Genomic DNA, 143,785 nt, shown 5'->3' with positions numbered 1-143,785 from the left:
CAGCTTCTGATCACTCCTGAGCAACACATCCACATCCTTCTCAGGAGCAGCTGCCATCCTCCAATCCTCCAGGCTGTCCTGATTTTCCTATACCACTTATTAATGTTCATAATTGCAAAATAATTGGGCCTGCTGAGTTTGTAATGAAGGCACAATTTTAAATGCTGTAATCAAAGAACTTTCAATTGGATTAAGACTCGAGTGTCCTAGTGGTTTAATTACAGGCCCAGGTAAGCACAAACAAGCTTTGGGTTTACTCCTGTCTTTCAGATAGGCCACAGCAAAGTCTTTGTGCCCACTTGGTATATTTGAATATTTTGTGCCCACTTGGTATATTTGAATATATTTGAACTGAATATTTGACACTAATTGAAGGTTGAGCCTCAGTGGCCAGGACTCCTGTGTGGCACCCCAGGCAGTGAGAGTCAGCCCCAGACATGCTCAGATCCCAGGGTGAGGCACCCCCAGATTTACTTAGTCAAGGTGACAAATTTCAGTGAAGAATTCCTTAGGAGGAGACATCATCCTGTGAAATAAAAGGCTGGACTGAAGGGTGTGCAGCTTGACAAATGCTCCAGATCAGCACAGCTACTGAAAGGCGCTGTCCTCCTCTCCCCTTGCTCCCAGCCATCGTTCTCGGCCATCCTGCCTCCTCCTCTCTCTGGCAAAATTGCTTCAATATCCACATGGAAAAGTAAATATGGTTAAAGGCCACTTTTTTATTTCTTTCCTTTTTTTTTTTTTAACCTGGAGGAACAGCACAAATATTTACAATAGCATGGTGAAGCAGGGAGCCCAGGGACAGGGACAAGGTGCTGGTGGTGAGACGAACCCCTTAAGAGAGATGGGAGCATCAGAACCCATATGCTGAAACGTTGATCAAATTGAATCCTAAGGAGAAAGGTGAGAATGACTAAGTGTAAAGGGGGTTATTAAGCTTGAATCCTATAAGGACAAATAGTTATTTCTGCCCTGCACCTCTGGAAAGGGCAATGTATTTCAGCAGCATTAGAAAATGGGATCTATCAAACAGGCTTCAGACAGTCCCTGGGGACAAACCTCCTAATCTGGGGCAGGGGAGACGTGGCACTGCAAAGGAGGTCTGAGCAATAGGCAAAACACTCTGGGACTGCAGTTTCACTTCTGCTTTGGCCATTTGCAGCCCAGTCCTTTTCTAGCTGCACTCTTTGAACTCCTCCCCAGCACACTCAGGGACTGGTTGGGAGGCAGGATTTGCTGCAACTGCCAGAGAGATTAATTGGAAGAGAAGTGTAGATCAACACCATCAGCTGCACACACACAAAAGTATCAATTTAACTACATCAGTGTAGAAAAGATTGAGATAAATTGGTACAATCTTCTTTCTGGACAAGGTCAGAATGTAGATGCTTTCAGCTTGCCAGGTGCAAAACCAGGCAAGCTACAGCACCACCAGGAAAAGGAAAATATATCTGTGGGTCTATGCCAGTTATAAAAGTGTTATAACAAAATATATGAAAATAGGTAGGGGCTGCCCATATTTTTGCAAAAATTGCATCTACGTATGTCATGCTAAGTTTAATTGTAGTTGATAGCATTTTCTAGTAGCACAGTGGCTGTTTTACTTTACTGTGGGGTGGTTTTTCTTTATCTCACTGGGATGTGTCTGCTTTAATGCCCTATTGAAGCCCCTAAAAAGCTTTGAATTATTTTGGGATCACCAGGAGTTCACATTAAATGATAAAGCTCAATGCAAAAAGAACTTAACAAATGCAAATCTGTAGTCATAGAATTTTGACTGTTATGTAATTCCTGAGGTTTCATGGACATCCATATTATATTTACTTAGTTTAGAGGTAAGAGGTACAAACAGAAATTTATTATTTCAAAGAGAAAAAACCAACAAATTGCCTTTACTAGGCTGAAGCATCCATGAAAGTGTCTAAATGCAATTTCTCTTCATTATAAAGGCTCAACATTGAGACATGGGTTCTCTGCTGCTGATCATACTAAAAATTATTCCAGCTCTATTTGTACATATTGGTAATAATGATACTAAATTATATCTCATAATTATAACCATTATATTGTATTTGTACAGATTTTATTTAACAGGTTAAAATTATAATCTAATCTTATTAGCAAATCATCATCTTTGGTCTATCTTTGAAGGGGGCAAATGGAGTAAAAGCTACAAGGTGGGAGATTCAGCTGTCCAAAGGTAAAGGTGTTGCCTTTTCAGAGAGAGGCCCTTTAGGCAGCACAGAGGTGGATGCCATGGGAATGATTGCTCTTAGTCTAGAGCAGCCCAAACAAACCTATTTTGCCACTTTTTACACTCCTAAATGTACACAAGGACACCACCTGATGTTTTATTTACTCAGTAAATTTGAGCAGACATCAGACATTAGTCTTTCCAAGAGCAGAGAAAAGCCACAGTTTTGTCAAATGTGACTGAAAATGGAAAATTATGAGGGAAAACAGCTGCTCTGCCTTAACTCTGTGAGTGCTGCACAGGGTCCATGAGCACATTTAGGGGGAAAGGGGAAAGCAGTGTTTGCTAAATTGATTTATTTGTGATAGCTGTGCAATAAAAACATCCCAGCAGCTATTCCCAGATTATTTCTCTTAACAGGGTGATGAGAGCTGAACCTCCCCTGTGGTCCTGAACCAAACCCATCACCTTCATCCAGGAGCCCCTGAGGGGACGTGGGGATGGTCCAAACCCCTCCACAGCTGCTGAAGGGGAAGTTTAAATAAACTGTGGGCTTCCTCAGCACTAAATCCTCCTGCTCCTCAAGTACATGCTGACAAAGTGAAGTGGATTTTTCTTGAAGCTAATGTCCCTTTAAGTATTCATGTAAATCCTTCATGGGTTTTGCTTTCATTTTCAGAGTGACTGAATTTTATGGTAGAATCATATCAACTCTTCCATTTAAAATTCAGTCTTGCACCAAGGGATGGTTTCTATCATTATGTCTATAGTTAGTAAAAGCAAGGCTTTACCATCTGAGCTGCACAAAAACCAGCTAAAACACTTTACAGACTCTGTTTTCCTTTTCACAGTGGTTAGTTCCTCAGACAATAAGCAAATATATCACTCTTCTAGAGGGGAGTTTCATTTCCTCCTTATGTACATTACCTCAGGAATGATTAAACTTTGGGCTTGGTTTGCAGCATCCAATTTCTGCTCCATCCAGCAGCTCTTGGCAGGTTGTTTTTGGGATTATGTGGCGCAGAGTCAGTATTGGCTGCACTGTCCATCCACGAGGATGCCCCTGACACATCCCAAGGGGTGTGAGGAAGAAATGCCCTCCTCTGGATTTCCCAGAAGGCTGTGGCAGGAAAGAGGGAGCTCAGAGCCACCCTCTTTGAGGGAGCAAACAAGACATCAGCTGCTTCCTGAGGTCTCCCTGGGAAACGCACAGCTCATAGGAGCTCTGGATCTGGTGGTTCCTCTCCATGAATGTTGCCTAAAAATAGAGCTGAAATGTGGCTGTTCAAGATACAGCCTTGTGGCAAACAAGGAGAGTGAGCACATAGACATTAAAGTTTTGTTTATTTTTCTATTGTGGTCTATTAAATGTTAAATTCTATTGATTGTAGCTTTTTATTTTAGGGTCAATTGCCAATAAGCTTAAGAAAATCTTCTGTTGTTCCACTAGTCCAGCTTGGTGCAGATCTCAGGGGCTTCTTGCCTGTTTCCAAGCTTTTTTCCAGCAGGCACTTGGAATCAGTTAGCTTACAATGTAAATGCTATTTGTAGATACATGCCAAGTAATATAGACATTTACAGGATGATTGCCTGAAACTGTCCATTATAACTTAATTTTCAGTTGCCTATCACTTGGGTAGACATTTTCCAGAGTTTCCATCAGATTGAGAGTAGAATCATTTGCATGTGCATGCTGGACTCGTTCAGAGACACAGGGAACGTCCCACACTGGCCTTGCCACAGTGAGCTGAGCCTCACATAGACAAAACTGATAAAGCTTTTCCAGGCTTGCTTTGTCAAGGACAGCCATGATTCTGAAATTGCCAAACATCCTGAAGGATCCTTGAGTGCAGATGGCATAACCTGGGGTGTTTCCATGCCCATAGCTTTGCTTCCATATCTCAATCCTTCCCAAGGCATTTTGGAGAAAGGCTGCTTGGGAGGGACTGCTGCTCAGGAGAGATTCTGGAGGATCTGACACTCAGGAATCCAGAAAGCCCAATGATGAACCTCCTTCCTTTCCCAGCTTCCTCTGGAGGAGCACAGCTCTGTCTTTCTCAGGATGCAGGAGTGGGAGGAGGGGTGAGACAAGGATGTGTGAGACAGCTGAACTCAGCTACCAAAAAAGCTGCTGCCCTCCCTTGTTTAGAGATGTACACAAGCTGAACTTGCAAGCCTTGCTTTAATGATGACTCCATATCCACTGTGAGCTGCCTTCCCACTTATCCATTATATGCTGTGGAAGCAGAATAGGCTCAAATGCAGCTGAAGCTTCTCCAGCACCCTTTAAATCTGCTGTACACTCCTCCTTAGGCTATGCTTTTGGGAGCTGGGATGTTTTATTTTATTCTATGTGGTCTTTAAGCCCACAACTCACCTGGGCTCTGCCAAGCTCACGCAGGCAAGTCAGGAGGCCATGCAGAGATTCTTGCATGGAACAAAGGCTCCAGAAACCTCATTTTTTTTGTCACACCACTACAGTTGTTCACCATTATTGTGCCAGAAATGGCACCTCTGGCCATTGACAGAACAAGCTGTCAGCACTGGTGGAGGAGTAAAGATGTTGGGCAGCAATAGAGCAAGGTGGAAGCCATACACTGGGCTGCTTTCCTCCTCTGACACCAAAGCATCAAACACAGTCCAGAAAAGACAGAAAGAGGACAAAACCAAGAGCATGGAGACTTGAGTAATGAGGATTCAGCAGTGTCTATGTGAAAGGCTTGTAAAAGGTCATGTAAGCCTTTAGAGACCAACTTACACAAGTCCTTTAGGGGGCCTGCATCCCATGTCTTGCTGTCCTCCTCCCCTCAGCATGCCTGACATGTTTTGTGTCTATGGTTCCCTCACCACCACTCCCCTTATGGATATCTATCACCAGCCTAGTTCCTTTCCTAAAGAAGGAGTTAATTTCCTAAATCCTTCCATCATGCCCTTGGCTTCCTCTGGTTTCTCCCACATTCTTGCTGTATCTCCTTCCAGCTTGGGAAGATGATGCCTGCATATTTGTCATGCAGCAGGAATGTCATCCAGTCCATGAATGCAGCCAGGAGTGCAAACTTTGTGGGTTTTTCAGTCCCCTGCAACTGACTGACCCTTCCTGTCACCAATTTATCATGCTTTCATCTAGCTCTGAAAAATCCTGTTAGAGTGTTACAGTGGGACACCACATCAGTCTGAGATGCTTCTTCTCTTCCTTTCAGAAAAGAAAGGAAATTTCAGAAATTTCATGGGTATTTTCCTTTAGCGTCTCACCTGGAAAAGGAGCAAGGAACATAACCTTGAAATAAAGCCCTGCTTTATTTCACTCAAAACTCAATATGGACAACCAGCTTTACTTTACATTTTATAAAAACCATGGTGCTGAGTGCTGTAATGTTTACAGATGTATTTTTATTAAATTTACACCTACAGTTTTTGTGCAGTCAATCTCACAAATGACAAACACAGGCCCACTAATAAGTCAGCTGAGAACTGCACAGGGGAACCAGGCTGGGATGGAAAGGATTTTGTTGTTGTTGTTGTTAAGGATGGCATGAACAAGGGGAAGCAGTGAATGCATGGTCTTTCATTGGTGTGGCAGGATAAGAGCTCTGAAGGAGCCCAGGCATGCCCAGTCCATCAGAAGAGGAAAACAGAGAACTGCAGATAACATTCTCTCCAGAGTGCAAAAGAGGAACCGAGACCATAAGAAGATGTCCCAGGGAAGGCAGAAATGAACACAAAGCCAGCTGGAGAGCTCCTGGAGCAGGGGAGGAGTGGGAAGGCCTGTGAGGCTGGGGATTGACTGAATCCTCTGGGCAGTCACTCTGGGCACAGCTTCTCCTCTCTTCAGGAAATTGGGTTGTGCTCCCTCAGCTTCTGGCTGCATGTGCACATGGCTAGGGAGAGGCTGCAGAGGGACAGGCAGGGAACATATGGGATGGCACAATGTGGATAAAGGGAAATTTTGCCCAGGTCAAACTGTCAGGACAGAAGACAAGGTAGGAGCATGCAATGGGGTTAGATGTACTCCTGACTCTGTACAATACAGATGCTTTAAATGCCTCAGTCCCGAAAACACAGCATTCTGAAAGGAATCTGCCCCTTGTCCTCTCCAACAGGCACTGGTCCCTTGTCCACCTTTCCAGCACTGCCCCTCTCTTGGCAGGGGAGGGACAGAAGAACATCAGGAACTAAAGGTCCAGGGCAGCTGGAGTGAAGAAAGGGAACCCGGAGAGAGAAAAGGCATCTCCCAGTGAAACACACAGAGCAGAGGCAGAAGGGTGAAAGGCAAGGGGTGAGGGGTAGAATGGGAGATAAAATTATGATGAATGGTATGGGAGAGGTAATTGTGTCACTGAAGGTCAGAGAAGGGAGAGGAGAGGAGAGGAGAGGAGAGGAGAGGAGAGGAGAGGAGAGGAGAGGAGAGGAGAGGAGAGGAGAGGAGAGGAGAGGAGAGGAGAGGAGAGGAGAGGAGAGGAGAGGAGAGGAGAGGAGAGGAGAGGAGAGGAGAGGAGAGGAGAGGAGAGGAGAGGAGAGGAGAGGAGAGGAGAGGAGAGGAGAGGAGAGGAGAGGAGAGGAGAGGAGAGGAGAGGAGAGGAGAGGAGAGGAGAGGAGAGGAGAGGAGAGGAGAATATGCAGGAAGAATTGGGTGATGAGATCCCCTTGGGAAGAGGAGTGGTGTTGGGGTAGTGACTTTCACAGCACTCTGGGAGGGACTCACAGCTCCACGACCTGCACTCGCATCCAGTGGCTGATGCTGCCTTGGAAGTACAAACCGACGTGTCCTGAGTGGTGACTCTTTCTTCTGGGCAGCAAAGAAGCTCAGAAGCTGCTGCTGCTCACACTGAGGGCTTTGGCACTGTCAGGAGGTGATGCCATGTGTGGCAGTGGCAGGAGCTGATGCCATGTGTGGCACTGGCAGGAGGTGATGCCATGTGCATTTACCAAGGTCCCACCTCCAGCAGCACCCAAGCACACCAGGAACTCTCCCAAGCCAAGGCAGCCAGGTGCACACCTGCCTGCAGAGTGTGATGGTCACTGCTAACAATTTTGTAGCTCATTGAGGCAGCCCCTGCCCCTTCTGCTGTGCACAGAGGAGAAAGCTCCCAGCACACCCATCTAACTCACATTCATAACAGATTATAACTTTCAGATATTTGTCAAGAATTATCAAGACCTATGCCAGAAATTATCTGTACATCAGAGTGACTTATAAAGTGCAGGAGAATGCCTGGAGAAGCTGAGGTTTAGATTGCAAATAATGTGGCATCATGACAGCTTTTCACTGGGAGTTGCAGCACGTGCGTTTGCACTTCTATTATAAAACCTTATTCAGCTGCTGAAGGGGCTAAAGCCATTCTTAGGTTCTCTAAAAGATCTTTTTAATTTTCAGCTCTCCCTGTGGGAGGCTGGAGGCCAGCTATTCTTTCCACTTGAGGAGTAGGTACCTAAATTCTTGACAAGCAAAGTTCTTTGTAGGCAGACAAAAGTAGGCTAAAAGCAAAGATGCCTGTTAGGAGTTTTTCACCACATGAGCAACTGAGAATTGTTGGTTCTTATCCTAACTTGTCACCCCATTTCTAATATATGCTAAAGATGGTTATTTTTGAAGAAAAGACCTTTATCATAAGGAAAAAAAAAATCATATTTGTATTGTGCATAACAGAGAGTATAAAATGTCACTAACAAAACTATTCAGCAAAGGCCAATAAAGTGTTTAAGTGCTCACCTATGACAATTTAAAATATTCACTCATTTATGTGTCAGTGGATGAAAAGTGAAAAATAACCTCTCTAGAACGAGTTTATAACAATCTTCTCTTGGGTTTGTGTCAGTGGTGCTCTCAGGTGTGTCCTGGACATGGCTGGTGGATTTGAAAGGCAGCATGGTCCTGATGCAGAACCCAAACCTTTGTCCTCCAAGCTGGACATCTGACAGACCAAAGCAGTTGGACTCCTCAAGGACTTAGCTCAGCCATCATTGCAGTGCTGAGCTTCCTACAAAAACCTCTGAAATGTCCAGCCTCCAAACAGAATGAAAATATTCAATAAAGCATCAGAAAACTATCTTTAACACAAACACAGTTATACTTTAAAATAAATCGGATTTTGTTTTTGTAGGCAGAGTTTGTTCCTCAGTGCCTAATTTTATCTCAGGAGACTTAGTTGCCTAAATCAATATTTACTGCAATGATTCAGTAAAACCATCAAATACAACATGTCATAGAATCACAGCATCTTAATATTGTATTTTAAAATACATCAATTTTGTGAACTGGGATGTATGAAATGTAAGCCTCAAATTATCCACCCTAATTTTTGTGCACTAGGTAAAGTTTATTTCTATAAATGAATACCTGTAAAGCAAGACACTATTTTTATCATCCCTTTAAGTCCAGTTAGATTAATAGGTTAGGAATCATTCAGATAATAATATGGGGTTTAAGTTATAATAAAAAGAGGATTAATAGCACCAACATTATCCACATGATATATTCTTTATGCCACCAGCTCTCCATTGCCTAAGACAGCCTGAGCCTGGCACCACAGGCAGGAAAACCCAGTGGCAGAACCCTTGCACACTCCAGAGTCACCCTGGCATCCCTGAAGAACATTCCAGATTTTGCAAATGCTCATGAGTGGAGCTGGCTCCTCACAGATAAGAAATGAAAACATTACACAGTCAGCTCATGGCTGAATAACCTTCCCATGGGCTTTGAGGGGCTGAGTGATCTTAGCAGTCAGATTCTCAGAAACCAAATTTTCTAGGCCTTAGACAATGTTCTTGATACCATACCTCCTTGTCAACAGAGAAGAAGGAAATGAACCCTTTCTTTTCTAGTACTTTTTCTTTATTTAGCAGCTTTTCTCAATGTAACATCTTAAACCGGCCTTTAAGGATGAGAAACATCTTCGTACAACAGCCTTCCTAGAGGCAATTAATGAATCCAGAGAATGATTTTTTAAAATTTATAACTAATATTTGAGTATGATTTAATGATCTGTTTGCTGCACATTTGTTGAAGACCATTTTAATTTTTGTTTAAACTGGAATGCACTCCTAACACAGCATAAAATATTAAACATTTATATTTTCATAGTACTATTCCCCTTTCCCAGCCAGATCCCATCTGTTAAGACTTAGATCTTTGAAATGTTCTTCTACTTTCAAACCAAGGTTCTCAGTCCTGCTCCAGCATAAAGAGGCATGCTGTGGTTGTTTTGTTTGTTTTTTCTTCAGTTCCTCCCTAATACCCAACATCTTGAGCTCTCACATTTTAAGAAAGGCAATTTTGTCATCTGCAAGTTCATCACATTGTGTTTTTTAATGCTTTTCTTAATGAAAAGGCAAAACCTGATGCATTTCCTTTTGCGATCTTGGAATGAATTTTCCAGGATAAAGAAAAATTAAACAAAGTTTCTTGCTGGTTGCATTAGAGATATTTACCCTTGGCATTAGTTACTTGTTATGAACTTTTCTCCTGCATTATCTCATTTCTTATTGGGAAAGTGAACTTTTTCATGTTATTTATATAATGTTCTCATAAGTTTTACCGCTGACAAAAATACAGCAGGAGTGAAGCTGGTGGTTTTAAGCAAGCTCCTGTGTTTTACTTTCACTCTCAAGCAGAAATAGCTCTTTAAAGTAATAAGTTTTATTTTAAAGAGACACTCAGTGTGAGGACTTCTGACTGTTGCATACCTTGCCTTCCAATCTATGCAGAAAATCATTAAGTTCTAACATTCCTTAGAGGAGAAGCTTTTACTTGGTAAGATGGACAGAGCTGTCCATCCTTGCCTTCAAACCATTCTTCATTCCCACCAAGGGTGTGAGCAGAAGAAAAGTCACAGTTGTTGAAGATTGCAATGCAAGATGTTTTCCATGACGGTCTATATGGCATATTACCTTTGTCAAGTGGGCATTTTGCCTTATCTCTCTCTTTGAGTGACCACATTCACAGTTCCCTTGGGAAGGGACATCTGCTGATAACGGCTATTGGATGTCACTGCATGGCTGAGAAGAACTATAACATCCCATTGGGAGATGCTCCGCCCAGAGGGAGGAGCGAAGCATTCCTACCCGGGTATAATCCAGAGGTTCTGGAACACCAGCATGGCTTTCTCCACGGGATTCCCCAGAGGAACAGGAGCTGCCTCTTCTTCCACTAGATCTTCAGAGGAAGAATACACCCTTTTCTACAGGATCCTTGCTCCAACAGAACCACCCCTGACACTGCAGGAGGGCTGCAGCCACAATTCCAATGGGACTGCCACCAACACCCTGACCCACAGGGTGTCAGGTTGGGTTCTGACTCTGTCAGTGTTGTTCTAGTGTAATGCATTGTTTTGTTTAATCCGTTAATTTTTTTTTTCCTTTCTTTTCCCTATTAAAGAACTGTTATTTCCTGCTCCCATATTTTTGCCTGAGAGCCCCTTAATTTAAAATTTACAGCAATTCTGAGGGGTGAGGAGGGTTTACATTCTCCATTTCAGGGGAGGCTCCTGCCTTGCTTGGCAGACTCCTGTCCTTCCAAACTGAGACAACAGTCCAAAGTAAACCAGTCATATCCAGACTGCAGCCAGCCAAACAATGTGGAACTCAGCAACTCCTGCCCATCACCACTGCAGAGGAAATACCAACTACAGCAGAACAATCTTGGATCCCATCCCTGAGTGTCCAAGAATGTGACATGTTTCCTCCAGTGCATGACTGAGAGAAAGTCAAGTAAATAACCATTGTGACTCAGGGAGAATTCACTCAAAATGCCCATAGGGGAAGAAACACCTACTTGGCAGTCAGTGGTTGTTTCTCAAAAGGGTCATTTCATCCTAATCCTTCAGTCTGGACCCTCAGGGGAAACCTTCTCAGGATGAGTCTGGTAACTACGGACTCATTTATAACTCTGCACAATCCCAGAAATAAGAGGATTTTCAGAGATACATTTTTGACATTTTATAAACTCCCTTGTCCACTGCTAACCTCTCTATGCTGTACAGGTTATAGACTACAAGTGTCTCTATTTTTTTGTCCCAGGAGGGAGCAACCCTGAAATTTCTCCATATCTCATGCATCTTTCTCCTTCAGTGAGGAGCCCCATTCTGCACAGGGACCCATCACCTGCACTATGAAGCACTATCTATAATTAACCCAAGCAATCAAATTGGTTTGTACCCATCTAAGCCCTGAGCCATCGTCCTCCATTCATCTTTATCTTACAGATTCAAAGAATCATGGAATAGTTTGTGTTGGAAGGGGTCTTTAAAGAACATCCAGTCCAACCTCCAGATTTTTGAAATCTGTTGCTTTTATTTCAGAACTATGCCTTTGTGTGTCTGAGATATTTTCTGAATTCTTCAGCTATGACAGTTGGCATGTTAGAAAATTATTTCCTCTCCCTACAAGCCTCAGAGCTGCAGCAAAATAACCCACACTACCTTTATCTGATGTTCCAATATATCTATGCCTTGTTAAGGTGCTAGAAAAGCCATACCATACTTTACAGTCATTTCTTGGTTTTTAATTAAACATGCACAATATGTCCAACATTTAACAATATACAAGCATTTTAACATACACAAGCATGACAGGGAGGGACTGAAGACTGTGTGGGTTTTTTTCACATTTATTCCTATGTGAACAGCTGTGTGGTTGTACCACTGCATTAAACACTTCCATATATGTATTTAATACTTCTAGTACAATTGACACGGATAGCTCATATTTTGATTACCATAGGATAGATCTTTTCACTGTAATTTGCCTGTGTGGAATACATCACCCATTTCTGCTGTACAAAGGAACAGAATTTACAGATGAGTTCATCTTGCAGTGCTAGGGATCTCTGTGAAGTTGAAGTTCTCTGCATCCATGGAAGGAATAGCAAGTCACAGCTAATTAGTGCAGTGAGAATCTGGGAGGAGAAGTTGCTTCCTGTCTTTGAAATTTTCCACATCTTGGGTGAGCTGATCAGTGCTTTGTGACAAGCTGCAAGGCTGATTGTACACCTTCATTTGCTATGAGTTTTAAATGATACTTCCCCACTAATATTCAGTTGTTTCCTAAGTGAAGATGTGGTGTTTACTTAGGCAAGAAAAATACTCTTTTTTTTGTCTGTACAAGACAGTTGGCTTTAAAATTTTGCATTCATAGAAGCTGAGTAATGCACTTAATGGCAAATAATTTTTTTCCCTTTACTCCCCTGTAGGTTTTAGTGAGAGAAGCTTCCTAAAGAGATGTGTCAGAAGAGAGGAAAATATACTGGTCTATGTGGGAAACAGTAATGTAGTAATTGTAATATTTATTAAGCTTCAGATTTTATACAAGCTACAACTTTAAGCTTGTATTTTTCTTTCATCAGATAAAGAAATCAGGGATTTAGCAAGAATAACAGAGCTTTCTAGCACATTCAAAATTCAGTGTGTATGAAATCGGAGATATTCCAAACAATATTCATTGAAAACCAGCTACTTTTTCTTACTTCCCATTTTTGTATCCAGACAATATGAGTGTAAATATTATTAATCAGAAATTTAGATGATCTTTCATGAACACAAGAAAGGGAAATGAGAAAGACAAGAATGTTTTCCTTCTTGTTTCTCTGCTTCTGTTGCTGTCCCTGTATAATATGAAGACAACATGAAGTCTGTGAATGTGCTCCAAGTTAACTTCAGTAGTGTCACAAAAGCAATATTCAATTTCTCATCTCCCTTTTGGGTCTTTCAAACTATGAGATTAGTTAGGAAACAATATTCCTTCCAGAAAATAAAGAAATAGAGATTGAGAAAACTCTTTTCCAGAGGGTTTTGAATTAATCAGTTACTTATCCCAGATAGTAAGATATAGTGGCATAAATGAAAATACTTGATACTAAATTTTGCCATTAAGGGCATCTGTCTAACTTTGAAGGATGACCTTTACATACTCTTAAAGGTATGCAAAAACTGATCAGCCACATTGAAAATAGAAATTGAAAAAAAACACAGGTATGATCCTGAGGAATTCTTCACATGTAGGAGACAGAGCCAATCTAATTTATTTGTTCTTGCAGGCACCATCAGCATCTAAATTTTGCATTCATAGGGCAACTCCAAGATTCTACACCTGAAAAATGTATGCAGTGTGATAGGCCCTGAATTTCCAGAGTCCACGTGGAGATTTTTTAAGCAATTCTTTGAAGAATAAATTTATGTGTGGCTCCCAAGAAAAGTTGGACAAAGAATTTTCAATTTACACGTGAAGCAATGGTTGTTTTGTAATTTCTGCTCCCTGATAAAATGAATTAAGCTTTCCAAGGAGGGAAATGAACAACAGAGAACTCGAGCAGTGAGGATCTTCCTGTGCAGGACAGACAGAAGATCAGCCCAAAGAACAGCTGACCACAGCTGGAATCACACACGTGACCACAGACACTAAGCAGAGGGCATAAATGTGGTTCAAACAGCTGTTTGCTATTAGAATGAGGGTTTTCAAGTACTGTGTAGGTAATTCTTGGACAGTGTAGCCCATTGTTTAGGGTAAGTTAAAGAAACCATTCCTGGAAAGAATAGTTTGTGGTCAGACTCTCGTTATCAGAGCTCTTTTCTCACCCCATCTTTCTCTCTCGCTGGCTGCCCTGGCACCTCATCTGTGTCTGGTGAGACAGATAAGTGGTTGTCATGAAGCCAGGACAGGCAGCAGTCGTTCCATCTGCTCCCTGAGCACCTCTGCTGCTGTGGGCAGCGCTTTTCTGTTCCTGTGGCCCAGGCAGTTTGTGCCCCCTTGCTGTCTGTGTGCTATGGGGGAACTGTGGTGGGCTCACCCTGCCTGGTGCCCACTGAAGCCACTCTGTCACTCCCCTCCTCAGCTGGGCAGGGCAGAGAAAATCCTCCAGAAGGTTCATGTGTGAGGTGAGGACAGGGAGAGGTCACTCACCAGTCACTGTCATGGGCAAAAAAGGCTCAACTTCAGGAAATTACTTTAATTTATCACCAATCCAATCAGAGTAGAGTAATGAGAAATAAACCCAAAGCTTAAAAAGCAAATTCCCCCCAGCCCTCCCTTCTTCCTGGGCTCAGCTTCACTCCTGATCTTCTCTACCTCCTCCCCATGGCAGTGCAGAGGGATGGGAAATGGGGACTGCAGTCAGTTCACTGCACATTTTCTCTACCACTTCTTCCTCCTCAGAGGGAGGACTTCTCAAACTCTCCCCTGCTCCAACTTGTGTTCTTCCCACGGGCTGCAGTTCTTCATGAATTGCTGCAGTGTGAGACCCTCCCTCGGGGTGCAGTCCTTTGGGAACAGCCCGCTCCAACATGGGTCCCCCATGTTCCAAGTCCTGCCAGCAAACCTGCTCCAGCCTGGACTCCTCTCTCCATGGGTCACAGCTCCTGCCAGGAGCCTCCTCCAGTGCAGGGGTCTCAGCCTCCTCTGGGTATCCACCTGCTCCAGCAAGGGGACCTCCATGGGCTGCAGGTGGATTCTGCATCCCTGTCCCCTCCATGGGCTGAGGTGATCTCTGCATCCCCGTGCCCTCCATGGGCTGTGGGGGAATTTTGGCTCCAGCCCCTGGAGCAGCTCCTGCCCCTCCTCTGCCCTGGCCTTGGTGTCTGCAGGGCTGTTGCTCTCTCATCTCCTTACTCCCCTCTTTGGCTGCTGTTGAATTACAGGGTTTTTTCCCCTCTCTGAACTAAGTTGTGCCAGAGGTGCCCCCACCATTGCTGATGGGTTCAGTCCTGGCCAGCTGGGCTGTCAGAGCTGGTTTTGACTCCACAGGACACAGGGGAAGCTTCCAGCAGCTCCTTGCAGAAGCCACCCTTGTACCCCTCAGCACCAAAACCTGGCCCCACAAACACAGGGTTCTTCCTGGCTTCCTGAGCCAGTCCTCATCTTGCTTACAGGTGCAAAAACCACTTCTGGGCAGACACCCCATTTGCTGAGAACCCAAATTTCATTTCACCTAACATTCCCAGGCTGAAAGTTACCTAGCCATTCCCTTTTTTTCTGCAGCTCCTGGGGAAGGCAAAGCAGCTGTGGTGGGCAAAGGTGGAATATAAATTCCAGCTTTGGGGCAAGCTGTGCTCAGGGAGTGCTGCCTTTCCCCATGGTCTGCCCAGAGATGCCAGGGAGCCACCTCTGACAGGGTGCCCCATTTGTAGGTGGTTACAACCCAGTGAGATGGATACAGCTGAAATGAGCGTTATTTGCCATGTTGGGAGCCTCACTCTCCTTTGAAATAGAGACAGACTTTTGATGGATTTAGCCCACTAAGTAGAGGCTGGAGCTGTGTAGTCTTTCAGCCATATGGTTTTGATACTCATAACATTCCTCGAATTAAGGTTCAAGGAAAACTTCAAAGTCTACTATTAGTTGGTGAAATTAATACTATTAGAGGCATTAATCTGTGGACTTCAGTTGGATTCTCCACCTGAGAAGAATAAGGAATTAGTCTTTTGTATTGATGTGTAGTCACAAAATCCTTAAGAACTGTTGGCCATTTGGTCCATCTTATTCAGAAGAAAAAATAAAAGAGCACAAAATATGGGTGATTTTAGATTTTTTCCTGTCATTTCAGAAAGTAAAGAAATAATTGCCTTGTCTCTGGGAAGTTAAAATAAATTATTTTGTCCATTTTTGTTTTATTTTATATTTCTATTAAATAGGTTAAAATTTTCTGTTATAGATTTAAAAAACCAGAAGTATGTCTAACCATGTCTTCCTATATGTACATCTAAAAGTACAAACACAGGGAAAAAGCAGATAATTAAAGTGATGTTATGATATGAAATTTGATTCTCATTTCAACCTAGGAAATAACCAGCAATAAGCTTAAAAGCAGAAGAACTCCAGAACTATAGTAGTAGATTTAGTAGTTTAGATTTAGATTTTTAGTAGATGTAGTAGTTTAGATTTCAAAAAGAAAATTAACTTGTATATATCAGATTTGTCCATTTGGTCTCAATTTGTAACTGAGAGCAGTGCAAACTACAGAAGTAGTGACAAGTCAATTGTACTTCTAAAGAGCTTTTTGCTTGATATTCAAAAAAGTCAAATCACAGAAATAATCCTCTGTTTACAGCATAAACTTTTGCTTTTGTCCATTGATGTTATTTCCACATACTTAGATTCTGAATTACACTTACCTTCCCAAAATAATGGTATAGAAAAAGAATAAAAGGTAAAGAACTAGTGTGCTGAAAAAAAGCACATTGCCTGTGGATGATAAAAGATCCATTAAATATTGTTTCAGTAGACCAACTGATATGTCTAGTAAAAACAGCCAAGCTTTGATGCATACAAGCCTGTTTTCAGATCTAATAAAAGATATTACCCTCTATACAAGTTCTGGCTTGCTTAATGCCTTATTCCATCCTGGCTACAAAGACACAGCCATTGCTCAAACATTATTGCTACTGTGAACCTTCCAGCCAAAATATCACTGCTGCTGCAGAAGTCCTGCTATGAGTTACTTCACATTTATCCAACATATTTTAATGTAATCTCTCAGAAAGGCTGCAGGGCTACATAAAATAGAGCATGGCACACAGTTAATCTGCATTGTGTTCTGAAGTGACCTGTCACAGGCACAGGATGGAACAGCAATAGCAACTATCAAAATTCAGTCCTAGCAAATCATCCATGTAAACTGGCATTTGCTTACTGTACCATTTCATCAAAAGAGAAATAATGATTGTTTTGAACAATGGGAATTATTTTTGTAGGTAACTGGCAATAAAATAGGTAGTGGAGAAAAACTTCTGGACCAAGTTAAAAAAGGAAAGAGTGGAGTGAAAGCACATAACTAAAGGTTCCAAAATCCAACTAGTCTGCATGTTACTGTATGAAATCCCTCTTTAGACTGAAGAAAGAAAATCTTTAGTCACATGAAAGGAAAAAACCCTAGCTTTACAAAATTGCAAACTTTCTTCCTGTAAATATTTTTAGATTTAAGCCTTTCTCAGAAGCTATTTTTATAAAGCTCAGACAAAACCATTGATATAAGATCTGAAATGGATCTGTGTTTCTGTTCAAATCATGTTTGTTTCAAAATCTGTGGTTTAATATTAAGTAATTTTTTCCTATTGCTTCTGTTGCTTCTGATCACATCTTTTTTTTTTTTTTTCCTTTTTTCCATCCCAAATGTGTAGTGGCAACCCTTCTCCATTCAGACTACCCTGTTTTGAAGTTTTGAAACTTCTGATGGTTTCTCAATGACACTGGTTTCACATGAGCCCATTGTCTGGCTCTGCCTCTGCCTGTTGGTTCCCCTCGATTCTTTCAGCCAATTTGAGTAAACCCTGAATGAGGAAAAAGGGCTTTTCAAAGAGATACTAATTCCTACAAAATTTTAGGAAGAGGAGGAAAAAATGCCAAAGAAATGCCCACTGTGGGAAAGGGAAAGGAAACTCAGTTATTATTCTTCCTGCTTGCTATTAGCCACAAAATCTCCTGCCTAGCCCAGCACATCCAACATAAACCAGGCACTCCAGCACATGAGGGATGTCATTTGGGGTTGAAGGGAGATCAGGACTGGGAGGGTGAAGGATGCTCAGCCCTAGGAGAAGAAGCTGCTTCCCTTCTGTTGTACCCATGGCAACACTGGTGTTTACAAACCCTGCTGAGGAGGAGAAAATGCCCATGACATGTGGTGGATGGGGTTTGTGAACCACAGCTCCCTCAGATCCCCACCAGTGCCATGACAAACACTCTGTGCACACAGGCATTCAGAAAAGATGAGGAAATTCACAAACCTACAGAATTTCTTCCTGGGTTTTTTTGAACAATGTCCTCATCTAGCACATTTAGGAACAATACTGACAAGTTTTAAGAACAGTTTCCCTTCTTCCCTCACTCTCAAGGCTGGAAGGAAGTCAAACTTCTTCAAGGTTCATGTGGATGAAGGGGACCATATGGCTGTCAAATCCATTTTTTGAACTCTGTCCAAGTCCTATGAGATGGATGCTTTTCACATGGACACCACATGGATTATCTGAGGACAGTTCAGATAGCAATGAACTAGACAGGGAAAATATTTTGGATTGCTCCCTCTTCAAAAGATAGGGGAGATACTCTTTTAGGCCTGTAAACAGACTTTTTGACAAATGGTCTCTGCAACATCTTCTGAGCATTTGGTAGGCACAGGGAATTTCTGTTCATGCTGTTCATTTAACCCATAAGTGCACAACGAAATGAATAACATGAAAATGCCACACCATGTTTCTCCTATCACAAGAATTGTTCCTAATCAGATAACATCCCTTAATGTGAGAGACTACAGAATCTTTTTCTTATAAAAATCTACTGAATCTTTTTCTAATAAAATTTCTATGCTTTCTGCCTAAGCAATCCTTTTTTTGCACCTGTAAGTATGGAGAACAAACTGGATTTATCTGCTTCCATGAGTATTTTAAGAGTGACATACCATTCCAACACCATTCCAACATCACTGTTAATATCTCTCACAATCAGAAAATAGAAGTTAAAAGATGGAAAGTGAGTGACCACTACAGGAACAAGTCTTACACTGATGTGAGGAATGGTAATTAAGGCAGTGATCTTAGGATAAACTAAAATGAAATGTCTATACTTGACCTTTATTTGCAACAGAAAAGAGATAGAGCATCACTTCAGGAGAGTTTTCACAACTTCTAGATACATCATTAGCATGGGATTTCCCCCCTAATTTTGAATGTTCATTTATATGTAAAGTACTGTCACCCAACCTGTTGTTTTCTGAGTGTTGGTGGACAGTGTGTGATGTCACATCCAAGGGGCTGAACCAGAAAAAAAAGATCTTTTGCGGGTCTGTGGAAAAATTCTGCTTTCTCCCATCTGTTATTCCTCCTTTTGCTACCTCACTGCAAAACTCCACAGCTTTACTCTGCATCAGCAGCACTGTAAATTTCATTTTTGTCTACTCATGGAGCTGTGCAGCCTCAACCAGAGTTTAAGACCTGGGGATAAACACACCCATTAACACAGAGATTTTCTAATTTCTGAGTAATTCCCTCACCAGAATGTTTTGGTTTTCATTTTCAGCTAGTTCACAACTGGTTTCACTTTTTGTTTGATGGGCTAGCTGCAGTGCTGGAGCAGGGAAGCCTTCAGGGAAATGCTCCCCTTCCCCACATTTTCACACTGAATTAAAGATGTCACAAAAGCATTTCTAATCATATCAACAATTTCTAATCATACCAACAGTTGTGTACAGCGGGGAATTAACCAGAATTCTGTCACAGAGTTTGGAGCACTTAGTCAGATTTGTGAATTCCTACTGACTTCTGTCTTCATCTCATGGATGTTCTTTAATCAGCAATTTACCTTGCTTGTATTCTTGTGTTTCCACAGCTGCTGCACAAAGACAAACTGGTAAATTTATTCGCAATGTTGGGATGTGTGAACCTTTTCAGGCAGAAGAGTGTAGCACAAGGTGAGCCACAGCAAAGCCCTCAGAAGCCTGAGCAAAGAGGGGCAGGCATGGATTCCTGTCTGGGCAGGAAGAATTCCCCAGCCACAAGTCCATGTGCAGATTGCTGGTTCAGGAACCACACAGGGTGATTGCAGACCCAATACCTTTTTTATTTGGTGCCATAAATAGCTGTGTGCTTCAGCCTATTGTGACCTTTGATTAGCACAGCTTCAAGCTGCTGCTCTGTCAAGGCACTCCAGAATGCACCTTTAAACCAGGCAGATATAAACAACAGTTTTGGTTTTTTTCTCCATGCAAAATGCCTCTGGTATTGCTGTGCTTCTGCAAATTGTACATAAAGTAGAATCTAAAACCTGAAAGGTATCACCAAAGGTCCTGGGGAGCTGAAGAGGAATCAGTTGTTCGTCTCTTCCAAGACTAAGGCTTCAATTAAAATAATCAAAGCTCCCACTCTTGTTGTTGGCTGAAGAAATGCTTCTGCACAAGAGGGAATTCTTGCCACAAGTTGTACCACCATTGTTTCCACAACTACTGTTCATATCTTTTTGTTGGTGTTGTTAACTTTTATGTGATCTGACAGTCAATTTCTTGGTGGACAATTGCCCACATTATAAAAATCCACTGATGTGTCACTCTTTGGCTCTGCCAAAAGAAAGCCATGGTACTCAGAAGGAACACAGTATTTGGCCTGTCTTTAAAACAAGAGACTATTAAACAATAAAAGAAATTACCAGCAACAAACATAGCAGTTTATTTTTAAAGTTAAGTGTCAAAATACAGGCAGCTACAATTGTTTGAGGTGTCACCATGCTTCTGTAAGTTATCATAAACAGTGAAGGGCTTGAGGGAGAACACCGTGGTGGTAAGGGAAGGTACAAGCATTGTAGGTGCAGCTATTTTAAATGCTTTCCCTGGAAAACAAAGTGGGTTAATGGGAAATAGGAGGAAAAGCTGAAAGTAGTTGATAAGGGACAAAAAAAGAGGCTACAATAACATGCCCAGAAGCATGAAAATCCCACAGATAAAAGAGCTGTTTTGATATGATTACATGTATTTCTAACCCAAACACAGACACTTGCAAACTTTCACCATGGTTATGGCTTGTTTTTATTGCTGAAGAAAATGCACATACAGCTATTCCTTCAGTAAACAAACTGTTCCATTTGTACAGTGATGAAGCAGCTGCATCCCTTGTTTTGTTTACTGAGTGGCTAACACAGCAACATACTTCAGATTTCCATCCCAAATCCATCTAATAATCAGCAAAAAAACTAATAATTCTGCTAAATTAGGAAACATCAGAATTATCACCACTTGATGTTGAGCTCCAGGTTTTTACTGAAAAACACCCACCCAATGTTGTTCCATCTCCTGCAATGAGCAATTAGTATTTCAGGTTTTTAGTCTTTTGTCCCTGTGTGGTCCAAAAGATAAAACATTTTGCACTGGAGTTAAGGTTATTGGCCTGAACCTCTCGAGCAAATTCCAACATGGGGAGGCTAAATCCCTCCTGTGTTTTCAGCTCAATACTGTCTGTATCTTTCACCTCCTGCTCCGAAATTCTTGAATGATGTTGTTAAAATGAGACTTTGATCTTGGAACACAGACTAACAAAACTTTAAGCATCGCTTCAGGTATTCCTGAAGTCCGAGTTCGCCATATCTGCCACACTTCTGTCCTGCCCCAAGCATCCTTTCCCGTTTTCCCAGGTTTTAAATCCAGGCTTGAAGTCCTCCCGGTCGCTTTATAAAGCACGCACGGACCGGGGTTCTACCGATCTCCTACTGTGGCCATGTAAAGGCAGACGTATCAAAGAAAGGAAAAAGAACCAAAGAATCTCAGAATATTCAGAGTTGGAAGTGACCCATGGAGATCATGGACTCCAACCCCAGGCCCTGCGCAGGACACCTGAGAGCCACCCATGAGCGCCCTGGCCCTGAGCTCTGCCAGGCTCGGAGCTGCGCCCACTGCCCCGGGGAGCCGGCAAGAGGAACAAAAGCTCCGTCCGGCTTTCGGAAAGCGCCGGTGTGCCCGAGCGGGGTGCCGGCTCTGCTCGGCGGGCCCTGAGGGCCGGAGCCGCCGCCGCCGCCCGCGCCCCCGTCCCGCTCCCGGCCCGGCGGGAGGCGGCCGCGCTGACGTCACCATCGTCACCGCCCTGACGTCACCATCCGGGCCCCGGCGCGCGCCCGGCGGCGCGGGCCACAATGGAGAGCGCGCGCGCGCCCAACCGACGCCAAGCAGGCCCCGCGCGCGCCCGCGCGCCGCTGGCCGTGCGTGCGTGCGTGTGTTTGTGTGTGTCCCACAGCCCTCGTCCTTCCCTCACCGCCGCCACCGCCCCGCACACCAACACACCGGGGGGGGGGGGGCGGCCGGGACCGGCGGCCCCGGGCGGGCACACGGCCGGCGCGTCACTGCCGCGCTCGGGTGGCCGAACCGCCGCCGCGCTGGGCCGGGTGCGGAAGGCGCTGCCGGCGCCGCCATCTTGCCCACGGGGCCCCGCCAGACGCGGCTGCGCCGCCGCCGCCGTGAGCGCGAGGAGCCGCCGCCACTGCCGCCTCCCTCCGCGCTTCCTCCCCCGCACCGCCGAGCCCTGAGCGCGGAGCTCCCGCCGCCCGGCCCGGCCCCGCCACCCCCGCCCGGCCGAGCCCCGGGCGCGCGTCCGCCCACCCCCCCCGCGTGCGCCCGGTGCCCGGACGGGGCGGAGCGGAGCGCGCAGGCCCCGGCCCAGCCCCAGCCCGAGCCCAGGCAGGGCCGCCGCCGCCGCCGCCGGGCAGCAGCTGGTGACGCAGGAAAAACGCCCCAGAGAGAGAGAAGCGCTCAGGGCCGGCACCCGGAGCGCGGGCAGCGGCGCCGGATTTGCCCTCCCGCTTCCCGCCGCAGCGCAGCCGAGTGGGAGCCGGGGGAACGGAGCCGCCCCCTCAGAGCCGCGGCCTGGCATGAGACCGTGCCCCGCCGGCCGCCGGGCATGAGGCAGCGCCCAGGAGGGCTCCGGGCCGCCGCAGCAGCCGCCGCGGGACGAGGGGAAGCGGTGCGGGGGTGAGTGCGGAGCGGTGCCCGGGCGGGGCCGGGCAGCTGTTTGTGCTCCCCGGGGATGGGGCTCCGCGGGCCGGGGCGCGGCTGGGGGTGAGCACGGAGCTCCCCGGGACCCGCGGGGCGTGAGGCGGCGGCAGCGCCTCCCTCGGAGCCCCGGCGTGTCGGCCCCGCACCGCCGTGTTTTGGAGGGCGAGGGAAAATGGCTGACGGCTCCTCATCCCCGGCTGCCGGCGGGGGGGAGCGCCCGGCGCCCTCGGGGGGCTCTGGCCGCCTCTCCGGGGCCCCTGTGGCCGGACCCCCCCGGTGAGCAGGGCCCGGTGCGTCCCCGCAGCGCTGCACCGGCATCGCTTCCCCTGGTTCTCGCTTCCCTTCGCCCCGAACGCCATTACTGAGGTGGAGTGATTGGGGCCGCGTAGGCCCGGGCGACGCCTGGAAATCAGGCCCTGCCGAGGCGCTTTCCCGACGGTCTCAATGAAATCCAGCAGCAGCAGCTCGTTCACGCCCGCTGTAAACACAGTTAACACGTAGGCCACTCCTCTGGCCTCTGCTTCCAGCGCCCCGGCTTCCATGTACGAAAAGCGTTCGTGGCTTTTTCGTCTAATTCCTGCAGTTCACCGCGCCGCTCCTCCTCGGAGTTGTGTCTTAGGGCTTGTCTGTAGCGATTTATTTTAGGCAGGACAGCCCTCTTCCTTTGCCCGACGTGTACGGCAGAGGTAGTTGCGTGTAGTTTGGCCGCAGATACTCAGTGTTATTGTCCTCGAGAAAACGGGATTTCACCAGTTGGATGGGTTGTTGGGGTTTTTGTGTGTTAGTTACCACTGTCTTAACATGAGCCGTCCCACTTTGTGCAGCTTTGTTTGTATACAGCGGGAATAGCTTTTGAAAATTATTTATTTTGTTCTTGAGGGATTTTTTTCTTTCTTGTAGAGGTATCCAAAAATGCTGGGGTAGTTTTTAAGATGCCATATTTAATTTTCAGCTTGCTCCTTCAGAAGTCCAGTTAGGTATTTTGAAGATTTGCAGTAGCTCGCAGCTGTACAGGAAAAAAAGAACCTTTCAGAAAAGAATTGTTCTAATTAAATGTTCAAAGGACTCCCAGGCTCGCTGCAGACATATTGTGTCTGTCTCAGCTGTTTGCATGTTATCTGTACAACTGGGTTTATATTCGCAGTTTTGCAGCTGTGTTCATATCATGGACGTTTGTATCGGCCCGGAGACCCTCTGAAGTCGCAGGCTCAGAGCCAGCACCAGGCCTGCTTTTGCTGACCTACTTGCAGAACTGGGGCCTGTATTTTTTTAAAAAGTTGTTGAATTGAGATACTGTTATGCATTCTTCTGTATACAGTGGCAACACTTGCTGTGACAGATCACGGAACCTGGGGTTTTTTGGCAGCTTCTCAGAGGCCTGACGAATGGCTGGTAAAATTGTTACATTTAGGAAGGGGCTATTGATGGGTGTTTGGGGGATTGACCTTTATTGATTATGGAATAGAAACTGTGTCCCTAGTAAGAAGGGGTTAGGGGTGGCTGAGAGCTGTAGGCAGCTAACTTTATTATTCATATTGTACTTGGGAATTTTCTTTTTTCATATTTTACTTGAGAGATTGTCAGGCCTCCCCACCAAAAGTGTTGCTGATCAAGTTGCATGTTTATTTCAGCAAAACCCAAGTCATACATGAGGGAGTTGGTTGGTTTGTTTTGGCTTTTTTGTTTTGTTTTGTGTTCTCAAACAATGCTTTTGATTCTTGCAGTTGAAGTAATGTTTATTCTTTGAACCAACAAACTACAGTAGTGATACAAGAATTTCAGGGAGGCATATAGAATACATGTATTGATTATTCTGTTGCAATCCACCAGACAACAGTGATACTTAATGATAGCTGTGTACAAAACCCAAAAACATAATCATAAAGCTGCAGTGGAAGAAACTCAAATTATCAGCATGTTTATGGGGAGGGAGTTAACCAGAATAAATGTAAGATTGTATCACAGTAACTTTTCCCTCTCCAGAGGCTCTTGTACTTTCCTTTTGTGTAGTTTTCTTCAGGGTGTTTCTTTTGGGGAGCTTCTGTCTGAACCTTGCCTGGCTGCTGCTTCATGTCTTGCAGAATTTGCCTTTGTGGCCATTTCTCTGCCCATGGAATTGACAGGAAGACAACATCTGGAGGTGGTAATCAATAAAGATAGTGGTAGCAAATCTGTTTTCCATCTCTGTGGAACACTGTCACCCTTACATAAACATTTTGTGCCCCACATTGTGGTGCCTTTGTGCTCAGACCAGTGCAACTGCTCTGTGTTCTAAAGGCACACTTTTAGGTTTCTGCATTTTATTAATGTGCTGAAATTCATAGATGAGAGACTCAAAATAAACTAAAATAGTTGTTAGTGTCTATTTTGCAAAATTAAAGAGACTTCTGAGAAAATAAAGGTACCTTTGTTCCAAGACATCTTACATTTGAAACTAAAATTAATTTAGGACTTTCCAGTATGAATATAGCCTTGGGTAAGAATGGATAGGAATTCATTTATTTATTAGTTTGAACAATTTATTTTTAAATGGCTTTGAAGTTCTGTTTCTGTCAGGTGTGTATTGAAAATATATTAAATTCCATGGAAAGTATTTCTGCCCTTCCTGCTATGGTTTAGCCAAGTTCAGAACTTATTTCAGATATTTGAATGGAAAGTACTTTGGTGTTAGGCAGTACTCTGAGTGTAGAGATATATCTGTATATGTGTATATAAATATATATGTGTGTATAGAAAAATATATATACATTTAAATTTATATATACACATAAATTTAAATGTGTATATACATATATATGTGTGTGTGTGTATGTGTTTACTCACTTTTTAAAAATAAATACTCTTATCTATTCTAAGAGATCAAAAATAGGTATATTTTGAAAACATCCAGATCAAGATAGCCTCATTTGTGAAGTAAATGAATCAAAGGTGTCCCTTACTGTTTTTAACTTTAAGCAGAATTTTATATTTTTAAGGACAATCCAAACTCTGCAAAACCCTTGAAACTATAGTACTAAGTTTAATTCTTTCTCTTGTAATCACAGGAGCCTTGCTTATCCAGCAGAGACCAGAATGAAGATGTAAGAAACTTTGCTGGATTTTGTGTTCATTTGAAAAGTTGTAAATGTGAAGGGTTTTGTGTGCAGGTGTTTGCTGGGTGTGAGCATTAACAGTAGTCTGGATGTGGATTCTCTTGTGCAGGTATCTTAAGTTTTCCTTACTTGGATGTGTCTTCTCTTCAACCTGTGTGTAGCTGCACCCAGTTTTATTGCCCACATCACCCCTGTTTTCAGTCAGAATTCCGAGTTTGAAGCTGGCCTTGAGGGTGTGTTTTGGGAGCACAGCTTGGTAGTGCCTGTCTGTCACTGCAGTCCTTGTGTTTTGCACAGCTGGCAGCACTGTGTGCTGTTCCTGTGGATTTGTCTCACATCTCACTGGTTATCTGTGATCTGGAAATCCACAGCATTACCTTTATTCTTTAACATAACTGAGTGTTGTTCTGAGACTGCAGAGCACAGCCCAAGGAGGTCTCCTGTTAGCACATACTTGCAGTGAGACTGGAATTTTTCTGTCTGGGAAGTTGGAGCTACTTCAGATTCTGTGTTAGAAAAACACAATTACTTTTTTCCATGTATTAAGTCAAGTTTTTTGTTCTCTTACTAATGTAGGAACATCTGAAAGTTCTCACACTCTAATTATGAAGGTTGTAATTCATGATGAGTTTCCTTTTTAGAGCAGTTATGTTGTATTGGCTGGTTCTCTTATGCTTAGGGCTAGAACATGACTGGAGAATGTGCTTAACAGAGGTGTCCTCTGCACTTGGGGACTTACAAATTTTGTTTAGAGTCTTCAGTCTTCAGGGCAGAAAACTGTTCTGTCACTGCCCTGCACCCTCAAAATGTCACTGCTGCCTTTCTGATACATGGCAGAGCCCACCTGAGTGCTTTGGGCATGTTCTCTGCATCTGGGCTGGTGATTTAAAATGGGGTGTGGTGACAGTACAGGAGAGCTGTTAATGACTGTCCTCACTGCACAGGGGAGGAGGAAAGTAAGGAAGGTCTTAAAGTAGCCAGTTGTGACTTGGTATTAAACTTTTTGCTTCTTTTTTATTTTTTTTTTCCTTGAGGGAACTGAACAGCACAACTGGTTTCTTCTGCATTTTGTGTTGTGAATTTTCTAGTATTTGCTTTGTTTTATAAGAAGCCATTAGTTACTCATTTTATTGGAGAGTTGAATTCAGTCTGCTTGTTATTAAGGCTTTTTGGTTGACACTTTTTCAAATAGAAATTATAATGCTTGAAATGAAAACCACTGGGATATAGGTATGTTCCCAAGCTTGCTTTTTAAAAGAACATTGTTGAAATGTGATTTTCTTAAAGAATTAGTTACTCTTGACTGTGAGAATGATTACTTGCTTTTGGTTGACTTTGTGTCAGGACAGCTCTGAAACGGCTCCATGGGATGTAGATTTAAGGTCTAGGTATATTTTGAATGCTGATATTATCAAGCATTTTCTTGAAGTCAGATTGAAGATGCTTTGGAAGTTCTGGGTGACTATCAGGGATGTTACTGTGGGAAGCTTGTATTTGTAGCATCCTGGATCTGCTTACAAAACCACTATGTAACCCTGTTTGGTGACTTTGTTTTCATTACACGTGGATCTGCTAAGAGAAAAATGTGATTTTCTTGCATTTGGATCTTTGCATGGACATTTCAGCAAATCCTGCTGTTTGGTTGTTAGCATTCAGCTGTGGATTTACTCAGAGGAGGGGAATTCCACATTGCATCATTCCTTAGAGATGAGCTTTTTTTCCAAATTCCGTTTTTAAGCTGGGATTCAAGACTGTGTGGAAGGCAAGACATCCTTGTTGCCTGAGTTTCCTCATATCCTCTCTGTTACAAATTGCAAAAGACTTCTTTTTTTTTTTTAACAGAAGTGTTCAAGTGACTGCTTCAAAGTAATGAAAAGTATGTGGTGGGAATTTCAGGGCTGTCTTTTCATTAAGCTTTCATGTAAAATACCCAAAACTCAAGTAATAGAAAATTGTCCCTGGAAGAGCCTTTAAGACAAGCAGCAGTGTTTTGTAGCAGTTGAATGGCACATGGAATGACAGAAAAACGCACATTCCAAATTCCATAGGGTTCAGTCCTTCAGTCATTTACTTGCTGCTTAACCTTTTCTCCAGCTTCAGTGGGACTGGGTGTGGGAAGAGGAAAAGGTTTGGTTTGCCTTAGCTGTAGCAACATGAAATGGTGAGAGAAGGAAAGAAAGGTTGTTTAGGAATGTGTTCAGTCAGAAACATCAGCAGTGGTGTGTGTGAGTTCTGGTCTCTCTGCCACCAGAGAGGCTCCTTTGGCTGCAGGGGTGTCCTCACTGCCACTGTGCTGTGGGACAGTGGGGACAGGCCTGTGCTGGCTCTGGGTGAACTTCAGTTCTCTTGTCCAGAGATACATTTGACAGTGGGGTGAAAAAAGTCTCATTTTAAATATAAGACAGGAATGAACACTGTTGTCAAAACATTCTTGGTAAATTAGCCTTGAGTTGTTTGTGGTTTATGTTCTTCTGTTGTTTTAGCAATCAAGTACTTCAGTGTGTTTTTTAGTACATTTCAACAGGACAAGTTCATGATTTTGAAAGTTAAATGAGAAAGATGTATCTGTTTAACTTAATTTGTAAGTAAACATGTTCATGCAGTGCTGAAATTCTGATAAACCAAAGCATTAAACTGTAGTTTAACCTGTATTTTAGACTTTATGAATTTCTGATTTAGAAATAGATTATTAATTGTTTGATAATTTCTGATGTTTTCTTTTAATGTGTTTTCCTGAATCCTTAGCTGTGAGGATTTCCTTTTTTTAAATCATAAATTGTGACACAAATCCCCTGGAGGTTGAAGATCTAACTCAGGTGGCTGGTTGTGCAGTTTCAGGTTCCAGTTTTGCACAGCTCTCCATGTGTGTTGTCCTGTCTTTCAGACAGTTCTTTATTAACCACAGTGGGGCCTTAAAATCCCAGGTGCTCTCCCTGGAGTACTTACAGTGGTGTCTGTGTGTACGGACACACATGTGCAGACACTCTTGCAATGGGACTGCTTATAGGATGATGTACTGATGTTTTTCTTAGGTGAGGTGGTAATGTCACATTTCTGAAGTGCTTTACAGTTCTCTTGCTGTGTCAGGATGTCTTTGTGATAGTTTTGGTAATTAGGCAGAAACACAGCCTGAAAATTCTTACAGTGTGTGTTCTTGTAGCAGTTCAGGAGGTTCCTGTGGCTGACAGTTTGTCACATGTCTGGTGAAGATGCTGAGAACATGAATTCCCTTTGTGCCATTTGGGAAGCCTTTTTTTCCCCCTTTCCTTCCATGTATAGGATTGCAAAACTGAGGTTGTTTTTTGTTGTTGTTTGTTTGAATGGCTGCAGCAGCCATCAGCTGAGTGATGTTCAGTGGGAGTGAAGCCTTGCTGTAAGCCAGCGTGTAATGAAAGAAGCCCAGGCAGTCCCAGCTCTGGTTAGCAGGTGCATGGCTGCAATTCTCCACTTACCTGCACCATTCTGAGAGTTTTGACTAGATGAAGGAGGGTTTGGTAGTTCATCCTGTCATGAGTGTTCCTTTTATTTTCTGTCGCTTTCCTGATAATGCTGTGAATATTTGGGAGCAGTAGAACTCGGGATGTGTTGCCTGGAGGCAGCTGGAGGAGGACAGTGGTTGGTTTAGTTTCATTGTTGGCAGGTGAGAGCCAATATAAGAGTTTAATTTGAAGGTTCCACTGCACTGTGTTGGTTGATCCTTAGATGGTACTTGAGAAGATCATCTTTGTCTGAACATGAAATTGTAGCAGCACTCAGTGCTCTGTTTGTGTCACCTTTCCCCAGGTACCAGTGTCACCCTGGAGCTGAGATTTGTGCAGGTGATGGGCTCGTGTAGGCCAGCAGTGAGTAACTCAGCAGTTGAGAGCAGGGGATCAAACTCTCTCCTGCTTCGTGCTCTCAAGGATGTGCTGCCACTGTGCTGCACCTGAAACAACTTGGAGGGCTTGGCAGTGTTGATGAGTCACTGCAGTTCTTGTGGGTGTGAAAATACAGTAAATAAGTCGTAGTTCACACTTAAAATGAAGACTAACCCTGTGGTTCTACTTTCAGTTTAACAGCAAAATTTGCTTTAAATGTAAGTTTATCATTGAGGTCATTTAAGTTCTAAATTGCAGTTGTCCACTAGAATTCTTTATTCCATATATTTGACATAATCAGTTTCTCTAGTGTGTTTCATCATTTTAAGTTCTTGTCTAGAACTTCCTTCCAGAAATGAAGTGGAGGGGGAGAAGCTTGAGCAACCATGTTGACATTTAAACAGTTCAGTTGCAATGATTTTTCCTTTGATAAGAATTGTGAAGGAGTTACTTTGGGGATACATTTCTGGAGGTATAACAAAACTTTGCTTCTCGCATAGGCTGCCAAAGTGTTTGTTTTCTCTTAAGCTATTTTCATGGGTTTTGTGATGATTTTCTCTTCATTAGAAATTATTGTTGAAATCTTTGTAGTTTGCTCCTACTTGTCTGTTTGGTCAGGTGTCAGTAATCTGCTTTCAAGGAGAGTTGTCTTGTCTCTATTGAACAGCTGATGTTCTGTTTCCCCAGAATTGGTGATGCTAGGGGTGTACTTTGGAGACACTTTCCAGCTGTGAATAGGGAAGTGTCTGCATTACAGACAACAGCTTGTCACAGGGTGCATATAATCAGTTGAGATTTTTCTTTGCCTTGCTGCAGTTGTAAATATGAGGTTGATGTTTGAGGGGCCTTGTTTTTGTACAGATTCTTGATAAATGGAAGTGAAAAGTTTGTTTTCTTCATATCATTTCATCAGGACATGGGGTTTGTGTTTCAGAGTGATTTTCTCTACAGAACTAAAAGCTTATTTTTTAAAATGTGTCCATTATTCATTTTTTAGGTAATTGTCAGATGGCTTAGTGAAGTTACTTTAAAATTGTGTGTGGTGAAAAACAAATGATGCAATGAGCCTTGGGAAAAAATTATGAATCATGGTCTATATAAGCATTTTATAACCATTTAAGAACCATTTAGGGGGATAGCAAATGGATCCTGTGATCCAGCCTGGCCTTGAACACTTCCAGCAATGTGACATCCACAACTCTGGGCAACCTGTTGGAGTTGTTCACCACCTTCAGAGCAAAGGTTTTGTTCCTGGCCCCTCATCTAAACCCACCTCTTCCAGCTTAAAGCCACCCCCCTTGTCCTGTCTCTACATGCCCTTGTCAGAAGTCCCCTGTCTGTACTGGAAAGTGCTTTAATGGCTCCCCAGAGCCTTCTCCAGGCTGAGCAGCCCCAGCTCTCTCAGCCTGTCTTTATGGCAGAGCTGCTCTGGCCCTCTGGTCCTTCTCCTGACTCCTCTGGACCCACTGCAGCAGGTCCATGTCTGTCTCGTGCTGGGAGCCCAGGGCTGGACACGGTGCTGGGGCTGGGATGTCCCCAGAGCAGAGCAGGGAACAGAATCCCCTCCTTCTCCCTGCTGCCCACACAGCTCTGAATGCAGCCCAGGACACGTTTGGCTTTCTGGGCTGTGGGTTCACATTGCCTGGGTTGTGTTGTGCTTCCTGTCCCCCAGCACAGCTCCTCAGAGCTGCTCCCATTCCATCCTTTGCCTGGCCTGTACTTGTGTTTGGGATTGCTCTGACCCCTGTGTAGGAGCTTGTGCTTGGCCTTGAGCTTCAGGTTCCTCCAAGTTTATATAAATGGAAAATGGGGAAATAGGGGAATGCAGCTTGTCATTAAACTGGTGTTTCCCTCACAGCCCTTCATTAGGAGCTCTTCTCCCGTTGGATCCTTGGCTCATTCAGTCAGATGGAATTGGATTGTCATTCAGTATTTTATCTGTGGAATTCTCTCTGTAAATGCATGTGTGACATCAGGCTAAATACTGAGTAGAATGATTCCTGTGTTAATAAGGAAGCTTGATAAGCTTGATAGGTTCTTTAGGTTCTTTCCATTCTCCTCCTGTGTGTTACCCAATCGTTAATCAGACAGCTTGTGTTGTCTTTGTGTTACTGATGAAGAGCTGAGACTCAGTGGCTGTGAACCTCAAGCCTACCTCCTGCCATAGCTTTTCAGTGGATTTCTGTTAGCTATTCAGGAGTTACACAGTTTTTTGGGCTTAAGTTTCTGTTGTGCCTCCTCACTCTTTCTCAGTTTTCTCTTTCTCTCAATGTCAAGAAAAATGAGGGGAAGATGAAAAGGTGAATCTGAAAAAGGCAGGTGTGTTCTCCAAAAATGTTTTTGAACAAGACATAGATTTAACTTTAAGGGTTTCTGTATAGGTGCCTTATAAGTCAGAGATTTCCCTTTCATTTCTGAAGTTCTGTTTCTTTCCTTATAAAACATCATTAAACTTCTGTGACAAATAAGGTACAGACAATTTTTCTTCCTGGTGCCTCAGTTGATTACTGTTTACCCAGGAGACTTAGTTCAATGGAAATGAAATTACAGTGGAAACCAGATTACTCTGAAAATTCCAATTAGGTAGGAGAAAAATGACAAATTCAGCCTTTGACAAATACAGAGAACATGTTGTGTCTGTCTCTCTGCAATTTTGTTAAATGAAAACTTGTGAAAAAATCCTAAGATGTTGACTGTCACAGTAGATGTGGCTGTTGTGCTCAGCTACTCATGCTCTGTCATCTCTAGTTCCATTTTGTTTTTTACCTGAGTTTCCAGGTAATGTTTGAATTGTAGGGTTTTGCTTACAGTTTCATAGCTCTGGCTTTTTGTTGTTGTTGTCATCAGAAGTAAAATTTTTGCCACCTTCTGCGTTTTACAACTTCTGTGTTACCTGCTGTGGCTTTGTCATTAAGTTGTCTGCTTGTAGTGAGAATATTCAAAGTATTACTGCCAAATAATTTTCCTGACTCACTGTGATCTGCTGAGTGTTCCACTGGCTTTATCATAATTTCCAGGACAGTTTGTTGCCTTCACCTCCTCAGACTTCTTGCACTTGGCATTATTTGCTGTGGCTGCTTAATATTTCTTTCATGACTGAACTTGTGCTGTTGGTGGACTGACATTCCTGGCATTTATCATCTGCTAAACAGCTTTCTCTGTGTGCATTTTCCTGTGAGATCCATTGTGCTTGGGAAGAGTTTTGCTCTTTATGAGTTTTCTGTGTTGTAAAGGTTAATTTGTGCTATAATGTACAGGAACCTTGATTATATATTAGTTACATATGTGCTAATTCTAATTGACTGTGTTGTGTTTCCTTCCCTTTCCCTTCTCTTCTGGGGTGTAATTTCATGAGAGATTTGCAGTGATGCTGAAAGAGTTGATTCTATTCATGGTTATGTGTTCTTCCTGCTTCTCCTGCCATTGTTAGTGTTCATATGGCTTCTGATGCAGCTGAAAACTAAAATGATTTTATTCCTATCCTCCAGTTACCTTTCTGTCGCTGAAAGACACGAGAGAACACAAGCACACTACTGCTCTCAAGGTGAAGGGAAAAAAGGGAAGTTTTATTCTCTGATTCTAATATTTATAGTTTTACAAAAGTGACGGTGGATTGGAAAGTGACATTGACACCTCTGAATGACACTGTTCAAACTAACAGTCTATCAACTCTCTCTTCCTCCATAAAGGAATGAAAAACAATGAGTTATTTACAGAAAGTGTGTGAGAAAATTCACTACAAGAATGTCAACATCAGAAGGCTTAGAAAATCTTAAAAAACTAGGGTGACATCTTTCAGCCAGCTTGACTTCTTGATCTGGCTGGTGATGTGGTGATGCAAGGGGTGAAAAAGTGGTTAGGATGGAAGCCAGCAGGATTTCCCTCCTTCCCTTCTTGTCACAGTGGAGACTTCCCTGATTTCAGATGGACTGGGAGGCTGAAGGCTTGTCCACATGCACAAATACAATGAGGCTTATTTTCTAAAATCAGGATACAGTACTTGTACTGGGGGATGAGGTTGCTGTTGCACACTGAGGTTCCAATGGCAGAACAGATCCATGCACACACTGTGGTAGCAAAACCACCATACTGGAGTTCTGTCACTCTCACGTGTGCTGGTTTGAGCACTGTCCCTGAGAAGGACAGGCCCAGTGCTCCTCTTGGCTCTGCTGGTAGGCTCAGCTCAGAGCTGGCAGCTTTGTGGGCTGGTTTGTGATGGAATGAGGGCTCGTTAGCCAGGGGGTTTATGGGATTGGCAGTTTATGGGATTATTTCAGTGCAGGGAGAGCAGCAGCAGTGTGTGTTGTGGATTCTTTTATTTTGTGTGTGGTGGGCTGTGGTTTTTATGAATGACTTTCTGGTTTTCAGATAGCTGCAACAGAATTCTTAAACCCATCCTCAGCCCTTAGGATGATTGTTTTCTCCCTTAGTTGATTGTTTTCTCCTGCATTTCTCACTAAAGAGGGTTATGACATGCTTTTAAATAGGCTTTGTGGATATAGGAATAGTGTGTTTCTGGGACAGGGGTGTCACTTCTTTGTTCTGTGGGGGGGAGTGAACATAGTGGAAATAATTCTCCTATTTCCAGCCCTGCTTTGTTCTTAGTGTACTTTCTAGGGGCTTCTTGTTCCTTTCCAACCTCCTCTGCTATGTATCTTTTTGCATTTATATCAAACTGCAGCCTTTTGTCTTGGCAGAAGGATCGTGAGCACAGAAAACAAAACTGCTGTTCTGTTGCCACTTCTTACTTCCCTATAGAGAGGCCAAGATTTTTAAGGGGAGTTGTTACACAAGTTCTCTGGAGCAGATGGATAGTTTTCAGGGGTTTCTGGAGCATTCAGGGGTTTCTGGAGCATTTCAGGGATTTCTGGAGCGTTCAGGGGTTTCTGGAGCATTCAGCCTGCCTGGGAAGATGGGCTTGCACAAGTTTGGTTGGAATGGAGCACGTTTAAGACAGACAATATTAAAAGACTTGAGCTATCATCTTGTACCACCTCTAGGGAGCTTGTGCAAGGTTGATTTTTCAGGCTAAGTATCTTCTGACTGAAATGGTTGTAAGAGAGCAGAAAATGTCAAAATGTTTACTTGCAGTTATCTGGCACAGAGCAGCACAAAAACCGCCAGGCTGAGCAGGCAGTTGGTACGTTGGAACTGGTTGGAAGTTTGGCTGAGTTTGTTAAATAGTTGTGAAGGAGCTTATTGAAACACAAATTTTAATGCTGGTGTCACTTTCTTCTGTATTAGAGGTATTTGAATTACACTTGACAATGATGGTAGAGTTTGGGTTCTTGTGCTTACTTTGTGCTGATTAAACATTACATGAAAAGTAGAGTTTAAAAAAGAAGTGAAATTAATGCTAGTACAGTAACAGGAATGCTTAGATATTTGAATTTAAAGCATTTAAAAAATCTAGGTATTTCTTAAAGTTGTTTTTTTCATGATTCAAGAGTGTAATCTGCTTCCAGCTTAATACCTGTGTTAGGTGTTGTATCATGCTTTAATTATTTGCAATTAGCCAAGCAGTAAGTTGTGTTGGTTTTATACATTGTGTGAAAATTTCCATAATGTGTTGATAATGTCACAGAATATTAGATGTAAAGACCATTACAATTAATTGATTTTCTTAACATAGTTTAGAGAAGCCATTAAGTTTTCCATAGGGAACATGAAGTGAGGTAGAAGGGCTGAGCTTTAATTTTACAGGCCAGTTTTAACTCCACTTTTCTCCCAGAATCTTTGCAGTCCAGTTGCAGTGTTGGCATTGGGTGCTGCAAACCACAGTGACCCATCAGGAGCTGGGCATAAGCAGGGTTTGAGAAACTGTGCACAGGTAACATGTAACAACAACATTGTAGTAATATCCCTAATTTACTGGCTGAATGATTTCAGCCAAGATTTCAAATATTTATACCCTGAGTTTTGCAAAGCCTTAAGTGCAGTATATATACTATAAATAAGGCCATGTTTACAAGCTGCAAGTGGGGCAAATCTGCAATGCCATTATCCTTCCCTTCAGATACTTGAGAAAGAATGAAGGTAGCAAAAGCTGTTCAGCACTTAGCAGTGGCCTCATAAAATGCATGAATCTCATCAGAAATTACAGAATCCACAGTGTGTTTATGTATCTCAGGAAGAAACCAAGGCCAGGGATGGCACTGAACATGAGTGAGGATTTGGACCTCGGTATGGTTTGGCACAGTCTTCCAAGTATGGAATGTTGAAGAGTTATTTTGTTTTTTACTCTGTTCTGTAGGAAGAATTGGAATTGTGAACAGTATTAAATGGCTCCAGTACCTCAAAGGGAGTGTTTGATTTAAGCTTTTCTAATTAGCTTTTTTAGATTTTTGTCTGCAGTTAGTATTATCTGTAATCCTGAGGCAGTTGGACTAGATGATCATTGGAGGTCCAAATGAACAAAAGAATTCTATTCTTAAATATTCCTATGATAGAAGGAGGAAGTAGATACCTCATGATTTTAGCTTCATCAATCCTGCCTACGAAATTGTGTTTAAAAAAAATCTGAGCCTTTTTTTGTGAGCCCTGCAGCAAAAGAAGGAAACAACATCCAAGGAAGTTTCAGAGGTTTATCCTCTGTTTATCTTCTGTTTATCTTCTGTTTATCTTCTGCTAGAGCTAGGGTACAAAAGTTCTTAACAGTTATGAAGGGTTTGTGCCCCACTCATAAAAAGAAGTGAGATATTCTGTGGATGTCTTTTGGAATTTACAGGACCCATGTTCTCTACTTAACAGTAGGACCTGGCTTAGAGAGACATTCTAGAATCTAATGCAACCTAAAATAACAGCAAAACCTGCCTGCCTAAATTGCAGAGCTGAGATACTATCAGTGGCTTCACCACTACTCTCCCAATATTTGATACAAAGCCCAATGCTTTTAGCAAGTTAAAGGTCCAAGCATTTGATGATGGAAGGAGAAAGGAGCCTTGAGCATTGCCAGGGTTGGGCATCCACAGCCTCCATGGGCAGTGTGTTGCAGTGTCTCACCATCCTCAAACTGCAACATTTCCTCCTAATATTTAACCTCAATTTCCCTTCTTTCAGTTTGTGCCCATTCCTCCTTTTCCTGCCATTCCTGATGAAGGCTTGCTCTCCAGTTTCCCTGTACACCCCCTTCAGATACTGGAAAGTTGCTGTGAGGGCTCCACTCAACCTTCTCTTCTCCAGCCCAACTTTCTCAGCCTTTGTTAGGGAGATGCTCCACTGCTTTTACCAACTTTGGTGCCTCTCTGGACTTGCTCCAGCAGTTCCCTGTCCTTGTACTGGGGACACCAGAACTGTACACAGCACCCCCAAGTGGGGTCCACCACAGCAGAGTAGAGGAGGAGAATCAAAAGATTTCAGAGACTGCCTGAATTTCTGTACTGCATTGTAGCACACTTGTCTGATTAAATTTACAGGAAAAAATAGTTTTAAAAAATGAACCTTTACTGTGTGAAACCAGAGTTATTAACATGATTTTAACAAACAGGAACACATTCCTAGCCAAACCCTTCACCTAGCAATTCACAATTTCATGCTGTTAATATATTACCAATTACATAGATAAAACTATAAAATTACTAATGAGTATTGCACATGGCACCCAGAGGAGTGGGGTGACAAACAGTGAGAGCACATCACAGAGTAATGTGAGTTATCTGCTAAGCCTGGCACAATAAAATGTGCACTAACACAGCCAAGTGTCAGGTCATTCACCCCAACAAAGCACATACAGAAAACTTTGTATATATTGGTGAACATGACAAAAAACACAGTTATTTTACAAAAGCAACTGCCTGTGAACACCACAATTGTATGTTTGTTGCAAGAATAAATCTTAGCACACTGTTTTTTTAATATAAACCTATAATTTTGGTCCCAGAACTGATAAGAAACTTGTGAATTACAGCCTTTTACATCTAGAAAAAAATAAGTAGCCAAGAAGTTCTCCCTCCACACCAATTTGCTGCTCCAGTGAGATGAGAGTGCAGTGGGATGAATCCAATATCTGAGCCCATTGCAGAGCATGAGAGACCATGCACTGCCGAGGTAGCCTGGCTGTTCTGGGCTTTGCAACTATTTGTCTACTCCCTTGCAGTTAGGGAATAAAGATGTCCTTTTAAGATTGCTGTTTCTGTTCTCTTTGACTTTTGGGCTTATCAAAGAAGAAAAAGAACTGAGAAATCAGCAGACAAGAACTACACAAACTGTACTTTTAACTGGCACTTTCCTTTCAAAAAAATCAGAACTGCCAATCAGGCACACAGACAAAATCAGGAAGAGCAGAAGAACCTACCTTTTCCTCCAGCTTTTGAGAAGAGTTTACAGCATTTCCTCCACATGACATGGCATCTCCTCCTTGGTTCTGAAGCCCCAAATTATAAATACAGTAAGGCATTATTTAGAGTTAGGAGCTTTTAAGCTGTGGAGTTCAAGAACAGAACCAATACAAAATGTGTGTTTTGCAGGTCTTTTAGCTTGTGCTGCAAGAAAACACCTGACTGCTTGAATTAGCACACAGAGCTAAGAAAAGCAGCTGGTACCACTAGCACCTATTTATGGATACACTTTCAAGTAAGAATAATGTACATACAGAGAAACCATCTCTAAACATAACTCCTAAAGCACAAATGATAAAGAGTAACACACTCAGTAAAAGTGTTCTTTGTGCAAGTGAGAAGGGAGGATGCCAGGTGCCTTCCCAGGACACTGGGACTGCTTTTGCTCAAGTGTGGTTGAACTCTGATGATGAATTTTGCTCCATGACTTGCAGAGGTGTAGCTGTCACATCCATTTTTAAATTGGATGAATCCAGGACCAAACTGTGGGTTTAACAATCAGAAATAAGGGACCAAGAGCATTTAATCAGTCTTCAATGTAAACTTTAGACATTCTATTTTCCTGAAGTAGTGACAGATGTAAGGATACAATAACAATTACTCCACAGATGATGTATTACCAACTGCTAATGTACTCTTTGTCCTTGCCTGAACTGTTCTGTGGCAAAGGACTGGATTTCAGTTGGACCTGAAGCATCAGCTCAGTCCTGATTGGCTCTATTGCCAAGAACACGTTTTTTGGGTTGCAGAAGGACAACTTTGTGCATAAATAAACTGTAGCATAATTGGAAAAAATATAACAGTGTGAATTGGGTCTGACTGGAACAAATTATATTCTGAAGTTCTTTGATATTTTTGTTGTTTTAGTTTTGAAGGTATTTCCTATCGTAGCTCTTTCTATTAATACTAAGGTGGAAGGAAGTCTTAGCCACTTCTTTGCATGTTCATTGGGAATTCAAGAAAAGGGCTTTATAAAAGTAAGTGAAAGTCATGGTTCAAACAATTTAAGCATTTTAAGATAGATTTTTGCATTTACTAGATAGAAGTCACTTAGGAAGTTTACTTCACTTAGTAAGTTTGCACATTTTCCAGTGCTTTTTATATTTATTGAATTCTGTTCTTGAAAGGTCTGGGTTATTTTACTGTCACAACTAAAATTTTCATCTCCCATCATAAAACCCCATATTATTTAGCTACTTACCAGAATGTAGTTTCTTCATTGCTGGGAAATGCTTACACCAGTAGTTTAAATAATAGAATTTTAGGGGCTGAACATTTCTGTCCCTGTTCCTTCTGTCACTGAGATACCCTGAATACCCTTGAGGATGTGTTTTGGTACCAGTTGAGCCAGTGTGACTCCCAGTGGACGCTCCTGAGTGAAGGGGTGGCTGTGCAGGATGAGGCCCAGTCTTGCTCAGCCCTTTGCCTGTGGCACAGCAGGGCCACAGCTCCCTGAGGGGAATCAGTTCATTGTCTCAGCATTTGGTGGGGTTTGTCCAAGGCATTGACTGAGTGCTGTATATTTGGATTTGTCTCTGTTCACTGTCACGTGAGCTAAACACTTCAGAACAGGAGCTGAAACTCTTTTTTCCATCTGGTAGCTAGAATGAAGGGTGTGATCTGAAGGTCTGTCCTTCCAATACATTATTTGTGAAAAAGCTGCATGTTCTGTAAGTGACCAGGGGTGCACTCTCTGACTGTTGCATGTCCCAAGAAGTATTGGCAGGTGAATGTCTTTTGGAGAAAGACACTTGCTGCTGCTCTCCAGTTCCCTTTCAACACCTGGCCTTCAGCAATTACTGCTGTGAAGCAAGACAGTCCTTTGATGAAAAGGATTTCCTTTTTTATTTAAGTCTTTCGGAAGTTACTCCACGTGGAAGGGTCTCTCCTCTGAAGTCACACTGACATGCTTGGAGTGTTCAGCCTGGAGAGGGCTCTGGGGAGACCATGGAGCCCCTCCCAGTGTGGAGAGGGGGCTTACAGGACAGGCATGCAGTGATAGCACAGGGAGAAGGGCTTTATACTGGGAGTAGGTTTAGAATAGATGTTGGGAAGAAATTATTTCCTGTAGTGAAACACTGGTGCAAGTTGCCCAGAGAAGTTGTGGGTGCCCCATCCTTGAAAGCATTGAAGGCCAGGTTGGATCAAAGGAACAGCCTGGTCTAGGGGAAGGTGTCCTGTCCATGGCAGGGGGTTGGAACTGGATGATCACTGCAGTCCCTTCCAACCCAAACCATTCTGTGGTGCTGTGAAATGAGTTAATACATTTTGAGTATATTGGCTTTGTTGCCTTGGTGTGCAGAGCCCAATCCTGTTGTCAGCCTTGGCTTGAGTCCAGTTTGTTTTGATTAGAATTTCTTGGGCTTCAGGTTTGGAAGTTCACTTTCTGTGCTCTTACTGCTTGCTTAAACTCAGGTGAGTGCTGCATGTAGGAGCACCTTGAACAAGGGGAAGTTGGATACTGTTGAGTAGGTGTATCTTAGCTGAGCTTAGCCCCAACACCAAGTTTTGAAATTAAAAAGAAAAGAATCCTGAAAGAACTGAAGGTTTCAGGACAATTCCCCTTTATTTTGTTATCTGAATTTGAGGGCAAATAGAATTGTATGTTTACATAGATGTTCTCAATGTTCCAGAAGCTTATGCTGCCAGATTACTAATTTCAGGTGTATTATGTGGAATGATCACCAAAAAAGGGTGCTTGAAGTAACCTGGTTTTCAGTGAGAATAGTTTAGTTTGTAAGCATCACAGTTTCTCTCTTGTACTGTACCTTTAAGACATTTATTGCTTTGAACTGGTGTTGGAACCTGATGCAGTTGACTGTGTCTCATATACACTCACTTCTTTAGGAGGAGAAGGAGCTTAAAGGGTTTTTTCTGTAATATTTGCTATTTGAGATAACATTTTCTGACTGCTGCTTATCAAGTATTTTTAAATGTTGATAGTTAGACACTTCTTGCTCTTCTGAATAGTAGCTTAATGACAGGTTTTGTATTAATCATTGAATGCATTTCACTTTCACTGCATGTCAGTGTTAATGAGTGAAATGCTGTGACCTCCAGTTCTCTATTCTGATTATGTAAATAATTTCCTCCTTCCTGAAAGATACAAGGCACAGGGAGGAAAGAAAATGGAAAATGTGTGGGGGTGTCTGTATGTTGTAACTACTGAATTAGGTCAGTGTTACAGATTTGGGGGAGGTGTTTCTGGTTGAAAAGTCGTTCTGGTTGAAATAAAGGCATAAGGTAGAAGTCTAGAATTTTTAAACTAGAATCACATCATAATCCTTGTGATGAGTCAGTACTTATTAAGGATTTAAGAAGGCAGCTCCTAGAATCCTGTATGAAACAAATCAGTGTTACCTTTCAACCCCAAATTTGTATTGCTGCTGTTAAGCCTGTTTGCTGTACACATCACACTTGTAATGAAGCACATCTGTGAGCTCCCATTTCATGGGAACATCATTCTGTAAATAAATTGCTGTATGGTTGTTAGAAAGCTCTGTTGTTACTTGTTAAGCAAGTCTTACTCTGGCATTCATTGTTACCACATGGCAAAGTAGATTTTGTGACATATGTCCTCACTTGTGGATAACCAGAATACTTCAGTTAAAGGAAAAATAGTTCTGTGCCCCTAGATAGGGCTTAGGTAAGGCTCATGGATAGTAAAATGTATTTTGAGGTCTGCCTCTGTCATCTGGTACCTTGCATTTGCTTTTTTCCGAGAACTCTGTATTTTAATTCGGGGAAAAGGGATGTATGTAGTGGGGTATTTCAGTTACTTTTGATGGGGAGACTTTGAGAAGCTCAAATGAAGGCCATTCTAGGAGTCAGCTGTATTAGAAAAATATACTTGTTCCTTTATCATTGCATGCTGAGATGCCATCCTTTGTGTCATGCTGTAACAGAGTGTTGTGTACATGTTTGCTTCTTACCTACCACTTATCCAGGAACCCACATCTGATTTTTTTCCCCTGGCTTTTGAAAAGCTTGATTTCTCCCCAAACGCAAATGAACCTATTCTGCCATGTAGGCATGAGACTGCAGCCTGTGGAAGCTGAGGTTCAGGTGTGCAGCTGTACTGGGTGGTTGAGTCTGGAAGCAGAGGCCCCTCCTGGAGGACAGTGCTGTGCCTGGTGTCCTCTCTGTGGGCTCCTCTCATGGAGCTCCTGGCTGGTGCCTTCTGAATGGGGACCACAGGGAGTCAAAAATTCTGTAGTTGTCTTTTTCTGGGGCTGCTGAAATTCCAGGGAGTCAGGTGGAGCCAAAACTGGCTTTCACTTGGGATTTAGTGGTGGATCAGGGTGACAAAAGGAGATGGGAAAAATATGTCAAATAGGAATTTTCTCAATTGGCATCAAAAGCAGGAGTCAGTGGGATTCATTTGACTCAGTCTTCATAGCCTCATAAACTGCTTGATTAGCAGCAGTGGAGTGAGTTTGTCACTTAGCAGGGTTCTGTCTCCATCTTGACCCTGTGTTAAAACATCCATTCAGAGCTTTGGGTAAAGGTAATTTTTTTTAATGTGACTTGTACCTGTGGCATAGGGCAGCCCTGGGTGTATGGGCAGAGTGGGCAGTGAGGTACTGGAAGGCAGTGCTGCAGAAAGGGACCTGGGAGTCCTGGTCAATGGAGAGTTGAAGGTGGGTCAGCAGTGCCCTGGCAGCCTGGAGGGACATCAGGGACAGCATCACCAGCTGGGCAGGGGAGGGGATTGTCCTGCTCTGCTCCATGGTGGCCTCGCCCTAAGCTGGTGCTCAATGATGTAAGAAAGACATGAAGTTCTTAGAGAATATCCAAAGGAGGGCCATGAGGATGGTGAGGGGTCTGAGGGGAAGCTGAGTGAGGAGCAGCTGAGGGGTTTGCTCTGTTCAGCCTGGAGGAGACTGAGGGGAGACCTCAGTGCAGTCACAGCTTCTTGTGAGGGGAACAGGAGGGGCAGGCACTGAGCTCTGCTCTGTGGGGACACTGACAGGACCCGAGGGAATGGCCTGAAGCTGTGTCAGGGAGGTTTAGGTTGGGTATCAGGAAAAGGTTCTTCCCCAGAGGGAGGCTGGGCACTGAACTGCTCCCCAGGGCAGTGCTCACAGCACCAGCCTGGCAGAGAACAAGAAACATTTGGTGAATGTTCTTGGGCACATGGTGTGACTGGGGATGGTTCTGTGCAGGGCCTGGAGTTGGACTGGATGATTCCTGTGGGGCCCTTCCAATTCAGTGTGTTCTGTTGATTCTAGGATAGTGTGCTGAATCCAAAATCAGAAATAGTAGAAATGAGATGTTTATAAAAACTAACAGGGTATGCATTAGAATTCAGCTGAAATGTTCTATTGTGCTATCTGTACACTTACATATACATATATGTCACTGCATCAGTTTACATTTGTTTATAAATGATCAAATTCATTATAAATAGGTATGAAGGCAATTCTTGAGCTGAGCCAAACTGTGCCTTGATGCGCTGTAACTCTAAAAAATTGAATTGGGTAGCCTGAATTAATGAAGTGATGGGAATTCGAAGTTTCATGCTTTATTAATTCTAGAGAGGTTAAAGCAGTGGTGTGTTCTCTGTGGGCATGCAGTTTGATGTTTTCTCTGGAACAGAAATGGTGAATGAGTGGCTGAAAACAGGACTGGTGAACCACTGCCTTCTAATACTGTTTAAATTGCATTAATTGGATTTTAATTGCATTTACGAAAGTATGTTTGTATATTCTGTAATTAAAAGGAAAATACCTGAACAAGGATCTCCCTGCAATTGAGAGCATGCCTCTGACTACAAGAACCACTCAGATGATTTATTTGAAATGGAATGTTTTTAGTTAGCTGCAGCATAACTTGAAGTTACTATTGTGTGTCTTGAGGACGTCACATAAACTTGGAGGGAGAAGTGATGGACTCACTTAGGAAGTTGGCCTTGTCTAATGCACATGACTACAAGTGAAACTCTGTGTAAGCCCTGAAATACACTTTCCTGGGAGTGTAATTTAAATAATATGCATGGAGAATCATCATTAGACTGTAAAGCAAACAATCCCTAAATAAGAGGAAGAAAAAAATAGATGAGTCCTTCATGTAAATGTTTTGTATTTACTGGCATCTACAAAATTCATAATATTTTTCTTAGATTTTATTTCATTCTATGAATTTGTAAGATTTTGAGTAAATTGCTTATTTCAGTTGTAGCTTTCTTGAATCTTCTTAAGTTGCATTACTTGCCTTGAGCAGACTGGAGTTTACAAGAATGCTTTGCTTTGCCCACATCCTTCAGCTGAGCACAGAGGCAGATCTGAGGGTAAGTTCACACTGATGTCAGTCAGTCTGGCAGGAGAGCTGCAGTTTGTCCTGGTTCCCTGGCTGGCATTAGGGTGAGTACTCTGGCCTTGCAGTGCACTACTTCACATAATTAAAGAAACTGAAAAATAATCAGTCTTTGTACATTTGGTGGGCTTTTATTGTTGTTTCCTTTAGGAGTCTGAAGCAGCTCACTTCATGAGAATTCAGCACAAAGCATTAGGGTAGGGAAGAGCTGAAATCAAGCAGCTTGCCCTTGGCACCAGCTGTTTTGGAACCACAGCTGCTGGTGAGCACCTCTGGCTGCAGTTGAAGCCAGCCTGGAGCAGGATTGCTGCTGAAATGAGCTGTTTTACCATTTTCCTGCTTCTTTGCTACCTCGCTCCTTGTGCCAGCACAAGTGTTTTATGTGGCTGTTCTGTGACCCAGCCCTGTTAAGGAAGAGTGCTGGTGATGAAAGGAGGTTTATTGTGGTGGGGTTGGCTTAGGGCTGCGGAACAGTGCAGTGGGAGCTGGCAGCAGTTTGATGTCACTGGTTTGTGTGAGTACCTCCAAACCTCCATCAGGTAGTGCAGAACTGACTGCATTGAACTGCAGTAGACTGCAGTGTGTGTGTTTGTGTATATGTATGTGGCAGAAAACTTAATCTTGCTGGTACTTTCTACTTAGTGATCTTTATAAACATCAGTAAAAAACAATTAAATACTCAGGAGGACATTTTTAAAAAAGCACAAATTAAATACCGAATACATTCATTTCAAAAATTGCATTTCAAAAATCAGTTTCTTCCTAAAGAAAGCTTTGAGTTGGTAATGCATTTGTTCTGGACTTAGTAGGCTTACTAAGCCTTATGAATATGAATTATGAAAGCTAGAGATGGATAACAGTTGAGTGTTTTGAAACAGTACAATTTTACTGAAAAGTGAACATTATTCTAATGGCATTATTAGAGATGTCTAAGTTTGTTGGTGCTGTTAATACCAGAGACTAGGCAGAGGAGTTAGAGTGTATTCAGTCAATTTTTATTGTATATGTCAGGCCTTGCAAATTCACACAATATAAGAAAAGATTTTAAAGTGTCTTGGAGAAAAATAACAGCATTGAAACTTAACTTGAGATGAGACATCGTAATAAAACACTTAGGAATATGCATGGTGTTACAACAGAAATTTCACTCCAGTTGTTAACTTGAGGTTTTGATGATTGGATCAGGAACTCAGCACTGCCAAATGCATCTTCCTGGAAACTCATACAACTCTTTGTATCACCTTACTTGGCTTTTTAACTTCCTGGGAACTGTTTGTGTTTTATGTGGTGCTTGGAAGTCTGAGTTGCTCTGGGAAATTACATTTCAGCTTCCGTGGTTATACAATGCCTGGTGCTATCGAGTGGAATTGCTGTTAAAACTTGATGCAGCTCTTTTTGTCTGTATATAACCCAGTGAAGTTGAAACACAGTGAATGTGAAACTGTTGGTATAGCATTACAACTTCAACAAATCTGATGTCACAATTTTCTTCATATAATCTACTAAAGCACGTGGTGGGGATGTGATGGGTTTCATAGTGGGGCTGAAAGGCCAGTGGGCCCAGGCTTTCATAGGCACATGCTGGGTAAAGGGAATACAAGTCCAATTCCCTGGGTGAATACTGATGTGCTAAGAGGAGTTTGGCTGCAGGGTCTCTGTTAGTCTCAGCTGAAGTAGAATCAGTCTCTCAACTCCCTCTGACATCTGCAGTTAGACACTGTCAGGAGGAGAGTATTGCAAAGATTACAAATTTGGCTTTTTAGGCTCTTAACCAAGTCATTTCTACATAGACCTTGAGCAGCACCATGAATTCAGATGGAGAATCTACTCTAGGAATTCAGGCACTAAAGAGTCAGAGCAAAGAGCTGCACACATTTACTCTGAACAGAGTAAACAGACACACATTTGGAGGGTGTGTCAGTGCCTCAATGGTATAAAGGTGATTGTAATTTTTACTTAGAACATTAAAATGATGTTAAATATTTCAAATGTGACTTTGTCAGTTCTATTCAATAAGAAGAAATAATAAGTCTAAAATAAAAGATTCTCTATAGCAATGTATTTGTTTCTGTAATGTTCTTTTCCAGGTGTGGATTGAGTTTCCTGTATATGTTAATACAGCGTGTTGTCTTTTTTTTTTCCTCTCCAGATTATGCAATGGTCTCTGCAAGATGGCATGTTCTTGAGTTGGAGATTTTTAAGGCAAGCATATGCTGGTACTTCAACTTTACTAAGTGGACTATAATTTCTTCTCTCACATCAACTACATAAGCAGACAAAATTGCAAAGATCTGCCCTGTGTCGAGTATGACAGCCACGACTCGTGGCTCTCCGGTAGGAGGGAATGACAGCCAGGGCCAGGCTCCTGATGGACAGTCCCAGCCTCCCCTCCAGCAGAATCAGGTATGGTATTAGCAATCAATTCATCTCAAAATAAAGGACTTTGTTCTTTAGAAATAGTGTTCCTGAATTATTTGATTCTGTACATTTCTGGAGACCTCTAGTTAAGTTAGATGTTTCTCTGTGTGTGTCTGGAAGTACAACAATATTTTGAGGGGTGAAGGCAGTGGTATTGGCAAAGTAAATATGGTTAAAGAGCCTGGCATTGTAAAAATGCTGCCTTTTCAGGCAGTGGCATGGTTCTTTCAAGCATACCTGTTTTGGATAAAAAGGCTTCTTGGATTAATACCAGAAGCTTTCTCAGAACCACATTGCAGAACCTGCCACAGATCGGTAGAACCACACCACATCTGTGAGTTCAGTTTCTGCTCAGTTTTGCAAAAGCACTTTGTGTTTAAAGCAGCTTACTCAGGTATCAGCCTTTCCAGAGCAGCTGCATCCGGGTCTCTGTTCATTGTACTGCACTTCCTGAACAGCTTCTCATGTTCCTTGCTTTCAAAAGAAAAGCAAAAGCTTTCATATATTACATCACAGTGTAATGATTCTTTTTTGTTGGGCAAAAAAATACCAGAGAAGATGCAGTATCATGTCAAGCCAAAACCATTTAGGAGAAGAACTATGCTTTGTTATTTAATTCAGTGTGAAGATGGTATTTTTAATACCATAATGTTTAGTGATTGCTCCTTCCTGAGAGTGAATTGTACTTTGATACGTGGGGAGGCCTGGCCCTGAACTGCCGAGGAAGTCTCCACTGTCTGACTCCCTCTGCCTCAGTGGGATGGAGAATTGAAAGGAAAAAGTGAGAAACTGTTTGGGCTGAGATAAATGCAGTTTAATAAATGAAAGGGGTAGGGGGAAACAAGTGATGCAAGTGCCATCACTCACTACCAGCTGATGATGCCCAACCAGTCCCCAAGCAACAGCTGCCTTGGGGAAAAAACCCCTTTGTTTTATTGCCAAGTGTGATGCTCTGTGGCATGGAGTGTCTTTTGGGTCATTTCAGGTCAGCTCTCCCGGCTGTGTCCCCTCCCAGCCTCTTGCCCTGCTGACTGCAGGGGGCAAAGTGAGAATCACAGGATGGGTAAGGTTCAAAGGGACAACTGGTGGTCATCTAATCCAGGGTGCCTGCTCAAGCAGGGTTCCCTAGACCACCCTACTGGGGATTGTGACCAGACAATATATCTCCAGAGAAGGAGACCCCACAGCCTCTCAGGGCAATCCATTCCAGTGCTTAGTCAGCCTCACTGTTAAGTTCTTCCTTATGTTCAGGGGGAACTTCTGTGTTTCAGTTTTTGCCTGTTGCCTCTTGTCCTGTTGCTGGGCATCACTGGGCAGAGTCTGGCCCATCCTCTGACACCTTTCTGCAGATATTGATGAGATCCTCTCTAAGCCATCTCCAGGTTAAATAGGCCCAGCTCCCTCAGCCTTTCCTCAGTGAGATGCTCCAGTTCCTTCATCATTTTTGCCATTCTCTGCTGGACCTGCTCCAGGAGCTCCACCTCTCTCCTGTCCTGATGAGCCCCAAATTGGACACAGCACTCCAGGTGATCCTCACAGGGCTGAGCAGAGGGGCAGCATCACCTCCCTGACCTGCTGGCAGTGCCCTTCCTAATGCACCCCAGAATCCCATTGACCCTCTGTGCCACAGGGACACGGTGCTGGCTCGGGGACAGCTCATTGTCCACCAGCACCCCCAGGTCCTTCTCCCCAGAGCAGCTTCCCAGCAGGTCAGTCCCAGCCTGTCCTGGTGCCTGGGGTTGTTCTTCCCCAGGGCAGGACCCTGCATCTGCCCTTGCTGGGTTCCAGGAGGTTCTCTGCCCATCTCTCCATGCTGTCGAGGTCCTTCCCAAGGGCTGCAGGGCCTCTGGGGTACTGGCCCCTCCTCCCAGCCTTGTGTCACCAGAGAACTCTCTGAGGAGGTATCTGCCCTCAGCCAGGCCATTGATGAATAAGTAAAACAGTCCTGGGCCAAGTATTGAACCCTGGGGGCCACCAGTGGTGCCAGGCCTCCAACTGAACCCTGTGCCACCAAGTAGCAACCTCTGGGATCTGCCATTCAGGCACTTCTCAGTCCACCTCAGTGTCCTCTCACCCTGTCCTCGCTTCTTGAGTCTGTGGAGGCAGAGGCTGTGAGAGACAGCGCCAGAGCCTTGCTGAAGTTGAGGCAGAACAACATCCCCTGCTCTCCCCTCATCCCTCCAGGCAGTTGCTCCATCGTAGAAAGCAATCAGGCTGGTCAGGCATGATTCAACTTTAATGAATCCATGCTGACCTCTGCTCATTTCCTTCTTGTCTTCCATGTGGGTAGAGGTGGCCTCCAGAGTCACCTCTCCAGGCGTTGAAGTGAGGCTGACTGGCCAGTAGTTCCAGGGTCCTCCATCTTGCCCTTACTGAAGACTGGGGTGACATTTGCTTTCTTCCACCCCTCAGGCACCTCTCCTGCCTCACTATGATTCCAGCAGTTCTCAGCACTTGTGGGTGCATCCCATCAGGGCCCATGGACCTGTGGATTTGAAGTTTAATTACATGTTCTTCACCCAGTCTTCTCAGCCAAAGGAAACTTCCTTCCTCTAGACCTTCTCCCCAGTCTCCAGGCTGAGGCAGCCACAGGACCACATCTTCCCATGTATTTATTTTGGTTGTGATGTCTTTGAAGAAGCCCTTGTTGGTACCTTTGACATCCTTAGCCAGGTTTAATTCCAAGTGGGCCTTGGCTTGCTTCATTGCTTCTCTTCATACTCTGACAACATCCCAGGTGGCATTTCCTGCTTCCACCTCATGGTATCTCCTGCCTATGTCTGAGTTCTGACAGGAGCTACCAAAGAGAAAAACAGGCCTTGAATCTGTGATAGCACAGTTCACCAACAGACAAAACACTGATGTGTTCCCAGTGCTGTTTTGGTCCCAAATCCAAAACCTAGCACCCTACAGGCTACTGTGAAGAAAATAACACTCCCTGCCAAACAGATGTGGCACAGCAGGTGAAAAATGTTCTTGAGGTTTTGTCTTCCTAAGTCTTGCTCTTATTGTCAGTTCATACTATTTCTGTGTATGCATAATAACAGATATCTGCATAACGTGTTGTATTTTGCATGGCCCATCAGAGAGGGTTTAACTTTGTTGTTCAAGGTTGATTAGTAGATGGTTATAGTAGTGAGTCACTCATGTTTAGCAAACTCTTTTCATTGTTGTTTTCTTCTGTGCTTTTGTTGAAGACTATCTACTTAAAGTAATCAACTTTTCTGGACAAGATTTATAAAAACTGGAGCTTCAGTGTAGTTATTTCACCTTCTGGAAAAATGATCTGCTGAAAGTAGAAGCTGTTACCAAAAAAACCCCACTTTCCTCGCTGGGAAAGTAGCTTGATTTTTAAACTGCCAAGATAGAAAAATATAGCACATTTTATGCTCTGTTTTTGTTAATAAATCTCTAATAAAACTATTTTACATTGATATGTACTTGAGCTGATTCTTTGGAATGCATTATGACAGAAAACAGCCAAAACAAGTGGAACACAAGTGCAGGTAGTACTTGAAGTATTTTCCATCTTCATTTTAGACTTCTTCACCTGATTCTTCAAATGAGAACTCGCCAGCTACCCCGCCTGATGAGCAGGGCCAAGCTGATGCTCCACCCCAGCTTGAAGATGAGGAGCCTGCATTTCCACACACAGACCTGGCAAAGTTGGATGACATGATCAACAGGTATTTTCACACTTTTGTAAAAAGGTGTTGATGATTTGTGCAAACATCTTGATAGAGGAATCAGAATTTTTATATCTTTGTTTCTCTGGACTTCATGAAATGCTTTTTTTGTTGGGTTAAAGTTGTAAAGAGAAAGCTTGAAGCAGAATGTGGTTTTCTTTGGGTTGGTTAGTGTAATACTTGTCAGGGCATTTAAAAATCTATGTACTGAGCCTATATTTAAAAGCATTACAATGGGGCAAGAATTCTTGATTTTTCAGAAGCAGAATTGAAATTGGGTTTGTTTGTTTTTGAATATAGGCCTCGATGGGTTGTTCCTGTATTGCCGAAGGGGGAATTAGAAGTTCTTCTAGAAGCTGCTATTGACCTAAGTAAAAAAGGTAACTGAAAGACCTTTGATTATTGGACTGGTGTGCAAAGTTCTTTTTTGTCTTTCGAATCCCTGGTGGAGGCTTAAAAATTGTTACTAATTTCTGTTACAACCCTGGTCTTGGAGATTGTATCAGAATGCTATGCAAAACCTTATGAGAACTTTAAAAAAGCCATGAATGTAGTTAGAAATAGGTGCCTTAGCACAAGTAGGGAAGTTGAATAAGCTCAAAGACATAAAAATCCTGTCATTCTTGTCATACCTGTTTTCTGTATTCACTTTGATATCAAACCTAGTGGGTTTGGTCTTTATAGCAGATGCTAAAACGCAAAGAATTCTAGTTGGCTTTATTTTTTAATAAGTTTCTACTCTACCTTTCAAATATCTTGCCAGAAATTTTTGTTCAGATTTGGCACTCGTATGCTTCTAAGAATATCAGAGAAAAGTTAGAATTTTAAACAGCATGGCTTAGACTAATTGTCCTACCAGTGCTTGCTGGTGTCTGACCTGGAGTGAGAGGGTTCCATATCAGACAGTGTATGTGCCTGTTAAATTGTACTGGTCAGATTGACAGGTTTGCCATGTGTTCTGGAAAGTTCTGTTCTCCTGGGAGATTGCTTGTGTTTGAGTAATAGCAAGAGTCACAGCAAAATCATTTTTTAGGATACCTGCATTTACCAGCTCTTTGTGTTTCGAACACAGCATTATATCAAGTGCCTGCTCTTTCTTCTGCATAGGTGCTGGCCCAGGACAATGTCATTTCCATGTTAATAAATGTTATTTTTAGGCAGCTTTAAGACTAAAGCTGATTGTGGTCATGATATTCTGGATTGCCTTGACTGTTAAGTCTCTTTTGCTTTGGAGCACTCTGTGGAGAAACAGAAGTTAGGGTGCATCCTTGTGATCCAGCAAGGATAATGACATATTGTTGCCAACACTGATTTATCAGCTCTGGTTGTGCTTGGAATTGGTGGCTTTGTGTGTAGCTGGGTCTGGCAGGAATCTTCAGGCAAGTGTAGGATGTTCAAGGGATCACATCTGTTCTGAAGGGAAAAGAATGCCAGCTTCTCCAGAGAAAGTGCAGCCACCTTTGTGACTGCGTTGTTGGAACAGTGCAGTAAGAACAAATTATCTGCTTGTGATTTGTGAGAGAGGAGAAGTATATTCCACCAGCTGTTAAGTCATCTTTAAAAAGAAAAAAAACCCAAAACTTCAAAACTGTCAATGCACTGAAGTAATAAGAGCAGAATGAGATTTCTAACTACTCCTGACATCAATGTACTTCTCCAAAGCATCAGGCTTAGTTGAAAGTTCCCCAAAAGAAAAGCTTATTTTTCCTCTTGAAGTTGTGAAAAACAGTGGAAACATATTCATATGCTTTTGCACTTTGATTTAATTAAGTTGTTGGTGTGCAATTCTAAAAAGTACTTCTGTGTTGCTGCTTAATTATGTTTCCTCTTGCCCTCTAGATGAATTGCTGTGTGTAAATGCTAGGATTATTGGATAAGGAGAAAACAAGCAAAGCTCTTAATATTAGTTGTTTACTGTGTTATCTTAGCAGCTTCATCCTAGAATTTTGGAGGGTTTCTTGCTACTTGAAGTTACATGATGGTTAATGTGGTTCCTTTTAAATAACTTCCAGTTCCCAAGAAATATGATAGGGTGTAACTGACACTGTTTTGGTAGCTCAGAGCTTGGCAGCCACTGTTTGAGAGTGGGGTATATATAGAGAAGCAATGGAAATGGTTTGGTTGTGTCTGTTTTTTAATTGATTAAACTACTCCATTATCTCAGTAACATCTATAATTCAACCCTTTGCTACCTGTCTGTGGGAATTTTTCATATTCTGACAAGATCTGTTTTCAAAAGGAGGAACTGAAAGGATATACTGAGAAATAATCAGCTTTTGAATTACATAAACTTTGTATTTCTGACTGTATCCTATTTAAATTGTGAAGCAACAAAACCTGGAAAGACCCCACTACATGTTTTTGCAGGCACTGTTTTCTTGTGGTTAGGGCTCTTAAAAACCTTTTATTCCTAACACAGCCCATGGCCATCAGCATTCTGGAGTGACTTCAGGGTAGCTACTTCTTTGTGACCCTGGCTATAAAATAAGAGTGGTATTTGCATTATCTTTAAATCTTTTCAGGAACTACAATTGGACATAACTAAACTAATTGAAAGTACTTATATGAATGAAATGTCAGCATTACCACCTTCAAGTGAAAGGAGTGAATTTGACAGAGTAGTGTGAATCCTGTTAGACTGTGACTTGCATTATTCCTGGCAGATGCACCCATTTATGGAAAATTCTCTTTTTATGTGTAGGCATTGATGTATTATTCTTTGTTAAACAATGAGCCATGAAACTATCAACAGATAGTCTGGAGTTACTTGCTAATAGAAGAAAACCTATTTGAAAAATAGCATTTAATAGCTAGACTGATGTTTATCTCCACAATAAATCTGGAATGCTTATGGAGTATTTTCAGTAATGAGATTTGCTCCAGAAGTAAATGCCGTGGTGAATTAGATCCTATACATTTAAAAAATAAAAAATTGTTTATTTTAAGGTTTTGGTTTTTTATAGGCAAGAATATTCTCCACCCTTTCTTCAGAAGGATTGTATTGCTCCTGACATTTACACTCAGTTTTTAACATGCTGCCAGAACTTTATGTGTCACATGCAAGCAAGATGCAAGGCAACTTCTGGAACTTATAACTAACTTAAACTGAAATTAGATTTCACTACACAATGTAAACCTTCAGACTTGGTCCCAAATCTGTGTTTTTGATGAATTGCACAGAATGAGAGAGAGAGGGAGGCCCTAGGGACAAAAAAATTTAAATCTGTTTATGCATGGGTGCGTGTGCATCCAAAAGCTAGGCCAGCCCAGCAATGGGAGTGGTTCCCAGCACCCTTTAAAGACCATCTCCATCTTTCTCGAGATGATTCATCTGCATTTCTATGGGACCACTACTGAGTTCCTTACTGAAGCTCTGTCTTCTGCATTTCCTTGAAATGGGTATTTTTTACCTCTCTTCTCTCACTGGTTTTGCTGTTAGCAAGTAGATAAGAGAGAACATAAAGAAGAATTGTACTTACTCTTATTTTTGCTAGTATATCTATTGAAATATGTTGTAAACGTGGGGGAAAAAACCAACCCAAATCAAATGTTTTTAAAAACAATTTTAAAATTATGTAAAGGAGCAATTTTTGAGGTGGTTTTGCTAGAACATTAATCCAACGAGTTGTCCATTTAAGCTTGTGTAAGTTTGTTTTCATCCAAGACTTGTTTAGAATCATTTCTGAAACTTTAAACACCAAACCTTTGAAGTCCAAATGTTGTGATTTAACCCCAGCCAGCAGCTAAGCACCACACAGCCACTTGTTCATTGTCCCTCTGGTGGGATGGAGGAGAGAATCAGAAAGGGAGAAGTTAAAAAACTCATGGGTTGGGATAAATACAGTTTAAGAGGTAAAACAAAAGCCTTCTGTGCCAGCAAAGCAAACCAAGGAATTCATGCGCCACTTCCCATGGCTGGGCAGGTGTTCTGCCATCCCCAGGGCAGCAGAGCTCCATCACATGTGACAGTGACTTGGGGAGACCAACAACATCGCTTCAAACATCTCCCCCTTCCTTCTTCCTCAGCTCTGCAGGCTGATCAGGACTCCATATGGTCTGGGACATCCCTGTGGTTCTTTAGGCTCAGCTGGCCCGACTGTGTCCCCTCCCAAATCCTTGTGCACCCCCAGCTTACTGCCTGGCACGGAGGTGTGAGGAGCAGGAAAACCTTGGATCTGAGAGCCCTGCTCAGCAGTAAAGAAAACATCCCTGTGTTTCCAACACTGTTTCCAGCCCAAATCAAAACACAGCCCTGTATGAGCTACTGAGAAAAACTTACCAACACCATCACACCAAATCTTTGCTTTCAGCATGTAAAATGTTCATGTAACAGCTAATGAAATTCTATGTCTAATAGTTTGTTGTTCTTTCTTGTTTTAAATAGGCCTTGATGTCAAAAGTGAAGCATGCCAGCGATTTTTTCGAGATGGGTTAACAATATCCTTCACAAAAATCCTTACAGACGAGGCAGTGAGCGGCTGGAAGTTTGAAATTCATGTGAGTTTTTCAAGTTGTGTTTCTGAAGAGCGTGGTAATTGAAAAAGGAAGGAAACTGCCATTGTGATTAGGGGGAGGAGGCTGTAAAAGCTGGAGCTAATCTTTGAAACTCAGTAGTGAGTTGTGAGAAAACTCTTGTATGCGTGGATCTGAACAGGCAGTGGGGAGTCATCTTTCTGTCAGTGTTTCACTTTATTGCCTCCAGGGTTTTGGAAGGAAATAAAACATGAGAGATGATCTGGGGGAGAACTGGAACCATGTATGTTACAAGTTTATAGTTCATATTCATTGTACAGTCCCCTGCCACATTCTTACTTGTTCTTTTTTTTATTAACAGAGATGTATTATTAACAACACTCATAGACTAGTGGAACTCTGTGTGGCCAAGCTGTCCCAAGATTGGTTTCCCCTTCTTGAACTTCTTGCCATGGCCTTAAATCCTCACTGCAAATTCCACCTCTACAATGGTACTCGTCCCTCAGAAACAGTTCCTGCAGGAGTCCAGCTCGCTGAAGATGAACTTTATGCCCGTCCTCCTGACCCACGATCCCCAAAGGTGGGAGAGCCTTTCCAGAGCCCTGGGTTTTACTCTGTGCAGTGTTACCTAATGACACAGCAGCTGTAGGGAAGTGTTCTTAGAGTGGGGGCAAAAGCCCTCTTCATTCTTCTATCACTAAGATGTTCTCCTGATTTAAAGTGCATTTCTCCTCTAACTCCTCCTGTCTTTGGTCCACCATCAAACTGTGTCACCTGTTTCTGTGGTAAGCTGGCACAACTCTGCTGGAATGCCATTCCTGCTGTGTTAACTGGCTTGCTTGTATTTGCCAGTTGATGCATTTACTTTCTGCCTTAACATGAAATTTTGTAGGTGACACACTTTGAGGAGGAGATTATGTGATAAATTGGGAATTTTCTCTTCCTTACAGTTTCCAGTGGTGGAAGAAATGTTTTTTAATTGGACATGAGATACCAGTGTCAGTGTGGTTTTTTCAGTGGCTTTGGTTTGGTTTTGTTTTGGGAGGATGTTGAAGGTTTGGGTTTTTTGGTTTTTTGTGTTTTGTAGTTGTGGTTTCTTGGGATTTTGTTTTTGTTGTTTTATTTTTTTAACTGGAAGTGAAGATTAGCAATCTGTCCTGGTTCTTGAGTCTGAAGTTTTCAGAATTGATCTCCAAATGGCATTGATAAGACTTCAGGAGTTAACTAAATTTTATTTATTTTATATATACACATACAACTTTTTTTTTTTTTACAGTGGGGTTTTTTTTTTAGTTTTTTAAATTTTTTTTCTTTAGTTGAACTGCTGACTATTTACTTGTAAGAACCAAGGATAAAACACTTCAGTGTCCTTCAACTTCCCTTGCATTGCTAGTTGTGTTTAGAAGAATGCTACTTTGCATCCTTAATGTTTTTATATGTGACATTATCACATCCAGGACAAAGAAAAAATACCAGAACTGTCAGACTTTCTGTAATAATTTAACAGCTCTAACTGGGCCTAAATTATAGTCAGTTTTATTCCTAAATAAATTTCTTGAGTAGCTCATCTGCAGCATCTACTCTTTGACATGATATCAGAAAAAATCTTGTTGCCTGTTTCTGAGCATTTCCTTAAAACTGAATATGTAAACTGTGTAAAGACTATTTTAAAGCAAATATTGTTATTAAAAGATGCTTGAAAGTATTTTTAGATGGTACTTTGTGAATACCAGAAAATAACTGTTTGTTTTATTACAGGGTTGGCTAGTAGATCTTATCAACAAGTTTGGCACATTAAATGGATTTCAGGTCTTGCATGATCGATTCATGAGTGGATCAGCATTGAATGTTCAGATCATTGCAGCTCTCATCAAGTAAGTTTTTTTCTAAATAATGATTTATGCATTTGCAAAAGTTGGACTCAGTATAAGATACTGTGTTAGCAGAAAGCTTAAGGCTTTTATTGAAGCACTTCCTTTCACTCCATCTCTTCATTCAGCTGGTTGTGTCTACCTTCAGCATTCCATGTGCTTCTAAGTAGATATGAGTTTCTTTAATTAATTGCACCTTATTTTCATAATGTTGCATGACAATTGATTATGACACTTTCCTTTTTTTCTTTGATTTTTAGGCCATTTGGACAATGTTTTGAATTTTTAACATTACATACAGTGAAGAAATACTTCCTTCCAATTATAGAAATGGTTCCACAGTTTTTAGAAAATTTAACAGATGATGAACTGAAAAAAGAAGCAAAGAATGAAGCCAAAAATGATGCTCTGTCAATGATAATCAAATCTCTAAAGAACTTAGCTTCAAGAGTTCCAGGACAAGAAGAAACTGTAAAAAATTTAGAAATATTTAGGTTAAAAATGATTCTTAGGTAAGATGCTACTTCTCATATAATATGCCACTGGTGATATTTTTTTCCACACTTCTTACATTAAATTTTTCTCACAGGTTGTTACAAATTTCCTCTTTCAATGGTAAAATGAATGCACTAAATGAAGTTAACAAAGTAATATCCAGTGTGTCATACTACACTCATCGACATGGTAATCCTGAAGAGGAAGAGTGGCTCACAGCTGAAAGAATGGCAGTAAGTGCTCCTTTTCTGTGCATAAATTTGGTTTCTCCTTTGTACTTTAACTGTAGAGGTAGCTCTGTATTGTGGGTCCAGCACACATTGTTTATTTTCATATATAGTGTTAGAAACATTAGGCATCATGTCATGGTAATAAAGCACTTTAGAGTGGCCTTTCTGTGAAAAAATGCTGCATTTGTGTCAAAGCTGCTGTTGAGAATTACTTTTCAGTGCTGCTAAAATCATGGCTCAAAAATGGATCATTGGATAGTGTGTGTTTCAAATAGAGTTTTAAAAAACAGAGAGAAATTAGATAAAACAAATGTGATTCATTTGCAACTGCAGTGTTGCAGTAACTAGAAATGTAATGGTCATTTAAATAAGGATATAGTCTGGGTTTGGTGCTTCAAGTTTTTCTCATCAGAGTTCTAAGTGCTCTGTTTCTCACATTTCAGAAGCTGGATGCTTCAGCACAGAAAACTGTAGATACCACATTTTTGTTTTAGTCAATACTTTTGTATTATTGCTTGAATGTATGTATAGGGAAGTATGAAAATGAGCAATTATAAAACTAAAATAAGAACTATTTTCTCTCAATTTTTGTGAAATCTAGCTGTGTTAAGTGATTCTTTTACACCATTGTGCCCCATCTTTCTGACTCGCCACCTGTTGTGAGGTTTGTAATCTACAAAAGGACATCTGACAAGAAAAAATAACTGCAGTTTTGACTTTTTAAAGCAATAGGAGGAAATAGGTCTCTTTGTTTTTACACATTTCCTACAGTTTGGCATCTCATACAGGACCTGTGTTTTTAACTGAAAATAGATTTCATTATTTCATGAGACCAGCTTGAATATTGTAAGTCTGATCAAGGACAGTGTTGGAGGTGGTGATGCTGTGGGTGTTTGTTTTCTCTGTCAGTGCTCAGAGCACATCTTGCTTTGCTTCACTTGGAACAAAATGGTCTGACTGTGTCAGTGACACCACTGAGAAAATTGCATCTCCTTAAATATGACTTGAATATTTGCCTCTGGTTCAATTAGAAACATTTCAAAAACCCTAAAAGTGGCAGTACTTAAATAATCATTCTTATATTTCAGTCCTTGCTGAAGTCCTTTTTATGGGATCTGCTGTAGGTGTACCAGTAGAGTTAGACATGTCATAAACAATTTGGTTTTCATACTTAGTGACTGTGAATTGGAAAATAAAAATTTTGTTGCTTGAATAGAAGAGTTAGGTCTACTCTTCTTCACATTGGCTTCTTATATCTGAAATTGTTTGAACATTTTCCAGTAATAATCCAGTAATATATTGGATTATTTTAAATGGTGATTTTTTTTTTTTGAGAGAGAGGAAATAAAAGATGAAAGCCTTTCTGTTGTGCTGCATCTTTTTTAATCTGTAACAGGTTGGATTTTTGTTTAGTAGTTTAAATATTAATGATGGCACCTGAATAATTTGAGATGGCACTACTTTCTTTTTATATTCAGGAATGGATCCAGCAGAACAACATTTTATCAATTGTATTAAGAGATAGTCTTCATCAACCTCAATATGTAGAAAAACTTGAGAAAATTCTCCGGTTTGTCATCAAAGAGAAAGCTCTCACTTTGCAGGATCTTGACAACATTTGGGCTGCACAGGTAAATAATTCAGCTGCTTGTCTGCTGCTGCACAGGAGGCATCTCCTTGTGTGTTGTGTGGGGAAGAGAACCTGGGCTGCTTCTGCTCTGTGTTAGACAAAGCCAAAGAAAATGTGAGGTGAAATGGTGTTTGCTTTTGGGGTCTTGGAGCTTAAAATTGTCATCTGAATTGGCTCTAGTGGAAGGGGTCAGCCACAGGTATATATAAAGCCTGAGGGAACAGTTCAGAACATGGTGCAGAGATGATCCTTTTGAAGTATTAACAAACCTTCAGCATTGAGCAGAGGCATGATACAGAATAGCTTAGTATTTTAAAATGCATGGAGAAATATGTGTTGCTAATCTCTGAGTTCCATGCAGTTGTGTAAGATTTTCCTGGGCAGAGTGTGATTAGTAAGGCTTATAATGATGACAGTTCTAGAAGTTATTTAGCTGCAACTTCTTTTCCTTGTGTTGCAATAATGATTTTTGAAAAGTTACCAATTTTGCAATATTGATGTTTTTTACTTACATGACTGGGGAGATGGATTTCCCTAGCTGTGGGCTGCATGATTCTAATACACAGACTAGACAGCTGGAGAGACAAAATCATTGAGAATTATCAAGTATACAGAAAATTTTAAAAAAGATGATTGAAACATAAATGAAGGGTAGTGAAACTCTGATTGTACAAAAAAGTCTTCAGGCCAGTCCTTCAAGTGTGAGAAGGCTAATTCTGGTTTCCAAGGCAGGGAGGGAGGGCTGTGCTGGTTTGGGCAGGGCCAGAGTTCCATTTCTCCATAGCAGCTTCTGTACTAACTGTGTTAACTCTGAGTGTTCCCACTTTCCCCCTTGTCACTCTCTTTCCCCATGGCGCTGTGGGGTGGAGAGCTGAGTGAGCAGCTCTGTGGTACTCCTTTGCCAGCAGGGTTATACCTGACAAAGGCCAAGACAAGTTTGGTTATTTTGGTAAGACAGTTTACATGTCTTCATGCTGTTCTGAGACCAGAACAGTTTGGCTTAAATGGACCTAATTTCAGGTTACATTTATAACACTTGGGACTGCAGGTGATGTAGGGGAGATCTCTGGTGTTCCAAGTAATTTCATCAGGCTTCAGTTCTAGCATGGCAGTAACTGCACAGGCTGAAGCTCAGTACAGTCTTTTCTTATTATCCCAAAGTCCTGTTAAGGAAATTTCATCATGCAGCAGAGCAATACACAGATTACTTGAATTAAGGTCTGGGATCATACTCTTAGTTTTCAGCTTTCAGTCTGTAGATCTTTCCACACTACAAGATACCTGTGGAGAAAAAAGAAAACCCAAAACTTTGAGAGGTTAGTTTGCTGTTAGTAGGCCTCTTTTATCTATTTTAGAGCCACACTTTTAATAAGAGGAGAAAAAATCTGAAATTTGGGGAAAAAAGTCTTCCAAGCAATTACGTTGCTCCTAGTGCTATCCAGTAGGACATGTGGATAAGCTAGTGTCAGTCAAACTTTCTACCCTTCCAGAAAAATGTGAATACATTGTGCAACTCCTAAAAAATGGGGATAGTCCACCTTACTATTTGGAAAAAAAAACTAGGAGTAATTTCAGAAGGAATGTTCCATGCCCTTAAATTCCCAGCTTGCTCTGCTCACTTATGCTATCAAGTAGGTGACTATGCAGTGCTCTGGCTGTAATTTTGCCCTGTACTTTTTTTGTGTGAAAGTTAACTCTTATTCAGGTGGATGGTTTCACTGTGGCTTTAGCCATGGGATTATAATGGACTAAAAAATTAAGAATACTAAAATTTGCTAATACAGAATGATTTTCATCTACTTCACTACTCCCTGTGTATAGTAGTTTTTAGAAGTTCTTATTAAATGACTGCTCCTGAGAGCAGCTGGGGCATGAAATTCAGTAGTGAGGAGTTGATTTACTGTGTAGCTTTATATAACAAGCTATTTTAGCTTGGCCTCAGTGCAGCAGTGGGGGGGTTTTGCTTTCAGGCTCAAGCACTTGTGTTGCTGCCTGGCTTTAGAGCTCAGCCTGCACCTGAGACACTTTAGTATTACTAAAAGTAATGCAATTATGCTGCTTTTGCCTTTCAAAGGCAACCTAAGTTTTAATTTTATTGAAGTGTTTTCATGTCTTACAAAGGCAGTGCTCACAATATAGGAGTGCATTTGATTAAAGGAATAATGTTTTAAGTTTCTAAATGCAGGCATTAAGTGGCAGGGGAAGATCCAGCTGTACAAAGTACAGAGTGGCAGAGGCTGAGGTCTCATGACTTGTGTTCTGGAGTGTTTAACTGGAACTTCACAGGCGTTTCCCTGTTCCTGTGCAGCAAGCTGGCTGGTCACACACCAGGTTCCCACTGTCTGGTTTTGCTTCCCCAGACCCTTCAGTGCTTCACAGCTTCTGTTAAAAACCTCCCAGATCAGGGTTTTTACCTCCTCTATTCTTGCTCCCCCCAGGAGCTGGCCATATTTCTGTATTATAGATGCTCTTTCTGCCTTGCATGCACTCAGTTTTTCTTTCTATCCAGGAAATCGTAGGAGGAAAAAAATTACATTATGTTTTCCAAAGTCAAGTGGAATTATGGTTTTAGTAATTCCCCCTCTTGTAATCTGACCCATAATGTGAAAACAAACATTACTGCTTAAAATGGCTTTTTGTAAAACAAAAATTTATGACACCTTATAAAGAATTTAAGACACAGCATGGAACAAAGCTGTTAGTCTGGGTTTGGTTTTTAGTTTTGGTTTTAAATTACTGATGAAAGCTTTTAGTAGGAATTGAATTTCAAAAGTGCTTATACATGTATTTTTAATAGTGTACAAGATTAATTACATCAGAATGTGTATTCTAGGTATTTGGTTTGCATTTTTTATTTCTCACAACAAAAATTTCTACAGTAGATCAGCTATTGATTCTCATAGTCCACATTTGTTGGTTTTAACTGCAGATGTGAAGTACAGGATGTGTTTTCCAGCCTGGGCAGAAAATTTTCTTCATGCTTGGAGTTAAATGGAACTAATTTTTTTTGTCCTCATTGTCTTCCTCCTTAAATGTCAAAATTGTGATGTACACCACACTCTCAGTTAAAACTGTGTCTAGTATAAAGCTCAGCATCTTGTCCTTAGTTGTTTCATTGCTGGATTTGTAACTTTAAAAGCTGCTGGACTTTAAAACATTGTCTGGTAACGAATTGTTTGTAATAGAAAGCTTTAGTTGTCTGTGAATCCACTAACACAAAGGAGGTACTTCAGCCTGAGAAACTGGTGAAATACTAAAAATTGGTTTGCACCTTAAAATACCTCAGTGAAATTCAGAAGTCGATTTTGAGTAATTCATTATTAAAAAAACCCCAAACCATAAAAACCCACACAAAGCAACATAAAAATACCAGTTTTTAAGTTAAAATACCCTTTTATATTTTACTGTCCTCTGTCCCAGTTTGATTTTGTAGCAGGAACAAAAAAAATAAATATTTTCATGCTGCAGTATTTATGGTCTAAATAAATACTTGTGTGCACACATACAAAGCACACTTAAATACTTACGCTTAAAAGGGAAATCTAAATATTGTGAATTCCCAATGAAGTATTCAGTTTGCTGCTCCCACAGCATCAGCTTTTCTTGCTGGCCACCTCTAAAAGTCTTCCTTTTAAAAATTCTGTAGAATATCTTGCTGCTTGACTTAATATGAATTGTTGGTGGATTCTTTTTTTTTCTTCCTGACAGGCAGGAAAACATGAAGCCATTGTAAAAAATGTACATGATCTCCTTGCAAAATTAGCTTGGGATTTCTCTCCTGAACAGCTTGATCACCTGTTTGATTGTTTTAAGGTAATTTTGTGTTTTGACTGTATTCAGGAAATGGGCTCTGAGGGTGTGTGTAAATTTGTGGCTTTTTCACTGTTTTTCTTCTTTTTTAAGATTTGCTCAGTTTCTGTGTGTTAAAACACTTCTTAATGTGTAGCAACAGTTTGAAATATTTAATTCTAGAAAGGCTGTTCTTTAATGAGCACTCTTTGTGAGATTTTCTGTTTACTTCCTGTCTAAAACAAAGACCTCTTATTTTTGTTTAGGAGACAGTTTTGTTTTCTGGTTTGAACACTTCAGGATAATGCAGGTCTGTGAAGCCTGTAGTATTAAAGTTAAATTTAGCAATCCGAGGAATATAGAATTTTCCAAATAAAATAAGTTACTTGTCTTAGATACTTTTCTGCATTTGTTCCAAATTAAGAAGTGTTGGTGATTTAGTAAATTATCTTTTTCTCCTGGCATTAGAGTAGGTTTTGTCAGGTTTACTGGGCAGTGCTACTTTTGATCTTTTAAGTAGAGGAGATCAAGGACTTCCGTTCCCTGCTCCCCCAACTTCCTCTTTATCATGTAATAACTTTTCTCTATTTAGCTTACATACAAAATGAAACAGTCTCAGGAAGATAAAGTTGAATGTTTATAAACACACAGTGATTTGTTTGAAATGACAAAACAACTTGTTTCTGAAAGTTTATGTTATTCACTGGCTTTTATTTGCAGCTTCCAGTAGTGGTGCTCTCTGGCTTGTTTTACTGTTTCACTTTCTGGACATGATCTGCTTGAAAATGCAAGCCAGCTTTGTAGACTCTGTTTTCTCTTTTTAGATAAATGCATTATAGTCATATTTTGGCTTACATGCAATTTGTGCTTTGTTTAGTGTGGTCCTGTAGTTTGGTGAATGTGGGTCTAATGTTCAGCTACTTCACCCAGTGCTCAGAAGTGCTGTGTGTAAACTGTTGTGTCTGACCTTGAGAGATGGATTTGAAGTGATGGCATAGTGAAAACTTATTCAGGAGAAGGTTAATGGAATGCAGGGGCCATGTGTTTCAGTCTGATTCAGAGGCATGAATGATACTAAAGTTTTACTTATGTAGTGATTATAAGTTATTTAAGAAATCTTTTAAGTGTAAGCACTTTTGTGAAGGCATTTAAAACAATCAGAGCCCACTCTGATTGTTGGTGCAGTTGTCAATGGTAATGTTAACTTTTACAAACACATCTGTGATGTTTGAATAAAGAGCCCTCTCTTTTTAAGCTTCAGGGTGAATATGCTGTAGATGTAAATATAATACTGAAGGGAAGAGCTCTTCAGTTGTGTCTGGCTTATGTATTGCTCTAATTTGCTATTCATTATTAATGACAGGAATTAATGGGAAAGTTCTTTATGTAGTTGCATCACTTTATTGTTGCATTGATTGTTAACAGTGCTGGTTATGTGTGGAATTTTTAAAAAAAGACTTTATAATATTTTTTTAAATCCTGCCTTAGGCAAGTTGGACAAATGCCAGCAAGAAACAGCGTGAGAAGCTGCTGGAGTTAATTCGTCGCCTTGCAGAGGATGACAAGGATGGAGTGATGGCACACAAAGTGCTGAACCTTTTGTGGAATTTGGCTCACAGTGATGATGTGCCGGTTGATATCATGGACCAGGCTCTCAGTGCCCATATAAAAATCTTAGATTACAGCTGTTCACAGGTGAGTAAACCAGTATCAAATCAGTCTCTGAGTTTCCTTCCATTCCCCACAAAAAATCCAAGCTATTTGGTAATTTCACAGAAGTGTTATTTACATAAATTTGTATGGTTCTATCAACATCCTAGTACTTTTAAAATGCTACAGGACATATTTTAATCAACACCATTGGTGCTTTAACGGCAGCGACAGAGTGTAATGCATCAGTTTGCCTCTCTTGTTGCAATTGGTGACGTACTATGATTAGCACACTTGAAGAACTGGAAAAGAACCCTACCAAAATAAAGAGGGAGGAAGGAAAACCAACCCCCCCCACCCCTTTGCTATTTCCCAAACTTCATGCTAATTTGTTTCAGTGGGTTTTGTTGAGGTTTCTTTGTGCCAGTAAGTCCTTATCTGTCCTGTATATTATAAAGGACCTAGCAAGATCCTTTTTATACTATTATACACTCTCCTTCCCTCCCCAAACTTCTGTGAAAGTCTGTCAGAGTAGTAATTAGTTGTGAAATGAATCCATTATTCATCTTGTTAAGAAACAGTTTCTCATTGTTTTATGACAGTGAGTAGAAATAAATGGAGGAAGAAAGGAAATCATTTAAACACTTGTTAAATAAGTAGTGCTTGAGTGCAGGGAGTTTGTAACACACTGTAGTGCTGCTCAGACACTGCTGTTGTGCTTTCATGCTTCAAAACTCAGGTGATCCAGTATTTGACTTTGAGTGCTCCATATTGGACACAAAGAAAGGGAATTGGGACAGTTGTGCAATATGCTTGATTCTGATGATAAACTGCTGTTCTTTAAGGATCGAGACACACAGAAGATCCAGTGGATAGATCGCTTTATAGAAGAGCTTCGCACAAATGACAAATGGGTCATTCCTGCCCTGAAACAAATTAGAGAAATTTGCAGTTTGTTTGGTGAAGCACCACAGAACTTGAGGTAAGAATGGAGTTCAGAGAAAATTTTGTCTGTTAAAGGTTGGATGAGTTGGAATTTTTTTTTTTTTTTTGCAAGAGGTCTGGAAACTAGGTAAAACCATAACCTGTGTTGGAAAATGGTCTTGTGTAGTAAACCCCTCAGGTTTAGCCAGGGCCCCTTGGAGAATAGAATGCTGACACAGCGGCAAAGAAGTTTCCTGTCTCCAGGGACATCCGCCTTGTACCTTATCCCTATAGCCATGTAAGGCAATATTGTGTTAAACCCTACCATTGGTCACTTATGGTCACTCTAACACCTTTGCCATTGGTCAGGATTGGATCCAGGCCAAGGGTATAAAAGTAGCATACTGTACCCCTACTAACTCGGAAGAAGAAGAGCTGAGACCCTTCACGGACCCCTACAATAAAGCCATACTCGTGGAACAGCCAGTGTCTTCTGCTTCTCCTCTCTCTACCGTCTGCTGGAGCCTTAGGCCAAGGGAAAAGCTACCTAGCAAGCAAAGCTGAAATCACAAGAGCTGCCTAATCACTAAGAGCTGAATATCTCCCTGCTTGCTAGGGGCTAACCCGCGGCCTTGGTCTGAGAGCGAGCTGGCTTCTAGCACCCAGTCCCCTTGGGGACTGAGCTCTGGAGCTGTAACAGCTTGCATAGGATAAGACCAAGCAAGGCTCATTTAGTCTTGAGTTTGTTCTAGTGTGTATAAATAGTGTCTAAAAAATCAGACACCTAAGTTTGGTAAGAGAGCATTAACTGCTTCTTCATACATGTTTTTAATAATTTTTATTGTAGTCTAGTGGAAAATCTGGATTTCTTTTACTGTTATTAATAGAGTTTCCTGCCTAACAATGGAATTAGCTTACAAAGCATAAATATGTTTTATGTGCCTATGTGGCTGCATGCACACACCTACATACACAAACATAGCTACCCATCCTTGATCTTTGATAATAAATTCTTGCAGGTCATCTAGTTCAAATGCTTAAAATCAAAGGTAGCTTTCTGGTCTGGCTGAAATTCTCTACTGATTTTCTCTCCTAAATGGAATAGATTAGAAATAAATTAGAAATTAGAAATTTATTTTATTGGGGTGAGGGGGTTTGTTTGTTTATTTTGTTGGGGGTTGATTTGATGTTTGTTTCTGAAAGGAAGAAGTAATGAGAAGCCATTATCAGTTTGAACTTGTTGAAGTATACATGATTATTTTAATTATTTGTAATGTCTTCTCAGTAAAAAAGACTGAGCCCCTAAGAGTATTCGTATTCACATCAGAATTTTTACATACTCCTGAAAAACATTGTTGGCTTATCAGTGCTGCACAATTGCTTTGTTTTAATTCTTGTAAGCAGATAAAGTATTCAAGTCAATGTTGCTATTACAGTCAGCTGACAAAAAGGATCAAATCAGGGAAAGCTGAGGAAAATAAGCTGCAGTTTGCACAACACTCTCTTCTTACTGATAGCATTTTCAGGAGCTGTGATAATGTTGCGTTCCTGGCTTCTGGAGTTTTATATATTCATTTGGTTTGCAGCATACTTCTCAAATTTTCAGTATATTTTAATTCCTTGCAGTTTTTCATTAATGATTGTTTGAAGTTTATCCAAAAAAGTCCCAGTTACCTGTCAATTAGCAGAAAAGTCTGTTTTCTGTGTTGTGGCATCCTTGACCTTTTTTGTGCTGTAAGATCCAGGCAAACCAAGCTACCTGCTTATTCAAGTTGAATACTTTTAGCACAGTGCCTTAACAGAGATATTTGCTTTAAGTAATTAATTACTGAGGCACTTCAAGCATTCAAGGCACTGATTTAGGTTTCTGTTTCAAAGTAATCTTGGGAGGAACTAAACTTTTTTTGATTGTGGAGGTGTAGGTTTTCTATGGTCTGTGTACAATTAAATGGTTTGAATGTCTCTCCTCTTTTTTTTTTTTTTTTTTTTAATCTGACCATGTCTTCCTCAGATTTCCAGGCAGTCTGCATTGCAGTATGTAATAGCACCTTATTTTTATGCTGAATTTGAAAATAAATATGCCAGGAAAGTGAACTTGCAATTAAAAGATTCAATCAAGGAACTTAAAATGCTTTGTTAGCAAGATCCTGTTGAGGGAGTTGTTTTAGTCAGGTGGTGTTACTGCCCAGGTTGTGGGAAATTTGCAAACACAGTTTTGAAATAATCATTGACTTTCCAGTCCTCTGAGTTTTCTCCTAACTCTTAATATTGATAGAGTTTGGAAACTGTAATGCATGCATACAATACCTCTTCCTAACAGCTTCCCTTATTTGACTTTAACATCCTTCTAGAATTTGGAGTGAATAGAAGTCCAAATGTGTTTGTGACAACTACCTCAAAAACATAGAGCACATGTTCTTTATGCTACTCTTTTGAGATGGGTCAGCTGACTGGCACTGGCAATGGAAAGTTCAGTCCAGATCAGGAAGTGCTGCTGATTCTTGGCAAAAATCTGTATAAATTATCTTATGCCATTGGCACTGTAGAAATTCTTTTGAGGGGGAGGTTTTAATTGTTGCTAGTTATTCATGCAGTTGAACAAAGTGATGAATTGGTTATACAATTGCTGTTTCAAAATTTAGCTCCCTGATCACAATGAAGTGCTACATGTGTCAGGAAGTTCAGCTTAACCAGAATTGCAACAGAAAATAATATTTATGTAAGTGCAAGGACTCTTATGGGTGCAATGATGCTCATTAATACTTAGGAACAGTCACCTTTATTACTCATAATATTGACCTTTACAAATAATCATCATAATTCTCTCTGTGTTGGGTGGTAGAGCCTCCTGTAGTCCAATATCAAATGCTTAAGGTTGAGCTGTATCTACCTGAGCAGTAGAAGACCAATCTCTTAACTTATTTGCCCAGGAGAATTCACTCAACAGTGAGAGTTCAGTGGTCTCAGAGTGCTAGGGCAACAATGATGCTTCAAGTCACTTTTTACCCTAAGTAGAAGAATTTGTGGGAATTGCTTGCTGCAATTTGGATTTTTCATCTGAATAATCTGCACTCTTTTAATGGTACATAGCATTTGTTCAGTTGGCACAACTGTCATCTTCAAAAGCGGAGTTACATATGTAGTATTATATTGGGTGAGTTATATGTGCAGATAAATAATTCTTTTTATTCCATTTAAATTGTTTGGAATTTTGCCTTTGCCAGTTTGCCAGTATTTTTCTAACAAATAAGCATTCTAGCTATGTCCTTTCTCATAATCCAAAATACTTTGTTATCTCTTTAAAAATGTTATTTTTTCTTTTTACACATTGATTTTTGGTATCCATTGAGTATAACACAATGAAAATACGAGTTCTGCTGTTAACTTCAGTTTTTCAAGCTCCTCAGTTATTGCTCATTAATGAATGTCTAGTAACTAATGTGTAATAATATTAAAGGTTAAATTATTGTGTCCCAGGGACAATGTCATATTAGTCTAATCTTAGATGCATAAGGAAAATTTTAGTTGCATGTAGACTTTGTCTTAATGCTAGAAAATATTCCAGAAGCTCTTGTCAATCAGCTTTTTCCTGTGCCTAAACACAGTCATTTTGCCTTTGAGTCCATCCTAGCAGTGGATCAAAATAATGTTGGAAGTGTTGCTCACAATCACTGTTAAAACTCAGAGCACATAATTCTAGTTATTTCAATCATTCAGCTTTTCAAAGTCATTGCTAACCAAGATGGATCCGTGTGCAAATGTACTCTTTGTGCATGTGGCTGAGAAAGGAGAGAAATAAAAAATACCTAACACAGAACATTGTAGTCTTGTGCTGATAAAGCTTTGGTTTAGCTGTACTGTGTGAGATTGATACAAATGCATAATATTATGAATATAAATACACGCTCTAATATCTTTGATTCCACAAAACATCCCATCTTGGTTCTGTTTGTTCCTTTAGTTGTTTGATCATATGTATTTCCCAAATAATCAGTGTTCCTCTTTTGTGTTACCCTTTGTGAATACAGTTCCCTGTCTAGAGGTAACATCTTGGGTAACCACTAAAATAAACTTCCAGCCTTTTGCTGGATTTGCTGCTGCTTTATTCTCATAAGGAGGTTGGTGGAGATGGAATGAAACATAATTAGAAAGTTTCTTAAAGTGAAAACAGAGAATGTTTTGAATCTATGAAGTCCTGCATGTTTTCCTTTTTCATGCTTCCATCCATTTTGTTTTCTGTCTGAGAAATGTCTGGGTATTTGAGTGTTTTTCAAACTATTTTAGAAAATTTTGCATGTTATGAAATTTAATCTTCTGAAAACCACAGTGCTTAGCAGCCCAAAGTCTGTTGGTTGCAGATAACAAAATTACTGGCAGGGTGTTGGTGGTTCTGTCTTTTAAACCCAGATGGACCTTGATCTTTGGCCAATGAATCAGTTTATCTGTGCTGTTGCATCTACAGTGAAATGTGGTTATCAGCTGCAGAGATCTCTGTCAGCTGATGCTGGAGCTGGGATTTCTTGCCTTCCCCACTGTTCTCTGAAGTGTGGAAGTGCTGTGGGTGCTGTGGGCCATGTGGTATGGGCACCCTCTTTCCCAGGAAGGGTGGGAATTCCTACCTGGCATCCACTCAGCTCATTCTGAGTCTGCTTGTTTAAGTGTTGAAAGAGAGGAGAACAGGTTGGAAATCAGATCTTTGTTTCTTAGGGCAGGCTATGGGATCAGCTGAGTGGCTGTGAGAAATGCTGCTCTTCCCCCTGCCACCCACTTGTTTTCTTTTTTTCTCTCTTTGCTGTGGAAGAGCCGTTCTGGTTTATGCAGCCAAGATCAGTGCTCTGATCTACAGCTGCAGCAGTTGAGAAATTGGAGAGTGTTCTGCAGAGGTGATGAGTCCTCAGGCTCTAGAATCTGATAGTTCATGGCATGTGGGTCTTGGACACAAGCTCTGTACTTTGCTTCTGTCATCTGAATATTTCTAGTGTTGTTTAAGAGAAGCATTTTTGGTCAGGTCTTTATAATACACTTAAATATCAATCTAATTATTTATTTGGGATATTTCCTTTCTTGAATTTTTCTAGGGGCTTTTAGGTTATATGCTCAGGTGTTTTTGCTGGTACCAACATTTTCCCACATAGTTATTGTTAGGAAAAAAACAATACTATTTTTAGGGTTTTTTTAAGTATTGAAATAATTGGTTTGCTTATTGGCTAGTGTACTTTGACTATGCTAATGAGTTTTGCTTGGTGTTTTAATGTTAAATGTAGAAAAGAATATCAGATGGCTGTGGGATAAACCAGGGTCATGCATATTGTAGTTATACTGTAGTTGAAGGTCTGCTGTGCATTTTGGGCAGGTGTTTATTTATCTTCTGTCTTGCTGCAGGTATTCTCCCTCCAGCACACTGAGCTGCTCCCATTGCTCTGATGTTTTCCATACATTTTGTAACCATAAAATCCTCATAAATTACCTGCTCTAGTAACTCCTAAGAACTGTTGATATATCAGAAGATAGAAAAATATTGTCAGAAACTTAATCTGTGTTCTGTTTGAGATATTGTAGGAAAATTTGGATCTTGCATCAAAGATATGTCTCTCAAATTGATTTTTTAACTATTTGGTGCAAAGCTTCTTTCCTCTAACACTTGTATTTTAATTTCAGTCAAACTCAGAGAAGTCCCCACGTGTTTTACCGACATGACTTAATCAATCAACTTCAGCACAATCACGCCCTCGTCACACTGGTTGCAGAAAACCTCTCTGCCTATATGGAAAGCATGAGGCAGTATGCTAAAGGTGAGTTTGAACATCAAAGTTGCTTTGTGGGGTATAGGAGAACTCCAGCTGAAAATAGAGTTAAAATTAAATTCCCGTAATAAAATAATTATTAAGTTTATTTGTTTAATTTTCAAGCATCTGTGGGGTTAATAGCCTTTGTGGTGACTGGGTAAGAAAAGCTTAAATACTAATTTTTTTCTTTTTTATAATTGAAAATGTGTGTTTTACAGCAGAATATGAGAATGTGGCAGCCATTGTTTGTGTGTGGATTGATAAAAATCATCTTGCCCTACTTAGGCTAGATTAGTTTTTTTGTGGAAGGTTCTAGTAGTAAACTTCTAGTTTTGAATTTTGAAGGCTCCTTTGACAAGTTTTTTAATCACCTCAATTTGCAGCCAATATTTGGAATTTGTCAGGGAGAAGGACTTCAAACCACAGGGATACCATTTATTTTTCCTGTGTAACTCCTACGTCTGTTCAGGCTCTCTCACTGTGTTTGTTATTAGCAGCACTTGGGCAGCACATTGTGTCAGTATTTTTGTATTTTAGGCTACATCCAGCTCTTTGCTGGTGAATTTACCCTCTTACTCTGCATTAACTTTTAGCTAATGAGGTGGAAGCATGGAAGTGAGGGAGAATGGTGGGCCAGGAAACTTGTTACACTGGATCACAGTTCTTGAAATATGAAATTACAACAAAAGTGAAAGGAGGAGATTTACACTCCTCCTTCCCCACCACTGGCTTTACTGACTGGAACCAAGGACTGTTCTGCCCTGGCCTCATATCAGCCTGGCAGCCTTTCTGTTGCATCTCAGAAATAACACAGGATGTTCTGCAGGGATTCAATGTAGGTCATTCAGGGAGGACAGGATATTTGCACATGGGAGAGCTTGTAGCTACCAGTGCACAGGAAAGTGGCCTTTCTGGAATTCACGTGTTTTGGAGTATTAAATATATACACATATATATATATATATATGTATGTGTGTGTGTGTATGTATGTATGTATGTGGGGGTGTTTGTGTATTTGTGCATATATATATTTATATCTGTATTTCATATAAGAGATATCCAAAATACATACATAAATAGACTTGTGTAAATAATGGTGCTCTGTGAAGATGGTCACTTCAGCAAGGTGTAGGCCAGTGAGAATAACATTCAGTTAAATCTACACACTACTACTGTATTTCTCCATTCAGGAATACATGGAGGGGTTTACCTTAATTTAAGTACCTTAACTAATGATAGCATTGCAGTAATAATGTTAAAGTAATACTAAATTATTTGGTCTGTTTTCAGTACTAGTGTGGGAACTATTTTTAATTTATCTTATTTTTTAATTCTCAAGCCAAAAGGTTGTTGAAAATACTGTTTACATATCAAATTGTTGAGGGCAGAAGAATTAGGCTGATGACTTGCATGATTCTTTTCCTTTCCCAAAAGCCACATTGGCCTGCCCCTCCCTCCCCAGCTGTAGTGACTCAGTTAAGCAGTGATACAAACATCTTCAATGCAATAGGAATTACAAGTGTGTAAAGGGTTTAAATTTAATCTAATTACCAAGCAATTAAAATGCTCTTTCTTGAGATGAAGCTGCTGCAGAACTCATTTGTATCAGAGTACAGAAGCAGAAGAATAATAGTGTGGGGTTTTTTATTAGGCACTTTATTACGTTATTAAGGGCAACCAGGAGATCTTCCTCGTGTTCCAGATATTGGGCTCAGACTGTAATCCACAGCTCCTGTGCAAAAACTCTTTAATTTTCAGTTTTATATACTAAATAGAGCAGAACATAGAATGCTGTGATGTTTGTCTTCCATGCCTTCATGGAGGGGGAGAAAACATGCCAGGGGGCTACATAAATGAAAGGGGAAGAAAGAAGATTATGCATGTGAAATCAGAAAGAACTGGAAGCTGTAGAATTAAGCTTGGCTGGAGAAGGTGAATGAGACAGAGGGGGAAAATTCAAGGCAAAGATACAAACAGCACAGGTCAAACAAATGCCGTAGAAATAAAAAATCCAGTTGTTGACAGATATTCTTGGCACTTAACACTGCAATTACTATGTAATTTGGGTATTTTAAAACTCATTTTGAATTTGTCATATGTTTGTTTTCCTTGAAGTCTTCCCTAGTTGTGTTTGGTGATGGAAAGCAGTGTTTCTAGTCTGTTATTCACTAATGCATAGTGTTTTCTGGGATACTCCCCTTTAATATGTTTGCCCTTTTAGGGTTAAAGGGAAGCCTAATCTATATTTCTGAATTTTTTCCATGCTCTGTGGTTTTCCCTTCTCTTGAACTCATCCTTTGCTTCAGCTCTGCAAAGTCCTCCATGAGATGAGACAACTGCTCGTGGATTTTGTAGTCCTGAAGGAGGTCACAGTTTCATCTTTTCAAAGATGTATCAAAGATCTTTTGAAAATTTCAATTCTCCTTTATCTCTCTTTTTCTGCAGTAATAAAAAGTCCAAAGTGTTAATGAAATGGTTTTGTAGAAACGGTACCATATGATCTTCTGTGTGTTTATCACTAATTATACATAAATTTTCAACCAGCTGTTTTCTGCTCCAGTGTATAAGAGGAATTTCTAAGGAGATTACACTTTGACTTGCTGTGGGATGTACAGAGTGGAAAATAAATCTGGGAGATGTAGAAAGAATGTGATACAGAAAATATTTAGTTAAGTAGAATTTTTTTATAGTTCAGAGTTTTTCAGAATTCTGAAGTACATCTGCACTCTCTGTCTGCAGCTGGCTGGATTTGAGTTCTCTTGTCATTGCCTCTATTGATGTTGTGTCTGTGAATTAAACTTTAGCCAGGAAGAAAAAGCCCAGGTAGTTCCCACAGTGAAAATAAACCAACACCACCACCTCCCCCTCAACAAATGAAAATCAAACAAAAAACCCACCCTCAACATCCAACACTTCATGTAATCTATTTTAATTTCTCTGCAATATGGTTATCTACCCTGATTTATTTTCTGCTGGAGACACAGGATATTTTACTGGTTTTCTACTTCTAATTCTTAAATAATTTTTGTTTGCATACTTTTATATTATTTCTTCAGATTTATTTTTTTCACATTTCTCATTTTGCTGATTGCTCTTTTATAGTAATTTCATGGAAGTTATGATTTAATTTTTAAGGATTTCTGATGAACATAATATCTTCAGTTTTGCAGACATTCTGCTTCCCCTGCCACTCAATATTTAAGGTAGTGTAGCTTTTACACTTGGATATAGAGAGGAGTATTTATGACAATTATTTTTCTCTTTATTTTGAAGCACTGATGTACTTATTTTTGCCCCTGCCTGATGTAATAAGAGATACTAATTTTCAGCTCTGAAGATAGATTTTAGTGTTAGTCTTGATGTTGTCATGAGATGGTCTGCCATGGCTGGGTCACCTTAGTTAAAGGCAATCTGTACATCCTTGCAAATAAAAAAATAAAGCATTAATTAGTTTATAATGGAGCTGTCATAATGAATGTGTCATTATAAAATACTGCTGATGCAGATGAAGGTAATGCAAGTGCAGATCTAGATCGTATCTCTTTAATTTAAAAAATCTAAACAACAGCCAACCACCAAACAAAACCACACCTGTGAACAAAATTGCTTTGTTAAGAAAATATTACTATGAACCTTGACAAATACAGGTAAAAATTTGACTTCATACCTTACTTTCAAAAGAAGTCTTCTGTTTCAAGCTTGTCAGTATTACAAGCATTTGGGGTTTATGTTTGGAAACTTGCAGTAAATAAAGTTGTCTTATACTTTATTCCTCTGAGTGATGTTGTGTGCATAGCTGTGTATGAAGGTGGTAAAGAAATGGAGTAATGATTTCCTCTCAAGTGGAAAAAGCCTGAAAATAGAGAAATGAAATTTTGGACAAGATGCTGTTTAACAAAACTAAAGCATCCTCAGGAAAAAAGCACTGGATAATTGAGTTATATGCTTGGTATATTTCTATTTTCAACTGACTTCTGACTTCAAACTGACTACTTGAAAATAGGAAAAAATTATATGAATAAGTAGAGTGCAAGGTCATAATTGTTCTGTAGCACTTTCACTCTTCTGAACAATGAGCACATAATTGTTGATTTGATTATAGACCTCAGGGGTCTTTGCCTGTGTTTAGCATAGGAGAAGCATTAACTGGGGGCTGGCTGCTGAAAACTCTTTTCACACGCCTCACTGAAAATGTTCTGGCCTTGGATTATATTCAGAGTACCAAGTCTTCAAACACCTCCTGTCTTCTGGAGCCAGCATCACTTTTCTGGGTGTGTTGTCTAATGAAATGTTTTATTTGCAGAGCATGGTGAGTATGATCCTCAGACTGTGAGACCAGGAAGCCGCTACAGCCACGTGCAGGAGGTGCAGGAGCGACTGAACTTCTTACGGTGAGCTTTACCTTGAACCTTTCTTCAACTTCTTTAGGAATATTTTGAATGCTTTTTGAAGAAATACACTTTGCATTTCTCTCACTTCTATAGCTTTAATTTGTTTTGTTAACTTCTTTCAAAACTCAGATGCAAAAATACATAGAATGTTTTTGGTTTGGTTTGTTTCTTTTCCTGGAGGGCTTTTATGCTGCTGTTGGATATATGAAATAAAGTTTATTAGACTATTTGGAATCCAAGGCTCTTATTCTGCACTAAGATTTGTATTTTTTCCTATCTGTGTGCAGAACCTTACTGACTTAAATATTGTGTGTGGTGAATACAGTTACATTCCTATTGGGGTAACTTAGTTTAAAATTTAAAGTATTCCAAGTAGGAATATGGCCCTGTGTCCTTACTTGTATCACACCAGAATTAAATCCATGATCGTAAACTAACACATACTTTCCACAGTCAGTGATGATGTGTTGGCAGCAACTGAGCCCCAGAAAGAAAGTGCAATAAAAAATTATTTGGATGATTTTGGCCAGCTCCTGTTGTAGTAAAATAACAAAGCAGAAGGTCTCTGCTCATCATAGAGCTGCAGAATGCTGATGCTTTTTAGGCTGAGTCTCTCAGCTTTTTCCTACTTGATTTTAACCTTGTTTTCAATGAGTAAAAATACTGGAACTGTTATGTTTTAATTATTTTTTCCTTGTTTTCTAAATGAGATTTTATTTTGCTTCATAAAATTTTACTGAGAATTTTCATTAACTAAACTGAAGTGTTAACTGTTTAATGAAATTGCACAATAGCACATGGATAGCACACTTAATGTATCATTCCTGCATGTTCAAAATCGTAGCTTCCTTAGATTTAAGTTGACTGTTTCTTAATGTAGAGAAATTTATGAAATTCCATGGATGTCAAATGTAGAATATGCATGTAGCAGTTTTTGAAAAGCAGTGCCATAACTCAGTCCCTGATTTCTTATACATAAAAAAATTTAATAATAAAAATTAATCTAAAGAAGTTGGATTATCATTTGTTCCTCCTGAAGCCTCCTTAGTGTTAGCTCTCAAATTTTAAGTTCTTAATAATTGTTTCATAATAACTGAACACAAATTAAAAACTTGCTTAAATAAAAGGGAAAATTTCCAGTTCATTGATTTCTGCTTCTGGCTCTGCTCCATGCTATTGATACCTTTTTGGCAATTTTACTAAATCAAGTCTTAAAACATAGTGAATCACTGCAGAATTAATTTATTGTCATATGTTGTGACCTGATTTTTAAACTAAATAGTGTGCATTAGGAAGTGTGCATTTCTTTGTATATAAAATGTAAACAATGCTTGGGTTTTTTGTGTATTTGGATTTGATTGGTCTTGATTCATTCAAACTTACTAAGATATCATGGGGCTGATTATAGACTGATGATGTAAATGAATGTGATATATACAATGATAATGTTCATTTCCAACTTTGTGCCTGTACTTTTTACTGAATTGTAACTCTGGCTGTGTATTAGACAGTGCTGTTAATTGTCTCTTTGTTTTGCTCAAGATTTTTATTGAAGGATGGTCAGCTGTGGCTCTGTGCCCCTCAGGCGAAGCAGATATGGAAGTGTTTAGCAGAAAATGCGGTTTATCTTTGTGATCGCGAAGCCTGTTTTAAATGGTATTCCAAACTAATGGGGGATGAACCAGACTTAGACCCTGACATTAATAAGGACTTCTTTGAAAATAATGTGCTTCAGCTGGATCCTTCCCTATTAACAGAAAATGGAATGAAATGTTTTGAACGTTTCTTCAAAGCTGTGAACTGTCGAGAAGGAAAGCTTGTAGCAAAGAGACGAGCCTATATGATGGATGACCTGGAATTAATAGGATTAGACTACCTTTGGAGGGTGAGTTAATTGAAGGAAGCATCTGAAAGGTTAACTGCTATGACTTTCTCAGTCTCTTTATGCTTTTAGGAATGTGTAATTTATTAGTAATGGACTGAAATTACAAAAATCTGCTTTTTCCAACTAAATACATGGCTTTTGACTCTACTGTCTTCCCAGCAAGTATGCAAGTAGTAACTTTGCAGACTGATGTTAAATGGAAAGTTATTTTAAACATAAGTATATTTATGTATGCACATGAAATTAAAAATTTGTCAGTACTGTTGAAGAAGAGAAGGTCCTTCCAGGTGAATTATCTGTAGATTTCTCTTTTTTTCACATGCATGTTATAATGAAGCTTTGTTTCCTGCACTTCATTAAGCTATTCCATGGTATTCCTTCTAGTATGGTAAACTGGAGTGATTCTAGATCAGACCAAGTGATTGCTGATTTGATTCTTCCTCCTATAACCACAACCTTTTGGCTAAGTATGGTGGTTTTCTAGGATCTATAGATTCCATAGAACCACATATTCTCTATATATAAAATCTTCCTTTTCAGTAGGAAGGTTGAAGCTTCCTGAAGCTTGCCAAATCTGTTGGTGAAAACCATCAGTATTTAAAGTGTAACCTAATTTTTTCAGAGTATTTCTAGTTCTCAAGAGCTGCATTAGAGCCCACAGTGGTGCCCTGTGACATGATTATCATGGCTGTGTGTTTGTAAAATGTGTACAGCAGCAGTCTTCAGTAATTTTGGTTGTGGCTTCTTGAAGGGTTGAGTATTTTAATCCTGGTGATAATAGTTAAAACCAAAGTAGATCCCAATTTTTATACAAATAAGTTCACATGATGTGTGTGAACAGAGTCCCCACAGAATGTTAGCATGTTTTAGTTTTGGGAATCACCTTACTCTGATCAGCAAAACTCATGAGGCTTGAGCTGCATACCCTGCAGGGGTTGTCTATAAAACCTGCTGTCAGACCTGGTGACTAGTAATTAAAGTTTAGATTATCAGGTTAGAAGCAGAATTCATTTGCTTGTCTCCTTTCCACCCATTCAGAGCCATTTAAATACTTGAAAATTCTGTCTTGTGGTGCAGATTGTTGAGGCATCTGAAGAAGTTTTCTTATTCTCTGAAACAAGAGAAAATTTGGAATGTTATGTGAACATGAACATATAAACACTGCTTTTACTCTGTTTATAGAACATCATCCTTTTTTGCCAGCTCTGAACTTCAAAACTAATTAATTATTAATTTTTCCTCATGTAATCATCTTGAGTCTAAGTTTTATTGATTGTATTTTCTAACTGTTTTAGTCCCTTTCACCTCATAAAATAATTAGACATGCTATTGTGTTGAGATTCTTATGTAGCAGTTTTGGTTTGCATTTTTACACCAGCAAGTTTAAAGAGATGTAAATGCTTTTTTTTCAATTGTGCCAGGTTGTGATTCAGGGAAATGATGACATTGCAAACCGAGCAATAGACCTTCTTAAAGAGATCTATACCAATCTTGGCCCAAGGTTACAAGTTAATCAGGTAAGAAAAAGCAACAAGGAGACTGAACAGAATAAAAATAAAGATAGTCTTTAAAAATAGTTTTCAAATAATAGTCTTAAACATCAGTTTGGTGATGTTTTTGTAGTTGGAAGATTTGAAAACAGGAAATAGTTTCTGTGTTTTGGCGGGTGAGTCCGACCATCAAATTATGGGCAGATGCAAAACTAAAGCTTTTCTCATGTTTGCAGACTGAACTCTCATTAATTTTTCCTACTAAGTTCATCTGCTGTATTTGCTCTTATTGCTCAAAAAACAGTTAATGTCATAAGAGGAAAATCTTTTGTTGCACTGCAAATTGTGGTATGAGTATGTTCAGGAGCTGGGTCTGTTGGGTGTTGTCACAAGCTAATGTAATCTCTTTTTTCGGGCATGCCCCTTACAAAGGGTCACTGAGTTTCCACATAGTGGTCAAGCTGAGATCTAGCAAATCAGATATTATCTCCCTGCATTAATATTTGCCAGGAGATGATTCAGTGGACAGAGAAGAGATACTGGGTTTCTGTAAGGGAAAGGGATTTCATCCACAGGGTCCTTGACAGGCTTGAGTAGTGGACCCTTGAGAACCTTGTGAAGTTCATCCAAGCCAAGTGCAAGGTTCTGCAGCTGGGTTGGGGCAATCCCAGGCACAAATACAGGCTGGGAGGTGAACAAATCAAGAGCAGCCCTGCAGAGAAAGACTTGGGGGTGTTGGTTGAGAAGAAGCCCAACATGCACTGGCAGCCCAGAAAGCCACCGCTGTCCTGGGCTCCATCAACAGCAGCATGGGCAGCAGCTCCAGGCCAGGGGTTCTGCCCTTCTTGTCTGCTCTGGTGAGACCCCACCTGCAGTGCTGCATCCAGCTCTGGGACCCCTGACATGGGAAGGATGTGGAGCTGCTGGTGAGAGTCCAGAAGAGGCCATAAAAATAGTCAAGGCCCCTTCCAACCAAACCATTCTGTAATTATGTGACTGCACAAATTTAGTGGAGGAATATTGTCCTTTGGACAATATCCAGTTGATAACATGCCAGGTGTATTTCTAAAAACTGATATTCTCCTTGTCTTCAAAAACACTTTCATAATCTTCAGAGCTGCCAGTCTGCCAGGTCCAGCACAGCTGCTCTAGGTGGTGAATTCACAGCCATTCAAGCTGTATTTTCCTGCAGTGGCAGATGGCTGGAGGCTTCTGTCTTGCTGTAGGTCTGGGCTTACTAAGAATGCATTGATGTGTCCATCTGCACATGCTTAGCCCTGACACTTCCAGAAGTGCTGGATTTACATGCACACAAGAATTCTTTAACATAGTGTGAGAAAAGGAGAAAGCGAAAGTCCAATTCAGTGTTCTCTGTCCAAATTTTCACTTTTTCTATATACATAGAGTACAGTTACAGCTGCTGCTGATGTGAGGTTATTGAAGTGCCCATTAATTTAGAGCTATCTGTTGGTGGGAGTTGCTGGAGTAAAACAGGTTTATTGAGTAACTTGCCTGTTTTGGTTCGGGGATTTTTTTTCTCTATCATTTGGTCATCCTTCTGAAAAGATGGTTTCTAATATGTCTTGTAATTACACCAATTTCTTAATGTAATTAGGTAGTGATTCATGAAGACTTCATTCAGTCCTGTTTCGACCGTCTAAAAGCCTCCTATGATACTTTATGTGTGTTGGATGGAGACAAAGACAGCATCAACTGTGCAAGACAAGAAGCAATAAGGATGGTGAGAGTGCTGACTGTTTTAAGGGAGTATATAAATGAGTGTGACAGTGATTACCACGAAGAGAGAACTATTCTACCTATGTCAAGGTATGTGTGAAAAAGCAATATCATGATTTTGATTTCTGTTAAACTAAACCAGTACTATTATCCCTGAGATTTTTACATTCTAAAGGGTTTCTATTCAGGAAATGGTTTCACAGTGTTTCAGAATTCCCTTTTCTTTGCTAATGTATGAAACTGTATTTAATTTAATTTTTTTTGCAAGATCAGGCAAATACAAGTATATATGAAAGGGACAGCAGGCCTAAAAATAAACTTGGTGGTTTCTTGTATAACTAGCACAATATACCTTGAGGCTCAATTGTTTTGGATATAATTCTTTATTTCAGATAATTACTTAAAAGCAATACTGTTCTTTACATTAGCATTGGCAAAACTGTTTTGTTTCTCATAGTCTTACTATACAAAAACATGTTGTAAATGTATATATTCACCTTCCAGAATTGTTTGTATGTATCTCAATCTTACTTTGCAAGATTAAATTTTTAATTATTTTTAAGTGAAATATTCTATAAGCTCCTCACAAAGAGGGGAAGAACAGAACCAGTACTTTGAAGTATATTTATTTTCTGTACACCTTTACTGTTCTTATATTTGTCCTTGAGTGAAAACTTAGCTTAAGTCCTTGGTGTCTATGGATTTATGATGCAACTAGCATATTTTTAAACATGGTGGAGGTTTTTCATCCACTTACTTTAAATGACCTTTTTGTCAAAAAAATCGAAGCAATTGCTATTTCTTCATGGTGTGTCAGTAATTTGCAGTGTTGCTGCAGCTTTTTTGTTGCATATATTGATTGATTGATGAGTCCTAACAAAGGTGTTTTTTTTTTATTGTGGATGCATCTTTTTTTTTATGGGCTGCTTATTTGATTAGACTAATCTTTCACAGGCCTTGTTAGCAAGGAGCTTTATGAGGAGTTTTTGCCTTTTGTTACATGGGATTAGTTTGTTGGGCTTATCTGGGCACATCTTTCTTAATGAGCTCTCTGCCATTGTAGAGAGTGTGATCACTGCTAATGTGAAACCATTTCTTCCTTTTTTGACCACTTCAAACTTTCTTGAAAAGATTGTGATTTTAAAAACTGGAATTCTAGCATAAAATTTATAACAGTTTTTGACAGAAGGCATTAAGGCTGATTTTGACAGAAGGCATTAAGGCATTGGCAACCTGATGGATTTTTCTGATCTCAGTGTACTTAAAGCTTTTGTTGCTTTGCTAAAAGAGCAAAACATCATTGCCAGTCTGATTAAGCTGATTTGCACATTTTGATCAGGAAGTTTACAAGACAGAGAAGAGATCTAAAACTTTATAAGAGACTTCTAAAATTTCTGTCAGTGTTCATAACCTGACTGTAAATTTGACCATGTGATTAATGCATTTGTACTAGTGTGGCTTCTTCAACGATTCTGTGTATGTTGTTGCCATAGTTGCTGGGGCTTTCACTAAATCTTACACTGGAAAATACCACATAAAGATTTGATGTTGAAATGCCAGCTGCAAAAAATATGGGAAGGAAAAGAATTTATTTCATGAGGGCAAAAATAACTTCTGCTTTTCTGTTTATTTTCAGGGCTTTCCGTGGTAAACATATCACACTTGTGGTTCGTTTTCCAAACCAAGGCCGGCAGGTGGAAGATTTGGATATTTGGTCTCACACGAACGACACCATTGGCCAAGTGCGGCGCTGCATCCTCAATCGCATTAAAGCCAACAGCGCACACACAAAAGTAGAGCTGTTCATTGGGGGTGAGCTGGTGGATCCTGCAGATGACAGAAAGTTAATTGGGCAGCTGAATCTCAAGGATAAAACGGTAAGTGTTGCAGGCCGGGTAGTTACATCAATTCAGATGTTCCTTCCCTTTTGTAAATGCTTGAAAAATATCGTGCATGGCATCATTTATTTTTGTGGAATAATTCCATTCTTTCTTCTTATATTATGCCATTAATATTATATCAGATGCTTATTTGTTAAAGAATGTTAATTTTTGGAGAGTATTAAAACTATAATTTTGTTTTCCAGCTAATTACAGCTAAGCTTACACAGATAAATTCTAATATGCCCTCAAGTCCAGATAGTTCTTCTGATTCTTCAACTGGTTCTCCGGGCAACCACGGCAATCACTACAGCGATGGTCCAAATCCAGAAGTTGAAAGCTGTTTGCCTGGAGTGGTAAGCATTTCCTGAAATTACCAGTTCAAACATGTTTTTTCTTACACTTTGTCTTTGGCTAACAATTTGTTTTTTTATTTGCTTATTTTAAGATCATGTCACTGCATCCTCGATACATCTCTTTTCTTTGGCAAGTTGCAGACTTGGGCAGTAGTCTAAATATGCCACCTCTTAGAGATGGAGCTCGTGTTCTTATGAAGCTCATGCCACCAGGTAAAACTTAATTTGATCCTTTTTTTCATCTTATAATATACTGTAAAATAATTTCTCATCTGATATATAAAGTGAAGATAGAGGAGTATTTTCTACTTTCTGGTAATTTATTGGTACTGCAATTCATTACTGTTATCTTAATTAGGACTGTAAAAGATTTCCCAAGTAGTTATTATCTGCTATATGAAGTTGCATAGTTTGCATTTGGTATGGGGGTTAATGCCACAGTGCAGTGAAAATGGGGAGCATTGTATTTTAAGGTGTTTTTGTAGCACTGCTTTAATAGGATCACTTTTGACTGTAATAATCATTGGAGAACACTCTGTAGTCTGATTTTGTCTGTAAGTTTTTGCAGCTGTTCTGAGACACTTAAAATTGTTCAGATTTATAATTGTAAATAGTACTGGCTTGTTGTGGAGTACTATTGCAGCAAAAATGCTCATGAGTTGTGTTTTTATTGCAGATAACACTACGGTCGAGAAACTAAGAGCAATTTGTTTAGATCATGCAAAGCTTGGGGAAAGCAGCCTTAGTCCATCCCTTGATTCTCTGTTCTTTGGTCCTTCTGCCTCACAAGTGCTGTACCTAACAGAGGTTAGTGGTGCTTTGCCTGTTCTTAAAAAATTGTCAGTTCTCTCTGTGGCAGTCCTGTCTGTAACATTATGGGAGCCTAAGATCAAATTCTGGTTTGAAATTAACAATTGAAAATAATAAACAATTTACTGGCATAAACGTGTATGGCCAGTGCTGTCAAAGCATTGCTTGTGTAGTATTGCTACAAATTCTCATGGTCAGTCATCTGTGTCCAAGCTGGTGCATTTCCATTTCTCTTAACTCTGTATTTTCTTCTACAGGTAGTTTATGCCTTGTTAATGCCTGCCAGTGCACCTCTGGGAGAAGATGCCAGTGACTTCCAGTACAACTTCCTGAAAAGTGGTGGTTTGCCTCTTGTCCTGAGCATGCTGACCAGAAATAACTTCCTGCCAAATGCAGATATGGAAACTCGAAGGGGTGCCTACCTTAATGCTCTAAAAATAGCCAAATTATTGCTAACAGCAATTGGATATGGCCATGTTCGAGCTGTGGCAGAAGCTTGTCAGCCAGTTGTGGAAGGCACGAGTACAATTTCACCGGTAATATAAATCTTCTTGCTGCAAATAGCAGTGTGCTCTGTGTTTTATAATGTGTGCAGCAGCATCTCCTTACTTCTCACTGACGTTCTGTTCTTTGAGTGCATTGCACATCAAGGACTCAGGGTACTTTCAGATAATGTTTTGCAATTCTAAAAAAGAGATCAACTTACTAAACAAATCCTATTTCTTGGTGACTGTAAAACGTTAGCACTTGCTCTGTGTATGATTTTCAGTGGTTTGCATGATTGTCAGTACAGGTAACTTCTCATTTTTAACTCTGTTCATCCTTCTGGACAAAGTGTCCAGCACACAGCAGGATAAACACATCATGTGATGTGTGAGCAGCTGGCTCACAGGTTGGGCACAGAGGGCTGTAGGGAATAGTGACAGAGTGGTGACCTGTCACAGGTGGGGCTCTGCAGGGCTCCATCCTCAGCCCTGTGCTCTTCAACATCTTCATAAATGACCTGGATGCAGGAGGAAGGGATGCTGAGCAAGTTTGCAGATAATACAAAACTGAGAGGAGCTGTTGATGCCCTGGAGGGCAGGGAGGCCTTGCAGAGAGATCTCAGCAAATGAGAGGAGTGGGCAATCCCCAACCACACAGAGTTCAACAAGGGCTGGTGCCAGATTCTGCACCTGGAGTGGGACAAACCTGGATATATGGACACACTGACGAATGAAATGCTGGAAAACAGTGACACAGAAAGAGACCTGGCTGTCCTGCTTGATGGCCAGTTCAATATGAGCCAGCAGTGCCCTATCAGCCACAAGGGACATCTGTGTCCTGAGGGACATCAGGCACAGCATCACCAGCTGGGCAAGGGAGGGGATTGTCCTGCTCTGCTCTGGGCTGCAGCAGCCTCACCTCGAGTGCTGGGGGCAGTTTTGGGCACTATGAGATACAAAACTCTTGGAGAGCATTCCATGGAGGGCCCACAGGCATGGTGTGAAGGGCCATGAGGGAAAGCTGTGTAACAAGGTGCTGAGGGCACTTGCTCTGTTCAGCCTGGAAGAAACTGAGGGGGGACCTCAGTGCAGTCACAGCTTCTTGTGAGGGGAACAGGAGGGGCAGGCACTGAGCTCTGCTCTGTGGGGACACTGACAGGACCCAGGGGAATGGCCTGAAGTTGTGTCAGGGGAGGTTTAGGTTGAATATTAGGAAAAGGTTTTTCAGAGGGTGGTTGGGCCCTGGAACAGGCTCCCCATGGCAGTGGTCACAGCACCAGCCTGGCAGAGCTCCAGAAGTGTTTGGGCAATGCTCTCAGGCACATGGTGGGACTCTGGGGATGGTTCTGTGCAGGGCCAGGAGTTGGACTTGATCCTTGTGGGGCCCTTCCAACTCAGCATGTTCCATGATAAATGTGAATTCCCCATCTGTGAGGTTTCATCTTAAATAGTTTCTTGATCTATAACCTGTCCTCAAGAATACACAGAGAACCCCACTTCAGAGCACTTAATTCCAAAATACTGACTGAGATACATCTCTGAATTGGAGAAGTACATTCCCCTTAAATCTCAAACATAGGTACCTGTTCTGGTTAGCTGCATCCGTTAAAAGATACATAATTAATTATTTTTCAAGTAAATCAAAACTCTTATGATTACAAAGAAGTGAAGATCCCTTTTTATGTCTCATGTTAGAGTATAATAGGAATATATTAATGCAGACATGTTTGCCACCCTGTTTTACATCTATTTAAAATGAGTACATTTTACTGCCCTGTTTTCTTACAGCAGTTATTTAAAGGGCAGTTTGGAACACACATTGCATCACTTGAGTCTTGAAGTATTGTTTGAAACAGACTTAGGCTGACTTCTTAGGAGGTAGTAACATTTGTCTACAGTTGCTGACTTTCACTATTTGGAGTTGCAAACATCTGATTTAATAATAACAGATTTGTTGGAAAAAACACTGTTATTCTTGCTGTTACCATCATCCTCTTTGAGGGACTTTTGGTATTTTTTATTCCCTCGGGATGCAGGTGGGATTTGTTAAAATTTTTTAATTCTCTTACCTCAAGCATAAGTACCAAAGCATAATTTCTGTCTTGGCTTTCCATCACTATTTAGGAGAAGTAGGCAACCAAGGTTATATATCTATAGTTTTCAGTTATTGGTCTGTTGCTGTCACTAGTACCTTTAAAATTGTTACTTTCTTCCTTGTTTTCATAGAAGGTTGAATTAATAATGTTAAATACAGTGTTCTGGTACACAGAACTGATTTACCCCATATATATTGCTGTTGATCACTTCCAATAGCATCCAACAGCTGATTAACTGTGGAAGCTCTGTTAGTCTTCAGGGAGGCTTTGTAACTTTGCTCTCTGAATCAAGTGTCTTAGTGAAGCTGACAGAGCAAGGGATGTGACCAACACCAGGCCTTACCAGCAGCCTCACAGTGTGTCTTTTGAGCAGCATTTGAGATGGGCTTTTTGAATGAATTGGTACAGGAAAATGAAGAATCTCTTCTGTTTTGATTTGTAACCACAGTACACCATCTTTTGTTTGTCTGTGAGAAGGAAAAAACCATTTCAGGTTTTGTCAAAACCATGGAGCTCTGGCAGACTAAGGAGAGAGGGATCTATGCTCAAACCAATACAAAAAAAAAAGATAAAAACTTGTCTTGCTGTTTCTATTTTGAAAATATTATAAAAAACAGGAGGGATCATTTAGAACAGAATTCTTCAAGAGTAACTTAAATATTTAAAATGTACTTCTGTATAATAAAAACTGCAGCCATATTCTGTCTGAACACTCTTACCTAATCCAGAGGGAGCCCCTGTGTTTGACCCAACCTTTCTTTCCCACATCTACTGAAAGGGAAGGAGGCATTGTAACAGAAAAAAATTCTGTCAGCTTGAGGTAATCTGATCAATAAACAAGCCCCCAAACCTAATAAGCTTTGAGCAATGCCTTTCCTTTCAACTACTTGTACTCTGTGATCGTCCACTGCAGCAGCATAGTGTCTGCAGGTGTGATGGTATCTGAAAATGAGGAGGTTTATTTATGTTGGCCTTTGCACTAAGTTTTCCTTCCAAGATCTTATCTACTTCTATCAAACCTTTCCAAGTAACTTTAGATCTTCATATCTTTTTGCTTTTTTTCCCATGTAAAAGTAAGTATGAGAAATACTTTCTTCCAGATAAACCAGGCTACGCATGACCAGGCAGTGGTGCTACAAAATGCCCTACAAAACATTCCTAATCCAACTTCAGAATGCATGCTGAGAAATGTAGCAATACGTCTTGCACAGCAAATATCTGATGAGGTTGGTGAATTCCTTTCTGTATCACCTTTTTCCTTATAGCATCTTTTCTATTTTCTTAATCCTTAAATTTGTTGCTTTGTAAGACAAAGATTTTCCTTTTAAAATGTTTTAGGTAATGATCATATGAAAGAGAAAAATCTCAAATCATTGCCAGTGTGTCTTTATATATTGAAGATGCTTTAATGACACAATTGAAAACCTCAGTAAGGCTAAACAATGTGCTTTGCAAACATAGTGGTCTTATGTGTATGGTGTGGCCAAAGCCCATTTGGATCTGGAATGAGGAGTCTTGTTTGAGAATGTGACAGTGAATTCAGCTCAGTTCAGCAGGAGCTAAAATCACAACTGCTTTACCTTCCTCTTCCACCTGCATCTGGATCCCTTGGTTTCCAGGGTGGAAGCCATAAATACAGTATTTCTGAACTGTATAGCATATCTGCAAAACCATCTCAAAACATTTCTGACATATCTAGATAGAAGGTATTACTGTATCCTCATCTTGGTGTTGACAAGTTCACTATCCCTTGAGAACAAAGGGCAGTGTCTAAAGAAAGCACAACATGCTGCAATGCAAGACTGAGCCATCTGCCTTCCCTCAGTGGTGGTTTTGCATCCACAGGTGTAAAATCAGCCAATTCAACTTTGATTTAATCAAAAATCTTCTATAGAAGAAGTATCTTTTGAGGTGAGATGTGAGGAAAGGTTTTTTAATTCTGCCTTTGTCTTTCCTAGAGGCTTGCTAATAAATAAGTTTTCATTCACCAAACACATCAAGCAAACAAAATCTGAATGTGTTTAACAGTAGTGCTGTGTAAGATTTGTCTGTAATTTTCTGAAATTATGAATACTGCTGTAGATCTAAAATTCATGTGTACTGTAGTTGCGTTTGAAAGGTTTTTTGCCTTTTCATGTTTTGATGGTCAAAGACTCTTTACAATGGATCTCAAAATTAAAAAAAAAAAAATCTGACATAGTTTCCATAGGCCAGAGAGAAGGCTTTAGCACAGAGAGGAATAATTCACCTTTTTTTAAAAAGTTGATCTTTAAAGACTTTGAAACTACAATGAGATAAAAAAATCCTCTGTTGTTTTTCTTGTGGCACTGTTGCTGTAAGGTTGCTTTCCTTGTGACAAATACAAAATACCTTTTGTTTTATTTGGAAATACTGTTAATGTCCATATCAGTTCAAGAAGGCACATTGTTCAGGTTTCCTGATGCAGATACCTACCTAGCTCAGCTTCTTAAGAGTCCCCTTTTTTATTGTCTGAGCATTAGAAAAATGAAACTTGAAATCCATCTGTCTGCCTTCTGCTTTTAGAGATCACCTATTTTTTGGATTATTCTGTTTTGATCTACAGACTTTAGATAAGTTTGGTAGTTTTTTTGAAAGTTGATGTGGAACCCTAAATAATAGCAGTTGGAGTGTGTTTTGTAATGTGTGTATATCAGTAGAAACTACTGGATGTGAATTCAGACCATGCACAGAGTACTGAGGAGTGACTCTGCATTCATTCAGTACATGAGCTGTGTTCTTATTCATGTTCAACCCTCTGTGTCTTGAACATGAAGCAATCCCTCTATATAATGATCACATACTTGATAATATCAGTGTGTTCAGGCTGGCTATCAGCTAGCACAGCATGGGGAGAAACCCTAAAATAAGTTCAACTTTTTACATTGCTTAAGAGGCTGGCTGCCTTCCAGATGAATGCTTGGTGGTTTCTTGGGGTTTTTTCCTAAATAAAGAAGGTTTTAGCATTGAAATTGGTAGTTACTGCTAAGTCTTAGAACCAGAGTTGCCAACATCCTACTTTAAAAAATTAAATTTTGCATAAGTGAAGTATAAATACTCTTCAAGATACATCATCTGTTTTCTATTTAAGGAAAAAAATCTTTGTTTTAAGATTTTAAATCTTAAATTTTCTGTGAAATACATTTGTGGGAATTTAGAATCCATTGCAGTGTTATTTGCAGCTGTATTTTAATGTTGCTTTAGTTAATTTCTCTTTTTTTTTCAGGCGTCAAAATACATCCCTGACATCTGTGTTATCAGGGCAGTGCAAAAAATTGTTTGGGCATCAGGTTGTGGATCAGTTCAGCTGGTTTTCAGCTCGAATGAGGAAATTAGTAAAATCTATGAAAAGGTAAGAATTCCTGAACAGCTGCTTTTCTGTATTGCTGTTTGTTTTTGTACAAAAGGGAGTGGGTACAAAGGGTTGACCTGGGCAGGTTTAGAGTGTGATGAGCTTTTAGGTGGCTACAGTGATGTGTTTCAGAATCAAGTATATCATTGTCATAGCACAGCTTAATTTTCTGTTCCAAATTCCTTTCCTCAGTAACTGGTGAATTGTAACTTGAATCTGGTGTCAGTTGAAGAATGCACCAGTTCTGTAACATGTTTTCAGCCCAGTTAGATTCTGCATCTAAATAAGGAATAAGCATTTCCTGCAAGGCTAATTTGTCTAGTCTTCAAACTTAAAAGGTCTGTTCTGCAGAAGTGATTCAAAGCATATGTACAGTCTAGAATGAGAAAGAAGAGCAAAGAAATGTGAAAAGCATTGGGAAAAAAGATTTAATTGCTAATTCTGTATGGCTTTTCTTCTTTTATTAATGGGCTCACATGTGGTTTACACAGCTAGTTTGGAGTTAGGAGTTCTGTACCAGTAGATTATCACACACCTTGTGATAAGTAATGTTGCTTACAGTTACAGGAAATAATCTGGATTTGGCCAATGATTTAAAAAAAGCATTTCCTATTTTTGTCTTGTAAAATCAGGTTTAGTACTCATCAATACTTGCCTGAGAGTGAAAAGAAAAGTAATATGTAGGGAGGCGTAATTCTTGGGGTGTGTGCTGTTGTGTTTAAATGATCAATTGAAAGAAGAGTATTTACCTCAGCAAAATGCAACACCTGTCCATTAGCTTTCATAGGGTTATAAGGGCATCTGCTTCTACTGCTGTGAGCATGACTTCTTCATGAAATAAACTGGGGCTTGGGGTTTTTTTAGGTAATACTTTCATGTAAAACATGGTTTAGTTTGTGTGACAGTCCAGGCACATGAAGATAAACTCTTATCACTATACATGGGATGCTTTAAGAGTAGTGCACTAGAGAAAGCATACCTAAAAGAAAAGAGACCTAAATTTGCTTTTTAAAAATTCTTCTGGGTAGAAATTGTAGAGTTAAGTTCTGTAAAAATATTTTGAGATAATGAAAGTTTTAAAAGTGGTGAAATTCAAGCTGTATGTTATTGATCATCTTTCACATGATTTTGTGTGTTTTTAATTTTTGGGTTTTTTATTTTTATTCTTATTGACACTTACATGGACATCTGTAATAAATGGTGGCTGCATTTGGTGTCTGCTATGCAAAAGGGAAATAAAAATTGAAGGAGAAAAATGGAAATTCAAAAGAGGAAGAAATTGTAGAAGTAATAAGAAGGGGAAATAAAGTGCCCTTTGTTAATATAACATTAAAACAGAGAAAGTATCCTAGAAATAGAGGAATATCATGGAAGGAAAGGCAGTTTAAGAGAACTGTATCTGGTTATAGATTAGAGGAAGCAATTTTTATGATGGCTTTATAAAGATGGAATTTAGCAATGTACAGACCCCCCAGCTCTGGGTGCCTGAGTGCAGGGAAGTATTTCACTGAGTGTAAAATGCACTTTGCCTTTCCTGGCTCCCTGCAGCTGTGCAGAAATAACTTTCCCTTCTAACCAGGGCGTTGCTGCAGAGCAGGTGCAGTTCTGGGTTTGCTGAAGGAATTCTGCCTTTGCTTTCTGATGTTGTGTCGGGACTGCCACATCCTCCTGCTGCAGTGCAGTGACTGCCTTGGATTTTGTAGTTATTGTGCATAGACAAAATAGTGATTGCTGCCAGAGTGAGGCATATTTTGGCCTGTTCACAGTTAGTTCTCTCCTCTGCATTGTAATCCCTTCTTTCTGCCTAATTAATCTTGATACCTTTCCACATATAAAACAAATATTTAGTGCCTGTAGTTAATGGGACTAACCTGCACTCATGATTTATAAATGATAAACTGAGACCTTCTCACATTCAGTTTCTTTGGAATTTCTTGAATGTAATTACTTCTGGATGGAGAAGAGGGTTTACCATTATTCTCAAAGTATTTATTTTGAAAGAATGTACCAAAATCAACTCAGTTAATTCAAGTGTTTAGTTTAAGAAGTAACCTGTGCACCAGTTAAGGTAATATTATTTTCTGTGTCAAAAATCATGACAACAGCTATGTTTAAAACTTGAACTTAAACTCTTTCATCTTTCTGAAAAATAGCAAAGTGATTAATAAATTCTAGCAATATTAAAAACCTTTTGGTCAAATAGGTTGTGAGTGTCAAAGCCTTGTAAAAGTGAATTGATGAATTAATTATACAGCACTATGGCCTTTCTCTGTTTAAGTAGTAGAGTTTTCCAAGTTTTAAATGCCATTTTTTGAGTGGTAAAGAAAAACAAAACAAAAAAATCCCAAACAAAACCCCAGATGCCAACTAAGAAAAACTCCCAGCAGTACTAACTGATGTAACTGTTGCCCACAGTTGTCCTGTTTAACTTCTGCCTCCATAAGTTCATGCTTGGAATCCTCCAATGAGAAGCACAATTCTGGAAGTTCAAGTCATCCCACACAGTACTTTGGCTCAGATCTGAGTGCATAAAATACTTGGCACTGATAATCACTTAGTATACAAACTGTGGTTTGTGTTTGTGTTTAGTGATATACCTTGGAGCCTGTTGGGTTTCTTGGGATTGTTTTCTGTACCCACTTTGTGCACTCTTGTTTGTTTTCACAGACAAATGCAGGAAATGAACCAGACATGGAAGATGAACAAGTTTGCTGTGAAGCCCTGGAGGTGATGACCCTGTGCTTTGCTTTGATTCCAACAGCCCTGGATGCACTCAGCAAAGAGAAGGCGTGGCAGACATTTATTATTGATTTACTGTTGCACTGTCACAGCAAGTAAGTTTTGGTCACATCCATTATTTTACAGTTCAAAATAAATATAAAGCCTAAATGCAGAGCAGTGGCTTCAGCCCATCTGAAACTGTGATGTGGAGTACTGGGTGTTTTCAGAAACCATCCAGGTGGAAAGTTGTTAATGTGTTATTAAACTTGGTTGCCCGCGCTTTGATCTGTTACTAATGAGTTAATTTTAATTTTTTAAGATACTGTTGTTTCATTCGAACTTTTCTTTGAGAATTGACAGGGATCTGAAATTAGTGGTGTCTTAAGTTTTTCAGTATGTTTTAAAGGGAGTCAGATTATGGTGCTCTCAGATGAATGGGGTCAGAATTTGAGCAGAATTTGTGTTTTGGGGTTTTTGACTTCTGGATATGCAGATTGAAAGATTTTATGTTTAGAATATTTACTTTAACAAAAGGATCAAGTATCATCAGAGCATCTCTTTACAGTGAGCTCTTTGCACACATTGGTGAAACTGGAGGGTTACCAGAAATACCACAAGCTTTATTAATTTGCAGCCTGTGGTACAGGGTGTTGAATTTTCAGTTTCACTGAAGCTTCCTTGTATCACTCATATGGAAGTATAGTTCATACTGTCAGTACAAGAAGCTACCACTTCTCTTATAGGCCTATAAAACTTGAGATAAACATGATAATCTCACTTGGAATGGTGCAACTGTTCATTGTTACATGGTAAAATAGCATGAGCATGAGTGGAAACAGAAGATTGCTTTGTAAATGAAGATGGTGGAGTTGAACTAAGCTGCTGAAAAGTTCTCTTCTGAATGAATGTGGAAACAAATTGGTGTTTGTGGTGCAGAGAAAGTTTAGCAAATACCAGACAGACCTCTGAATATCCTTCCACAACTATTGTTCTCTAATCTCCTGTGCTCAATCAGAGAACAATGTGAGCAAAAATATGAATGTGAGAAAATATTTTTGGTGCACCATAAAAGACAAAGACAGAAGATGACCAAGTTCAGATCTCACAAATAGAATCTTTCTAGAAAAGATCACATGGATTGTTTGTTCTACAGGATTTGACTGGGACTTCTATTTCCTCAGAGCACAACCATGTTATACCTCTGAACTTAGAAACAGAATGCAAAATGTTTAATACTAAATGCTAGAGTAGCTTTTCTCCTACAAGGTAGTTGATTTTGTAATGGTGTCCTCTGAATGCAAGATCACCTAAGAGGATATAGCCAAACAGTTAGTCCTAAATAATCCTGGAACCCAGAAGTCTTCTGCTGATCTCTGCAAAGTGTTTGGTGGCCACATGTATGAGGCCTAAATACATTAAAATTCTTTGTGCTGTAAAGCCACGGCACTTACACCCACTGCAGGGACTGTCTTCTATGAACTGAACAGAGACCTGTGTCCTGGAGCTCTCAGAAGGGCAGGATTCAGATTGCCAGCCTTAAGGGAGGTGCTTGACCTCCAGCTATTCCTCCTGCTGAGTGTGAGTCCATTGTGCCAGCTCTGTGCTGTCATCATGTGTCTAAAACAGCATGAGATGCCTGTGCTCAGGCAGCTGCATCCCTCTCATGATTCCTTAAGAGCTCTTAGATGGTTACAGCCTCACAGAAATGTAGTACTTGTGTTCAAACACTGCATACTCAGAAACATAACAGTGTGAGGCATGTCACATTGGTCACATTTGTTACTGTAGGAGAATATCACCTTTGTCCATTTCATTCTGCCTTCAAGTGCACAGAGCTGAGGAGTGTCTATGTGATGTGTCCCAAGCAGTTGAAGGATTGTATCTTGAAATAACTTTGTGTGAGATGTTCTACAAAAACATGGGCTCAGCAATCAGACCCCATCAAATGTCAATTATTGTTAAGAACAAAACAGAGCAGCTCCACCCTGCAGTCTGCTGCAACTCAGAGCAGAGTGGGAGAACTTGCAAACATCAGGGAAGGGTGACAAGGGAGATCAAAGCTCTGCAATGACTTCCATCTGAGGAGCAGCTGAATAGCTGGGGGCACTTCATACTGGAGGAGAGATGAATGGTGGGAGGAGAATACTACAGAGACCCTTAAAATCAGAATAGCAAAGGGAGAACAAGTGGAGAGCTGTGGTTCTTTGTATAAGACCTTCTTGAGCATAACATTTAAGCAGTGCAAACCTTCAGTTTGGAAATGGTTTGAGGGTTCTTTCATGAACTTGTCCAGTGAGGACTATGATATACTGCTCTTGGTAGTTTTCTTGAACCACAGATTGTTAGAAGCTGAGAGAACATTCTGGAGAAGTGTCTCTGCATGATTCCTTCTTCTTATGCACTTTGCTTTGTGCATGGTGACAGAGATGGTGCTCAGCCAGGTGCATCTTTGCTCTGACCTCTAGGTTATCCTAATGTGGCTTTGAAATCACAGTTAACCACACATGAAAAAGCTCTGAAGGGAAGAGGATTCTTTGGTGTGCTTTCCACCCTGACTCCATGGGCACAAAACAGAGATAGCCACACTGAACAGACACTGCAAAACTCACTTTTTCATATATTGAGATACTTCCATAAAATCATTCATTCAGCATTCATTTGTAGTCTCTTCCCACACAAAAAGAGTTGCTCCCAACAGTTTTTACAAGGCATGATGCTCAGACAATTAATCCTACAACTTGAAAGAAAAGGATGCACCCTCATTTTTTTAGGTTTTTCTTTTTTTTTCTTTTTTTTTTTTACTGAAGCTTGTCCATTCCTGCATTGCTCTAGTGATTAGATTAGGTTCTGAGGTGAAAAATTTCCTTTAATTATAGCCACTTGAATTTTCAGGAGGGTCATCATCTCTCACATCTTACTAATGATAAATTTTGATCACTTCAGAGATAACTCAGTAAACTGCTGCAGTGACACATAAAAGCAGTTTTACTGGAGTCGTTCTGGTTTGTACCTGGTTTTACCAGGTACAACTGGTGCTTGACTAGGAAAAAAAAATTATTTAGGATTGCAAATTTTTGTGTTATGCAATATTTGCTGTCAGTTGCTAAGGTGTAGTGGCTAGGTGTTTTTAAGTTTCTTTTTCTTTTACCTTTAAATATTTGATTTGTGTAACAGTTTTGTAATACAATTTATGCTTCTGAAATTTCACTGCAAGGAGAAATAATATAATGGATAGGGAATAATTAAACTGTTCATGTTTCCTACATTATGTTCAGGTTTAGAAAATGGCATTAAGCAGATAAACACAAATTTAAATAATGTCCTGTTTGAATAGGGAGGTTGAATTTAATGTTTCTATTCAATTATTTCCAGAACTGTTCGTCAGATGGCACAGGAGCAATTCTTTTTAATGGCTACCAGGTGTTGCATGGGACAGAGACCTCTCCTTTTCTTCATTACCCTGCTGTTTACTGTTCTAGGGGTAAGTTTTCAGAGATAAAGTCTTCAGTATGGGAATGTATGTAAAAGGTAATAGGACAAAATACCTGCAAGAAAAGACAAATTGTTATTAATAATAGTCACCATAAGATAAATTGTTTCTGACCTACAGACAAGCAGCACAGATGATTTCCATTTGAGCTAGACCAGGGGAAAAGGGACTCTTGCATTTTCTGTAAGAACATGAACAGGTCATGGCTTTAATGTCTGCATTTGATCTTTGGTGATTGCTAACCTCTAAGTAAAAATCATTACCAGGTTAGAGAATACCTGCAGTTAGTGCCTTCTCCTACTGGTCCTGCCAGGGCTTTTCAGCTCATTGCTCTCTTGAACATTTGATCATAAGCTTTGCTTTGGTTTTCTTTTTCCCATTCAGGTATAGAAATTGTTACTAAAATAGTTGAGAATTCATTCATTAGCAGCTAAATACAGTTTTAAACTTGCAAAAGTTTAAACTTACACTTCTTTTCTTTTACATTTACTGTGAGATTTAGGGGAAATAGGTTGGTGTTGCACTGTAAGTAGAAGCACTTATAAATTCTTTGCTTTTGGTTTGCACAGAGCACTGCAAGAGAGAGAGCTAAGCATTCTGGAGACTACTTCACCCTCTTAAGGCATCTTCTTAACTATGCTTACAACAGTAATATTAATGTACCCAATGCTGAAGTGCTTCTCAATAATGAAATTGACTGGCTTAAGAGAATCAGGGTAAGTTTCAGGATCAGTTTATTCCTAATAATTAGGGTTTTGCTACAAAACTGTAAACTTCCTTGTGAACTGCAGTTCTGAGCTTAATGTTTGCTGTTTGGAGTATATTAATTCTCTCTTAAATGGCAGGATGAAGTAAAAAGAACAGGGGAAACAGGTGTTGAAGAAACGATCTTAGAGGGTCACCTTGGAGTAACAAAAGAGTTGTTAGCATTCCAGACACCTGAGAAGAAATACCATATTGGTTGTGAAAAAGGAGGTGCTAATCTCATTAAGGTAAGTTCAAGTTTTTTGACCTCTGGAAGGGATTTGTCTTTGTGAGGTTTTGGGGGGGATTGATTTTTGGGGTTTTTTATTGTTTGTTTTTACCTATAAATAAGTAAAAAGGAGCCTCACATCTTATGGGTTGTATCCATAGAAACGCTTTTGATTGGAGTTAAATGTTTTCTTTTAAAAAAATTAAATTGCATGTTTCATTCATAAAGTGTATTTAACATTTTAATTCTTATTCCAGTACTTGACCAACATCACACAAAGATAGTGAGATACAGTCTCACTGTACAGGACTGCTTTCCTTCATTACCTCTGTAATGGCTTTCCTGCACATGTTCTTAATTAGTGCTATTAATGCTTGGGGCAGGTTTGAACAAATGCATCACATCTGAGCATCTCTTTAATCAGACATGTTTTCTTTGTACCTCTGATATTATAGAGCAGGAGTGTTGGTTTTTCAGCACTAATTGATAAAGGGCTTTGTAGATAATATTGCTTTTGCAAAAGAAACTTTTTACCAATCAAGAACAGTACAGATTTATTTTTACCTTAGAGTGGGGAGATGGGTTTGCAGGGAACCACTTCAGAATGGAGTTCTTCTGTTCTAAGTTTAAAAGCTCATTATGCTATTGGTCTCAATTTTGCTCTTGTTTTTTTTGTTAAGTACCCCTCTGGTTCTCAGACATTCATTTATGTAATAACCCTTATAAAATAATTTCCATGGTAACCGGTGATTTATTGTCTTTTTTTTCAGGAGTTGATAGATGATTTCATCTTTCCAGCATCCAATGTTTATCTACAATACATGAGAAATGGAGAATTGCCTGCTGAGCAGGCCATACCAGTGTGTAGCTCACCAGCCACTATTAATGCTGGCTTTGAGCTCCTCGTTGCACTAGCAGTTGGATGTGTGCGAAATCTCAAGCAGATTGTAGACACGTTGACTGAAATGTATTACATAGGTACAGCAATCACTAGTATGTAATACTTTTTAATTATCTATTTTCTACTCTTTAATGTATGTATCATGTACAGGTTTTGTTTATATTATCCGCTGAACCAAATGCTGAGTTTTTTAGTTTGTGGTTTGTTTGTGGTTGCTTTTAATGTTGCAAAATCAGTTTGCCAGTGTAGGTTTTATTTGTTTTTCTTTATGCAGTAAATGTACTGAGCTGCATTCCATGGTCACATCCAGATTCCAGCCCAAGTCACAGTCTGACCCTTCCTGTCCCAGTCTCTCCCCTTTGTCCATACCAGCTCCCAGGAGCTTCATTCTGTCTGTACCTTATACTTCTGTCTCATCATTTCAGGCTCTTGCTAACCAATCCCAGAGGTGCTGCCCTCACCAGGTATCTTCAGCTTAGTTTTAGAGCCAGTTTCTTGGTTGCTCACCTGATTTGTCATCATTGCCCACACACAGACCCAGGTCCTCTGTCCTGCTTCTCTTTTTAGTTCTGAACTCATTCTCTGCTTGTCAGAGAGAATAGTCCTTTTCAGGCTCCTTTTTGGCCTTGTCTCAGCACAGCTCTGCGCTGAAAGAATTTTCTCTCACTGGAGAAAGTGATTGCTTTCTGTTCAAAAACTTGCAAATGTTAGTGCTTCAAAAGCTAATAGTCATGTGAAACTTGGGCTGATTTTCACAAGGATGACAAAAGGCTTGGTTTTAGTGCAGACTATTGTTGCCATTAAAAAAGCATTTCTTAAAAATTATCAAGCAGGAGGATATTTTCTCCAGCCCTAAAGGGACACTAAAACCATTCTGCTGTAATATTAAGAGGGAAAGGATCAACAACCACCAAACAAAATCCAAACACCATCAAACCAAGGAAACCCAAGCTCATATGGTGGGAAAGGCTGGGAGAGTTGGGGTTGCTCAGCCTAGAGAAGGGAAGCCTCCTGGTGTACCTCATTGTGACCTTTATTACTTAAATGTGGTTTATAAGAAAGGTAGAGAAAAAGATTTGTACCAGGGCCTGTAGTTACAGGACAAGAGGCAATGATTTTAAACTGAGAATTGGACACAAGGAAGAATTTCTTCACTATGAGAATGTTAAGTCACAGGAACAGGTTGCCCAGTTGTGGATGCCTCATCCCAGAAGTGTTCCAGGCCAGGTTGGATGGGGCCCTGAGCAGTCTGGTCTAGTGGAAAATATCCTGGCCCATGGCAGGGGTCTGGACAAGATGATCTTTAAAGGCCCTTCCAACCCAAACCATTGTGTGATTTAACAGATGTGTAAACTCATAGAGTTGGCCAAAACCATAAGCAACTAAAAATAGTATGCAAAAGTGGAAATTGTCCACTGCCTCTCAGAGTGCCAGAGCTACTTGCTTGAATGGTGCTGTCAGTGAGTCACTTGAGGTTTTTCAGTCTCTTCTGTTCAGTTCCATCTCAGATGGATAAATTAAAAGGGCAGCTTTATGGTTTTCCCCTCTGCCTCATCCTTCTTTCTTCACCCTTTTCTGTTGGGAAGTAGTGTATTTCCTATCACCTCACAGTTAGTGGGATTTCATGGCATTCCCTTCCATTCAAGTGTTTGATAAGTACAGCAGAACACCAGATCTGTGTGCTGTGTCAGACAGAAGAGAGAACAAATGTATGAACTGTGCATGCTCGGAGATTCATATACCAAATCTCCTTGTAAATAAATATGCATGCTCTCTTATATCAGAATTATTAATACCAAGTTTTTGTGTTAAAAGTACAGACAGACCAACAGGTTAGTTTAGGTGATCATAAATGTTCTCAAAGAGATGTGAGGGACCTGAAAGAGAAGATCAGGAGGAAAAACGTATATATCAAGTTATATAGAAAGCATTTGCTAAAACCGTTTCCCATCCTGGCAAGAAAAGTGAGGCTTAAGTGAAATTCTATAATTTTTTGAAGGATTGTAAATCTTTGAGAGTACTATAATTTTTAGAAGGTTTATAAATTGGTTATATATTCTGTACTCATTCAGCTGAATTCTTCAGCTAAGAAACTTGCTGGTATTGAGGAAAGGCTTCTGTTTCATATATAAATAGACTAAATTTTTGCCTGGCCACCTCTTAAGTTATGCAGTAGAATGAAAGGTTGTAATAAGATTACAGATAGAACAGTGCTTCACAGAAGTTGTGTTAATTATAGCAATTAAGTTGTATGATGGTACATTGTTTTTATTAAATTGCAGTATGATACAGACTAATAATAATTTTATGCAACTGCCCTTTGTACTGCATTGATGTTTTCTTTATTTTATAACAAACCAGTTCCCTGACCACTCTCTGCTGTTTCCTCTTAGCTTGTGAAGCACTCACAGAATGGGAATATCTGCCACCTGTTGGGCCTCGGCCTCCAAAGGGATTTGTGGGACTGAAAAATGCTGGTGCCACTTGTTACATGAACTCTGTCATTCAGCAGCTGTACATGATTCCAGCCATCAGGAATGGCATTCTTGCAATAGAAGGCACAGGCAGTGATGTAGATGATGACATGTCTGGGGATGAAAAGCAGGACAATGAGGTAAATTTAATTATATAAAATTACCTAATCTTTAAATTGTAATTACTTTTTATTATGAAAAGGTTGTAATAAATTTCAGTTGCTAATCAATCACTTTGATTTCCACTGGTACCTGTGGGGAAAATAGGATAACATCTCATGCTTGAGTAAGTTCACTGCCAGAGGGACACTTCAGAAGATCCAGGTTGGCAGGGTTTGCAGAATTCCTCCTCAGGCATTTCTGCTGGAAAGCACTGCACCTTATTTCAGCCACCACAACTTTGTTAATGCAAACCAAGACAGTATTTGGGTTTTCAGCTGAGTATGAAACACCTTAGATTGTCAGATTAAACAAAGGATAAAACTAACTAGGAGACAGCTACCTATGGAAGTGAATTGCACAAATTTTCTGCTTTTCAGAGCAATGTTGACCCACGAGATGACGTGTTTGGTTATCCACATCAGTATGAAGATAAACCAGCACTGAGCAAAACTGAAGATAGAAAAGAGTACAATATTGGAGTTTTGAGGCATCTCCAAGTAATTTTTGGCCATTTAGCAGCTTCCAGGCTACAGTACTATGTACCAAGAGGGTTTTGGAAACAGTTCAGGTAAGTAGAAAATTGAGTATTGATGTTGGTTCACTGGATCACTGAAGTGCAAAAAAGCTAATCATAGTAGAATGGCAATGATGTGAAGTGTAAATTAGCAGAAGTTGTGCAGCTTTGTCTGCCCTTTCACCGCTCTGTAGAAGTCTGTTAATAAACTATGTTTACAGCAGGGTGGTTCTTTCTAATTTCTAGCAGTTTTTGATAGTGAGACTTTGAATTAAGGATAAAGTTATACACAAGAGCTTGTTTTCACTTACCAGAAAGTGTCAGGGACAGAGCAACAGGTCATATAGTACATCAAAAACCAGTAGTCTGGCTCTTCAAGGGGGAGGGGATAGGAGCTTGAATCATATATTTTTTCAAAAAGAAATTGTTGGCAAACAAAACAAAAAATATTTGACAAAATGTGCTTTCATTTTCAGACTCTGGGGTGAACCTGTAAATCTACGTGAACAACACGATGCTTTAGAATTTTTTAATTCATTGGTGGACAGTTTAGATGAAGCTTTAAAAGCTTTGGGCCATCCAGCAATGTTAAGTAAAGTTTTAGGAGGGTCCTTTGCTGATCAGAAGATTTGTCAAGGATGCCCACATCGGTAAGTGTTGAAGATTTTATCTTTTTTCATGAGAAAACAATCCATGTTTGTGTTCTTATAAAAGTAATTAGAGTCAAGAGTGGGCTTTTTGTGGGTGTTTTTTAAGCTAATAGATTTTGCTACCTTGTTTTTTCTACAGCTGAACATTCATTTGTCTACAAGTACTTAATCATTATTGCTTCTACTTCACAGATTGTATGTGAAGCATTGTGTATTGATCAAGGCAGGAAAAAATTATGCTTTTTCACATTGAAAGTGAAAACAATTGTAGGCACCAAATGCAATGTAGAAAATTTTAATACCTGGCCAGCAATTGTTGCTGTCTTTGGTTTTCCATAATGTGTGTTTAGAGTTGGGCCAAGTAGGAATCTTCAGTTCCAGTGAGTTAAACTGTTCATACTCACCATGTAACCTGTAATTAAGGTCAGTGGGGTAGAAAGTTCATCTTTTTCTGAAGACTTTTGTATTTGTAGGTACCTTTAAATGTGAATGCTGAAATTCATTTTTGCAGAAGGCATGTAAGAAACCATCAATGCCAAATCAGACTGCAATTCTGCAGCTCACTGTTTTGATGATGGTTATTAATGAAGGAATAGAACTCAGTATTGTAAAGTTGTAATTCTCCAGACTTTTTAATTTATGTCTCTTTTTGTGATGGATGGTTAAAATTGCCTGCAAAATTCAGGATGGCTTAATGATCAACTTATTCTTTTTAGCGTTTGTCTTTTTTTTAATATTGTGTTTATTTCTGTCACTGTCAGTTGGCCTTCTTACTGTTCAGAGCATGTATGACTCTTTAACACTACATACCTTATACCTCTGTACATTGCCATTGCAAATTCTCTTTATTTTGAAAGCTGATCATTTCCTTTAGCCTTCAGTTAGCAATTAAAATACTGGAATAAAATGACACAAATGGATTTTATTGTGGTAATCTTTCAACTTCAGTTGATCTAATGCATGAATAAGAATGATTTGTAAAGTGAAGATCTTAGGTTTCATGGATTACAATGAGTGACTAGAAGTGAGTTGAAATACTGCAAGGTAAAATGGTAGCACTGATTTCACCTTCTATGCAATGGGTAATTAAATGGCAGATCCAGACCAGAAGCAACATGAGTTACCATTCATTCCTGATATTATGTATTATCCTGAAGTATTTCTGTGTTTTTGAACTCTACTGGATTTGCATAATGTTAACAAAAATGTTGTTTAGGGAGAAGGGAACTGATAGTAACTAAACTGTGGATTTGTGTATGGCAAATAAAAGCCTGTCTGTATTTTTTTGTAAGCTATTTATTGGATGAATGAATATTGCTGTTGGTTGAAGTGTTTCTAAATATTTATTTATTCAGCCTTTGAATGCTTGATTGCATATCAGGGAAACAAGCCCTTCAGGGTTACACTGGAATAGATGTGGCTTTTTAAATTTATTCATCACTTCTTTATTTTAAAAACAAAAAGTTGCTTCCAGGATGTATCAGCTGGTTGTCTCTCAAGCATTGCTGGCTTATTGCTAGAGATTTGTTCACAGATTATATTTAGAACATGATGTCAAAGCCAGTCATAAACATTCAAATAGGTTTTATGAAGATGATGATTCATGGTTTTTTAGATAGAAAATAAAAAAGCTTTTTGTTGGGTTTTTTTTTTAACTGAATTGGCATCTGTTTTGAACTATTGTCTTTAGGTGTGATACAATATTTGTGTTTATCATTTAATTCCTGACCATAGAAATACAGTGTGCAGATACTGTAATGTAACTGTAGGAAAACTGCAGTAAAAAAGAGTTCAGTTCTTTTACTGCTTACACACTGTAGCACATGTGAAACATCAAAAGTTGAACACATTCCTGCCTTTCTCATACATTTACCTGTTCATTGCTAGGTACGAGTGTGAGGAATCCTTCACAACTCTGAATGTAGATATAAGGAATCACCAAAACCTTCTTGATTCTTTGGAGCAGTACGTCAAAGGAGATTTATTGGAAGGTGCAAATGCATATCATTGTGAAAAATGCAACAAAAAGGTAACGATTCCTTATCTTTTTAATCTGTGTACAGCTGTGATGCTACAGCTGTACTAAGTTCAGTCTTAGTTCATGTTTGGGGAGAAAAGTCGTCCTTTCATTACTCAGTTTGATATTTGGTGAGAGTGTATGAATGGAAATTTGAGGGCTGGTAACTGTTCATGTCCTTTTGTAGGTGGATACAGTGAAACGTTTGTTGATTAAGAAGTTGCCTCCAGTTCTTGCCATCCAGTTGAAACGATTTGATTATGACTGGGAAAGGGAATGTGCAATCAAATTCAATGATTATTTTGAATTTCCACGAGAACTGGACATGGAGCCTTACACAGTGGCAGGTGTAGCAAAATTGGAAGGGGATGATGTGAACCCTGAAAATCAGATAATACAAAATGAGCAGTCGGAAAATGAACACTCTGGGAGCACAAAATACAGACTTGTGGGGGTACTTGTGCACAGCGGCCAGGCCAGCGGCGGACATTACTACTCCTACATCATCCAGAGGAACGGTGGAGATGGTGAGAAGAACCGGTGGTACAAGTTTGATGATGGAGATGTGACAGAGTGTAAAATGGATGATGATGAAGAGATGAAAAATCAATGCTTTGGGGGAGAGTACATGGGCGAGGTGTTTGATCACATGATGAAGAGAATGTCCTACAGGCGCCAGAAGAGGTGGTGGAATGCTTACATTCTTTTTTATGAACGCATGGACACGATAGACAAAGACAATGAACTCATAAAATATATTTCAGAAATCGCTATCACCACTAAACCCCACCAGATTAAAATGCCCTCGGCCATCGAGCGGAGCGTGCGCAAGCAGAACGTGCAGTTCATGCACAACCGGATGCAGTACAGCCTGGAGTATTTCCAGTTCATAAAGAAGTTGCTGACTTGTAATAGTGTCTACCTGAACCCTCCTCCAGGTTAGTATGGTAGTGTGATAATTATGGATTCGTTTTTTACAAGAAGAGTTTTGCTTTGTGTGGCCAAGGATTTATCTAGCCAGTGAAAATTTGGTGTGTCCTACTTTGAATACTCCTGTCCTTCTGCAGTTAAACACCTCTTGTTGAGTTGTTCATCAGTGGTAACTTGCCAGAATATTCAGCAAAAAATACTTTGATAAACTATCAGCTATTACTCAGATGCTGTTCTAAATCAAGTTAAAATACTCAAGTTTGAGGGCTCTTTTGTTGAAAACAGTTCTCAAAGGTGAGATGCTGAATTTGTAAAAGACATATGTTGGCCTCCAGGTACCTGTATTAAAGCTTACATTTTCAAATTATACATTATAGAAGCTAGGGGCTATTTTGATCAAGTTTCTCCTATAATTGGAACACCATATCAGACAAAACAGTAATCTGAAATCAATTAAATTATTAAAAATTGCTTTTACTTTGTCTACATGTGAGTATTCTGATTTTTCTTTAGGACAAGATCATCTGTTGCCTGAAGCAGAAGAAATAACTATGATTAGTATTCAGCTTGCTGCTAGATTTCTCTTCACCACAGGATTTCATACAAAGAAAATAGTCCGTGGCCCTGCTAGTGATTGGTATTTTGTCTTTTAACAACAATTATGATTTTGGAAGTTTGATGCCTGTTAAAAGATCCCATTTAGATACATGGTGAAGGTGCACGTGGAGAGGGGGAAAGGTTTGAATAGAAAATACTGGGAAGAATTTGAGCCTTGAAATATCCTGCTGATCTGAATAGCTTCAAATTTAATTTTCAAACAGAGCTTAACTCTTGTCTTTAAAAAAAATAAAAGAATGGAATCTGTCACTAGCACAGAACAGATTATGTTTTCTGACAAATTCAGAATGGTTTTTACATTGTTTTAGTAGTATTAAACAAAGCTCTTTACAAACCATTGTTGCAGCTTATATTTGAATTCTGTTTGTGAAACATGTATAATAGTCTTTGAGACACTGTTGGCACAGTGCTTTATGTACATTGCTATAGGGCCTGTAATTCAAATCCACTCTGTGACACACAGTCACATCTTACTCATTTTAGTCCTTCAGCTGGGCTATTCTCTGCTGGGGAGAGGAGTGGGGGTTACTGCTGGTCAGATTGGAGAGAAAATCTGGTATTCATGGCCAGTAGTTTACCAGCTAGTAGTGAGTAGCTGTGTAATAATGGCAAATTCATACTCCCAGCAGCAACTTCCAGAGTAGCTTAAGTTACTCCTTTGAATTTAAGAGATCAAGAGTTCAAATATTCCTGCTGAAAGGACAGAGTAATGCAAGGCCCTCTCTGAGACAGATGTTTTAGTCTTTGGGTATTGGTTTTTCATTTTATGGGGTTTTTAAAGATCTCTAAATGAGACTATAAATTCTTGTTAGGTTACATATTTAGTTGTGTGTTGTATATGAAATCCACCTGAGTTCTCTGCTGCTCACTGTCTCCCCCAGTTCCAGTACAGAGACCGTGGTGGCTGCCAGCATAAGACCTGCTTTGAGGAGTAGATAGGGGGTGTAATGCTGTCTTAATTCTTATAGGTGATAGAAGTAAAATTAGGTTTGGATTTTATTTGAAGTTAGGTTTTTAATTGAACGGTATCTTCCATTTCTGATTGCTCATAAGAGTATCACTATAAGAACTACAATCTAATTAAAATCATTTTGTGAACAAAAATGAGTGGGTATCACCTTTAACACACATTTTCTTCAAACTCTGCAAAAGAACATGTCTGCCAAATTCAGAAATGTCTGCATTTGGTGCTGACTGTGCCCTCTCCCGTTGCAGGTATGATGCCCTGTGCATCCTGCTCCGGCACAGCAAGAATGTACGATTCTGGTTTGCACACAACGTCCTGTTTAATGTTTCAAACCGCTTCTCGGAGTATCTCCTGGAATGCCCCAGTGCAGAAGTGAGGGGTGCATTTGCAAAACTTATAGTATTTATTGCACATTTTTCATTGCAAGACGGACCATGTCAATCACCTTTTGCCTCTCCTGGACCTTCCAGTCAGGTATTTCATTTTCTAATGAAAAGCTTTTGAAATTTATTCTTACTTCTTTGTTATAAGCATTTAATGTAAAGTAAACTCTGGAGCAGATGTATCAGTTTTGGCTGGAAAGCTGTACAGCCCATTTGCATTATGAAACAGGATGTAACTCAAGCAGTTAGAGAGTTGCTGTCAGAGGGTTCAGTTTCCCCTCATTTGTAAATCTCTGTGAAGGCTCAGTGAGACCTTTGAGCTGGGAGTGTGAAATCTGCAAAAAAAAAAACCAGTGGTTATTTTAGTGAAGTAATGTCTAGAGAAGTGAACCCTTGTTTTTATTTAGAACTGTAAAACAAACAAACCCCCACAAACAAACACACTAACCTGAAAACTTGGAGGAGTTCCCTAACTTTTAATCCCATGTATCTTGCAACAGTGAAATTGTCAAAAATTGTAACTTAGTGTAGGAGCAGACAGTGAATTGCCTGATTTTACACTCAAGCAACAACAACAAAAAGCCTACATCTTATTGTGATACTTGTGATAATAATGTTAGAAAGATCAACTTTTTGAGCCTTTGCTTTGTCATGTTTTAATGTCTCTTTTTGCTTACATGGTCCCATTTAACCTTCCCAGAATGTTTTCACTGCTGTGTCCAGCAAAAGCATTTGTTAAGAATTAATCTGAAGCTCCATAGGCTTAGGAAGTTCTGTGTTGTGAGGTATTTGAGATATACCTGTAGAGGTGATTTGGTTGTCTTAGTCTACAAAGTTAATAGTGGAATTGCATGTGTGTTTCTTGAATGTTTAGGCCTATCTGCTATTGGAAAAAAAGCCCAGTTAGAAGTTTCTGTAGCTATAATTTCTTGGACTTACACAGTATTGAGTGATGGGAATTCTTACTCCCTGTCTGTGTATTTTTGTCTGCATGAGACACTCGAGACCAGCTGCTGCCACTTCAGAGCTTGTATAAATCCCATACCTTGTAACCAGTTCTGTTCTCTGTCACAATAAAAAGCAGAAACTAAATCAAGATATGATAGATTCAGCCACTAACAGCAGAACTTGTTTCTTTCTGTAGGCTTACGATAACTTAAGTTTAAGTGATCACTTACTGAGGGCGGTACTGAATCTCCTGCGGAGGGAGGTATCCGAGCACGGGCGCCACTTGCAGCAGTATTTCAATCTGTTTGTGATGTATGCCAATCTAGGTAAGCAAATTGCTTTTACTGACAACACTGTAATAAACTGGGGCTTTATTGATGATCCAGTTACAGAGATAACAGCAGCAGGATCCAGTTTTCCATCCTTAGGCAGATTGTTATAGTTATGTGTCATATAAATGCTCCCTAGCATCTGTGTTCCTCCTCCTTGGAGTTTGGGGCTTCAGTCTCCCTGTCATCCATGGAAGATAAACCATCCATGAGAAGCTTGGGGCTGTAAAACAGTATCCTGCTGAGAGAGGATGGGGGTGAAACTTTATAAAATACTTGACTGTTGCTGTTTATCAGCTCATGCAGGAAGTAGACAATTTGAAAGGAATTTAATTTCCTATCTCTAAAATTAATCTAGACAATTGTGTTAATTTAATTACAACTGTAATGCCTGTTGCTTTGTATACTTTGCCTGCCAAAGCATTCTCTGTCTGGCAGGTTTCTGTCATGACACCAGAGTAGAATTAGTGTCATGGCAGAGAGGAGAGATGCAATTCTTCTGCTCCAACTTCCCTTTTCTTCTTCACTAGCTTTTCATAGTAAGTGCAGTTCAGGCCTCTGAGTAAAAGAGCACTCAGAGGCCAGATAGGAAAATATCATTTTATTTGTGAGTCTGATCATTATCACAATCTACCCTGCAGAGATAAACCTGGAAATACCAACACAGTAAACAGTTGTCCTTGTCTCACTGCTGTTACCTGCAGGCTTCTGTATGAGTGTAAAGTCCATTCAGCAAAAACCACAATAACATAATTTCTGCATTTTGTGGAAAAGATTAAACTGTCTGACATTTTGAGAAATCAAATAGTAGATTGTTCACATCAGAGCAAGTGAGAGGTCAGTTCTACAGAGGATGCAACTACAAAACTGTCTAGCATAATCAGAAAAAATGCCATTATAAAACCACTTACACTCCTCCTTATCAGAAAAATGGAAGGTAAAGCCCAGTTGTATTTTAGAATAAGACAGGCTTGGAAATGTATGAAAAATCATTTAAGCAAAATAAGCAACAGAATGCAAGAAGGGATATAGTGAATTTCCTGGTGAGTACTTGTGTAGTATGTGCACGGTATTCTTGCAGTAAAATCAGATGTAAGTTTGCATTTTTTGGTTTGGGGTTTTGGAGGTTTTCTTATTTATTTTGTCACTTAATTAACATTTATTACATCGTGTGGCACAGTTAAAAATGTCTTAAGTTTGTGATTGATGTATCTAGGACATGATAGAAAAATAAGAAAACACACTGTGGGGGTTGTTTTTCCTATCCTGGGCCTCACAATAAAAGGATTAATTTATTGTCCAAAAGACTTCTCTGAGGCTTTACTATTAACACAGATGCTACTTGTGCTTTGCTTAAGTGCTAATGAGCACTGTGAAGAAATGGTAGTAATTTACAACTCTCCTTCAATGTGATTTTTCACCTGTGTATAATTTTCTGGTGCATCTTTATTGATTTATTTTTTTTCCCAGAAGGTATAAATGAGTGTTTAATATAACCCAAGAACTAAAAAGTTACAAGTCACGTAAACTCTTGCTATTTTTCTTTTAAAAAATTATAAAAAATATTTTCAGTGCCAGAAACAATTTTTTTTTTCCATTCCCTGCCCCATAAAGGTGTAGCAGAGAAGACACAACTTCTGAAACTAAATGTTCCTGCAACCTTCATGCTTGTGGCTCTGGATGAAGGTCCAGGCCCTCCAATTAAGTACCAGTATGCTGAGCTGGGGAAGCTGTACACCGTGGTGTCCCAGCTGATCCGCTGCTGCAACGTCTCCTCGAGGATGCAGTCTTCTATCAATGGTACAGTGACTCCCCAGTTTGCTTTAGATCCAGTGACTAAACCAGTAAATGTCTTTTTGTGCATGTTTAGCTATTATTTATAAAGTGGATCAGCTGGAAAAATGTTTTCCTTTTATGTTTAGCAGCTCCTTTCGTTGAAAGAAACAAATCTGTTTGTTGTAAGCAAAACTGATTTGTTACACTAAAAAGACCAAAACAGAAATCTGTTCTGTATAAAATACAGATATTTTATACTGCTTGGCTTATTCCTTAAAAATACAGGGAAATAATTAGTAAAGTAGGAGGCTCTTCATTACAAAACAGCAGCGCTTTTAGAATAGTTTAAGCTCATTGTTGACTTAAACTATTCTAAAAGCATTACTATTTTGTTACTATTACTAAAGAGGTGTCCAGAAGATGTTTTTATCCTGAAAAACAGATGACAGAAATAATCTGTACAGGAAAAGCACCACAGCAGGTTTTGAGATAACTGATAGTGCTTAGCACTGAAGAGATGTTGCATTGTTTTGGCTCTTGACTATGATTTGATGTTCACACTCAATAGAGCAAACAGCAGCCAGCGCTTCAATTTATAAAGGATAAAGAATCAGTTAGAAATTGATTAACCACTGTGTAAATCATTATCATTTCCAATAGCTGAATAGAGTGCAGTTATTTTTGAGGAATGGTGACAGGATATTGGGCCATGTGGACTTTATAGCCTGTATCTGTACACGTTCTGCTAAGCATATTTTAGAAAACCTAATTAGAAATCTGTAGAGAAGCTATTTAATGGGAAACTCATTACAGCTTGATGTGTCAGGCTATAAAGTCAATAGGCTAGACTGTGCTGTAATGAGATTAATGAACTGAAAATTGTACTGTGCTGTAATAAGCTTCAGAATCATGTGGCAATTTTGGTTGGAGTTTTTTCCAGTGCATTACTTGAAGCTTAAACTGAAAAGGTAGTCTACCTTTGAAAAACAGTTGTATATTCAATATATTCACAATATTGTACTAAAAAAGATTATTTTTATAAACTTTACTTTGGCTATTAATTATGATTACTGTTTGCATAATAAAGTTATTTTTTCTTCAGCTTATGAAGCTAGAAAAGTTCTCCCTAGTCTTCTGGGCATCTTCAAGCAATAACTCAAAACACTGCTAAATTTAGAAACATCAGGAGCAAATCAACATTCTTTTACTACACAAAATGAAGCTGGCTAAATAAGATACATTAATTACAAAAGCATATTTATTCTGTACACTCCAGAGATTCAAATGGGACTGTTCTAACATAGATACTCCCCTGAACACTTTTGCATTGTCTTGTGAAGTAAACAGATATTGTGTCCTTAAAATATGGCTTGGGCTGTGTTGCACAAGCAGTGAAGTAGATAAATGCAGGAGATAAGAGGATTTCTCTGAGAAATCTCAGTGAATGCTCCTCTGGCATGTGAATATGTCTCCAGCTGTTCTGCTTTGATTGTCACTGCATATTCTTATCAGAGAGGGAGAAGTAGCTCTCTCAGGCAGCAAGTGTCAAGCTTCACAAACATAAAAATCAGTTATTTCTTACTATTTTTTTTCAAAGAAAGTCAGCTGTTAAGGGGAGGGGGGTTGTGTTTTTTCTCCATCTGTGTTTTTTGATGACTTACACCAGTTTGTATTTTGGAGTGTCTACACTGAAGGTACTTCAGCACCTTTTAATCTGTTACAACTGTTTATTCCAGGTAATCCCCCACTTGCCAACCCTTATGGTGATCCTAATTTATCTCAACCTATAATGGCACTTCAGCAGAATGTAGCAGACATTCTGTTTGTGAGAACTAGTTATGTAAAGAAAATTATTGAAGACTGCAGCAACTCTGAAGAGACCATCAAGTTGCTTCGTTTCTGCTGTTGGGAGAATCCTCAGTTCTCTTCCACAGTCCTCAGTGAGCTACTTTGGCAGGTAAAAATAAAAAGCTAGGGGAAAAGATGGGAATAAAAATATGAATGATTCTGCACTTATATGTGAGCATGTTGTACTAAATACTGAAGGGGTGCTTGATAAATAAATTTCCTCAAGATGGCATCCTCTGTCAGTATTTACAGTCTTAGGTCTGTACATCACACTGGGGCACTGTGGGAAGTGCTCTGTGAATTTAGGGAAGCACTCAACCTTTAACAAGTCAGGAAGGATGTGTTAAGGGTGGAAAGTAGACTGAGTTGGTCTTTGTGTATTTCAAGAGCATCTGCTAAAACTTTCTGTCATTATTCATGAAAGAGATTCATAGATGACATGAAAAGTTGGAATAACTTCCTTAGATCTCCCTTGTATTTATTTCAAGTATGTTTCTTAAGTCAGGTTTTTTACAAGTCTGCAGAACTTTTTTGGCTTCAGACTCAGCAAAGAATCTTTGATAATGTCTTACAATTCCATTGTAATTTCTGTAAGGTCAGTTACACTTTTCCACTCCAAATAAAATTCTTTACTTCTGTTAGCCCCTCTTTATATTTGCCCTTTTTCTTTCATTTCTTTCATTTTCAGGGACATTTTTCTATGTCCTTTTGTTTGACACTTGAAAGATTCATAATACAAATCACTTTATTGATATTTTGCTGGCCATATATTTTACATTTTAGGATAACCTGTGAAACCAAGCTTTGTACATACTGCCTAAAAGTAGCAATATCAGTGAAAAGTGCCATTTTAAAATTTTTCTTTTCTAAAGGTATTTTTAAGGTACTTTCTTCAGCATATCATGCTTGGGACTTCAGATCAACTGTGTCAGAAAACCATAAAGAGACATTTTTTTCCTTTACAGAACCTACTGTATTTAAAAACAAATCAAATTAAATTGCAACCTGCAAAATTCCTGACACAACCAACACTTTCTAGAAAAGAAGTATTGTATCTATAAATACCTTTTGAATTACAGTAAACTTCAAATTAATTGTGTTCTTGTATTTCACTGTGTAAGCTTCCTGCCTCAAGAAATGCTTTCTTGTGTTCTCTGCACTTTCACTTTTTAGGTTGCCTATTCATACACATACGAGCTTCGACCTTATTTGGATCTGCTTCTGCAAATCCTGTTAATTGAGGACTCTTGGCAAACTCACAGGTCAGTATTTACCTGTACTTTTATAATTCAATATTGTTCTGTACAGGTTGATTTTCCAGTGGTTCTGTTGCTAATCCTTTTAATGGGTTTGTTTTAAATAGGTATTAAATCAAAATTCACAAATAAAGCAATTTTCTGTGGTTTTATCTGAAATTTTGAGATAAGTACAATTTTTCATATTCTTTACTATATAGAGAAGTTTGCTATGAAGCCAAGACTTCTCACATACGAGAAAATGTGATGTTTAGGTTAAACTCAGGTTAAACTTCCCTGTGAAGTGCTCAGATTGATTCATAGAAATGTCCCCTTGAGGTGGGTCAGTGACAGCCTGGGCTTGCTCAGGAGCACATCAGATGTAGGAGTGGTACCAGGACACACATGAATTGTGAATGTGGGAGAAATAATATTTCACATTTAGGTATTCTCCATATGATCACGTTTCAAGAGAATTGTAACTTCAGTGTGTTACATATTAATCCAGTTGGAAACCTAATTTTTCTATGTCTACAGCTTTTCAAAGTTATTGAAAATTTTAATTGCTGCAAATACAGTTTCTGAGAACAGTCAGTTTTTCAGAAGTTTAATATAAAAGTAGGTGAGATAACACAAATGTCATCAGTGTGCTACCTGTCAGTGTTTTACAATGTCACTGTTTCATAATAAGCAGTTTTAGGTAGTGTGGGATTTACTGAATCATTTCCAACTCTGTCTCATAGGACATTTGAAATACTTTCAGTGAGAGCACACTTGCTGGGTATGGGAGTGGACTCCTGTCCTCAGCTGTGAAGCAGACTGCTCATTTAGAATGTTTCCAATTGCCTGGGCTTATTTTAGGAGGGACTCAAAGGAGATGCTGGTCTGGCTTAGCCACACTCCAAAATATAATGACTGAGTTGTGGGGATTTGGAAATTTTCTTTATGGGATTTGCTATGCATATATAATGCAGTTAGCTTATATTATCTTCTTGATAAACAAATTATTCATGAAGTAAGTCCACAGAATGCTGGAGGATGGGCATGCTTTAATAGATATGAAGTAAAACAATGGATTTTTAGGGTTGAGCAGCAGGTGAGAAATCATGGAAATGGTTGTTTGGAATAGTGGTGTATGAAGGAGGTGGAATGTTGTGGTGTGGCTTCCCTAGAGAAGTACATCACTCCATGTCCCATTGTCAGGAGTAGCACTGCTCCATGGAATTGTGTCAGGCTTCCACAGAGGGTGTTAAATGGCCAGCTCCAGTCATCCACTACTCACTGCCTCTTCTGGCCACAGCTTGAAGTATTTGTCTCTGTCCTGTACTTGGTTTTGCTGTGATAATCAGAGAGTTTAATGATCTCATCCAATAAAAAACCTCCAAAACCCAACAAACAACCACAAAACAGGGAAATTGTCCATTGTAAATGGTGTCTTGTAACTGCTGCGAAATGAGTCTGATCTGACCCTGGGCAGTGTGCATCCCTTGGGACAGCTTGTCCTCTGATACTGAAAGATTGCTGCTGCTGGCCCTTGGCATCAAACCCACTCTCTTAAATTTCTCTTGATTTGACAGGTAATAGTGCCAAGTTTGGAATGGTGCAAGTGCCATTAAATTAAATTACCTGAAGGAAAGCTCATCATTGCCTTACAGATGGAGCCTGGGCTGAAGGCTGCCAGGGCTGTGAGGAAAGGGGGCAGTTGCTTTCCCTGCCATGAGTGTAGCTCTTTGAGACACCAGTGTGGGTTCTGTGCCCCCTCTCACTCTTTTTCAAAGGCAAAAGTGTGTCAGTTCTCAGTTTTTGCACAGTTTCAGGGTAGCAGTTAATTCCTCTGCCCTGTTGAGAGCAGAAGGCACAGAAACTGGCCTTAGTTCCAGGGGATGCCCAAGTCCCTTATCCCATGCACAGATATATGTACCACTCATTCCCCTTCAGAGGAGCTGCATGTAAAGGGTGTCTTTGAGAAGCATAGCTGAGTGTAAGTAACCATTCTGTGAGGGTTTAACTGTTCCAATTCTGTAAGGACCTACTGGGTAAACAAGGCTGATTTGTAAATGCATAGATACTTTAGTAATAAAATTGAACTGTTAAAGTTGATTACTGTGACTAGAATTAATCATAATTACATTTTTTATATATCTTGTTCAGTTATATTTTTAGCATGTTTGGTAATTTTTAAACTAAGTTATATATATGACATGTCAGGTTTATTTTCTGATTTTTAAAAAACCCTCTTGACTAACACCAGAAGTCAGAACTGTCAACTGTCAGCTGTCCCTTTTGTAATTGCATTCTATATAGAGCCTTAATTCAAATGCTAAAACTCTTTAATACTGAAAGTTTTGTCATTGTTTTGGTTTGTTTTTTTCTAGGATTCACAATGCACTTAAGGGAATCCCAGATGACAGGGATGGACTCTTTGACACCATTCAGCGCTCGAAGAATCATTATCAGAAAAGAGCTTACCAGTGTATAAAGTGCATGGTGGCTCTCTTCAGCAACTGCCCTGTAGCTTACCAGATCCTTCAGGTGACACCTTTTATTCTGTTTCTTGCTGCTTTTTTTCCCATTTCTGTGTTTAAAAAAACCCAAAACAAACCCCACCATTATTCCGTTTTTCGCCCCTCAATTAAATTACAACTTCCATGGACAATTCTTTTGAACCTTCTGTATGAGAAGGTCATTATAAGGGATTGAAAACAATCTGGTTAAATTCACACTCATTTGCAGCTGTGATGCAGCTGCAAATCTGCAGACTTCATTTCAAATTTGAAGTTTTCTTTGGAGAGAAAAGGATATTTGTGACTCCTTTAAACAGCAGCAGATAGGTTGGTGATTTCTGGCAGCTGATGTATAGGAAAGGAAAAACGCCTCTGTTTTCAAGAACACAGGAATAATTGTGAATTGTTCACTTTCCATCTGCAGAGCAACGGAGATTTGAAGAGGAAATGGACCTGGGCAGTGGAGTGGCTTGGAGACGAGCTGGAGCGTAGACCATACACTGGCAATCCCCAGTACACCTACAATAACTGGTCTCCACCAATCCAGAGCAATGAAACATCAAATGGCTACTTCCTAGAGAGGTCACACAGTGCTAGAATGACTCTTGCAAAGGCCTGTGAACTCTGCCCAGAGGAGGTAAGGAATTAATTTGACTTTCAGTTCAGAAATTGAGTAAAATGCTTCTGTAAATAATTAACCTTAGCAACAGTCTCCACTCATTTAAGAGGTAACACATTTCATGTGTACTTTATAAGTATGGATTTATATTTTTATTTTTCAGTTTTTATTACTGTTTCTGTAGACATTTGTCTCTTAGAGTATTAGCAGTATAAAATTGAAAGTGACCATTTGAAGTAGATTATGAATGGGTCTGTATTTCCAGTAATATATTGATAGAGGGAATTTTTATTACAATACAAGCTATAGGTGACAGGGTGGGGTGGAATTTTTCTCTGAATGTCTAAAACATGACTCTGGCATGTCTGAAACAATCATTTGCATAGGATTGGTTTGAGCTAGAATAATTGTAATATGTTTTTAAGGAGTAAATTAAATGGGCTGTTTCAAACTTTAGGAACCAGATGATCCTGATGCCCCAGATGAACATGAGTCTTCTCCACCTGAAGATGCCCCACTGTATCCCCATTCACCTGGTTCCCAGTATCAACAGGTAAAAGCTCTGAGTTGAACTATTTATTCAGAGTTTCAGGTTTGCTTTTTTAGCATTTATAGTGGCTTAAATTATAGGCATTTAGCCAGAAGCATGTTATTGTCAAATACCATGTTTGGAGGAATAAAGGTACAGCTCCTTTTCACCAGGAGCAGTTTCACCATCAGAGCTTCAGGTGGGAATTTTATCAGATCAGGGATTAATCATCCACAGAAAGGGCAGAGAGATTGATGTAATCACAGCCTAGGGCATACTGAATTTAGATTCTGTTGTTTTTCTTGACATTGATAATATTTTGTGAGCTGCTTTCTTGTTTTCAAATATAAGATCAAGTCTCAAGGCCTGAATTTGGATAAGTGGAAGGCTTTTGGAAAAAAAGTGGATGGCTTTGTGGCCATGTAACTCGTGCTATGAACAGTGATCTCAAAATTTTAAGTACATATAAAATCCAAATCTGTTTTTATGTTAAATGGCTGCTTTGTTAATACTTTCCAGTGGAAAGCCAGATCTGGAAGAAATCATAACCAGGGTCTTCTTATTGAAAGGACTAAATTATGGGATCCCTCACTCAGTAGCCATATTTTGTTCCAATTCATTTTGTATATTCCAAATCTGCTAATTCAATTTCCTTTCCTGCCCAAATCCATTTTCCCCTCCATCTTGCTTTCCTTACTTGATGTTCTCAGCAGAGCAGTTGGTAAGTCATGCAGATTTCCCCACTCCTTCCTGAGCTCCTGAGTTCAGACACATTCCATAACCTCACCATTGCCCTTGTCATGTGTTCACTTTCTTGCAAGAGACAGCATTTCTCACTAACACACACCCAATCCTCAAACTCTTGGTTTCTCCACAAACTCTGCAAAACAGTAGATAAATGAGGTGGTTTTGTTTGCCAGATCTGTGTGTGACTTTTTAAACTGGGGCAGAGCATTTGCAGAAAACTGCTGGTCTAGGTTAATTCAGTTCTGTAACGTTGAGGTTTCCCCCTTAAAAATTAAAGTATGCTGCATAAACACAGGGTTGCTTTTTCCATTGTTTTAGGGAAAAAAGGCAAGCTGGTTGAATCTGTTAATAAAATATGTGCACAGTGTAATGTGGCAGCACATAGGCAACCTCTCTTGGTCTCCTTTTTTTCCTTTCTTGCTGCTTTTGCTTTGCATGTAATTGTTTGTGATTCAAAAGCTGGGATTACTGTTTCAAGTGATCCTTTTATCTTTACAAGTTTGTTTCCCTTGTGTGTAAATTGGCCAGGTAAGTGCAAGGTGTGACTTAGAAGAATGAAGCAGCTGGGATGTGTGTTCATACCATGTGGGTACACAAGAAGTTGGTGTGCTTGAGGACACTTCCCAGAGGTCTGAGTTGAAAGGGGGACAGCAGGTAGTCAGGAGACAGCCCACAGGGTTAAATCCCTTTGAAATGTGTGTGCTTTGTTGCAGAATAACCACGTGCATGGACAGCCATATACGGGCCCGGCAGCACACCATATGAACAACCCTCAGCGAACCGGCCAACGAGCACAAGAAAACTTCGAAGGCAGTGAAGAAGTGTCCCCGCCTCAGACAAAAGATTAGTGAAATGCACATAATCAATTAACTTGCTCCATCAAGACTGTGCACCCAGGCCTTACAGTCCAACTTTTCTCTGTGTCTGGCTAATATTTAAAACTAGAAAAACTATTCCTAATCAACATGGAGTGGAGAGTCTATTCACTGTCTTATCTGCAGAAAATTGCTGTCAATATATAACCCGCCTGCAGTGGAAAGTGTATAGTGTTTTGTAATAAATGGCCTGATGCTAATGTGTAAATGGCAAAGGTGTATATAGTATATTAATGTTTGACTGTTAATTCTTGAGCAAGAAACATTTTTTTTTGTCTTGATGAGACTCACAGATCTACAAAAACAAAAAAATAATTTCTTGATATATCTGCTGCGCTCTGCAACCAGTGTTGCCTGCCTCATGGCAGTTGGATCAACTCCTTTACAAAAAAGCCTATCCATGTCAACCACAAAAATAGTTTCATGTTAATTCTTTGCCACTGGAGTCAATTTTACTATGAGCAACGTAATGGCTGGTAACCTTTTAATTATTTGGTTGATGTGGAAAATTGGTGATGTAACATTGTTTCTAGATCTTTTTTCATTGCCTTTTTCATTCTGGTATTAGGTTAATCACTTTGAAGCTATAGTTATGCTGTAACATTTAGCATGGCTTCACACCAAGTTAGTGTAGCCAATGAGGGGAAAAAAAAAAAAAAACAAGCGTGACAGCAGTTGTCCCAATGTGACAACTGTATTGCTCAGAACTTTTTCTTCTTACACCTAGACTATAAAATGGGGAGGGAAAATGTGACAAACAAGTGGTTTTCAGTTTCACATATGTTCCTCACATCTGATGTTTGACAGTTCTCTCTCTGGGTGGGATAAAGAACACTTAGTTTTCAGTAATAGGAATTTAAAAGATTTAAAACAAATATGCAAAAATTTGCTATGCCAGGATGCCTGGAGCATAATAGACTGTATTTGGTGTGCTTGTTTTGTTTCTTTGGTAGAGCTTATTAGATAAACTTCTAACACTTTCCTTCTACTGCATCCCAGTGAAGTGGAAGTCAACAAAATCACAGAGTACTTGTGAGTGCCACTGCACCAAGTTAACTTGCTGGTTTTCTGCTCGTTCACAGTTCTACTTGAAAGCGAGAATTGTCTTAGCTCTTTATCCATTATACAGAAAATCTTAACATTAGAAGCAGGGTTTAAATATAAAAGAAACTACTGGTTAGTCAAATACAATTCTGAGGTATCTCTATTCCAGAATAAACATTTGTTTAAAGACTTAAAGAAACGCATCAGTAAATACTGTATTTAAATGAAAATTGGTAACTTGAATGTGTGTAATTTTTTTGGAACCTGTCTAAAAACCAAATACCCCTGCAAAACAGATACAGCCCACCCTATACTATTTAAATATTTTGCTGTTTTATTTTATAGAAATTATTTTGCTGAATTCACAAATAGAATTTGATTTAAGAAGAATGTTTTGTCCTGTGGTGTGTGTTGTTTTTTGGGGTTTTGTTTTTTAATGGACTGCACAGAAAGGTGAATTCTGTGCAGTGGCACTATGCTGAATTCTGGAACAACAGTCACATTGAGATTCTGTGCACAAAAAAAAAAATTGGCCCTCAAGAATAAAATAATCAGGACAATTACACTGTAAAAGTTTCTTAATGTGATTTATCTTGTACTTTTTGTATGTTTTTATATATACATATATATATTTAAGAGCACAAGCTTGATGGTGTTTTTTACAAATGAGTTGATAGAAACAAAGCTGCTTATCAAATTAAAGGTCTGTAGTTTTGAAATGAACAATGGAAAATTCAGTCCAAGTGCATTCTTAGGCATTTAGTGTAACAAGGGAGAGACACAGAAGATTTTTGAATATGCTGTGTAGCGATGATCACTTTTATGCTTCCATGTTTTTCCTAGTGCTCAAGTTAATTCAGATTTTCTTCATAGTTTTTTAGTACTACCATTTTACCTGGATTTAGTACATTTGGATAACGTGTTCCCATTTATGTTTGGGGATGCTTGTTGGAGGTTTTAACTACAAAAATTCTACCCTGAGTTCTCAAGTTGAAATATTTATTTGGACCAGTAATTGTTAAACAGGCTATCTCAGAGGCGATTATTACGTATTTTGTACTATATAGGTAAAATATATAATGTGCTAGTTCAGCCTTGCCAAATGTGTTTGCTTTTAATAGTGCAATGATTGTAGAGACATGTCAGACCTGTGACACTTTAAGGCTGTGGCTTTCTCCAGCCATACCCAGCCCTGCCCCAGAATTGGGACTGGCTGCAGTGGCAGTTGTTTTCCAGGCAGCAAACTGAGGATTTTGTGCATCTCTGTGACATGAAGAAGGGTAAACCCATATTGTTTGCTGCAGCTGTTGCTTTTTAAACAGGCAGCTCCAGTGTAAGGTGCAATTTTTTCTTCACTCCGGGCAAAACCATTTTGAATTGTACTTCTTAACAAATACTGTACAAGCAAAACGTTTGATATGCACGTTTCTGTCGCAGCATTTTGGCAGGGGACTCCAGGCACTGCACCTGGCGATACCTCCGTGGTGATGGCACACTCTAAAGCAGTACCCCTCAAAGTGCCTAAGATTCCATTCCCCCATCACTGATTTCAGTCCTGTTTTCTGTTTAGAACAGTTTCTAGGGAATCTCTGGTCTTCCATAAAATGAGCCAATAAATAGTAAAGCAATTCCTCGTGTTCCTGGCGGTGTAACGTGGAATACATAGAAACTGAAAATCCATGGGTGATGTTGAGTCAGGGTTAGTGTGTGGTTTGACCTTGGTGGAAATCCATAACCTTACTGAGCAGAATTTCTCCATCTTGTACATTTGGCTTGTGGTTGTTTAGTGACTAAATTCAGCTTTTAACACTTGCTACTGTCAGTGTTAAAAATAGTACAGCCATATATAAAAAGAATTCAGTCACTGTTTGTGTATCAGTAAATGTGCTATGTTTTGGTCACAGAGTTGGTCACCTGCACCTGTGTTACCCCTTTGACAAGAAGGAGATGGCTCAGGGTTCTGTCAAAGCTTGTTTGTCCTGCAGGACCCAAACTTGTGGGAATGGACAAGCAGAACAGGACTCTGCTTGACTTGGAATTTTTCACATTATTTTCCCAGCTGACTACAAGCTCTGAAAATTTGAGTTCTCTGTTTTTCAAGCTTGTGCATCTTGCTGAAATCGAGCCAGAAAGAAATGAAATTCCCCCATTGATTTTTTTTATTTTTCTGACTGGAACTTTAGACAACATGAGAGATTTGTGTTAATCATATTTGCTATTATGCCTTCTCAGCCACTCTGTTGTGCCTAGCTTGTGTGTTTTAGCATATGTATCATGAAAAAGCACTTACAGTTCCAAAACTTCCTGTATATTTCCTGAGATCCAGGAGAGAATGAGATTAGCCATTCTGCCAAAGCTAAAATGGGCAAAAATTGGCTGCTGTAGCAATTTACTTCATTTTTGATTTCAATAAATTTTGTCTACCTCTTAAGTCTTTTGCCAGAAATGAATAGGCTGATGAGCTGTGTCAGGGCAAAGTGGCTCCATGTTTTTGTTGGTGTGAGTTCCAGTTACTGGGCATTGCAGGGAAGCTTTCAGTGCAATGAATTTAACTAAAAATGAAGATTGACTGTATAAATTAGAGGAAGAAGTGGCCTGTTGGGGAATTTGCAGAGTAACCAATTAAGTATTTAAATATCTTAGTTAAACCTTGTTAGCCCACACTTTCAAATCCACATTGAAAGCAAATTCTCTCCCCCATGACAAAAGACACACCATTATTTTTGGGAGGGTGAGATGCTGATGCCAACCTCACATCTCTTAGGACAGGTGTGGGATTTTCCCATTTGTGGCTCTGCTCCAGCACAGCACAATCAGGACCACAGTGATTTTGGCTCTTTTCACTTTTCATGCCCTCCATGATGTTCATGACACCGCTTTCCCCCAGCCGTGAGGTTTGGCAGTGAAGGTGCAGCTGCCCTGCCTGGAGCCAGCCAGAAGAGGCTTTCTGGGAGCAGTGGGAAGTGTCTGGCACAAACCAGGAGCTGCACCGTGGTGCTGCAGTGGCAAAGGCAGAGTGGAGGGATCCCAGCTGCTTCCTCCTGCAGGATTCCTGCTCTCCTTGCGGGTGTCTGGTGGGGAAGGTGACTCCAAACCTCTCTTAGAGCTCTGAATTCTCTCCTGGCTGGCAGCTGGGCTCACAGTGAGCTGTGTGTGCCCTCTGTGCCATCCCAGGGTGTCCCTGGCCCTGCCTGCCAGTGGGTGCCATGTCAGCACAGCCCTCCTTGTTCCAGACTGCAGGAAGGGCTTTACCCCAGCCTGAGCACTGTCCCTTTTCACACTGGAACTTCCTAAGGTTCTTACCACGAATTTCCTTTTATTCCTAAGGGATAAAAGTCTCCCCTGGGCTTTAAGTGTCCAGTAACCATTCCTGTGTCATTATTCACAAGAGCAATGCACAGCCCCACCCTGCAGTGTCTGTCAGGGTAGGCTGTGTCTGGAAGGGTGCTGACAAGAGATTCCAGCATTAAATTCAGACCTCCCGATCCTGCACTCTGATTTTCTAACACAAGTTGTGGTGGATCCATGGATTTCTGCAGCATTTGTGCCAGTTCAGTTGATCTCAGCACTGTAAGAGTGGGAGTTGGTGATGTGTTGGGGTCAGGCCAGCTCAGTCAGTGGGTGGCACAGAAGACAGAGCTCTTGTTTGCAGACAAATCAAAACAAGCATGGAGGAAACAGTTTCTGAAGGAGAAAAACACTCCTGAATAAGGGCTAACTTTTAATCAGATTTTTAAATACCCAACTCTGTATTTTTTAGCTTTAGAACTCCTTGAAGCCACTTTTTGATAATAAAACTGACCTACAGGCTGTTTCCTTGGAAGAATTTAATATAGCCTTAAATCACAGCAGCACAATTCTGAAATGACAGGGTCATTGTTCAGTGGTCAAAATAATGTGCAAAAAAATGTCTTCTAGTTTTTAACCATTAGATAACCTTGAGTAAAGAAACAAGAGGAAAAAGGTTCCATGACTTCATCCACAATCTGACCATAGCAAAACATCCAGTGCAGGGAAATAAGATCATTCCCTTCTCTGTTTCTATAGTATTCAAAGTGTCTGATAATGTTAAATTTTGTTCTTAATTTGCAACTGCTGTTCCAGTAAGTTGGTGTATTTTGCCCAAAGTGGTGTGAGCTGCACAGTCTGATTTGCAGTGACGTCCCCTTTGGTCCACACCAGAGCAAAATGTTTCAGTGTTTGGTTTTCCCCTCTAAGCTGTTCCCTGATCCACATTTCTGCTGTGGTGTTGTGCTGTCCCTGTTTTCATACAATGCCCAGGGCTGGATGAATGCTTTCCAAGTGTGGTTTCACCTGAGCCATTAAGTGAGCACTTCTGTTTCTTTGCTGTAGTGATACCTCTGTAGGTGCAGCTTTTAAAGGTATTATTGGCCTTTTTTGTAGCTTTATTTATTGAAAAATGCTGCTCAGTTCTTGTCCCTCACTCTTAAATTCCTGTCCATCTTTTATTGTGATTCTTACAGAGTTTTTCACTCTGGATTGCAAGGATCATTTTTATATTCAGTATTTTTGTATTTTCTTGGAATCAAATCCCTTCACTTGCCATGATGGTTGTTTACCTCCTGTTTTTACCCACACCTGCAGTCCTGCTGTTTGCTGCTGCAAGAAAAAAAAACCCAAATTTGCCAGGCAGCCTGGAGCCTTTCACAGTGCAGTAGCAGCAGCCACAGCCTTGACCAGCTGGGCTTTGTCATCTCTTAAAACTTCTCATTTATGTGGGGTAGGAAAGCTTTGTGCTACTGATGGCAGTCTGGAATTCTAATAGCTTGTAGCTTACTGGGTTTTTTTGGTTGGTTGTTGTTTGGGGTATTTTTTCCCTTCATTTTCTATATTGAACCATTATTCTACAGGTGAATAAAAGCAGTAGGTTTTGCTGGAATCTACTCTGGAAAAGAAAGTTGGACACTTAATATACTTGATTGTATTTAAATATCTGGTAGGTGCTTTAAAGTCCTCGGAAGGTCTTCTGGAAGCAAATTCCAAAGCTTAGAAAAGTGAAGATTAGTTCTTCAGGACTTACTGATACTCACCAATTCTGTCTGCCTGCTGTGCATGACTGAGGACAGGTGAAGCAGCAGAAATGGGAATATTTTGCTGAAGGGAGAGGTCGTGCTGTGTGAAATCCTGGGGAGCTGGAGCTGTGCTTTGCCTGGCCCCGCACACCCTGCTGAGCCTTTGTGTGAGACCTGTCCTGAGCCACAGGGCTCCGAGCAGCAACTTCAGACTAAGTAGCATGTAAAGCATTTTCTACTCTTCTTCTTCTTCTCTGAGATCTGTACCAAGTGTAATCCTCTGAGCAGATAAAGGCAGGGAGCGGGCTGAGCGAGGGCCTTGACAAGCTGCTCTGTGAATCCTTTCTACCTCTTGTTCATTGCTGGGAGCGGCTCCGGCCGTGCGGGAGCTGCCCCGGGCCAGGTGAGGTGCACAAATGCCTGGTGGGGCTGTTTGCTGGGCAGGCACTGCCGTCCTGCCTCCCTGGGGATAAATGGAATTGTTTGGGGTACCTGTGTTTGCATCCAGGTGAAGGAACTGGCGTTTTTCAGGGGGCACCGTGAGGACTCTCAAACATTTCTCCTCCCGTGTGAAGTAGCATCAAATCCTCTCACAATTAATGTTCAAATTACGCAGCAGTTGCAGGGAGGGACTTGGTTTTCCAGCTGTGTTGGTGAGGGTTTGGAAAGGGAGATGTGGGGATGTGAAAAGCCAGGATTCTGCAGATCAACCCACGTGTTAATCTAGAACAAAAAATGTTACTGATTGCTACTGTGGTTGTGTGTAAGACTGAAATGCTGAACGAGAACTGTAACCCTCCCACTCCGAGTCTGAGAGACCTGGCATTGGCATTCTGAACACTTCTGCAACCTGAACCAAAAACTGCTGTGGGAATGTAGACTTACCATAGAGCTGTGGAAGAAAACTTCAATCGTGTCACTTCTCTCGGTCTTCAGAGCAGTCAACATGGTTTTGATGTAGGTTTTAGATTATGTATATATAAATCTGATTGAAGTACCAACAGCAAACCATAAATAAAATGTGGACTTAATTGAAGAACGGGCTGGTGGAGGCCTCTTGTGTTGAATTTATTAAAATGCAATATAACCAAGTTGTCGGTGGAGGAGACTCGCTGTGATGAAGACGGAATAAATAAAGCTGGAGCTGAGCCAGGTTTGCTGCTGCCTCTGCCCCTCCTGTGCACCCAGAGTGGTTTGATGGTGCTGTGGTGGCTGGAGATGAGCTGGGAACGCTCCTGGCATCACCTTCGTGCCTGCGAGGGCCAGAGGCTCTGGGAGTGGCAGCTGCTGCAGGGACAGTGTCACATTCCTGTCACATTCCGGGCCCAGAGGAGCTGGTGCAGTGCTGGGCAGCTGCTGTGACCCTGGGCCTGCCCTTTGCTTTGCTCTGCCAGAGCCAAGGGCCATCTCCCAAAGGAATGAGAGGTGGGTCAATGGAGAGCTACTGGAAACCTCTGGTTCCCAAAGTTTGCTCTTGAAAATATGCCAATGGAAGTGGAGAACAGTGGCAAATTTCTGGGAATTTGTTGTACTAACATGAAATAAAAAAACAAATTAAAAAGGACATTATGGAAGCAGGTGGCACAAAATGTTCCAGCTTGGCATGAGGAAGAACTTCTTTACAGTGAAGGTGGCAGAGCTCTGGAACAGCTGTGGAGTCTCCCTCTGGAGACATTCCAGACCCACTTGGATGCACTCCTGTGTCACCTGCTCCAGGTGACCCTGCCCTGGCAGGGGGATGGACTGGGCAGGCCCCGGGGGTCCCTCCAACCCTGACACTCCTGTGATGCTGTAACACCTGAGCTTGTCCTTGGCTGTTCAGTCGATGTCGCCCATCTGAGTGGATGTGAGTGTGAATTCTCTGGACATCAACATGGTGGCAAAACTGAGAATTTTGGGTAAACTCTGGATGTATCCCAACAGATCACTGGGGGTGGGGGGTTGCTGTAAACTGGGAGAAGAAAGCATTTGATGAAAACAGCAAAAATGTAAAACAACTCCCATAAATGTTTCTGTTCTCACATTTCTCTCTGAGAATCTGTTAATGTCACAGGACAAAAAAAAAAAAGCCATTTTTTAATTTAACCTCTGTGGAGGCTGTAAAGATTTATTGATCACCTGACTCCCTGCAACCTTTTAGAATTTGGGCTCCTGTGGTTTTTACATTAGCTGAAAACACAGCCTGAAGCTTTTCCCTTGTATTTGATAGATAACTTACCTGGTAACTTCAGCACAACAGTCAGGATCATGATCTTGCTGCTGGAGCTTGTTTCCCTCTCTTCTTTTTGCAGAAACTCCCTGCATGGGTTTGCTCTGGCCTTTTTTCCCCTCACACTGTTCCCTTGCATCTCCCTCTGCACTTGTTCCCTGCCTGCCCCAGTGTGTAGCAGGCTGTGGGTCCTGCAGAGCTGCTCCCCTTTGGTTTCTCAGGGCTGGCCAGTGGGGCTGGGAGTGGAGCTGTGGAAAGCCCCGGGGCAGGGACCTCTATCGCCGGCTGGGGTCCATGTACAAATCACAAACGGGATGGGGCTGCTGTGGAACGTGCCTTGAGCTGTTTTATTTTCCAGCATCACTCTCATTACATGGTTATGACAATGGGGAGATGCCACCAGCTCACATCCCAGGCAGCAGACTAAGAACTTAATGTTACAACTCACTTTATAAGTTGTTTGACCAATCACACAAAGCAAAAGCACATTGACAGTAGCTCTATCCAACCACCATAAGCACACGTACCTTTGGTTAAAACAATGCTGCTTATTTTTAACACAATACCTGCTTGTAACCCTTAAAACACAACACACAGAACCCCATTATTAAGCTTCAAACTTCCTAATATCTTGCTAGATAAACTTTTCTGTAGCTTAGGGTATAATTCTAGACAAGCATTAATACACAGACCTTTGTTCTATTTGTCTTTGCTTTTCTTTTTAAATAATTTTTCTACTGACCTACCTCATGCCTACTGCTTAGCTCCAATCACAGTTCTGCTGTCTCTGGGGCCTGCCTTTTGCAGCTTTCCCAAAACTCTCTGATTTTGTGGATTCCTACAACCTCGGGGTGAAGTGACCCTCCCTCCTGCTTCCCTGACCCTCCCTCCTGCTTCCCTGACCCTCCCTACTGCTTCCCTGGGGGTGTTGGCAGCGCACAGTGATGTCAGTGAGGGTTCTCTTACCGGGAAGGAATTTGTGATACCTGTCCATGTTTAGGTAGCACTTGGTGCTTCTCAACACACCCTTAAAAAAGTGTAAAGAAAATGCTGTTTGCTCTTTCAGTAGATGGGAATCTGAAGCCCTTCTAAAGGAAGGCTTTAGTGCTTCACTGGTACATATCTTTTTAGTTTTTAAATTTTTTTCTTTCAGCAGACAAAGCCATATACTGGAAATAACCTCTGAGAATTCTGCAGGAACACTTAACATCTTTCTTTAAAACAGTTTGCTTCATTTCAAGATTTCTGTAACTGTGCTAATCTTTATGTGAGGAGGTTTAATAATATAATAATAATCATTATTATTGTTGTTTTACTAATGAGCATGGCTTTGGTTTTTAAGTTTGACTGTATCTATAGTAGCTCATGTCTTCTGTGCAGTATTGGGGCTGAGAATTGAGATGCTCCTCCATGAAGTGAAGTACCCTGGATATAACCCACTCAAGCAAATCGACTGGGTATTCTGTCATGCTGCTAAAACAGTTGCTTTGAGCAGGAGGTTGCTGATTATGATACACAATTAAAGCATAATTACAACACATTACATAATTACTCCCACAGCAGGGGGGTTGGAACTAGATGATCTTCCAGGTCCTTTCAGCCCCAAACCAGCCCATGATTCCATACAATGGCAGTGGGGGTAGAAGGGCAGGACCACAGAAGGAGCCGTGTGCTTTCTACTTTTTACTTTCATTTACATTTCCAAGTGTTTTTGTGTTGGAGCTGCCTCGGTTGAGCCCCTCCCACCTCAGGGCCAGGTTTGTGCTTTCCTGTGCTCAGCAGCTCCCAGGGCTCTGACCTGCTCAGCTGAGCCTGAGCCTGGTGCTCAGCCCACAGAGCACAGGGACTGGCCCAACTTCAGCCCCATTCTCATTTTCTGCTCAGGGCTTTCACAGATCCTCCCAGCCCGAGGTTAAGCTTGTTAGGAACTCACCTGTGTACATTAAATGGGTATTTTTTAAATTCTTATTGCATTGTTAATTGTCTGAACTTCCCCTGTCGTGTAAACTGCTGGAGTTCACTTCTATTCTACAGCTTAAATTAGGCTTTTGGTTTAGAAAATATATTACTTAAATATTTCATTTAAGGTTGGTTTCTTTAGAGCCTTCCATTGTTTATTTGCTTTATCTTACTCCCTCTTCCCTCATGTTTATTTTCACAGACTTTTAGCACTGGAATAGTGGCTGCATCTGGAGTTTGGTGAAGGGAGAACAATCTTTGCAGTCCTCATATTGCTGTGTGAATTTAGAGACTTCTGGCATTGCATCCTATGTGTTTACATTAAATGTGTTTGGAGCTGCATTAAACCCTGCAATATGGTACTTATTTGTTTTTAATAATTTGTATTAATTACTCCCTACTCATGGGCTTGGTGCACTGATCCTGTGGCTGTGAACACTGGTGGGCAGTGCCAGCAGAGGCAGCCAAGGGTCAGTATCCATCTCCCTCTTCCCAAAAAAATATACAGCATCAAGAGGCCCAAAAGTGGTTGGGAACCTTGATTTTCTGTGAATCCTTTAGGTGCATTTAATGCAAATTGTTGTGGAACATTAAATACTTCAGCTGCTCTTCTGATGGTGTTTGGGAGGAGTGTTACACTGTGGGCCCTGTCAGGAGAGCACAGGAACCCAAGAGCTTCTGAGCTCATGGCAAGAACAGATGTGAGCTTCAGGCCTTGATGGAACTGGAGCAATAGAAACAAACAAAACTCGCCTTTGCTTTGCTTTTTCTTCCTGATGGGTTCTGATGCCTTTCTCCAGGTGTGGTTTGGGCTTTTTAAATCACCTTTCCCTCCTCAGACACACATGGGCAGCTCCAGCACTGGATTTGTGCGTGGGTGTAGAAATTACTTTTCTCACTTTGCATTCTACTGGGTTCCCATCAAAGCAAGTCATTCCCATATAGGGAAGTCTGGTCCTTGGCTCAGACCCCTCCAGCACAGCCAGAGCTGCTGAGATCAACAGGAGCCCTGGCTCTGGGTGTGCTCAGACACGAAGCTGAGCCCCAGCTGCATTCAGCGATTTCTCCCTCCTAAGGCCAGCCCAGCAAAGCTGTAAAAGCAATCTTGCACTAAACCCCATTACTTTTCTCACTGCATTACAGAAGCTGGCTTTTCACAGGACAGCTGTTCTTAGGAGAACACAGCTTCCAAGGTGCTGCTGCCCATGTTACTGCAGCACCTTGGAACATCCCATCATGACCAACATGCAAAGACATGTTTGAAGCTGTCTGCCCTTCCCAAAAACTGATGAGGGGGCAGTCTGTGTGACATCTTGAATTTTTGGCACCTTTCATTTGACTTGAGCCTCACAGTTCCAAAAGGAAGCTCAAACCTTGCAGTGGGAGCAGCTGAAATACTTCCCAAGTTTACAACTCAAGGTTCCCCTGCCCCAAAAGATGAAAATGGAAAACTATTATTGTCGCTTTGTTTTTTAAAGATTTCCTAAGCCTTCTGATATTGACATTTCTGTAGTGAACTTTCTCACACACTTTCTGTAAATAACTCAGTTTTGTATTCCTTTATAGAAGAGAAAGTTGACAGACTTGTTGGTTTGTCTAGTGTCATTAGAGAAGTAGCACTGTCACCCTCCAAGCCACTGTCACTTTTAGAAAACTATAAATGATGGAGTCAGAAAATAAACTTCCCTTTTTTCTTTACCTTAAGAACAGCGGTGTGTGCTTGTGTTTGTGTCCTATAACAACACATTATGTTAGAGATTCTGAACTTAGGAAATTGAGCATCCTTTCTGCCAGATTCCCAAGTTTAACCACAGGATTACTTGACTGCTCTGTCAGGCCCCAGCTTCCACAGAACCAGGCCAACATGAACACACCAGGGCACAAGAGCATCCACAGCAGCGTTACTCCAGCCTGCAGGAGCAGCTTACAGACTGCAAGTGCTGCCTGGGAGAATCCCTGCTCTGCAAGGCAAGGGCAAAAACCCCGAATCTCCACTCACAGCTTCCCGTGCTGAACACGATCCCAGCTTTACCCCCTCTGCAGCAGCAGCAGACACCAGGGACTGCACACGGGCTGTGTTGTACAGGTTTATTGAGTGGCCCCCAGGCTGGGAGCTCAGTTCTCCTTCTCCTGCACGGTCTTGGTGCCGCGCAGGCGGCCGGTGCGGCGCGCGGCGATCAGCCCCACCTTGCGTCCCGCCGGGGCGTCCCTGCGGATGGTCGAGGGCTTCCCGATGTGCTGGTGGTTGCCTCCTCCGAAGGGATGCTCCACAGGCTGCCCGGGGGGGAAGCAAGACAGCAATGTAACCACAGAAACTGGTGCTCAACAGAAATCAACAGGCTCAAGGGGACAAAGAAGTAACTACTTCACTTTTCAGGTGGTGCAGTCACCATCGAGTGCTGCTAACTCACCCCGTGGCTGCACATTTATGTGGGAAGTTTCCCTCCCAGATGCATGCCAGGCTCCTCCCAATATCCCACAAAGCTTCCCTGAACTGTTGGAGGGGACAGGGATGGCTGCAGCCAGACTCACGTTCATGGCCACACCACGGACTCGTGGCCAGCAGTTCCTCTTGGCCTTGTACTTGTGGTAGGCACGGCCGGCCTTCAGGATGGGCTTGTCAATGCGGCCTCCCCCAGCCACGATTCCTGCAGGGAGGGACAGCAACGGTCACACCAGCACCAACACTGACACCAGCTGAGCTACAGCCTTCTTTCTGATCCAGCACACACGGACTGAGCTCTCTTTCTACAGCACTGCCACTTTTACTGCAATGATTTCCTGAGCAACATTTTCAAGTGAAGTATGAACTGAAAGAGCTCAGGAGACTGTGAAGAATTTTGAGGTTAAATACCCCCTTGATTTACTGAGTCAGTTTTACTGGACTAACACACCAGATTACTCATTTTGGTGTCTTCCATGCAGAGGCAGGCAAGTGTTACCAGCAGCCATCTCAGCTGCCAGCCAGGTGCACAACAAACCTGGTGCAGCCTCTGCTTCCTGGCAGTGGCTTTGTCATTCCCTGTCAGACCTCCCCGAACACTCCACCCACCAGACACCACCAACAGGCTCCTTCAGTGCACCAGAAGCAGGAAATCAAAATGCCATTTCCCATGTTAAGTCCTTCCCGAAGAACTGCAAATTTTACAGGCTGGACAATTCCTGAGGACAATGAGCATCTACTTTTCTGTCCTCTCACTAGGTCAAACCTCCAAATTCAGGTTAGCAACATGCAAAAGTAATGCAAGTGTAAAATACTAGCCAGGCACCTGAGCACACTGTCCAGCCTGCACATGACATATTTTCAAGGTGGTTATTAAAAGTGGGGCCTTGTTGGGAAGATTCAGTGACAAGCGCCCAGTGACAAGTTCACAGTGATGGCTCCTTACCCACAACAGCTCTGTTTGCAGAAGAAATGACTTTCTTGGAGCCTGAGGGCAGCTTCACTCTGGTTTTCTTGGTCTCGGGGTTGTGGGAGATGACGGTGGCGTAGTTGCCGGAGGCGCGCGCCAGCTTCCCGCGGTCCCCCGGCTTCTCCTCCAGGCAGCACACGATGGTGCCCTCGGGCATGGTGCCCACGGGCAGGACATTCCCGATGTTCAGCTGGGCTGCAGAGAGCAGGAGAGCAGACACGGCTTCACTGGGGGCCCTGGGCTGGGGTTACAGCCCTGCTGAACACGGGAGGGCTGTGGCAGCAGGGTCCTGCACTCCGGCATCCCGAACTCCAGGAGCTGGGACAGCCTGCCCGGCTCAGCCCAAACCCCAGCCCAGCCCCAGCCCCAGCCCACCCCACCTTTCTTGCCGCAGTAGACGAACTGGCCGGTGTGGATGCCCTCGGCGGCGATGAAGAGCTCCGTGCGCTTCTTGAAGCGGTACGGGTCGCGGAAGGCGATCTTGGCCAGCGGCGCGCCCCGCCCCGGGTCGTGGATGATGTCCTGTGGGAATGCAGAGCTGCTCTAGGGCGGGACACGGCCCCTGCCTCCCTGTGAGGGTGGGAGACCCTGGCACAGGCTGCCCTGAGGAGCTCTGGGTGCCCCCGGAGCCCTGGAAGTGCTCACAGCCAGGCTGGACGGGGCTTGGAGCAAGCCGGGACAGTGGGAGGTGTCCCTGTCCATGGCAGGGGGCTGGAACTGGATGAGCTTTAAGGTCCCTTCCAGCCCAAACCATTCACTGAGCACATGATAATGCCTGTACAAGTGTGCTGCTTGGAGCTAATCCTGTCAGCTTTGTTCCTGACATTCTGCAGGAATCCAGTCTCTCCATGTAAGAAATCCACTTTCACTTTGCCCCACCACCTTTGGGCAGGACAGAACTGGGCACATGCAGAGACTTCTCCCTATGTTTCCTTGGGATTGAAGCATTTCTAAAAATCAGCTAAAACAAAGTTTTTGAATGTCCTAAGTAAGGAAGCACAACTTATTGTTTCTTTCACACTTGGAAAAACACATGCATTCTGCTCCTGATGCACACTGGGATTAAATTACCCAACCATCCATTTACAGGCTACAGACAAGTGAGTGACCCATCTTTAACGTGTTTGTTTTTTAGGACAGCTCACAAACTGTTGGTGTCCATTGCTGACGTTTTTTCAGCCCTGCTGGCCAAATCTCCTGTGTAGGACCAAGCTCAAGTCAAACCCTGTTACCCACCTTCTACCATCACCTCAGCTGGGTGAGAGTGAAGAAAATTCTCTCTCCAAGTGAATATGACCGTGCTGTAAAACACTGGAGGGCTGCTCAGAGCATCCATGCAGCCAGTAGCCCTGCTGGCACTCCACAGTCCCTGACACCTAAGAAAAATCCCTGCATCACCCCTGAACCACTAGCACACCCCAAATTTGAACCACTAGCATACCCAAGTACAGCTACTGCCTTGCTCCTACTGCTCAAGACCAAAATGATGGATATCACTTGGTATTTACAAGTATTTGATTCTTTTTTTTTTAAATACACAACTACCTACATGGGAGACTCCTGAGGCACAGGGAATTCTTAGGCAACATAAAACCACGTTGGTGCTGCTACTCTTAGCAAAGCTCCAGCAGAAACACTAAAGCTGGCTAAGGGTGCCCCCTCTGCTGAGATCTTCTCATAAACCTGGAAGAGTTTAACTTTTCAGGGAATATGATCTATTTAAAGCAAAGAACGCTGGATCGGGACCAGACGGGATAAGGCCCGGCCAGAGGGCCGCGGGCAGTGCTGGCAGAGCAGGGGGAGCGGGGCTCGGCCCCCGGTGCCCGAAGCCCCCGAGCAGCGGCCCGGGGCCCGCCCGTACCTTGACGATGCCCTTGATGTACCCGTGCCGCTCGGCGAAGTCCACGGCGCGGAGCTTGGCCGGGCCCTTCCTGTGCTTCACGTGGGCACGGAACACGGAGCCCGCGCCTTTCCTCTGCCCGCGGATGACGCGGCCCATGGTGCCCTGCGGGGACACGGGGACAGCTCAGCGACACCCGCGGCCCGCTCAGCGGCGCCCCGGCCGTGCCCCATCCCCGCCCTGCCCCTTCCCGCCGCCGCCCGGGCGCGGATGGCGGCGGATCCGGATCGGGACCGCGGCCGCCCCACTCCTACCTCACTCCGGCCTCCCGGGGAAAGAAGGAAGGGCTGACGTCACGAGCGCGCCGAGACCCTTCCGGCGCCGTGACGTCACGCGGGAAGGGGCGGAGCCTCGGCGTTCCCTCAGATCCTCCGGGACACCGGGAGAGCCCCGGGATGGGGCGGGCACCGGGCACGGACCGCGGGCAGCTCCTGGGAGCGGGCACCGACAAACGGGAGCGCCCCGGGATCCTGATAGGAAGGGTCAGGCGCTGCGAGGGGCGGGAGTTCGGGTGCGGCCGTGCAATGCAAGTCAGTATATTTACTGCACAAAGGAAAACAAAAGCGACGCTCGCGGAGTTGTCCCGGTTCCCACAGCGGGATTTTACAGCGTTAAAAGCAACGGCAAACAAAGCCCAGTCTGAGACACTGCAGCGTGCGTTTCAGTGGATAATATAAACAAAACCTGTACATTATATGAATGTAAGTAGGAAATAGATAATTTAAAATATTCCCTATCAGGGATTGCTGTCTCCGAGCAGCCTGGTTCTACAGCAGGCCCCGCGGGGACCGGGGCTGTTCCCCCTCGCTCCAGACCCGCGGGTCCCGATCCAGGCTGGAGCCGGAGCAGTTCCCATCCCGGGGCAGTTCCCGTTCCTGGCAGCTCCCGTCCTGGGGCAGTTCCCGTCCTGGGGCAGTTCCCAGCAGTTCCCATCCCGGGCAGTTCCCGTTCCGGGCAGTTCCCAGCAGTGCCCATCCCGGGTGTGGAAAACGCCAATCACTTGGTTTTAAAATTTTAAAAGTTTAATAGTTATAAAATGGTTATAAAAATAGTAATACAATTAGTGTAATAATAATTTGGACAATTTGGATTAGGACAATATGAGACAATAGAATCACAGAGTTACGGACAGTCCTGTACCTCCTTCTGGGCAAAATAAGCCCGAAGAAAGACACACGTTAACAGAGGATTAACCCTTAAAAGCAATAGCCTGTTGCATATTCACACATCTCATACCGGATGCATAAATTCCATTCAAACAGAGGATTCTGTCTGGTCAGTGTCAGCTTCTTCCTCTTTATTCTGACGGTGTCTTCAGAGCTGACTGAGGTGAGAAGAACTCAATAAGAGAACAATAAATTCTCTTTCTCTGAAAGATTTAGGTGTCCTGTGGCTGCTGTCTCGCTGCGAGTCCTCTCTTTAAAAAAGTATCTTACATAGCATAGTTTCTATTTTAACATTATGCTATAACCTAAAACCATATTTAACACACTACTTAAGAGAATTAATACAGCATTACTTTCTAACATAACACATACAATATTCATTTTAATATTTGCGCAAAGCCATAAAATATATATTTTTCACACTGGTGCAGTTCCTATCCCGGTGCAGTTCCCATCCCAGTGGTCCAGGACCTGTTTCTCTGTGTCTTAAAATGCTCCTTGACACACTGTGAGGGGCCAGGGAGGAAGGGGAGTGAAGGGGGCCCAGAGTTCACGACTGCACTCCTCTGGGGCTTTCCTCACACAATCACAGATTGGCTTATGCTGGAAAAGACCTTGCAGATCATCGAGTCCAACCTGTAACTGAACACCACCGTGTCACCCAGCCCAGGGCACTGAGTGCCACATCCAGGATCAGCACTGTGTCACCCAGACCAGGGCACTGAGTGCCACATCCAGCCTCTCCTTACACATCTCCAGGGGCAGTGACTGCTCCACCTCCCTGGGCAGCCCATTCCAGTGTCTAATCACACCTCCTGTGAAGAAATCCTTCCTGTTGTCCAACCTAAACCTCCCTCCATCCCTGGTTACCTGGGAGAAGAGACCAGTCCCCACCTGGCTACACCCTCCTGTCAGGGAGCTGCAGAGAGCAATAAGGGTCACCCCTGAGCCTCCTTTTCTCCAGCCTAAACATTCCCAGCTCCCTCAGCCTCTCCTCACAGGACTTGTGCTCCAGGCCCTTCCCCTGCTCTGTTCCCTTCTCTGGGCTCTCTCCTGCCCCTCAAGGCCCCTCTTAACTGAGGGGCCCAGAACTGGACACAGCACTTGAGGTGTGGCCTCACCAGCACCCACAGGGGGAGAGACATTTAGTTTAAACCTAAAACTAGGAGACCCCAAGCCTGCTCTCCTGGGATCTCACATTAACAACCAGGGACCCCCAGCTAAGAGCTGCCATGCCAAATCCTTCCCTGAAGAGCTGGACCAAAGGTGCAGTTTGTGGGAGGAGGCTCCAGCCACCACAGGTACAGCTGGATCTGTAATAGTCACACTGCATTGAGCAGTTTGAGAGCTGTAGGTTTTGGGTGAGGAAGTAACTGAGGATAAAACCCCAGCAGGTGCTTTAAGCTGCCTTTGCCAGATTTTAATCAATATTAATTAGGGCATAATTGAGAGATAGAGCAAAGCAGAGGTAATCATCTTAGTGTTCCTAATCAACTTGTGCTTCACCTGGAAAGGGAAATGAAAAGTGCCTTAACACCAGATTTTCTGCATCAGAGGCCACTTTTCCAGAACAGGTCACTGCCAATGACCCAATTCACTGAGGTAGGATTATTTTACCTTATCTGACTCAATGGAAATTAGGAACAGCTCATCAGCCCCACACATGCCATTGCTCCTCTCCTGCAGCAGAAGAACCTACACATCCACCATGTCTGGTGAGCTTTCCCACCACAGTCTTGCTGGGGCTGGTGGAACTCACCCTCAGTAGGATGCACAATCCTGTGATGCCAAGGGCTCAGAGCTGGGATCCTTGTCGGATTCATCCCAGGTAAAAGGGTTAGCATGGCCAGGAGTGCACCCTGCCCATCTGCTGGAGGTCACTGTCCCTCACAGTGTGACAGCTGGCCCCATGTGACAGCTCAGTGCACCACGGCAAAGTGCCACTCACTTGGGTGTACACTGAGTTTGTGTTCAGGCTCAGTGGGAACATCTTGAGACTTTGATTTCTAGTTCCTGTGGCAGCAGGAGTCTGGTTAGCTTTTGCTACTAAATAAGACAAGACACAGATCTCTAAGGAACTGGATAGGAACCTGAATTTCCAAATAAGGTCCATAAACCCAGCAAAATGCATTGGTCACTCCTCTTTCATGTCCTTAGTAAGGACTTTGTAATCATGTAAGAGGTAGTTGTGTAATGATTTAGTACACTCATCAGTTTCATTATCCTCTATCAACTGTGCTTTGTTTTAATTTTATTGTTATTTAATTTGTGGTGCAGTGCTGTAATCATCTGTGAAGCTGCAGCCTCTTGATTCCACTGTGGGCTTGGGCAGCTGCCTCCCTGCCCAGGTACTGCTGCAGCACAGAGGGTAAGGCTGGAGCTGGGATCATCCCTCACTCCTCCCTGCCAGCTTTTGGGTGCCCTGAATATGGACAGAAATGTCTGTTCCAGAAGAGTGTGAAGAGTTCTGAGCTCATCCTCATCACATCAGAGGCTGTTCCAGCCTTTCCTCCCAGTAGTGCTGAGTGGTTGTCACCTATTTGTGTCACCACAGGCTGTGTTTATGCACACCTCAGGATCAGAGCATGCTGCTGCCCAGGGCCCCAGGGCTGGAATCATCCAAGATGACTCTTGAGTACTTTTCCATCAGAGAAAACCAGGAGGAGGCTGGGAACAGTATGCATCTAGGTCTCTATGCACTCCAGATTCCTTAGGATGCACACATGAATGCAAAACCCTGAAAGCCTCCAAGTTTTCTAGCCTAGATGGCATTCAGAAATCAGAGAAGAAATGCAAAGAGATGGCAGAACTGCATTAATGATGATGTAATTTTATACCTGATTTCTTCTTTTATAAGAGACAACATTAATTAACACTTTCATCATCAAGGAATAACAACATTGTATTACCTGGCCCATCCAAAGCACAGACAAAGTTAATTATTTATTTACTTTAGCTGTGCTTTCAGAATTAATGGAGCCAAAGAAATGCAAGCAAGTGGTTTACATTGGATGGTAATTAGAAAATACTGCCCAGGTTTGTCAGAACAGCATGGCTGTGTTGTGCCCTGAGAATCTCAGTGACAAAGAAATGTGAGTGTGGGTCACTACCAGAGATCACAATTCTCTTTAACTTTGAGGAGTGGAGGTGATGCTGTGGTATGAAAAGAGGCCCCCAGGCCCTGGGCTGATGCCACCTCCCAGATCCAATCTGTGGGACATTTCTCAGCATGAGGAGGAGGTGGCAGTGCCAGAGCTCCAGCAGGACAAGCCCATGCTGGGCAGGACAGTGTGAGGCAGGGGCTGCTGGCAGCAGAACAAAGCAATGCAGGTGTTCCTGGCACTGCCACCACCCGCACTGCTGTGCAGCAGCTGCTCCCCTGCAGCTTTCAGCCCTGAGATTTTTGCCTTCAGCACATCCTCTCTGGCAGCTGTATCCTGCTTTTGGCTGGAATAGAGTTAATTTTCCTCCCAGTAGCTGGTACAGGGCTGTGTTTTGGATTCAGCATGAGAACAACGTTCACAGCAGCACCTAAACCATCAGTGTGTTAAGCAGTGCTTACTCTGAATCCAGGATTTTGCAGTGCCTTGTGCTCTGCCACTGAGGAGCTGTGAGGGAGCACGGCCAGGGAAGCTGACCCAGGCTGGCCAAAGGGATATTCCTCACCACAGAGTGTGGTGTCCACATGAACTGGGGCTGACCAGTGCTCAGGAACAGGCTGGGCAGTGGTCAGGGGGCTGAGCAGCTGCACTGTGCATCACTTGTCTCTTGTGGGCTTTATTCATCTCTCTTTTTCCTATTATTATTATTATTATTTACTTTATTTCAAGTGTTAAACTGTTCTTATCTCAACCCATGAGTTTTGCCTTTTGTCAATTCCCCTCCCCATTACAGAAGGCGAGGTGGGAGTGAGCGAGCAGCTGCTGGTACTTAGTTGCCATCTGGGATTAAACAACAAGAAGCTGCTTTGCTTTAAAACATGACAGCCTTTACCAGTCTCCCTGCCTCTCTGCCAGGAGTTCCAGCTGGTGGGAAGAGGAGCACAGGCAGGGCCACCATCCTGGAATTCTCTGGCCAAAGGCCATTTTCCACCAGCACTCAGGCTGTGCTGGAGCTGGGAGAGTTTGCTTATCTCCCTGAGGATTCTCCAAGCCTGGAGCAAGCACAGGGCTGTCTGCTGACCCAGACACATCCTGCACATCTGCACAGATCAGGGGCTTGGGCTCTCAGGAAGCCCTGGCCTCCCGTGCCTCCCAGGCACAGGAATCCAGATGGAATCTGATGGTGCTAGGCAAAATAGGCTGTGCTTCCAAAGCACGGCTGCAGCACGTCACAGCCTGATATTTTGGAAGCAGCTTCATCCTTTGGCTGCTTCAGCTGCAACTGTGAGCTGAGCTGGCTGAGTCATGGCCCCACATCCTGATTCCAGGGCAGTGACACTCGGCAGCGGGAAAGCGCCGGCACTGCTGGGCAAGGCCAGGCCTTCTGTCTCCACAGCCACTTCCATGGCTGGAGCCCATCCCTCAAGCATCTCCCCTGGCTGGCAAATTTGTTGGGATAATAGAGAAAGGATAAAAACAACTCCCCTGATTCTGGAAGGGCTTTGGCAGAGCCGTGGGTGCACCCGCATAAATGCACGGTGGGAACAAGTCAAGGGTGTGTTGCCTTAATTAATCCTTTCATGACAGTCACAAGCTAATTTGCTGAAGGTTAATTGCACTGTAAACAGCAAAAGGGGTAGTGTTCTGCTTGCAACAGATGGCAGCCACCAAGAAATTGATGAGATTGCTGTTTGAAAAAGGGAAAGAAACAGTGAGGTTTCTCTAGGACCCTGCCTTGAAAGGGAGCTGAGGAGGGAAGCCCTTAACTCTGTGCATCTTTTGAAAGGGGAGGAAATAAATAATGGCTGAAGTGTTTCCTCTCTGGGAATGGTATGCTACTAGGAATATAATCCTGACCTCCTTTAGGTGGGCACTTACCTCTGTTTATGGTTTTAGTGACCTCTCGGGGGCTTTGCCTGGGATTAGGAACTGACACGTGGCCTGCTGCCAGCCTGCAGCGTCACAGCTCAGTCTGCAAAAATAACACACCTGCTAATCCCTGCAAACACCCTCGAGGAGATCCTATTGCTGCTGCTCCAGAGCAGGCTCAGGGGAGTCACCTGCTGCCACATGGCCAGGGAGGGGCCACAGACAGCAGCAAAAGGGGCAAAGCCTCATCTCCTGCTCTGCATCCAGAAAAACTCCTTGGACTCCAAGGAAGCATCCTGGGCCTGCAGTGCTTTGTACCTAAAAGGCAAGGAGCCCTTTGTGGGGACCCCCTTGCAGCAGTCCCCCCAGAGCACCCTCAGCATCCTGGCAGGGTACAGGCCACTCAGCACTCCTGGATTTCCAGAGAGAAAAATCCCCCTCCAGACACATCATAGGCCTCTGTTCCACTGACTGCTCCCAAAATAAACACCTTTGCTCTCCCCAGAGGAATTTCTCCTGAAAGGATCAGCTTCTGTTTGCTGTCTTGAAATAAACAGTCTCCCTCAACTGTACCAAGTTCCCTAGCCTGTCTCATTCCCAAACCCTGCCGGGAGTTCCAGGGAAATTACTTGAGCTTTCCCTTCTGCTCTTGCATGAGGCAGAGGAGGTCCCATGACAACCATCCATCATAATTGCAGCTCTCCTGTAAATAGAGCACAGAGTGACCTGGAAGGGAACCATGCTCTTCACAGGGTTTCCTGTGCAGATTGTAATTTGCAAGGGAAGGATTTAGGTAGAAGAATCCTTGCCAAGTGCCCAAAGTTTTCATACACCTGGCAGCCCCATGTACACTTTGGCAACACCTCTGGAATTCCCTGGGCTTGCCGAGGTGTGGCAAAGCCTTAGTTAGCCTGGGGGCACAAGAGACTCGGGCTGTGCCAGGGCAGGATTTATCACAAATACACGGGATAAAATCCTAACAGTGCGCAGAGGGAAGAAGCCATTGAGGGGACTGTCCCCCCTTGTCCCCAAAGGGAGCTGCCCAGCCCAGCTCCAGCAGGGAATTTCTGGGCCGGATTCTGTGATTCCAGGCAATGACAGCCCGGGTTCCTGGGGCAGGGGAGACCCAGAGCTGGAAATTCCCAATCAAAACGAAGCAATTTGCACTTCACACACGGGTTCAGCTCTGCTCATTAATTAGGTTCTGGTGACCTCTAGAGGCCCTGAGCCCAAAGCACCTGATTTCTGCGATCTTTCCTGAAACAATGAGCACGAGAATTCTGCTCTATTTTAGTTCCAAACCAAGATTCACTTTAGCCTTAGCGAGGAAGGCATTGAGGAACCGTAATTGATTATTATTCTTTTCTTGTTGTTCTTTTCCTCCCACTAAACGTGGGAGCCTCAAAGCCTACACAGTAACTGTGGTAAATATTCACATTTTTTAAAGAAATTTGCTTTGTGTATCATTAGTAGGAGAGGAATGACTACTTCTCTCCTATATCTCTAACAATATATTCATATCTAATCACTGATTCTGGAAAAACTGCCCACCTCTCTGGTGAGATAATCCCATTTCTTACAAGTATCTAAATTGTGTGGGGTTAAGATCCAGGATTGCAGAATACTGCTTTTTGTGCATGAGTCCTTGCAAGGCAGAGCTCAAACCCTGTGCTGCTTGTCTCAGGCTGCAGCAGGACCATCTTTTCTGAAAAATTATTCTCAGCTGCAAGCAGGGGAAAATTGACAATCCCCCAGATTCAAGGCCAAGCAACACTGTATGTAGGAAAATTACCTTCTGCCTGTATTGTAAAATAACAATCAAACTGCCTGCAGGGAAGAGTGATGCAAGAAAATGGGTAAGAAAATAAGTGGTTTTTTACTCATACATCTGGATCAGCTTATTTTTCTCCTTAATGAGATAAACAACAGGGGCAGCTGATGGAGAAGGGGAGAAATCCACTGAGCCAATTTTCTGTCCTCTTGAGCAGCTGAGATACAGGATTGAAACCATCCCAAGGAACTGAGAGAATTGGAAGGAGAGATGGAAGAGGAGTGAGACCCCGGCCAGAGAGACACTGGGGAGTTAACTGAGAGAGGCTGAAAGCCTTGGAGAAGCTTAGCAAGAAACAGAAAATCTGGAGGAGGTGAAACATATCTGCAGCAATGCACAACTCTTCAGCAAACTTGCAGGGATGTGTGGGAGACCTCCTAAAGATTTCTAATTTAAGAGCACCCAGCTGTACTTCCAGATTTAGCTATTAGCTGGTTTTCCTACGCAACACCCCCCCCAGAAAAAAACAAAAAAGGTTTTTCTCCTGGCCTTTCCTAAAGGACCTCTTACCAAGACTTTAATGGCAACATTTGTTTGGTGACAACATTCCTGGAGGCTACAGCCAGGGCAGTCTGTGCATCCATCTTAGTAACCAAACACAATAGCACAGGATTCTCTCTTGCTTGATAGAAGTCTGTGTTCCCACAAGACAGGGGAAAAAAGTGTATGTTTTGGTAATAATTTGTTGTTGTTGTTTTCTTATGGCATAATGATGGATAAGGTTTTTGGTAAAAAAAGAAAATTTAATTATTTTCTTGGGGGTGTTTTCTTTTTCGTATTCTCTTGCTTTGTTCTTCTCCTTTGCTGGGTAGGCAATAGAGCTAAAGGGATTTCATGCCTCAGAACAGAAAGGAATTCTGAGCTACTGAGGGGAATTAAAAATGGAGGAAGGGAGAAAGGTTTAAAAATTGATTTAAAAAGAATTTTTATTCAGACTGTGTAAAAACTCTTCTGAGATTGATTGAATCAAAACTCCTGAGAAAACACATGGGAGAAAAGCTCAATTTGTTAAAGACCTGCATTCTCCTCTATCTTCTAAGTGCAGCCTACAAAACTAATTTGATTTTGTTGGTTCTCCGAGAAGTCTTTAGCAAGAGAAGGCTGGGGGGGTGGGAGGGGGAACCTCTCTTTTTTGATATTTGTGAGATAAAAAGAAACCCAAGCTCTGAGGCCACTTGCATAAGCTTTGTAAAGCTCTCTGAATTAAAACAGAAAAAGCATTTCTTTTGTAGTTGCCAAGAAATGCTGGCTCCATAGAGTGCTCAAGCGTGTTTAATTTACACAGGTTTGTTGGCTGGATACTTTTGATCAATAGTATCACAGTGCTAATCAGAAAATGACAGGTACTTTTCATGTGGACTTTTTCTGGGTAAAACTTTTGAACTTTTCTAATCTCTCAGCTGAAAATGAGGACAAAATATTGCTCCCACCTTGCCTCCAAATAGTGGTTTTCCTTCCTTTTTTTAGAGATAAGAGAAAGAATAAAAGGAAGGAGGTGAGAAAGAAAACAAACATGAAATGGGAAAATAGAGAAGTAAAATTCCTCCTCCCTCCAAGTAACTGTCAGGGTTCTTTTCCATTAAATATGCCATTACATTTAGGATTTCCATTTCCAAATGGGAAAAAAATGTGACTGGCTCCAAATATAAGAACAATGCTTGGGGGCAGGCCTAAAGTGAGCAATAAATCAGAGCAGAAAATGTTTTGCTTGGGGAACACATCGTGATTAGATCATAAATAATCCTCTTTTCTTCCATACGCACGATAAAGTAAACACAGCTGTGAGCAGGGGCAGATGCTGGGGCACAGCCACGTTTGTGTGCACACACAGAGCACTCAGCCCTGGGACAGCACAGGACAGGAAGGGCTGTGGCACAGGGGATGAAATGGTGCCAGCTGAAAACCTCCTTCAACCACAGCAGCAGAGCCAGGCATGCAGGGAGATGTCACCAGGAGGAAGCAACCCCTTGGCAGCAGGAAACTTAACTCTGTGCATCAGTCCCTGCACTAAAATGCTGTTTAATTCTTAGTGTATTTATTTGTCTGTGGCAGGATCACATAATGGAGGAGGCTGTGCTGAGAGAGAGCCTTGCCAGGGTGTCTTTCCAGTTCTCAACTTAGTCTCGAGTACAAGGTTTATTTTCTCCATTTTGGGCCCTGTTGCTGGCCTTGCAGAGTTTGCCCTCTCAACAGTCATGGTGGTACTTTCTTCTCCTCCTTCTCCTTCTCCTTCTCCTTCTCCTTCTCCTTCTCCTTCTCCTTCTCCTTCTCCTTCTCCTTCTCCTTCTCTTCTTCTTCTTCTTCTTCTCCTCCTCTTCCTCCTCCTCCTCCTTCTTCTTCTTCTTCTTCTTTTCCTCT

At 41.2% G+C, this 143,785-nt stretch overlaps 2 protein-coding genes across 4 annotated transcripts; one reads left to right on the top strand and one right to left on the bottom strand.

The window, feature by feature from the left end:
• The first annotated feature begins 22,238 nt into the window (after nucleotides 1–22,238).
• Nucleotides 22,239–125,018, top strand: USP9X (ubiquitin specific peptidase 9 X-linked). 3 transcript variants are annotated; one of them, XM_064706536.1, is made up of 45 exons: nucleotides 22,239–22,616; nucleotides 46,390–46,643; nucleotides 50,199–50,344; nucleotides 50,645–50,724; nucleotides 54,729–54,841; nucleotides 55,179–55,397; nucleotides 56,576–56,691; nucleotides 56,949–57,200; nucleotides 57,278–57,416; nucleotides 58,892–59,044; nucleotides 62,752–62,856; nucleotides 64,321–64,527; nucleotides 65,328–65,464; nucleotides 71,065–71,198; nucleotides 75,496–75,583; nucleotides 77,126–77,468; nucleotides 78,890–78,985; nucleotides 80,574–80,785; nucleotides 82,332–82,572; nucleotides 82,782–82,931; nucleotides 83,024–83,144; nucleotides 83,608–83,738; nucleotides 83,999–84,277; nucleotides 87,423–87,548; nucleotides 89,567–89,692; nucleotides 92,360–92,526; nucleotides 95,786–95,894; nucleotides 96,473–96,619; nucleotides 96,749–96,895; nucleotides 97,647–97,854; nucleotides 100,171–100,391; nucleotides 100,791–100,981; nucleotides 101,404–101,577; nucleotides 103,465–103,606; nucleotides 103,782–104,532; nucleotides 105,038–105,161; nucleotides 106,358–106,583; nucleotides 107,637–107,766; nucleotides 109,384–109,569; nucleotides 111,282–111,502; nucleotides 112,567–112,655; nucleotides 115,004–115,160; nucleotides 115,557–115,769; nucleotides 116,209–116,304; nucleotides 117,741–125,018. In XM_064706536.1, exons 2-45 carry the CDS (start codon nucleotides 46,548–46,550, stop codon nucleotides 117,873–117,875), a joined length of 7,644 nt encoding a protein of 2,547 aa, XP_064562606.1. In that variant the 5' UTR covers nucleotides 22,239–22,616; nucleotides 46,390–46,547; the 3' UTR covers nucleotides 117,876–125,018. The 3 variants fall into 3 exon arrangements, with proteins under 3 accessions (XP_064562606.1, XP_064562616.1, XP_064562598.1); XM_064706528.1 differs by having other exon boundaries at nucleotides 22,240–22,616; nucleotides 97,647–97,869; XM_064706546.1 differs by lacking the exon at nucleotides 87,423–87,548 and having other exon boundaries at nucleotides 97,647–97,869.
• Nucleotides 125,019–130,221: 5,203 nt separating this feature from the next.
• On the bottom strand, nucleotides 130,222–133,973 carry RPL8 (ribosomal protein L8). Its single transcript, XM_064706513.1, has 6 exons — nucleotides 133,715–133,973; nucleotides 133,422–133,565; nucleotides 131,941–132,082; nucleotides 131,537–131,755; nucleotides 130,680–130,795; nucleotides 130,222–130,421 (listed from the first exon to the last, which is right to left on the bottom strand). Exons 2-6 carry the CDS (start codon nucleotides 133,557–133,559, stop codon nucleotides 130,263–130,265), a joined length of 774 nt encoding a protein of 257 aa, XP_064562583.1. The 5' UTR covers nucleotides 133,560–133,565; nucleotides 133,715–133,973; the 3' UTR covers nucleotides 130,222–130,262.
• Between the last annotated feature and the right edge of the window lie 9,812 nt (nucleotides 133,974–143,785).

The sequence above is a fragment of the Zonotrichia leucophrys genome, chromosome 1, assembly GCF_028769735.1.
Source record: "Zonotrichia leucophrys gambelii isolate GWCS_2022_RI chromosome 1, RI_Zleu_2.0, whole genome shotgun sequence".
NCBI lineage: Eukaryota > Metazoa > Chordata > Aves > Passeriformes > Passerellidae > Zonotrichia > Zonotrichia leucophrys.
Note: the sequence above shows the minus strand (reverse complement) of the source record. Positions and strands in the feature narration are given on the sequence as shown.

Excerpts from the sequence above, each read along its gene's own strand:
- RPL8 (XM_064706513.1), bottom strand. The coding sequence starts at position 133,559 with ATGGGCCGCGTCATCCGCGGGCAGAGGAAAGGCGCGGGCTCCGTGTTC. Across the intron at positions 132,083-133,421 it reads ACATCAAGGGCATCGTCAAG|GACATCATCCACGACCCGGG; the intron begins GTACGGGCGGGC and ends GCATTCCCACAG. Across the intron at positions 130,796-131,536 it reads TGCAAACAGAGCTGTTGTGG|GAATCGTGGCTGGGGGAGGC; the intron begins GTAAGGAGCCAT and ends CCCTCCCTGCAG.
- USP9X (XM_064706528.1), top strand. The coding sequence starts at position 46,548 with ATGACAGCCACGACTCGTGGCTCTCCGGTAGGAGGGAATGACAGCCAG. Across the intron at positions 82,932-83,023 it reads AAAGCTGTTTGCCTGGAGTG|ATCATGTCACTGCATCCTCG; the intron begins GTAAGCATTTCC and ends GCTTATTTTAAG. Across the intron at positions 83,145-83,607 it reads TATGAAGCTCATGCCACCAG|ATAACACTACGGTCGAGAAA; the intron begins GTAAAACTTAAT and ends TTTTTATTGCAG.